The 144,179-nt window shown below is 37.7% G+C and overlaps 4 protein-coding genes across 29 annotated transcripts in view; 3 read left to right on the forward strand and 1 right to left on the reverse strand.

The window, feature by feature from the left end:
* Window positions 1–9,080, forward strand: part of dock3 (dedicator of cytokinesis 3) — a 205,597-nt gene extending 196,517 nt beyond the window's left edge. For 17 of the 20 annotated variants that reach the window (XR_013203395.1, XR_013203396.1, XM_077226928.1 and 14 more), the window contains 3 exons: window positions 295–414; window positions 2,200–2,282; window positions 3,419–9,080. Coding sequence is in view for 17 of the 20 variants with exons in the window: in XM_077226928.1 (XP_077083043.1) it covers window positions 295–414; window positions 2,200–2,282; window positions 3,419–4,003 (788 nt within the window). In the remaining 3 variants the exon portion in view is untranslated. The remainder of the gene's footprint in view (window positions 1–294; window positions 415–2,199; window positions 2,283–3,418) is intronic. The other 3 variants (XR_013203394.1, XM_077226945.1, XM_077226946.1) reach the window with 3 other exon arrangements.
* Window positions 9,081–9,815: 735 nt separating this feature from the next.
* On the forward strand, window positions 9,816–12,815 carry manf (mesencephalic astrocyte-derived neurotrophic factor). The gene is made up of 4 exons (XM_077226980.1): window positions 9,816–10,054; window positions 10,941–11,068; window positions 11,167–11,308; window positions 12,163–12,815. The coding sequence occupies exons 1-4, from the start codon at window positions 9,967–9,969 to the stop codon at window positions 12,345–12,347; spliced, it is 543 nt and encodes a 180-aa protein (XP_077083095.1). The 5' UTR covers window positions 9,816–9,966; the 3' UTR covers window positions 12,348–12,815.
* Window positions 12,816–13,450: 635 nt separating this feature from the next.
* On the forward strand, window positions 13,451–17,328 carry rbm15b (RNA binding motif protein 15B). Its single transcript, XM_077226981.1, has one exon. The coding sequence runs from the start codon at window positions 13,680–13,682 to the stop codon at window positions 16,128–16,130; it is 2,451 nt and encodes an 816-aa protein (XP_077083096.1). The 5' UTR covers window positions 13,451–13,679; the 3' UTR covers window positions 16,131–17,328.
* A 19,729-nt stretch (window positions 17,329–37,057) lies between these two features.
* pcbp4 (poly(rC) binding protein 4) lies at window positions 37,058–115,878 on the reverse strand. Of its 7 annotated transcripts, none has more exons than XM_077226992.1 (15): window positions 115,752–115,874; window positions 70,795–70,974; window positions 67,034–67,057; window positions 63,147–63,179; window positions 60,415–60,531; window positions 55,473–55,604; window positions 54,619–54,747; window positions 53,324–53,398; window positions 49,350–49,421; window positions 44,633–44,674; window positions 44,345–44,423; window positions 43,649–43,726; window positions 43,018–43,070; window positions 39,667–39,836; window positions 37,058–38,169 (listed from the first exon to the last, which is right to left on the reverse strand). In XM_077226992.1, the coding sequence occupies exons 2-15, from the start codon at window positions 70,900–70,902 to the stop codon at window positions 38,061–38,063; spliced, it is 1,221 nt and encodes a 406-aa protein (XP_077083107.1). In that variant the 5' UTR covers window positions 70,903–70,974; window positions 115,752–115,874; the 3' UTR covers window positions 37,058–38,060. The 7 variants fall into 7 exon arrangements, with proteins under 7 accessions (XP_077083107.1, XP_077083103.1, XP_077083105.1 ...); XM_077226988.1 differs by having other exon boundaries at window positions 37,058–37,905; window positions 115,752–115,857; XM_077226990.1 differs by lacking the exon at window positions 43,649–43,726 and having other exon boundaries at window positions 37,058–37,905; window positions 115,752–115,878.
* Window positions 115,879–144,179: the final 28,301 nt, after the last annotated feature.

Here is a 144,179-nt window from a genome sequence, read left to right on the forward strand (position 1 = left end):
CCTGAGACTTAATTTTTGCAGTTTATAAACTAGACTCTCGCCTATTCTTTGTAGCAAAATGATTATTTCCATTAACAACTTAAACTTAACTTAACAACTTAAAACAAAGGTAGATACTTGCTAAAGAAGTCTTTCTCACTACGCTACTTTAGCTAGTGTCCGGTTGGAAACACCAGAATCCAAACCTCAACATACTCTAAGCAGCCATTCTTGAGATATCTGACACTTCAGATTAGGATCCAGCAGGTCAGTAGTGATGTGTAAAGTGATGTTGGTCTTTGCTCTTTCTGGCAGTGTTGACAGCTCCCAGCAGCTGGAGTTTGGACAGTGGCACCAGGGACACTCTGCCGTTCCTCTCTGCTCATGTCGGGAGTGTGATGGCCCCACCCGTTCCCCCCCGCACCCTCCCTCCCGGTAAGAAACTACAGTATCTTTGAGGAAGGATTAACAATATCTTTCATGAACCTAGTGACTTTTGATATGTTATGAAAGACATTGACTACGTTGGATTATCTACGCATGATAAGGAGCCGCGTCGTGTTCAGCTACACAAGCTCATCTGACAGAAATTTGGAACAAGTATATGTCAAAGTGTGCATGTACTCTTTGGAAGAATTTATGAATACATGAAGCCAATAGAGTTAAGAAATCAAAAGGTGCCTACTTAAAATATTTGTACATTGTCAAATTCTAGTGAAATCTTTATTAGATTGGACTTGGCTTAATTAAATATTCTCCTCTGGGTTAAACAGCTGTCGCTGCATCTTGAGGGACTTTATTGGATCACACCTGTATGATTAAATCCATATCTAGAACCAAATGGATATATATAATTTATTTTCTAACTGTGCATGTTTTATAAATAATAAAATAAATTACATTTATAAATAAAGGGTAGTCTTAGTTCAATGAAGTTAAATGTAATCTAACGGCCCGTTTACACGACACCGTTTTCAACTAAAAACGGAAAACTTTGTATGCGTTTTGGCTGTTCTTTTACACGACGACAGCGTTTTGGGGGCCTGAAAATGCAAACTTTTGAAAACCGGTTTCAAAGTCCACGTTTTTGAAAACGATCCCATTACCGTCTCCATATAAACTACGAAAACGTGAATTTTTGAAAACGATGAAGTTAATGCATGCGTATTACTTGTTCAGTCTATAGGCACGTAGGTTTTCTTTACAAAGTGACATCGCCAACTACTGGCCTGGCAGCAGAATACGGCGTTGTTAGTTGTTTTCGCAGAGCCGTGTGAATGGGGATTGTCTTGACAATGGTGTTGTCTGTATGCAAAAAATGCAAAGGAAAAACTTTTCAGTTTTTAAAACTCGTTGTCGTGGAAACGTACCATTAGTTTGATGTAGTCTTAATGTTTTAAAAACTGCATGCATAATTATAAATAAAAAAATAAACCATGCTGTAAAAAAATCCCTTTTTTCATATTACAGCATTTCTCACTATTAAGCTGTTTGAACAAATTGTTATCCTCCCACATAACCACAGTAAAGATAAGCTTAAAAGACTCCAACAGACTTGCCAAGCAAAGTTTTTTACTCTGTTGACATATTTCCTATTTAACAGGAAGTTGGGACAAGATATATTGACATGCAAATTTGTTATTTGCTGTTGCAGGTTGTATGTATTAAAGTGATATTCTCATTCCAGAGTGGATTTTATTAGACAAAAATATGTATACACCAACATTTTCTGCCAAGAGTAATACATTTTAAATGATCTGCTACATTTTGTCAATTTTAAGGAGTGCACTAGCTAGCATATACAGGGTCTTAACGCCAATACACAACTAAATTAGCTTGATTTAATGGAATCTTTAATCTGATCACAATTTGCGTATGTCAATAATTTAAGAAAAATTACACAAAATATTACACATTATGTCAACTGCCCAAATGTGTCATTAGAGTAACTTCCTCCCTTTCATTTCTATAGCTTTTTTCCTCACAGTTGATAATTGATCCTTCTCTTCTAGTGTAGATCCTCACATGATCTTGAGTTATTTCCTCCTCATCCCCTTTTCCCCAGCCAGAATTCCCCTCTGAACATCAGCTAAGTTCAGAAAGAGTCCATCATAGTGCTTGCTGAGTGAATGTGCATGTCAACAAGTGTTTATGTGCGAGTGTGTACCGGCGTGTGCTCTTTCCAACCCTGGTTCTGTCCAATTGTGTGTCCCCCTTTAGGACACTTCTCGATGCACTTTGATGCTTTCCACCACCAGATCAGCGAACTCCCTCCAGCTCTCCCCGCGCGCTCCTTAAGAAAGGTATCCTCCGCCTAGATGTGTCCTATTAGTCCTCCTCATGCATGCATTCCGCGCTACCATTCCGAGATTGACCTCGGATGTCCCTGCCTGTTCTCTAGTCAAAACACCTCATGCCAAATAGAACTTTAGTCTGGTTCTGGAAATAACTGTTTTGGTGTCCCTAAGATGCTAAAGTGTTTTGGGTTCATATTGCTATCTTTTTATGTGCATTTGTATATGTATGCATCAGTAGTGCAATTAATTTGTGTGTACAGTATGTGTGTGCTTGGGTTGTATTTTCTCTGTCATAAAAGGGAGATCAGTAGTATAAAAATGGGTAATTTTATCTTAGGAGAAGGTTAAAGCAAGTCATCCAGAAACCACAAATAAATCGTCAAAATGGAGTAACATCTAAATGTCCTTAGAATAGCAATAGAAGTCTTAAGAGTGTTATTGTACTTTAAAATAATTAGTCACAGTTAAGAAGGTACAATTCAGTTATGATGGCAGCTTTAAGACAGAGGTGCTTAATCCTGCTCCTGGAGATCCACCTTTAAATTCAAATTTTGATCAATATATCAGAAGCAGCCAGAGAAGTTCTATGGGCTCATTTGGCTGTGTTGCTTGCTATGTTTGCCACTGGTGATAGGAACAGTAACACCTCATTGTACTACACGAGATCCAGGGGGCGGAGTTGGATCAAGATCTAAGGGGTGGAGATGGGTAGGATTAGGGTTGGGTTTAGGGATCAGGGGGTGGAGATGGGTAGGATTAGGTATGTAAGGTGGGATCCCCTTGGATTTCATGTTCTGCAATGAGGACCATCTCGATAGGAATGGGCATAATTTTAGGCAAACATGTTTACAACATTTTTGTCAATAGTTATCCAATGTAGGTTAGTAGACAAGTTCACCTTCATGTTAAGGGTGAGTGAATGAGGACAGAATTGTAATCTTTGCGTGAACTATTACTTTAATGGAAGTTCATTGAAAGATCAACAAGCAGGGTTGGAACTGGATGGAGGATGTTCTCCTGGAGGTGGATTGAGCACCCTTGCTCTAAGGTCTTCTTAATGTTATCCTACTGATCTTACGTTTCAACATTGCAACACATACAATATATTGAATATAAAAACCTGCTTTACCTTTCCTCACCAGTCGCCCCTGCACCCTATACCTGCCTCACCCACCAGTCCACAATCGGGCCTGGATGGCAGTAACTCCACCTTGTCCGGCAGCGCCAGCAGTGGCGTCTCCTCTTTAAGCGAGAGCAACTTCGCCCAGTCCTCCTCCGAGCCTCCAGCTCGAGCCGACACCTTGGACTCGATGCCGAGCAGCCAGGCCTGGACCACGGACACAGAGGAAGCCGAGAGTCCCTACCTCCCCGTACGCTACAGCGTCTCCGAGCCTGAAGTTCTGGACCCTCTCAAGCCCGCTCCGTGCCGTAGTCACTCAGCCCCGTTGGTTGTAACCCCAGGGATGCCCACCGATGGCCACCACCACCATCACCTCCATCTCCACCATCACCACCCACATGCTATACACATCACCCACCCGCACTACCACCACCATGAGCCTGCACCTGCTCTGCCTCCCAAACCTTACCTGAGGGAAGGGTGCATCCCTGAAGAGGACCTGAGACCGGTCCCGAGACCCATGCCCCGCAAGATCTCCCAGCCTCTGCTCACTAACAAGGAGGAGCAGGCCAAGGTGGCATGGGAACATGGCATCAGCGAAGAATAGACAAAGAACAAGGTTCAGCTTGGACCATTGGTTTTGGTGTTATAGGTGGTTGGGTTTAGGAAAAGTCCCAAGAAATGACTGATTTGAACCTTCTTCTCTACTTACCATGTATCCAGTGTAGTTCTTTTACACCTTTTAAGAAGTGCTTGCCATGTTGCTGAGCTTCTACATGCTATTGAGATTTTTTTGTTTTGCACTTAGTGGTTGTTGGTTGGGAGTTGCTCTGGAGCCTTGAGTTCAAACTGAGTGTAGAGCCCAAGCTACTTCCCCTCATTAGTATCAGTATGTTGATTGAATAATACAGATATGGTGAAAATCCGGAAAGTTGCAATGGTACGAAAAGAGATTTTCAGATGAAACAGGAAGCACAAAATGTGATTCAGATGGTTTTGAGGTGTACCAGATCCAAGAGTTTGATGTCCCCAGAGATAGATACATCTCTTGTCAAGGTCTACAACTTGAAAACACTTCATAATCATCATCACAATAGTTTCGATTTGTAATTCATACACCTTCAAAAAGACTGTTGAGAAACCTTATCAATAGGCATTGTTCAGTTTTGGTTGGTTAGCACTTTAGCACTTAACATTTGAGCACCAAAAACCTTATTAGTTTTCCCTTCTTATTTTATTAAATTCTGAAATAATTTAGAAAGTGCAAGCAGCAGTCAAAAGTAGATATGTGTTTCTTTAGATAGTGGCTAAAATTTTTATTAAGTTACATTTCGCTAGTCCACATAAGGGTGGATTTCAGATGATCTTTGAAGGAGTTTTAAGATCTCCTCATCGACTAAGCATGCTCATTGTAAAAGCCACAGACGCGGTTTTGTTAATACGGTGGCTGATACATGCTAACACTTCATTAGAGATCTTAAAACACTTCACAGAACGTCTGTTAACTCCTGCAGTTGTGGGAAGCTTCTCCTCAGAGAGAATCTGCACTGATTTGACAGTAAGAGGCTTTTACAATCTTGGTAAAGCCTCATTACACCCACAATATTGTCGTGCTGCGAAAGCAAATCAGCCACTCTAAACGTTACTACCCCGTTATGCTGATAACACAACAGCCAAAGCGCTGTTAAATCAAAGCCATTTCACAGATGTCTCCTCACAGTAAAGCGGCTTTTGGTCTCAGCGGGTTCCTTTGGGAATTGATTTCTGTTCTTCTGAGTTGACAGTTTTAATAAAGAAGTATATTTTTAGATAGAGCTGTTATAAAATTCCAAGACTTTAATATAATTGTATTGAAAAAAATACAAAAACAGAGTTAGAATAAATACAGCTTAGATTATATTATACTGTATATGTTTATGAAAGATTATAGCCTATCACACATTTTAAAAGGTGGAAATGAGGCAAGATTCATGTGTGTTTTATGTTGTGACTTTTCTAAAGTCTTTCAACTGCTGATAGATACAAATTCAGTACCTGATGGTGTTTGCATATTAACTTCAGACGACTTGAAAGTATATGTTATTTAAAAAGCATTTTTTTTATGTACAATGTGCATGTTCTCTTCAATGGTGGTGATAATATTACCCTACATCACTTGAAGGGAGGGCCTGTTATTGCTTATACTGTATATGTACACACCCTCATCCACATCCTCATGATTATTTCTGATTTGAGCAACACTGCATATAGGGATAAATTAATGTGGCTGAAAACCCTAAATTTGCTGGCCAATTTTAATTTCATTTTTCCAAAGGAAAGCAAGAACACACGTTCAATAAAGTGTCAAGTTGTAAAAGCTATATTGTCCATGTTAATTTTAGCTTGTCGGGCGATTTGTGTCATTATGGGTAGCTCCGCCCACAGTTAAATCTCACTCACTGGTCCAAAACCTTGCTCCATACAACTCAATGTTTAATTATGTTATAATGTTGGAGGTGCACTTATAATGTTAGTATGATTTTTACATTAAAAATGGTCATAATTTAGAAATAACAGGAAATTTTTTACCCAGATTTTAGCCCTCTGATTTGAACGCTATGTTTTAACGGGCGTGTCTGCTGTGAGACTTCACACTTCTGTGATTGGCTAAAATCTTTGCATATAAAATAAGTATTACTTATGTGGAACTCTCTTGAAATGTTTACTACGTTTTTACTAATACAGCTTTCGAGATTAACTAATCACGAAAAGTGTTTATTATAGCATTATATTTAGATCTACTCCCGTGACATGAAAGGTTGCAGTGATGTAGCCGATGACAGATGTATCTGTTGAGCCTATGAATGCAGCTCATTCCATCTCGATTTCTGCACTCTCACGAATGCTTTCATCACAACTAACAGTGCAAACAAGGTGTAAGTAAGAGATCCGTTGTGCAGTTTAAACAGTGTCATTGATTATAACGCGAGTTTTGGCCAGAGTCCAGAACTCAGTCACTGATAAACTCACTCTGAGTGATTGACAGCTCAGTCAATATCACAAATGAAATATCAGATTACTATCATGCTATTAAGAGAAAAAATGTGAAGTTGACCGTTTAGTCACTGGCTTGATTTAATGAAGCATAAACACCATTAAACGATTTTGAGACAAAGAACTGTACATGAATCATATCAGAAATCACTGATCACACATCAGGAAATAGAATTAACACGGTTACTTACATGTTGTGGCATTACTGTGGAGTCCATATCTTACAATAACAGTCTGTTTGCAAAGCCTGCGCCTAAATTGCGAGTGATTTACCAATGAATCCACTGATAATCACATTGTTAAATAAAAATAAGCACTTTTCTAGCATTAGGATCCTTTGGAAGATAATATTATTTTTAGTCCAGTGATCCTATATCCTATACTCTTCTCTTCTCATCTCACTAACGCCTTAGTGGGCGGGGCCAAAGATGTGATGCGACTATTACGTCATAATGTGACAAAATTCGAAGCGAGTCGTTTTCTGAGCTTGATTTCAAGCTGTTTTTGGACTAATGTTGAAGTTTTGAATTCTGAAACTTATAGGATGTTTTAATTGTACAATGAGATCTTACATGTCAAAATATCGAGGAAAACTTGATTTCTCCATTCATGACTCCTTTAAACATCACATATATTCGGATTGGCTGTGAATTCATTGTGTCATACGATATACGGACAGACAAATTACTTGTCACAGAAGCGTTAACCGGGTTAGGCATATATTTTATTTTATTAATATTTATTTTTTATTATGGGTGTTCTCCCATTTATTTTGCTATCTGTATTATAAATAATCTCTTTTTATTGATTGATTTTTATTTTGTACTGCACTGTTGGCCCTTCACAAATTGATGATGTGGTTTAATTTGGCTTTGTATCACTTAATTAAGAGGATATATTATGGGCTTAAAAAGTACTTTATTATTTATTTCTGGCATGCAAACACAAAAGTATATACTTTAGGCTGCTCATAGTACGAAATGTACTTAAGCCCCAAATGAGCGAAGGCAAAGGCAAGTTTTTAGGTAAACTTTTGTGAAATGAAAACCGTACTTTTCATGGCAGGATATTTACAGAGAGAAATGCATTCACCGTAATGGCTGATATGACTGAAACAATCTTTTTATGGCCAGAGAAAGCAAATACACATGATAGAGGGCCTTCGGTAAATGTTCATTACATTTAAAAAAATATTCCCATCTGTTTTCCGTTTGTCAGAAAAGCCATAAACTGCCATTGTCTATTCATTCATACGCTCTTCCTCATAAAGTGAAACTTGGGTAACTGCTGATGGTATGCAGTTTTATATTATTACATATTATTATTTTCTTTACTAAATTATAAAGACATATAATGATGAAGTAAGCGTGTCATGTCTCCAAAGACATATAGAAATGGGTTGAGTGATGAGTTATTAATACTGGTTTATATTAACTTTAATCATTTTAGGGTTAATTCAGACAATATAAATAATTTTTATACACATTGAATATTCAGTGATCAGGGAAAGAACTGGAATCTATGCAAAGATCGAGTGTTATAAGACAGAGTGTCGAAGTATATCCGTCACAGCCCATTCTGTGAATATTAGCACTGATAAAACTAAAAAGCATTAATATTTGTTGTTTTGAGCATTTCTTATTATGCTTTCTAGACATTTTGCATGTAAATATTGTCTGACGGATACTGTGTGTCTTGTATTCGTTCACCATCGTAATTTTGCTTGCATATCCAAGCAAAAAAATATCTAGATTACGTAGTATAATCACAATTCATTAAAACATATGCTTTAAATGAAGTTTACTCATTTGGCACAAGCAACTGTAAAAAAAAAAAAACACACACAGAAAAAACGAGTGTACATATTTTACATGTTTGATATCTCCATGGAGGCAAGCTGACCGTTTTTGGATTCAAAGTTTCAGATTGAGGGTGACATTTTATTTTTTACATGATGAGGTTGCCGTGATCAGCATCTCTAATTCAATTCCAGATCAATACTGTTGTTATGTGTGAATTGCTAATGAAATATTGGGTTTATTTTCCTGAAAGGATTGATGACTTGAATGAGGTACATATTGTCATACATTTGAAATGACAGTTTCTGGTAATGTGAGAGGATGAAATGGGTGTGCAAAGGGAAATGTTCTTTTTTTGGTCTGTACATATGAAAAACTAAGTAAGGAGGGGTACTAAACGCTCTGGCCTGCATTACAGTTCGTACCACACCATGTCTGGCTTTATTTTGTGTATATAATCCTTCAAAAGCTTTGTATTTATATGGTCAAGAGGGACAAATCATGTATAGACTGAGATTAATTGTCTGCCTTGTACTTTCTGATGTAAATGTGTTTTTAAAACTAAACTGCAAACGAGTGAAAAAAAAATATTTCAATGGCCTACTCACTACAGTTATTTTGTGTATTTTGCATTGAAATCTGAAGCGTTTTGTTTTACCATGCAGAAATACGAAAACCTTTGTACAAGTATTCTCAAAGTATTTTTTTCTGTATATATTGTGCTAGCATGAATAAATGTGGTGTGGATTTTAGATGTAAATACACACTTTTTCTTTCCTACTCACTTAACCGCTGTGACGTGTAATTCATTAATAATGCCTAAAATTAAAATTAAAGAATGTTTTATCGACAGCTATTTGCCTTCTTTCCTTTACTTGGAGGTGTGATTGAGTCATCAATTTAAGTTCCATGTTTTTTTTGTTTTTTGTGTGTTTATTGACAGCAAAGTATTAAAAGGACCTTGAAAAAAACTATACAAACAGCAAAAAAACATTACACAATATATGCCGACCAAAAACATAACTTGCATCAAAATGAAAATTATGGCTGCTCATACCGAAAAACCATAAAGTTAAAAGAATAGTGAAGTCAACAAAACAACTATGATGTTCATCCGACTTTAAAGAGCTTAAAGTGTTTGGTTACTATTTAGATTCATTAGCCAATACCTAGTCTGACTCTTACCTGAATAAAGAGTGGATTTAATGTGTAAAGTGCTATATTTGGAACTAACATGGTAAGTTAGGCCTATTGCCTTTATGTGACGCCAATATACTGTTTATGTGAGAGAAATATAACAAAATGGCCTTCTTTTATAATATACTTACTGTTGGTGGAATGATGACAGTTGATTTATGTAAAGCATCACCGGATGGAGGAGAACTACAAACATGACGCTGGTGCAAACAACACATCATCAAGCTGTATATCGTCACCAGGAATGTTCATCTTCAGAACCAATCAGAGGCCGCCAACTGGACTCACTCCCTGGATGAACACTGCACATCCATTCAGACAAGAGTGCGTGTTGCGACGTCATGCGCCAGCCAATAGACGAGCGAAGAGTGGACCGGTAACCAATCAGATGTGAGAGGGGGCGGGGACTTTCAATAGGAAGCGCTGTTGAATCGGTACGTTGCGTGTTCTCGAGCCGGTATCTTTAATGATCGTACAGAACCAAGTCCAGCACTTTTTCATACCGTATTTAAGTAGTTAAAGACGTTTGTTTGGTTTTAGGATGTTATATTTAAGTGGGCTTTCCGTGGCACTGGCCCTGGCGCTGGTTCCGAGCTACAGTGACGCTTTGAAAGATGGAGAGTGTGAAGGTGAGTTTGTTTAATATCTTCATGATGTAAACATGTGCAGGAAACGCATATTACCTGTCAGAGATTCCTTCTGCGTTTTATTCGTTGGCTTTAGTTTAGCTATGTTGTATGTTTAGTTGAGTTTTTTTTTTATTGGGTATTTTTGGTGTTTGTTTTCTACTGTTAACTACTTCAGTTATTCAGTTGATTAATAATTATATTTCTTTGTTAAAGTTAAACGTATTTTATAATATATTTGTAAAAGTGTATATGTATAATGTGTAGCATATTTGTAAAACGATCTATTAGAAAGGTAAGTATTTTATAAATTGAAAACATTTTATATTAGTATTGTAAAGGCATTTATTTGTGTAATTTTGTAAATTAGGTCACATGGCCACTACTTTGTTTTGTTTTTTCAATGAAAATCTTTTGGACCCTCATATAATACTGTAAACATTAAACATATGTAAATACATAAGCACTTCATATTCAGAATTATCTACGGCACACCTATTCAAATATTGGTCATAATTTCCTATTTTCCTGTTCATGAACTGATCAGTAAATAAATAATTTTGAAATGAACTGATATGATGCTATATATGACATTTATCTTGATGATTTCATAAACGCGACTAATTTTGTTGCTCGGAGGGTCTAACAGGGTTCCTTGGAAATATCAGAAAATTCCTTGCCTGCAAGAATTTATTATTATGGGGGGGAAAACTTAAAAGACATGTATATTTTAATAGCGATTACACATTACTTCAAGTTTTATTTTCTGGCGTATTTTTTCATCAGCTAGGTATTGATGTATTGTAAAGTAAATCTTGCTTGTAAGCTATAACGTCTTGTTAATGTATCATTTTTCAAAGAAAAAAAACTCCTGATTTTTGCATTGCAGTCTGTGTGAGTTTCCTGGAACGGTTTTACCAGAAGCTAAAAGACGGCGACGTCAAGTTCAACAGTGACTCCATTGAAAAAGCTCTCCTAAAATTTTGCAAAGATACCAAAGGGAAAGAAAACCGCTTTGTAAGTCTGTGTGTGTATCAATGAATTCTGCTTTTTTTCTTTCTTGCATTATTATGTTTGTTTATTCTTAATTTGTGTGTGTGTGTGTGTGTTTTTAGTGTTATTATATAGGGGCAACAAGTGACGCAGCAACAAAAATTATCAATGAAGTTTCCAAACCGATGAGTCACCATGTGCCAGTGGATAAGATCTGTGAAAAGCTCAAAAAGAAGGACAGTCAAATCTGTGAACTAAAATATGGTAAGTTGCATAGAAAATACACTGCTCGGCCGTAAAAAAAAAAGGTTGCTGTTTGTATTTAAATAGGCAAATGCTTAAGAGTCTATGATTGGATCATTATTGCAGTGATTGTTATGTTTCTAGCATGTTATATCTGGCAAGTATTCTCTTAACCCTAATTGATGGTGTGTAGTGTGTAGCTTTTAAATTTTTTAACCATTAGTATGAAGACACATCATGGCCATATTCCAGGATGACAATGTCAAGATTCATCAGACTCAAACAGTGAAAGAATGGTTGTGAGGAGAATGAAGAATAATTTTCACACATGAATTCTCTCCTGTCAGTCCAGAGCTTAAATGCATTGAAAGTCTTTGGGATGTGCTGGAGGAGACTTTACACAGTGCTGGACTCTTGCATTGACAATACAAGATATTGACCAAACATTGATGGAAATAAATGTTGTGATGTAATTTCCATCTATACGATCATGATGTATCTTCCTACATGGTTGATAAAGAAATGAAAAGCTACACACTCCATCAGTTAGGGTTAAAGAACACTTGCCAGAGATAACATGCTAGAAACATAATAACCACTGCAATAATGATTCGATCATAGACTCTTAAGCATTAATGCCTATTTAATTAAAACAGCAATTTTTTGGGGGGCGGGCAGTGTATTTTTGTTCTAGTGGTTGGCGAGTAACCACATCAAATCCATAGTTCTGTTCGTTTAAGCATCCCAAGATGCTCAATAAATCGCTCTTGCCAATATATTGATCTATATCCACTCTGTATAGTTATAAAACAATATATATATATATATACATACACATATACTGCAAGCCATTAAATGCATTTTCCTCCTCCTAGATAAACAAGTTGACCTGAGCTCAGTTGACCTGAAGAAGTTGAAAGTGAAAGATCTGAAGAAAATTCTGGAGGAATGGGGCGAATCCTGCAAAGGATGCGCAGAGAAATCTGACTTCATTCGCAAGATCAATGAGCTAATGCCCAAGTATGCGCCCAACGCAGCCAAGGCACGGACAGATCTGTAAACTTGCAGGGATAACGGGACCAAGGCAGCGGCCAAAGGCATTTAGGGTGGATTTGCGCTGTGAAGCTGACTGACCGGCTAACAGTGGGGTTTGCATTGTGTTGTCACATTACCATGTACTCCTGGGGTAAACATCAAGAAACCGAGCGCACACACTTCCGTCGAAATACAACCTTTCATTTATGACTTGTAATTTGCAAGCTTGTAGTTCTAAATAATATCCAACACAACCTATGTTTGCCTCCTTACGTTATGGGGAATATGTTTGACACGCTTTGCCAGGTTTGATTTACAATTTCTTTTCTTCTTTTTTTAGTTTTTTTTGTTGAGGGTATAGGCTTTCTTAATTGATTCATTATATGAAATATAATGGAGGAAAGTCTCATCTTCAAAATATGAGGGTCAGTTTGAGTGTAAAATGTGTTTAATACAGTTATACTGTCTTTTTTCATTAAAAGAAGAAAATAAATTGGTCTTGTTCTTTATTATTATTTTTTGTCTGTTTTGTTATATTGTTTTTATTATGTTTGCATTTAACATTATACCTTTTAAATCATGGCCACTTTTTGTACAATTTCCTTCAGGGCATTAGCATTTTATTTGATTACCAAAACATTGTGATTGTATTGAATTGATTATATGGTTATATAATGCATGCAGTTGCATATCAGCTTTTGGTACATTAAATTCGTCCATCCACATTATTTGGATTGTCATATGACATGCATACCTTTTTCATTATTGTATATGATGTGATGCTTTTGCTGATGTTTTGCTATTTTTGCAGATACTGTGCATAGTATGTTAATTTTCTGTATGCATAGGGGACTAAATGTGCAGTGCATAACGGGAATATTGTATGCAATACACACAACCGGATTTGATCATTTATATATTATTTCACATTCCCAAATAGACTGCAGTAGCACAATAATCCAGGCATTGTGTTTTTCTCAGCTTTTCTTGAATGAGAATAAGTATTAGATTTTTATGAAAAGTATTAATTCGTTTAGCTCTTAGAACTTTATTTTACAGTCAATATTGATTTTCCATAATTCTGAAGCGTAACGCGAATGCGCACTGACGTCAGCTTGGCTCCTCCCACTCAGGGGCGCGCACATTCCTTTTGTCCAAGATGGCGGAGTAGATGCATCTGAGGCGACGCTAATGTTTGTCGTTTTATTTTTATCGGTGAAACTCAACATCCAGGCAAACGTTTTTTCGTGCAAACTTTAGTTGAAGTCCTCCTCACGGATGTACAAAAACTCTTGGAGCCGTGAGATTTCACCTCGGAGCTGATTTTATATTTTTGCGGGGGGAGCATCACTGTAAAATGAAGCGGCAGGCCGATCGCGACGCGAGTCCGTCCAGAACTCTCGCCAAACGCGTCCGCGAGCGAGACCGAGAGCGCGAACCGAACCCGCCGCTCGCGTTGCTGCTCGCGGAGAGCCGAAACTATCATAAACGAAGCCGCAGCCGAGAGCGGGAAAAACCGCGGGTCCGTGAAGAGAGAGAGAGTCTGCATCACCGCCCGCATCACGAACTGGGTCTGCTGGGTCGAGCCCCCCTCCGAACCACCTCAGTCCTGCCTAAAGGTAAGACTGTGACACCAGCCACTGAAACAGTGGGTACACGACTAGAATACAAGACACTACTTATCAGCAACCTTGGATCTCAGCTTTCTGATGAACATGTGGAGGACGGACTGTTTCATGAGTTTAAAAAGTTTGGAGATATGAGTGTTAAGCTGTCTCATACGCCTGAACTGGGTCGCGTCGCCTACGTCAACTTCAGACACACGGAAATTGCACGTGAAGCACGTCACGCCAAAACCAGGTTGGTGCTATATGATCGTCCACTCAAAGTTGAACCCATGTACATGCGGCGTCGCAGTGTCACGCCTCCAGATGTTAGTTATGTATCTCTGCACAGCGCTGCCTACACCTACAGACAGCGGTCCCTGTCGCCCGGCGCGGGGAGCACTAGCGCCCTTCGAGAAGTGAGACCTAGGCATTACGTTGATGGCATGGGACTCAGCCGGGACCGTGTTTTGGACTATTACAGCGCTTTGGAGGAGAGGAGCCGTGCGTATGCATATCAGCTTCCTGAGGACGAATTAAAACCAGAGGACGATCAAAGAGCCACGAGGAATTTGTTCATCGGAAACTTGGATCATAATATTTCTGAGGTGGAACTACGACAAGGATTTGAGAAGTATGGGATTATTGAAGAAGTCGTTATCAAGCGGCCCGCTCGCGGACAAGGCGGCGCGTATGCTTTTCTTAAATTCCAGAACTTGGATATGGCTCACCGGGCTAAGGTGGCCATGCAGGGGCGTATGATTAATGGCAACCCGATTAAGATCGGATACGGGAAAGCCAATCCAACGACTCGGCTCTGGGTGGGCGGACTTGGCCCGAATACGTCTCTCGCTGCTTTAGCACGTGAGTTTGACCGATTTGGGAGTATTCGCACTATTGACTATGTGAAAGGAGATAATTTTGCTTACATTCATTATGAGAGCTTGGATGCAGCCCAGGCCGCTTGCGCGCAAATGCGTGGCTTTCCTCTGGGCGGTCCGAACCGTCGGCTACGTGTGGATTTTGCGAAGGCGGAGGAGACGAGGGCGTACCCTCAACAGTACCAGCCGCCTTTGCTCCCGCCTCCTCATTTTGATATTCTAGCTGAGGGTTACGGACGCCACCGCAGCCTGGAGAGAGAGCTGAGAGCAAGGGCCCGCTCACCGTCACATCCTCTGTTCGCAGAGCGAGAAAGAGAGCGCCTTTCGGACCGGGACTGGAGTCCACCGAAGGGACTGGAGCGGCGGGCAAACCCGGAAGCGTTTGGGCGGGTCCGGCCACGCAGTCGTAGCCGCAGCCGGGAGCGCTGGGTAAAGGAGCGGGACCTCGAACGGGGGCTGGGGAAAAACTGGGAGGAGCGGCGCAAGCGAAGAAGCCTGAGCCCCAACGACCGTCCCACCGAGGAGCGCGGGCGGTCAAAGCTCAGAGGAGGGGCGCCGGCCACCCCTGAAGACAGTCCGGACCGGGGCCGCGGGCGTCTCCCGGACTCCACCTCAGAACCCCTCGATCACACCCCTGACAACAGCAGACACTCCAGCGATGAGCGTTCTGCGCAGGACGAGTCCTTGCATCTGAGGAAGGACGAGCGGGATCGCAACCACCGCAAAAGCGAAAGCGACCCAGACTCGCAGACGGACAAGTCCAAAACGGACTACAAAAAGCCCAGCACGCTCTCCGAATACGCCCAGACTTTGATCCGCGTGTGGCACGGTTCTCTCGTCCTTAAAAACAGCTGCTTCCCCACAAACATGCACATGCTCGAGGGAGGCGTGAGCTTTCTCCACGCCCTCATGAGAGACAATCAAGCTGGAGGTGCCAAGATCACGCAGCTTAAAATTGCCCAGCGGCTGAGGTTGGATCAGCCCAAACTGGACGAGGTGACGCGCCGCATCAAGCTAGGCAGCCCGGACAGCTACGCCGTGCTCCTCGCCGTCCAGGGGCCCATGGACCGGGACGCCCCTCCTCCAGAACCAGGACTTCAACAGCGCCTTCTCCGCAACCTGGTGACGTACCTCAGAAACAAGCAGGCGGCAGGGGTCATCGGCTTGCCCCTCGGGGGGCCCAAAGAGCGGGAGACGGGGGGCATGCTGTACGCCTTCCCTCCTTGTGACTTTTCACAGCAGTATCTCCAGAGCGCTCTCAAAACTCTCGGCAAACTTGAGGAGGAGCACCTGGTGATCGTGGTGGTTAGAGACTCACCTTAACACTTCAATTCCAACTCTATAAAACGTTCCACAATAATTTTATGCCTTTTATGATTTTAGGATGGACCTTTTTAGCTTAATACTTCCACAAAGTCATCATTCCTTTCTTAAAATGTTTTGAAATCGAATAGCATCCCAGAGAAGTTACAAATTAGTTTTTTTGTTTGTTTTTTTCTCTCAGCTGTGCTCAAAATATTCCATTGCATTCTACTTTAAAAAAAAGTGTTTTATATATTTGCATGCACAAAGCAATTTGACTGAAGTTCTATAATGGGTGTACTACGTACTGGGCCTCATTTTTTAAAACTCAAACAGAATTAATGTGCGTAAATCGTTTGTAACAATCATGTGTTGGTGAATTGTAGCATTCAATTCACTCTGACAGTTTACCTAAAAAAATGTTTGTCAATTTCTGTTGAGCGGAATTCAAATATGTGGCTTTTTTACACATTCAGTAACAGTTTTTCCTCTCGCTGTCCGTTTCACAAAAATCCTAGATGTTGTTTTTTTTCAGAAATAAAACGGTGCTTGACAAGGCAGTATGTTCAGTTCAGATGAGCCGTTTGTGTCGAAACTGATGGCATCTACCTCTTTAACCATTTAACACATCAGGTATGTTTGACAAAATGAAGCAAGTCTTTGAGCCCATTGCGTTTTAATTGTATGTTGTCATAAATATGCACCTGCAGCACTAACAGAAAGGTCATGTGACCATAATTATGTTACATACTGAATGAGTACTGTACTGATCCAGACACACTAATGTTTGTAACCCTTACGAACACTACAGTTTAAGCTCAAGTACGCAGTGCCCTCTGCTGAATGACTATTTGCCGAGTCATCTGAACCCATTGGTAAAATTGAGTCAACACACACATTTAAAGCAAGTGCTATTCTGAGAGTTTTTAAACAAATGTCCTCTGATTTGAATTTCATACAGATGTGTAAACCTGAATCAAGTGTTATTCTTAGATTTTAGTTGATAATCATGGGGTTTGAAGGTCCACCTGCCAACACTACAACCATTTGCACTGAACGGGAATTTTCCATCGTTGATTTTTAATCGTGTTCTTTTGTTTTACACCTCTTTTAACACTCCTTTTTTGTAATACTTTTATAGGAAGTATTTTTTTCTGTCTGTATGCGAAAACTGTATGGCGTATAAAAAAAGTAAAGATTTCATGTGCTTGTTTTTAAACTCGTACCTCCTGTCGTTATTTGCAAAACTGTGCAGTTTAATGTTTAGCGATATGTAATGGAAATGGCCTGTCTCCATAGTTACCTCTTCTCCATCTCAGTCCTGCCTACAAAACAAGTTGTGAAGGTTAAAGTGGTAACCAGGCAACCACATCCATCATTGAAAAAAAAAAAGATCCCAGAGTTCAAATGAGGCTTGACTGTGAAGCAGCTTGTAATAACCGCTAGATGGCAGTGTGGTCAAGGAAAAGCAACATTAACTCGGCATATGAAAAGGCAAGTTCCTGCTGTGCAAGTGGGAAGTTGCTTGAGGGGAAGCAGTGAGTGCACTGCATATTAAATGCTTGCTAAGACATTGTTACTGCATTGAACAGCGTCTTCATTTAGTTTCACCATATGCCAGTATGCAAATGAAGTAGTTTGCATACCATGTTTATGCTGTTTAATATATCGATCTACATGACGCTGGAAGATTAACCATCCTTATTGTTTTCAGAAGCTTGTTAATGATTTATAATGTAGTGAGTGACTAACACTTAATTAGCTCATTTCTCAATGCCAGAATGAGAGAATATAAACCGATCAAGCCACTATAGTCCAGTCTGTCAAATCCTGACGGATCTCCCAACGCTTTCCCGCTGACCAACTGTCTGTACAGAAAGGCTTTAGAGTTACTTAATTGACTGAACCTCCTCTCTCAAGGTGACGGGTAATTTTAAATTGGCCATTTATCCTGGGTTTTTGTGTGTTTGCAATTGTCAAGCTGCCAACAACTGGTGTAATTTGAACTGGCCACTGATGTCTGCTGTTGGAGAACTGTGATTCATGCGTCAATATGGGATGGCCTGAATCGCAGCTCTCATATTGGACTGTCATATTTTGATTTTGTCTGAAAGCGTTTTAATGGAATCCTGATGTTAAATGTAGTATTGGGGCAAAAAGGGTGTAGTGCAGTTCTAACCAATGTGTTTGAAATTCGTGTGTGAATATAAGATCTTAAATTATCAACCAATATTATTTAAAGGTCGTTTTGGTACAGGAGAATATATTGTGCCAAAATGACATATATAACGTGTGTATGTATATGTATATACATACATCACTGCAGTCTTCAGTGTCACATGATCCTTCAGAAATAATTCTAATAGGATGATTTGATGCTCAAGAAACATTTCTCATTATCAATATATAGAATTCTTTGATGAAAAGAAAGTTCTATTTCATTTATTTGAAATAGAATATTGTGTAACATTCTAAAATCAATTTAATGCGTCCTTGCTGAATAAAAGTATTGGTTTCTTTTATTGAAAATATATTATAATAAAAAAGTTATTTTAAATTGTAATAATATTTCACAATATTATTTTTTTGTTGTTTTTTTTAATCAAATATATGCGGCCTTTGTGAGCATAAGATACTTTCAAAAACCAAAAAAATGTACTTTTGAACGGTGTGTGTGTGTGTGTGTGTGTGTATACACACAATTCTTAAAAATAGTATATATTATACACACATGTATGTATGTGTATATATATATATATATATATATATATATATATATATATATATATATATATATACATATACACACATATACACACACATATATACATACATATACACACACACGCAGTATGTGTATTTATATGAATTCTCTTCTGCTCAAGCCTGCATTTATTTGATCATAAATACATTTAAAAAACAGTAATATTGTGAAATAATATTACTATTTCAAATAATGGTTTTATATTTTAATATACTTTAAAATATTATTTATTCCTGTGATCAAAGCTGAATTTTCAGCATCATTATTGCAGTCTTCAGTGTCACATGATCCTTCAGAAATTATTCTAATCTAATGATTTATTATCAATGTTGGAAACATTTGCTGCTTTATATTTTTTGGAACCTGTGATACTTTTTTTTGTTTCAGGAATCATTGATGAATAAAATGTTCAAATGAACAGCATTTATTCAAAATATAAATATTTATCAATCACCTTTTATCAATTTAACAAATAAAAGTATTCTTTCAAAAAAAGAAAGAAAAAAATACTGACCCCAAAATTTTGAACGATTGTGTATATTTTTACAAAAGATTTCTATTTTAAATAAATGCTGTTCTTATTTTAACTTTGTATGTATGTGTGTGTGTATATATATATATATATATATATATATATATATATATATATATATATATATATATAGAGAGAGAGAGAGAGAGAGAGAGAGAGAGAGAGAGAGAGAGAGAGAGAGAGAACACGCACACACACAGAGTGCTGGTCAGAATTATTAGCACCTTTGGTAATCACATTATGAAATAAATGTTTTTCTCCAAAACATGTTGGGAACAATTATTTTCCCCCTTTTATTAAATACTTTTTGCAACCTCCTTTTTCCAAGATAACAGCTCTGAGTTTTCTCCTATAATGTCTGATGAGTTTGGAGAACAACTGACCTGAGATCAGAGACCATTCCTCCATTCGTCCATACCGGACCTCTCCAGATCCTGCAGATTCCCCAGATCCATGTTGTGCTTCTTCCATCTTCTATAGGGCTCAGGTAAGGGACTGGGATGGCCATTGCGGATGCTTGGTTTTGTGCTCAGTGACACATTTTTGTTTTGATTTTGATGTTTGTTTTTGGATCACTGTCCTGTTGGAAGATCCAAACATGGCCCTTTATAAGATTTCTAGCAGAGGTTGTCAGCTTTTGATTTTTTATCTGTAGGTATTTGATTGAATCCATGATGCCATGTATCTGAACAAGATGTCCAGGACCTCTGGCAGAAAGTTAGGCCCACAGCATTAAAGGTACAGAAGAGTATTTCATTTTACACATAGGGTACTTTTTTTATCCGTCTATGAATGAAATCCGTCCCGTTTGAAGTTCCAGTCGTGTCAGTTACTTTCAAACATTCTGTGGACAGATGACACAAAACAAAAAAAGAGCTTTATTTGGCTGAAAACACTTAATATGGGTTTGGTTCATACAGGGATAAAAAAGTACACCATGTGTAAAATGTAATACTCTGCTGTATATGTATATGTGTGTGTGTGTGTGTGTGTGTGTGTGTGTGTGTGTGTGTGTGTGTGTGTGTGTGTGTGTGTGTGTGTGTGTGTGTGTGTGTGTGCATGAATATGTATGTATATATAATATATATGTGTTTGTATATATATATATGTGTATGTATATATATATGTGTATGTATATATTTGTGTATATGTATATATATATATGTATGTATATATATATGTGTATATATGTATTTGTATATGTATATATATATATATATGTATGTATATATATATGTGTATATATGTATTTGTATATGTATATATATGTATACATATATATATATATGTAGGTATATGTATATGTGTGTATATATATATATATATATATATATATATATATATATATATATATATATATAAAAAACAGTTATGCATAAAAACTATTTTAGCTTTCATTAACATCCCCAGCTAAAAAAATTTTTTATGCATAACTGTTTTTTTATCATCCAAATCAAACGATGCAAAAATATGTCTTTAAACCTTTTTCAAAGCTCGTTCTTTTTCAGACAATTCAGTTGGATAGACTGAATTTTCAACACAACTATTTGTCATAGATGCATCTTTCTTTCTTTTTTTACTTTTGAGACATTGATGGATCCTTTGAAGCAGCACTTGAAAGGATTTTTAAGAAAGCATCTTTCCGTGGTGTGCTGAGCCAGCAGCCCGTCTGACCTGTATATGTCTGATCGCTTTAGTTTCCGATATTGCACTTGAATACATTAACGTCCACAATTCATCTCAACCCAGTAATATAATAACGCAACTGCAAGTTGTTTTTTCGAACTAAAAAGTCCACATCTAGTTTTTTTCAGGTACAGCACGGTTCGTTTGGCAGAAAAACAACTCGAACCGAACAAAATAACCTTGCTCAAGTAACAACGCTACAGATTTTCAAATGTTCACATGAAACATGTACCGACTGCAACTGAAATCTCTAGTCGCACAACAAGGTTATTTATTTACAAGCACGTGAATCCCTTTGCAGCTTGGGGTTGTTGTGCTAGCATGTTTTTGTACGCTGTTGGCTAATGTCTTTACCCAATTCTTGTTTGCCCTTTTTGTCGTTTCGAATCACAAGTTTCGTCCCCTGGGCGTAGACAGGGATTGGGTGTTTCGGGGGTTCGGCTGGTAGCAGTCCATCGACCCAGAGCACTTCACTGTAAGCTAGCCTGGTGCTCTTATGGCGCAGGAAATGGAAGACGCACGTAATGAAATATTAATGCGGATTCATGAGAGGGTCCAATGAAATCCATTAAAGCGAGGAAAATCAATGAAACATGGCCCCACTGCTTCTCAGCTGGGCTGATGAGTTGACCGGATCTGGTGATGTAGTTTTCTTCGTCTTTATGGACCTTCGGTAAGAACACATATGAACAAGACCATACTAGAGTTCAGCCATTAGTGACACATGGGGCCTTCAAACCATTATAGAGTGAAGTACTGCCCGCCCCCTTTTCCAGGAAGTATTTTTTCCATTAATTTTTCCCATAGGGAGACTATTATAAAATAGTCTTTGTTAAAGAGTTATACGCCATGAACCAACCCAATCAGCTACGAGGTAAATCACAACACTACAAACAAAAAGACAAAGGTACAAGACTGTGTACCTAACCGCTGTAGTAAGGGAAAGAACTACAATCCCATGAAGCATTGCGAATAGCATAATCAAATTAAAAATGCAGAAACATAGAACTACTAATTTGCAAATGTTGATTATATGTGTACAAACATATTTTAAGGTTATTGCAAAATGTGCTTATATATTCAAACATTTCAGTATTTTGATCGATTCAATTACATCATTCGCAGTGCTTTATTAGAGTGGGCGGAGCTAACGAGATCTTTTGGTGGGTGTTGCTTGTTTTGACTCTGATTGGTGGAATTTCTGTACAGCATTATGGGTTTGTCATTAGGAATTTCCACTGCAAAACACAATTATTTTAAGAAATAAGGTGAAATAATGCAGGCTTTATCATCGATTAACAACCATGTAGCTTTTAAAGGTTTATATGTAAAATTATTTTCCTTATGGAGAAAATGAATGGAGTTTTTACTTCAAAGACTCAATTGTTGCACTTTACTGCAGCTTAGACTAAGTCTACATTAATCCGGATACATTTGAAAATGCCTTTTTCATTTCAAAACACTCCGTGCACATTAGCGATTTCAAGCGTTTGTTGTCCATACCGAAATGTCGGAAAATGCTAAAATCATCTTTTTGTGTTTGCGAAAAAGCTCACTGAGATGATAGCGACCAGACACAATTGATCTTATTAGCAAAGTATCTCACCCCTTACTGGTACGTCCAGGTCGGACTCAATTGTCATTCCATGTTTGGTCTAAAACGCAATTGCTCTCATGTTTTGCCACAGGACAGCAATTGTGAGTACATTTTCTGTCATCTTTTCAGGAATGTTTCAGGAATCTTTATAAACACACATCTATCGGTACGATATGCACCACATGACTTTACATGCAATTCAAATACCTCCGTTTGAAACTCCACGCTACACACGTGAAACTCGAAAAATTAGTGTATCGTGCAAAAGTTATAATTTTGATGATTATGGGTTACAGTTTATGAAAACCCCAAATTCAAAATCTCAGAAAATTAGAATATTACACGAAATTAATAAAAAAAAAGTTTTTTAAATGCAGAAATGTCAGCCCTCTGAAAAGTATAATCATGATGGGTATATAGTTATATATACTAAATGTACTAAATGTATTAGTTTCACCTCTTAATTTGAATTACTGAACTGTTGCACGATATTCAAATTTTTCGAGTTTCACCTGTAGCTCGGAAACTGCATTTTTAAAGGTATCCACCTTGGAAAGCGTCACAGTTTTCGCAGGACAAAAACGCTGTCTGGGTGTGGGCGAAAGACCAAACGTAGAGAAAAAGATGCGCTTTTCAAATGTATCCGGATTAGTGCAGACCAGGGTTCCTTAAATCCTGTTCTAGAGGGCAGACGTCCTGCATATTTTAGCTCCAATCAAAAACTCAGCTGCCATAGCTTTCTAGTAATCATGACGACACTGATTAGCTTGTTCAGATGTCTTTGATTATGATTGGAGTGAAACTCTGCAGGACAGTGGCCCTCTTGGACCAGATTTGAGGAACCCTAGTGTAGACGACGTAGCCTTAGACGTAGCAATTACGCATGACTTTTTATATTTATAAAAGAAAGAAATGTGTTGGTTTGATGTTGACTCGATATTATTCTCCCTCACCAGATCTTCCAGAATCATTGAGATCCAAACAGCTGATCCCAAATCAGCTGCCGTACACCCTTTGATCCGTTCATGTGCTCCGAAGAGGGCATGAACATGGATTCCTAGTAAAGCTTGCAGGAAATGGTGCAACCACACATCACCAGCAGACCCGCAGTCCCGAAAGGCTTGGCAGATGATGTCAGCTGAGCCTGAGCTTTGTATTCTGTCAGGCAGGCATGTGGCGTTGTGGCTTTTGGCCGTCACATGTATCTGTGACATACCTACCATATAGCTTTAGGCATTGTTACACGACTACAGAGAAAGCTGCTCACCACTGTCGGGAGCTTATGGCTCCGTCTCGCAAATCCGACTCCGGTAAGTCAGGGACAGGAGCAGGAATCTCCCAGAAACAATTGTCGACTGTTTAGTCCAGATAAGATTGCGGGTGTATTTTTAAACCATGAAGCAGCACAATAGAAAAGGCAGTGCAACCCTGTGGAGACGTGACTAAACAGTGCTCTCTCTCAATGCAGATGGGTGAATCTCACTAAACGCATCATGACTACATAACACACACTACCGTTCAAAAGTTGAACATGTTCCTGGATCAATATCCGTGTTGACCCTGGAACAACATTGCAATCAGCCAATTAGATTTGAGGGATAGGTTTATAGTTTATGTCAAGTTTAGGCTTAGAAAAATGGTTAGGGGCTTCTACTCCATTCTCATTTACCTATCATTTCCCTCTGATTTTAGGTTTTTAGACAGAAATTGTCTTGCGTGACAAAATCAAGGCGACTCTTTAAAAGTTTGGGGTCAGTAAGTTTAAACAATTTTCAAATGTAATTTATTCCTGTGATCAAAGCTGCATTTCCAGCATCATTACTCCAGTCTTCATTGTCACATGATCATTCTGAAATCATTCAGGCTCTGTCCCAGAAGACATACTTCATGTGCACTTGCGGTCTTGTGGGCTTAAGGAGTGGGTATACGCCATTTTCAATGTTCCGCTCCGTCTCTCACACAGTTGAGTGTGTGAGGATTTTAAAAGGACCTGTCCCAAATGGCACACTTCATATTCACTTTCAGTCTTGTGAACTTACTACCGTGTGCGCGTGTGCATTAAGTCTATGAGACCGTAGGGTGTCCCATTTGTCATTTTCGGTTTCAGAAGGGTGCCCCCTTTGCGGTCGATAGGAAGACTGTGATTGTGTAGGGTGCCATTCGGGACAGGGCCAAAGTAAACTCCTTTGGCCGTGAGTGCGGAAAGATTTACAGCTCGAGAAACATTTCTTATTATTATCAATGTTGAAAACAGTTGTGCTGCTTCATATTTTTGTGGAAAGTTCAGGAAACCGACACATTTTTTTCAGGATTCTTTGATGAATAGAAAGTAAAATAACAGCTTTTATTTAGTAAAAGTGATTACTGTCACTTTTGATCAATTTAATGCATCCTTGCTAAATAAAGTAGTGATTTCTTACAATCTTATTGACCCCAAATTTTCAAATGGTATTAAAGTCTTCAAGAAATCAAATTTTACCATTCATATTTTTGTATGTAATATTTTAGTGTTTATTATTAATGATTTATCTGTGCACTTCATTTTTTTTTTAAATGTATGTACCCTTATAATCTTTAATCAAATACGTTACCCTTCCCTCCCCCCTCGAAACGACTTCTCTTCTCTTCCGGTCTAAATCTATTACTAGAGGGCGGGGTTATCAGCCGCCTCATCTTGGTTTGCGGGAGGCTCATATAAACATGGGGTGATTCCTTCCGGAAAATTGGGCTGCTCGTCCTCGTTCTCATCGTCGGGTTCCTCAATTAAAAATGCTTCATGGGAGGGTAACGGTGGTGAGTCCGGTGGAGAGAAATCCTCCACAACTGACTGTAAACTGGCATTCAAATCTGCCTCCATTTTGTTAGCAGCGCCCAACCTCCAACGATCCAATCAATTCCCGAAGGACGAAATCAAGCCCCGCCCTACATTTTTTTCTAATTTCAGAAGCTGTTTAACTCGGATATACGTCACAATATGGAAAAAAGGACAATCTCAACTTCTGTTTCATGACGACTTTAAGCCTATTTGTAGGACGTAACTTTGTTGTGCATTGCGTCTTCGTTTTCATGACAACGTCTCATTAATCTAATGGGTTCAGATGTTTTACTTTGGATTTTTTTTTAAATTATTATTATTCCTATATTTCTCAGTGGTATTTATTTTTAGATCCTTATTGTAGTAGTTTATTTTTGAAAAAACAATGCTTGTTTAGATGTAATGCAAAGAATATAATATTTAACCAAGCACAAATGTATCACTAAAAATAACATATACTTCCACACATTTAAAGTTTTTAATATTTTTTTACGCACAATATAAACAAATATGTGTGTCTGTGTGTGTGTGTGTGTGTGTGTGTGTGTGTGTGTGTGTGTGTGTGTATACATACATGCATATAATTACAATACTTTTAATTTAAACGTGATATGGATATGATTTTGTGGTATTGTCTCAAAGGCTTTAGTTAAGACACCATTACATTTAAGAAAACCCATGAAGCAATCCATTAGATTTGGAGACTCTTTTAACAAAAGTCTAACACTTTTTTTAAGTTGTCTTAGGGGAAGTGCAAGTATCCCATTTCTAATTAGAAGTAAATGTTAATAAAGAGCATGGTTTACAGCAGGGAGACTGTCCGAGGGGAGCTGTTTGAACTTATGATACAGCATTTTCCATTAACAAGCATAGGAAGTCTATAAAGCAGTTATTAACTGCAATTATGTAATGGCAAATCAATGAACATAGTGCTTTCAATATTGTTTTCCCCCACTCTCTGCCATTGTACATTGATCTCTCCACATACAAATACATTATAATACACAAATACTCTTCCAGTACAAAGTTTGAAATAATTAAGATGTTTCAATGTTCAAAAAGTCTCTTCTGCTCACCAAGGCTGTATTTGTTTGGTAAAAAAAAAAAACAGTAATATGGTAAAATATTATTTAAATTTAAAATAATTGTTTTTTTTTTGATAATGTATGTTGAAATATGATTTATTCCTGTGATGCAAAGCTGAATTTTCAGCATCATTACTGCAGTCTTCAGTGTCACACGATCCTTCAGAAATCACTCTTAAAATGCTGATTTCATGATTCATAAACTTTTCTGATTATCAATATTGAAATCAGTTGTGCTGCTTCATATTGTTGTGGAGGCCGTGATAAACTACCAGTCAAATGTAATAGTAAGATTAAAAAAATAAAGAAATGATTACTTTTCTTCAGCGAGGACGCGTTAAATTGATCGACAGTCGAGACTTTTACATTATTATTAAAAAAAAAATGTCAGTTTCAAATAAATGCTGAGCTTTTGAACTTTCTATTCATAAAAGAATCCTGTAAAAAATGTATTTGCAGTTTCCACAAAAATATGAAGCAGCACAACTGTTTTCAACATCAGTAATCTTGTTTCTTGATCAAATCATCGTATTGGAATGAAAACTGGAATAAATGCATCTTAATATTTATTCAAATAGAAAACAGTTATTTAATAAATCACAATATTACCGTTTTTACTGTCTTTTAGATCAAATAGATGCAGCCTTGGTGAGCAGAAGAGACTTCTTTCAAAAACAATAAATATCATCTTAATTTTGCTTATTTAGTGAGCAAAAAATAAATAGATTTAAACACTACCGAACACTTCTGCTGATTGATTTTGATTGTATTTATTAAAAGGCTTGAATTTTCCAAAAAACGAATTCCTATCCATACATTACATGGATAATCGAGTGCATACAGATACCAGCACATACATGTTAAAGTTGTCCTGGGCTGTTTTTCCCCCTGTAGATGAGCAGATGTGGTCCTGTTTCAGACCCTGTGATTGATCCCGTTTTCTGAACCATTCTCTGGGACGCTGGGAGAGAAAACTTCAGAGGCCTTTGATGTGAGGTGAGGAGTTTACAGTATTGGATTGAGGATCACTATTACGGAGAGGGATTGGTGGTTCGGCACACAGAGATGTCATTCAGCCTCTTCTTCCTCTGAGCTTCAGTTCTTCAGAAGGGTTGTGTTGATAACCAGGTCATCCAGTGGAGCCTTTCACAGTTTGTTTTGCATATAGTGAATGGGACGGCAGTTTGTACATGACGTGTGTGTATAGCTTGATAAATAGGCTGTGTGCTCAACACACTAGTGAATGAGCGTGAGGGATCGATCCCTGTGTTTAATCGCTTAACACACAGACCTCTGTCTGTGCTGAAAACCCTCATTGTCGCTGATTGTAGGATTGCTGTGTAAGTAAGTTTCAGGTCTGCCAGTGTGACTCTCTCTCATAGACGCGTAATTACAGGGACTGAGGACGAACCCACGCGCCTTTGTGATGTCTCGTGGATCCAAATAATGGTTAGGAAGGGGGGAAATTTCCACTCAGTTAAAACTGCAGTCACTTTAACATCTTAACCCATGTTCAGTATTCCCTGTCGAAACGGGAAGTACGAGCTAAACATATTTGCAGAGCTCATCATTTTTTTTATAGCCTTAATTTGCAGCAGGTGGTATTAAAGTGCTTCTATTATGCTGTTTTAAATGCTCTGTATTTAGTTTTAAAGGTCTCCTACAATAGGTGTACACGCATCCAAGGTCATAAAACACTTACATTTGCAGCATCACCTCATTTCTCACAGTGTCTGAAATTGTTCAATAGAGGATTCAGTCTCTTTTCCAAGATCTGCTCTGATTGGTCAGATGACTCAGTCTGTTGTGATTGGTCTACTCTGCTCTGATTGGTCAGATGGCCCAGTCTGTTGTGATTGGTCTACTCTGCTCTGATTAGTCAGATGACTCAGTCTGTTGTGATTGGTCTACTCTGCTCTGATTAGTCAGATGACTCAGTCTGTTGTGATTGGTCTACTCTGCTCTGATTGGTCAGATGACTCAGTCTGTTGTGATTGGTCTACTCTGCTCTGATTGGTCAGATGACTCAGTCTGTTGTGATTGGTCTACTCTGCTCTGATTGGTCAGATGGCCCAGTCTGTTGTGATTGATGTACTCTGCTCTGATTGGTCAGATGACTCAGTCTGTTGTGATTGGTCTACTCTGCTCTGATTAGTCAGATGACTCAGTCTGTTGTGATTGGTCTACTCTGCTCTGATTGGTCAGATGACTCAGTCTGTTGTGATTGGTCTACTCTGCTCTGATTGGTCAGATGACTCAGTCTGTTGTGATTGGTCTACTCTGCTCTGATTGGTCAGATGACTCAGTCTGTTGTGATTGGTCTACTCTGCTCTGATTAGTCAGATGACTCAGTCTGTTGTGATTGGTCTACTCTGCTCTGATTGGTCAGATGACTCAGTCTGTTGTGATTGGTCTACTCTGCTCTGATTGGTCAGATGACTCAGTCTGTTGTGATTGGTCTACTCTGCTCTGATTGGTCAGATGGCCCAGTCTGTTGTGATTGATGTACTCTGCTCTGATTGGTCAGATGACTCAGTCTGTTGTGATTGGTCTACTCTGCTCTGATTAGTCAGATGACTCAGTCTGTTGTGATTGGGCTACTCTGCTCTGATTAGTCAGATGACCCAGTCTGCTGTGATTGGTCTACTCTGCTCTGATTAGTCAGATGGCACAGTCTGTTGTGATTGATGCACTCTGCTCTGATTGGTCAGATGACTCAGTCTGTCGTGATTGGTCTACTCTGCTCTGATTGGTCAGATGACCCAAACTGTTGTGATTGGTATACTCTGCTCTGATTGGTCAGATGACCCAAACTGTTGTGATTGGTCTAATCTGCTCTGATTGGTCCGATGACCCAGTCTGCTGTGATTGGTCTACTCTGCTCTGATTGGTCAGATGACCCAGTCTGTTGTGATTGGTCTACTCTGTTCTGATTGGTCAGGTGACCCAAACTGTTGTGATTGGTCTAATCTGCTCTGATTGGTCAGATGACCCAGTCTGCTGTGATTGGTCTACTCTGCTCTGATTGGTCAGATGACCCAAACTGTTGTGATTGGTCTAATCTGCTCTGATTGGTCCGATGACCCAGTCTGCTGTGATTGGTCTACTCTGCTCTGATTGGTCAGATGACCCAGTCTGTTGTGATTGGTCTACTCTGTTCTGATTGGTCAGGTGACCCAAACTGTTGTGATTGGTCTACTCTGCTCTGATTGGTCAGATGACCCAGTCTGTTGTGATTGGTCTACTCTGCTCTGATTGGTCAGATGACCCAAACTGTTGTGATTGGTCTACTCTGCTCTGATTGGTCAGATGGCCCAGTCTGTTGTGATTGGTCTACTCTGCTCTGATTGGTCAGATGACCCAGTCTGCTGTGATTGGTCTACTCTGCTCTGATTGGTCAGATGGCCCAGTCTGTTGTGATTGGTCAACTATTTGACCATTTTTAGTTCATGGCATCTTTAAAGTTATTGTGTGAAATAAATCGCCTAGCCCTAGAGGCTCATATTAAAGACGTTTATTCAGCTTATTTACTGTTAGTCCTCTGCTATTTTATTTCAATCCTAATTTTTTATTTCAATCCTAATTTATGAAGTGTATGAGTAATTAGTATTTAATTGTTGCATTTTGACTTTGACAGAGTACCAAATCTTAATATAACAGGATAGCAAAATCTTGAATGAGGAGGTGTTTTATGAAATTCTCAAAAACACTAAAAAAGGAAAGTCTTTCTCAAATGTATTAAACAATTTGGTTTGTCATATAAATCCCACTTTCTTCTACATTCAATATTAGATGTTTTTCTTTTCACTGTACCAGTTTGAATCACATTAGCACACTGCACAATTTCATCATTCATTAACAGGTCACCCGAGGCCTCGTTGCCTTTGATCGTCTTTTTGATCTTAGAGGAATGAGGCTATTATACAAACCTTTATTTTTTCATTGAACCTCTAAACAGACCAAGTCCACATGGATAATGAGTCAAGTCAAGTCACCTTCATTTATAAAGCGCTTTTAACAGTAATAACGTTAAATAATGACTTGTAATTGTGTATCCCATGATGCTTCTTGCTCTGGCCTTTGTTCAAATGAATGGCTGTGTGTGTAGCATTGGAGGCAAGAGGTCACTAATGTGAAGGACATCAAATATATTAGTCACAGAACTCGTGACCATTTTGCGATTTCAACAGCGTCATTATAGGAATGACCAGGAATGACGGGACAGTGTTATTTTGAATTAGATTGTATTTTTATATTTTTTCTTTTTTTTTCATTTTAGATATCTTTTTAGTAATTGTATTTAATTGTTTTAAATATTGCTATTTTGGTTTAATTTGCTTATTAATAGTTTAATTTGTTTAATTTCTGGTGAATCATTTTAGTGCTTATATTATGCCAAGGCAAAAAAAGTGCCAAGGCAACATTTCTAATATTCGTTTAGTTTAGTGTTTTTTTTCCACCTTTATTTCAATTAACAGAAAGGTTTTAAGCAGTTTTAGTTAACCATAATAACCCTGTAACGATAACAGTTTAGTGCAAACACTCCTGTTTTTCACATAAAAGTTGTCATTGCGTACATTGCTAAGACAATATGCATATTATTGACTAAGATGACTTTTCTCCTTTACGTCTTTCCTCAGTAAGCTCACTTTTTTTTAACCCCACTGAGATACTATTATAGTTTTTACTTTTTTAAAACTATAATAGTATCATTACAATAGTTTTTAGTAATTTTATGTAAAATAAGTGTAAACATAATAAAATATTTTAAAAGTTTTTTAGATTTTATTTCAGTGAAAGTTTATTTTATTTAAAGTTTTTTTTTAATGATTTAAGTACAATAACCCTGTTTGTAAAAGCACTTAATAATTACATTTACAGTGATGCTCTTACAATGGACTTCTTGTGGGGTTTAAATGTAAGGCTAGTGTAATAAAGCTTGTCCGTGCGAAATTACAGCTATTTTCCATCTTTATAATGGTATAAACTGGAAAACTTTATTAAAATAACTTTAAAATAAACTTATAATGCATAAACCGTTCCATATTTGTTTCTATTTTCATCTTGCATAGCCAGAATACAGAAATTAGACATTTGCCTTTAAAATGTAAGATTTTAAACTTGGTAGCTTGACCTTGGTTATCGACATCATTAGATCAGACTTGCATATATGCTACAACTTGGCAATAAGGCCAAATCCAGGGCAATATGTATAGAGAACATCGATACAACTTATGCATCCCAAGAATATTTTCACGTTACGATGGGAGATTTGGCCTGTTAATACAAAATGGTGAAGTTGCTGTTTTCAGTTTCATAATATTTTACAGGCTTTCACATTGCCTCTAGGGAAGGTCACAGTGGCCCTAAATCATTCTAGATAGCTTAAGGCTAAAAATACACTCTAGTTTCTTTTTAATGGGCTGAGCTGGATTTCAGTTTCCTGTAAATTCCATTCCAATTTTCATGTTTTTCCCCCCCAATACATGGCACAGAGCATGTGCTTTTATCCGCATGCCAAACCCACTGGTGTTAGTTCCCACCACAGCCGAATGGCCATCACCACATAATTACTGGCTTCCGTTTCAAACTGCTTTGTCTCCAGATTGTCTTTAATTGTTGGGAAATTGCAAGTATTATTCCACTCACTGGCTGTAGGAGGTTATTATTGCATAATTACTCTTGTAAAGTGTGCGTCTCAGACAGTGGACATCAATTGGAGGACACCAAACCTGGTGGGTTTTTTCTTGCGCGAGATGTCATGGATTGCCGTGTGTGGGCATCAGCGAGTTCCTTTGTGAGAGATGTAGACTGTGTTTAGGCTGTCATTACACACACCCCCACCCGTTCGGGACAGAAAACCCCGCCTGTAAGAATTTGTTTGTGTTTGAGCAGCTGCTGTGAGGTGTAAGCTTTATTCATAGACTGCTTTCATCTCTGGCGTCGTTGCATTCATTGTCGTGATGGCAAACCGCCATGGGCGGCACTCTCAGCCCAGGTTGCACTGGGATAGTAAGATAGAGGGGTGGCTGATGTGTCAGCATGTTATTATAGCTGAGTTTGTTTATTATACAGATGAATTTCGGCAATCTCTGTTGAGATTCAGCTGTACTACTCTCAAGGGGCCCTTCCTCAGAAATGAAAATACACCGTCTGCACTGAGTGACACAATAGAGACTTGTTCAAACAAAGTGGGATGTCTTATTTTAGACTGCTTACTTTAACGGCCCACTGCGCAATGGCTTTTTAATTAGCTTTTGAGAGGATGCTAACCTTGTGAAAACGTAACATCAATGTTGACAGACCAGGCAAATCTTCTAATGACAGTGTGTTGGCATTAATACTGCATAATGCAGTGTTTCTCAACTGGTGAGTCGCGTTCTTTGAGTGTGCAGTCAAAGAAACTACATTTACAACAAAAAACGTAATTCTAAATGTTTTGCTGATACAAGACTTTTATTTTGAAAGACTCGCGTGAAAGCTTCTGTTAGATAGCGTAAGTACCTGTGAAATACCCATTGTCCTGATTCAGTAGCTGCTGTCAGATGAGATGTTGTGAGGCTATATGCCAGTGTCATTATTGTAACGTTATTTTCGTAGCTTGTTACGAAATAAAAAGTCTCTCACCCCAGAAAAACAAACTTTCTTGTCCGGTCAGCCGTTATACTGCGCTAGTACACTCAAAAAAATGATATGTTGGCTTTAATTTTTTTTTTTTTGTCAACAGGTTCCACATAACTGGGTTACGTTAAAAAACATAATTTGTTCATGTAACTTCAACATCATGGAATTAAGTAATTTTAAGCGACCCAATTAAAGTAGTCTCAAAGTGAATTTTTAAAGGCTTCCTGACATGATTTGGGTATTTTTTATATTCGTTCATCCATTAATATTTCATTTATTTTAGTGACACATAATTAAATTGATAGACTATAGCTAGCTATTTGCTAGCAGTAGCACATATGTGACCCTGGATGACAAAACCAGTCTTGTGGGTCATTTTTTTGATATTGAGATTTATACATCACATGAAAGCTGAACAAATAAGCTTTCCATTGATGTGTGGTTTGTTAGGATAGGACAATAATTGGTCGAGATACAACTATTTGAAAATCTGGAATCTGAGGGTGCAGAAAAATCAAAACTTTGAGAAAATCGCCTTTAAAGTTGTCCATTTATGTTCGCGATTGTGCTGCATTTACTCACAAAATAAATGTTTAATACATTTACGGTAGGAAATTTACAAAATATCTTCATGGAACAGGATCTTTACTTTATATCCTAATGATTTTTGGCATAAAAGAAAAATTGATAATTTTGACCCATACAATGTATTGTTGGCTATTCCCACAAATATACCCGTGCTAGGGGAGAGACGGGACGATTGAGACGCGCGACGGATGAAACATTGAGATTTCCTTGAAAACCACTCACGTTATGTACATCAAATTCCGTCAGCACGTACAGCACATAATACCTATCAGACCCGCGAAAACATTTCTTCTTTACGCCTTGCCGTTTTAAAGTTAGAGCCGGAAAGCTGTTTTTGAGTGTGTTTAGTGAAATCTTTCGTGCGGTACTTTTTTTTGACTGACAGGTTGTATTTATTGTTTCATGTGCCATTGTAATAATAATATGGCAGGTGTATTAGTACTGCATCACACCCTTAAGTGTATAATATCAGAGTTTTTTAGTTTACGGACAAAACAGGTTTAAATGGCTGGAGGACGGTTGAAACAACGACTCGTGCCAGTTAAACCTGGTCATAGGAAAAGATTCAATATGACTAAATCACTCAATATGACTCAAGGAATAAATGTAAGAATTATTTGTAAACGGATTTGTCTATCTTCTTCAAAATAGCATATTAGAAAGATTACGCAAATGCACAAAGGCTTATTGTTTATTGGGCGACAGAACAAAAATGTTAATATGAACCTTAAAATTAAAATAAATGACAAAATATGTTTGTAACAATATGTACATAAGTTACTTGTCAGGTATTGTTCATAAAAACAAGAATTAGATGAATAGTTACCGTTTAAACTGTTATGTTTCATACGTCCCACCCCTGTGTTTCAATCGTCCCGCTCTGGAGGAAAGGGGCGGGGTTTAAGGGGATGAAATGATTGGAGAAGTCCATTAGACATCACCAGAAAAGTGTGTCGTTTAACTGGAAGATCTAAATTATGATATTTTGATTAAGAATTGCAAGGTCAAAAAAAGTAATTCAATGAAACGCATGCATGTATGAATCATTCACAAAAAGATCTATAACATGCATTTACAAAATCTATCACATGCCAACTTTAAACTTAAAATATAGTTTTAATACTAAGCAATTACAATCCCCTGGTTTCACAGACAAGGCTTAGCCCTATCAAGACTAAAATACATGTTTGAGCTGTTTTAACTGAAAACAACTTGCACTGATATATCTTCAAATATGTCAGTGCAGTGCCATTGTTTTGTCTAAAGATGCACACCAGTAATGTTTTTTTTTTCTAATGCACATTTATAAAAGCTACTCAAGGCCTAATTCTGGCTTAATCTATGCCAAGTCTGTGAAACGAGGCCTATATATCTGAAATGTTATAGTTCCTGATTCAATTATGCAATTACCAAACCAACCAGCATCTCAAAACTCTGCTTTTAAGCAAAAACAATTGGTACTCTACATCACCCCAGTCATTAATGATTTTGACAAAAATTAATATTGCTGTCTTGTAGTATATTACCGTTGCTGCTGTTTCATGCAAGCAACATGGCACTGGAGGTTATACAGTACACTGATTTTACCATAGTTAAGGGTCAAACACCCTTACCCATGATAAAATCCCTGCAATGTAATGGCCTTGAGTGGATTATTGCTTTAATAAAACACACATTGTACCTTACGGCTTAGTTTTAATTGCTTGTTTATTTGAGGACTTAAGTTTAAACTCGTTTCAGGTCAAAAGTTCCAAATTACGAAAAATAACTATAATAATGAATATTTAAAAAATCACTTAGTCACTGTGACTATCCCAGCATGCATACACTTAGCTATTCATGATAATGTTGATCCATTTTACCCAGCTGAAAAAGAACAAAAGAGACTGGATTACGTTAATACAGTATTGTTTTTATTCATTTTTATGGCATTGATGAATAAAACTAAAACAAGAGTTGCATTTATGCCAAGGCTGACAAACAAAACCTTGTGTGAATCCAAAAACCAGACTTTGGATAATTCAAGCATCTGCACAGTTTTCAAACCTTGTCCGGCTATCGTGGAATTATCACGGTGAAGAGTGACAGTGCGTTTCAAAGCCACACGGTGTCATTTTGTAGAGTGTTTAAGAGAGGGTGGTTATGTGTTAAGCTTTGGAATGGGAGATATGAATATAATATAACATATATTTATATATTTATGTATATATATTATACATAGCATGGTTCATAAATTTGAGAGCATCGTTGTCCTTGAATTCCGTCTTTGCCAATAGCCCTTTCCCACTGGTGGTTTATTTAGGGCCATCTATGAAGCATGACACAGGATACCTCACTGAACCGCCCCCGAGATGTTTTGCATAGACGCCAAGTTAAATTCATGCAAATGAGTATGGGACAGACGTTTGAAAAGATCTAAACAAAACTAAAAAACGTTACGATAAAGAAAAAAATGACAAACACGAGTCAAGGTTATACTACATCTACCACATGAATGAATTGTGTGAGTGGTCACATTCAATTTTTTAGGACTCTAGTTTTAGAAAAATAAGTGTGATTATTTCTATATTAAAAAAAATAAAATAAAATAAAAAGTCAGTCCACGTAATATACTCTGTGATTGAGCATAATGATTACTGTAGCTAAACTCTTGAAGCATGGTTATGTGTAGATCTGCTATACGTGTATATTTTAGTACTTTTAGACGAATATTGCTCTTCTGCAGCACTGCCTATTTTTAACGCCATCAACAAAGAGACCTACGCGTTAGCTATCTTTGCTAATGTGTATGTGTGAGGGGTCAAGTCAACATGCAGCATTAGGTTCCGACAAGGGCAGTCACCATGCATAGTAGTCATTTTATGCCATTAGAAATGGTGAAAGAACCCCCTGAAACAATAATGTTCATACTCAGCCATGGCCAGCCAAGTTTTGAAATGAATTTGTTAGCTGTTTAGTATTTGGATATTTATACCAGAATTCACCGTGGCACCATTCACTTCCCATATAAAGTAAAGAAACCCACTACCTAAACTAATGTCTTGTTCGAGGTTACTCAGACATGTGTCTTTTTCAGGACGTATGTAACCATGATCGAGTGGAAGAAATTTCTGCAGCCGTTACAGAAAACAAACATTGACTGTAAAAGAAACACTCCGCACAATAAATAAAATAAATAACATTTCAAAACGAATGTGAACAAAACGTAAAAATGTAACACAAAAGCAAGGTTTAGATCTGTTGTCACTTTAAAAACATTTCTTTTTTTCATATTTTTGTTTTAATACATCATTTAAAGATTTCTAAAAAAATCAGGAAGTTGTATACAGAAGCATTCACAGACATCATTGTATAAAAGCTGATACATAAGAGATTAGCATCAGTCAACAGTGTTCTACGTTATAAACTCTTTGCGGGAATATTTCATTGTTATCAATAAATATGAGTAGACAATAAACGCGTGTAAAGATTTCGGGAAAAAAGGAGATTAGGAATAGTCTATGGCTTTAGCGGCTACCTCAGCCAAAAACATCAACAAACAAACAAAAAAACAAAAAAAAAACGGTAATTTATGCCATTACTTTCCTACCGTTTTTAAGGACAAGCTACTAAACCAAAAATAAAACAAATTGGTACCGTCTGTTTCTACACAGCTACATCAGGCTAGAAGAGAATAACCCTCAAAGTATTCCTCTCCGGTTTGTTGTCTCGGAAACAATGGAGGTACTGACTAGTTCCTCTCAGCGAACTTCAGTAGGGTGCAAACTTCTGTCGCTCTGGTTTCTTGATGCCGTTGGCGGAGGAGATCTTGGCGGTGTAGGAAGCCAAGGTGCCGTGGGCAGGGGCAGCGGCAGCGGCGGCGGCGGCAGCAGCTTGGGCAGCAGGGGCCGAGAGTGCCAGGAAGGGGACGGATTTGATTCCCAGGAGGCTGGAGAGGGGGAGGGTATAGGGGGCGCCCAAGATTGGAGCGTGGGGCAGGCCGCCCATCGCTGCCAGGGCTGCGGCAGAGGACGATGCAGGGGGAGCAGTCTGGGTGAAGCTCATGTTGAGGTCTACAGGGGTCGACATGGAGGAGGACTGGGCAGTGGATTTGGCGGTCTCTAAACTGTACCAGGGAGGGAAGGAAGGAGGTGGAGGAGAGGAGGGTGGAGGGACAAGGGAGGGGAGCCGGATGGAGAAGGGTTAGAAGGTTAAATAAAAGACATGTTAAACAAAAATTGAGAGAGATAAAAAAATAATCAAAAAACAGAAACAAAAAAATCATAAGAGAGGTGTGTTTTGCTGGTGGTTGCAACAGATTATTTGAGGGGGGACCTTGGCACTCATGGGAAAGGAGCTGTTTAATTCAGGGTGATGGCTTGGGTAGGGGCTTTGGGAAAAGAAACAAAATGATTTCAAATTTTAGTAGCATTTCCTTTATCTTTTATCAAAAAGATGCATTTGTCAACATGGTACTCACTGCAAATGCATGTAATCAAACATGCTCTGCCATTAATGTATTTCGAGGGCGTAGAACTGATTTCTCATTATCACGTAGGGGGTGTGTTCAATATGCAGAACGTTCTGATGCAATGCATTGAAACGAGACGTCTGTCTCGTAGGAAGTATTCTTAGAGAGTGACACTGATTGGGGGTGACGTCTCCAGATTTCTTCTAGGACATGAATGATCATGTTTGATTTTTAATGGCTTGGAGCTGAATAGTTATGGAAATATTCTGACGCTAGAGTGCCTTGAGTTGCTCCGAGATCGCCGTTTGCTGCCGTCACTTGGTAAAAACCAAACTGATAGGAACTGGAACTGATGAGAAACCAGTAAAATAAATAATATTAAGACAGAAGCAAAACAACAAAAGCTTTCTTAAAATATCTTGAAATCAAAATAGTAATTGTTCCATGCAGGGAGTCGGAGTAAGATATTTCAAATAAAATAATGAGGGGCTTCTCAGAGTGAGTTTGACATTCTGCACCAGTCTGCTTGTTGAACACACCTGAGACAAGCATAAATATTTCATTCAAGACCCAATTATTGCTCTCTTGTCGACTTGCTGAGTCATAATATGCTAGAAAAATTAATATATAACTTTGTACATGACACTGCATCTGTTAAAAATCTTAATTTATTTGCTAGCCAATACAGAACAATGCAATAACTGATTGCTAAAGAAGCCACTAATTTGGAGTGTGGTCTTATTCTGTTTCTTCATTAGTATTAATTAATGCATATGCTCTTGCTTTTAAGTTTTTTCTAACAAGAACTATAAAAATGTTCTTGTGGTTTGAAATGTTTATGTGTGTTTTGCAAATTGGAAAACTTAGGTTAATTGAACTGAAGTTATAAGTATACAATGATCATTTTCATTAGCCTGAATAAAGAACAGAACTATTAATTTTGTTACATTAGCAAATTTAATTTTGCCCCAGCATTGATGGAGAAGTCTTTGCCGAGGAACTGAGCTATCAGGAATTTACTGCTTTCTTGCCTGACACAACATTTGATCAAATTGCAACCGCATAGATCACGTGGGAGCAAAATACAGTCCGTCTGTGAGGCTGCCAAAATGCTCTGCCTTTAAGCTTTAACGAGATTCTGGCTTGAAATTTGGCCAATTAATCCCTCAGGCTGGCTTCTTTCCGCCATATCTTCTTGCTTTTTAGTTGTTCAGTGCCTTTGCTCAAGAATGCTTCTTTTTTGCCAGCAACTATGGCCCGGAAAGACCCCTGATTGAATATTCCCAGAGGTTTTGTCAGGGTCTCCTACTTCTGGGTCCTCTAGAGAATTATGGTGTAAAATATGCCACATAAACAAATGGTCAAGTACAAACACCCTGAATCTGTTAGTGGGATTGGATGGCTTCCAGTGCTTACCAGGATGTGATTAGATACTGGGCCAAGTTGATGCTTATTGGGGAGCCTGTGATGGTGACGTGTCGGTCACTAGTGCTGTCCAGTTGACTGCCAATCTTGATCTGAGCCCCCGACACCTGGCGGATCTCGTTGATTTTGGTACCCTGCCTGCCGATTATTGAACCAATCAGCTGAAAGGAAAGTACAAGACCAATCAGATCAATACTAGATTTAAAAAGCTATTATATAACACTATTTCCCTCCAAGACAAGGGTGTCCAGTCCTGCTTCTGGCGGGCCAAAGTCCTGCAGAGTTTATCTCCAACACACCTGCCTGGAGGTTTCTCGAAATCTCGATTAGCTGGATCAAGTGTGCTTAATTCAGGTTGGAGCTTAACTCTGCAGGGCAGTGGCCCTCTGGGAGTTGGATTGAATACCATAGCTCATGGTACAAAATTGCAACATGATAAACATTGACAACATGATCGGTTTAAAGAAAGACAAATTTATGTTTCTCGAATTTTACATCTGGATAATTTCCGTTGCTTGGTCAACAGCAATCCTGAAATTCATAAAGCATGACATACAGCCCAACCGCCCATGTGTGGTTAAATAACTATTGATTTCAGGGACAGTGTTTTCACCCTCATGCCCGTATCTAATGTTTTCCTTGACAAACACTTCAATCTCTCTTTGTGTGCATGTCATCATGGTTGGCTCTGAAATGCCAGTTTATGTGTTTGTTCATCTGGACCTAAGATGACAAGGCTGTGTCTGTGCATGGCATTGTCTCTGTAACAAGCATCTGCTAATAGTTCTGTGGATCTAGACGGCCAGTTTAAACCAACAACAGGTGGTGCTGAACTAATTCATCCTACTGTGACAGCATCAAGTTTTTAAAAAAAGTTGTGGGCGTGCAGCTCCATAAAAACTCATTGTATGAATCCAGATGATGTATACAGTTGTTCCTGTACATTCTGTGGAAGGTGTCCAGAGCTTGAAGGAAAAAAAACAAGGGGGTTGGGTGACCCTAGGGCTTGGTGTCAAGCCTGAACAATGATAAAGTGAAGTGACCCCGACTGGGATGAGTTAACAGTTTATCATTCAAATGACTGACAGCTTGTCTTTTGTCCACCCTGCATCCCAGCCCCCAACCCTCACTTTGAGTGTGAGTTGGATTATGTGGGCAAGAGTTGCTCCACAAAGCATTCCTTTCCTCACGAGTCATATGGACGTCAAAGCTCCTGATTTGTCACACCGCTCTCCCTGGTGCCCAGGGGCTATTAATGGCTCAGCTGATTGTGGCTAAGTGCTTGCAGTCGACCGCCAGGTCTCGCTGCTGCCCTGACCTAGAGGATTCCAGCATGTCCTTTGCACTGCACCACATATTTGCCCACTGACATCCTTCATTTTTAGAAATCTATGAATTATATATCCTCAAGCAATAGGATAATGAAACAAAGTACAATCACCCACACATCCTCCTCCAACATTCAAATTTACCAAAGAAAAAACTTCAGTTTGTTTTGATTTCTTTGTATCCACTGAAATTAACGTGCAATCTATGGCTCAAATCTGTCTAAAGCAAGAGACAGGTATATATAACCTAGCCAAGCTGGAGACAGGCCTATTTTAGGTAAATCTACTTCTTAGGTCTTAGTTTTGAAAGTCTGAGGAGCGAGGACACATCTCCTGCTAGCAAAAACTGGTGTCACTGACGGGCTTGTGCACCTCTCACAGGCCAATCTTTAAACAGGTAGAGTTCTGACCCAGCTTCATCCGCTGCCCCTGCTGTGCTCTCGAGCACTGATCCGATCCCAATCTAATTGTAGCATGTTTCAGGAGATTTAGGGGGGGGAGGGGGGTTCACCATGGAGAAACTGCTCCTCTATAGAGAGAAACCTGATTGCGAATGATAAACAACTTAGCCTGCCAGCCGTTTGATGTCTGTTTGATGTCGCCTTGCCTTGGAATTGCATCGCTGTGAGGGAATTTCAATAATACATGCTTTCCATCACCCTGCTTTATGCAGGAATATGAATATACAAGCATGCTAAATTAGCCCTTGATTGGAGAAATGGTTGAAGTTGCTTTGAAGTTTATCATGTGTGATGAGGTTAAGAACCATTCAGTAAGTTGAGTCTTATTTGAAGCTAGTGTCAATTTGACAAGAGCTGACTCTTTAACTGTTCATGTGCGTCAAGGTAGTCAATGACTTCACTTGTACGGAATCACTCTAGATAATGCATTCACTTAATTTGTCTGCCATTACAGCTGTACAAGAAATAAAAAAAATGCTGATACACTCCGTAAGCGTAAAAACCTCAAACCTGTTTAGTATACAAGTCGGCTTGTAAAACTAAAATATTTTTTAAAATGCTAAGGATATATAAATATTTACATGATGCTTTTATGTGTTGCAAATGTACCAAATTTCACTAACTTGCTGTTCTCATTGAATATATATATATATATATATATACTTTTTTACCATATCAAAAGGATATAAATGTATACATGTAAAATTATCTAAAACCATCCTATTTTGACTAATAATTTAATTTACAGTGCAACAAGTATATCTTATTGTTTTCATTCTATGTGTAGGTTAATTCTATTGATACTACATTTACTGAGACAAACAGCACAGTATAAGGAGTAGTTCACATCGGGCACATACTTATGTTCAAAAAAAAGTTTAGCATAGAACACAGTTTCACGTTTAAAAAACATGTTTTGAGACCGGTTTTTAACTGGTGGGAGACAAAAAACAATCAGATCATGGGAAAAAGTCAAAGAATAGAGTCGGGCATGAAGCCTTAAAATAACAAAACAATGGGAGTTGAAAATATGTATTGAGTACTGAGTCCACAGCTGGGCTCTTCGCCAGTCGATTAATCCTGTGATCTCAGGGAGACGTGGAGGCGGGAGGGAGCCCTGGTCAGCAGGCATGAAGGGAACGTCCCGTTTGCCCCTGGGGTGCAACCTAGAGCTCTGACAAAAGGCTCTGGCTTTATTTACCGTCTCTGTTTTGACAGCAAGGGAGTGCTAAGCATGTCAGACGCCATGACAGGATTGAACTGGATCTTGTGAAGCTCTTCTGGCAGATCAGGGGGTGGACAGATTGAAATAAAAAGTCTCAGGATTTCTGCATGGCCAAAGTGTGCCATGAGAGGTGCTCTCAAGAATATCAAGAACATGGCTTTTCTCATTTCTAAAACGCATATCTGACCATTCTCGAAGGCTTAATAAAGTCTTCATGTAAGACATAAACATAATTAAGCATAATTACAAAAGAAAAAGTGTTTCTTTGCAGAAATATCAATGAGTATCTTGAGCAATGCGATACTTGCAAAAAATAAGTTTCACTTACGTCATTTGGAATGAGAAGTTCTTGTGATGCTGTCTGGGAACTGGAGTCAATGCCTGCAGGAAGAAAAACAGGTACCACGTTAACAAACCATAGGATAATTCACTGTAGTTTGTATGCTTTCTTTTTTCCCTTTTTTCAATGGCCTCAACGTAGGCCTATTTCTGACCCAAAATTATCTTCTGTTGATCTGCATTGGGCCACAAATTCTCAGGAGAGATTTAACTTATTGAACCCAGAATATTCTTTTAAGCGATCTCCTATCTGTTAGCTGGATGCTATCACCTAATCGCTAACAACGTGCACAGAGTTAGCCTGTATCTCTCTCCCTTTGCTTTCCGTCTCAGCAGGAGGCCCAGGCCCAGCAGTGCCTTCCAGCCCAACAGAGGCCTATTTAATAGACTGAAACATTGCCTTGACTGATGAGCTTTTCACCTCCGACATAATCGAATTCCCCAGCCATATCATGATAGGATGTGCTCTTGTAATTTTAGCGGCGGGGGGCAACTATTACATTTGTTTCAACCCTTCAATTCCTCAAAAGGGCTTTTTGATTCTCACATTTGCACCGAAAGTGCTTATTTACTATAATGTTCAACAGTCTGTTGGCTTTAAGAGATCCTACACAACAAACCTTTCACAAATGTTGGGAATCTCCGGGCAGCTTGAAAGACATCACTGAAAAACTTGGGGTGGCTGTATAATTGGATGTCTGGTTGTGAGCAAGAAAAAAAGAAAGGGAACAAGAAAAGGAGAGCTTTAGCTGGACATTTATCACAGCTCTGAGAAGCCCCAGGAGCTGACTGTGGAGCCTTGTAAAGTTTGGCCCCATTTTTGCAGCTGTAATCTGCATGTGCCATATGCTCCATGGAGCTCAGGTGTATTACCTTGAACATGGGTGGCCTATGGGTCTTTGGGAGGTTTGTTTGAATCTACTAGCTTGAATTCTCTGGTGGAATTGTGTCACATCCACAATCGCTGTACAAAGAGATTTAGCAGACTTGTGCTTCTAGGTAAATATAGGGTGTTTTCACACTTAAGTTCTCTTTAAGCTTAAACCACTTCAGTATACTACAACCTTAACTGAGTGATAAAAAAAACCTACTTCTCTTTTCATTCACACTGTTCCTGGCCTTGAAACAGAGTCAGATCACTTTTGATCTTTTTCAAATAATTAATTCTGATCGTTGACCAAATTACTAATTCATATGAACCTTGAAACAGGGAAGTCCTGCATGTGTGAGTAAGGTGGCGACACGTCTAAGCCACTGTCTAACCCATCCCAACCCATATCTTCCTCTTCAAAGAGAATTGGATTGGCAAAACATACCGGACAGAACTTGGGTGGCCGTGGGCTGAGCCATGGGGGAAAGACCCTGCTGCATGGACAACTGGTGCAACTTGGCCAACTGAGATAAAAGAAAAACGGAAGGGAAATGTCACTTCATTCTTACGAAAAGGTTGTATTACTCGTATCAGAAGTCACAGCTGAGTATTGAATCATTTAATTAATTCACAAGTGTAAAACAGGCTAATTTACTTCACATAAGGACAATCAACTATTGAAAGTTATCCAGTATGGGGATGGTTCTCAGAAATTCTCTCTAAAGCTTCTTACCTCTGAGTGTGGAATGCCATATTGGTTTTGTACAGTATAAGCCTGAAAAAGAAATAGTGGAGAGTGTTAAAATTTAGACCATCTTATTCAACCATTCTCTTGTAAAGCTCCTCATAATTATTTTAAACAACTACAATACTAGAAACAGGGTAATTATGTTGCAGTGCTTTGTACTTTTTTTAAGCATTTATTTTTTCTGAATTTCTTTAAATCCCTGTGAACCGGAAGTTGCAACCGACTTAACTTCAGTGTTGTGACGTATTTCCAAGTGAAACAGAATCTTGAATAGAAGGTAGGGATTTATTTAAGCGCACCTCCTCTCCATCCCTCGCTCCCAGCAGACTAATGGTTGGAGGGGAGTGGTTAAGGATATTCAACCCAAGCTTTCAAACTGACATCGTCAGAGAAGGATTGCTCCAGAACGGAAGCAAATTTTCAGGTTTTGATAAAAGATTACCGCGACAAGCAACATTTTTTGCATGGATTGATTGATCACCAAAATACTAGTAATGTGCCCTAACAAAGTAAATATGGTCAGTTTGGATTTCATGACGACAAATTTTTTTTTTTTTTTAATTTTTATTATGAATAGGGTTGTTTGTTGTTCTCTGTCTTTAAACTCAACATTAAAACAATTTACTAAAATATAAACCATTTCACCCAACATTGTTTTCATTCACATAATATACAGTTTTCTAACTCAGAAATGAACGAAAATTATATAATAGATGGGTTACACATGCCATTTCATGTTGACATTGACTTCAAGTTGTAATTGAAATATTATTATTGGCTAACTACTTAACATGTATATACTTTTCATACTGTTGTTCATCAAGGCGGGATGAGTTACTAAATAATGAATATCCAGCCTGAAGTTGTTAGCTTGTCTTTGCTGATCTGTTGGATGATTCTAGAGGGTTTTCGGGCACTTGTCATCTGGTTAGGCCAGAACTAGGGGGTCTCTGCCCCCGCCACACTCACTCTCATAGTTCAAAAACTGTCGAAAGGGGACAGATGTGAAACTAGAAGACCTCTGAATCAAGGCTTCTGCATCAAAGAGAATAAGAAGCCAAATAGCCAGATGCAAAAGCTACAGAGAACGCTTCGTGCTAGTCCCAGAGGTTCTCTTGCATAAGCCTGTTTAAAAGTTTAAACACGTGGAAGAGAGATGGAGAGAAAGAAACCGAGGGAGGATAAAATGGAAAATAGAATAAAAAGATCAGTGATGCAGAAATGGCAGTCCATGTTGAAGAGCAACTCTAGTTTGTGTCTCTGGCAGCCACATTAATGAAAATGATTGGTTACAGTTCTCAAGGAAAACGTTGTTTAGGGGGCAACGTTCATTTAGACGGAAGTGAATCAATCAAAACTAACTTTAGCTGGAAAAAACATTTTTCAAGAACCAATATGAAACCAAACCAATCTCTGTTACCTTAAATTATATGTTTATCTCTGTAAAGCTGCTTTGAAACAATCTACATTGTTAAAAGCGCTATATAAATGAGGATGACTTGACTTGACTTGGGGCAAAACATGATATTTCTTTGTCAGGACGGATTTAGCTTGTCTCCGGAGGTGAGCTCAGAATCTTCTACGTGACTGCCACCCCTACCCTTCAATGTCTCTTATATACTCCCATTTTGTTTTGCTATCTCTATTGTTTAGTCCCTTTTCAATGTGTGCTCAAAATGTTTAAAATATGTATTGCTTGTTTACATGGAGCACAAAAAGAGGTTTTGAAGATCAGGAGGTCCAGCTAAAGCCGGGCTCAGACTACAGGAGTTTTTAAATCTTAACCGATTGTGAGATCTGGTTGCATCACGCACATATGGAGAATCTTCACAGATTTTCTTCTTTCAGATCTCAAACCTGCACACACATCAAGATTTGAAAATCGTGGTGTATTACACACCACAAGATATTCTTAAGATTATCATGCCAGATTTAGCACCTCAGGCAATCTCCGTTGTCCACCACACCCGTACAGATGCTTGTTGTTTTACGGTCGCCAGTTCTGTCACTCCATCTCCTTGTCGACTCGTCTCTGATTGGCTATTGTTTAAGTACTGATGTAATCATAGTCGTAATCATCCCGATTTAAAATCCTAAATAAATGTTTGATATTATCGGGACGGGAGGTTTAAAATTTGATCTGTATACGCCTCACATTACTAGACAATCTGGATCGAACATAAGAACCAATGCCCTGGACGCGATTTTTTTTTAATGCTGGGAGGGGTAAATCAGTCATAAATCAGCCTAAAACTCCTGTAATCTGAGCACATCTTAAAACAAAAAAGAAAATAGAAAACCAAGATGTGCACTGTATTTCAATTCTTCTGAAGTCACACAACAGCTTTGTGTCAGGATGGTTCGCAATTTAAGTTCAAACCTGACAACGCATCTTGACGCATCATTTGAATGCAAATGAGATTTGAGAGATTTGAAAGTTTAAAGTCAGTATGAAGTGAAAATTCACTAGATCCTACTTTAAACAGTTAATCTGTGCATACCTTTAATTTTGTACCAAAATTTTGACCTTGTTATTTTAAATCAAACTGTCATAAATGGATTCAGTGAAAATTACTATTGTTTGGTGACGTATGCCAGGCTCTATGTTTGAGTGCAACATCCACATCTCAAAATCCAATCAATAAACCAATGGATAGAACCAAATCCCTGCCCAATCTATTACATTCGGATGTGCTTCACAATACAGAAGAAAAGAGCTGTTGTTGCTGTTGCAACACGAGTGAACAATGACTGAAATGTTTGTCTATCTCTTACGCAAAGCTATCATTTACTTCAGGGGACTTGGAATATGGTGCATAATGACCTTTATTAGCTATTTCTTTCTGTGGCCCTCATACAGGTTTGAAACAAATGAGGGTGAGTAAATAATGATAATAATAATAATAAACATGAATTCATTTTGGGTAAACTATTACTTTAAAATGTAGCACTAAACTTCCAAATGTTTGGGAACGTACATGTGCTTACCGGGGTAAGACTTAAGGTTGCGAAAAAAGGAGAAGGCGGAGCTTCCATATGTTTTTTGTAATTTCCTTATTATTTCTTTCCTTCCTGTTCACCAAGCTCAGAACGCTCGTAAATAATGTAGAAAAGCATTAATCGCCTGGCTGAGCCACTTAACGCTGCGTAATCCTTATGCACACACACACATACGTGGGACCTTCATTAGCGAGAGCTGTGGTGATGTTGTCAGTCCCGTCTCCGGGCAGACAGCATTTATCTCCGCTCGTTTAAGAGAATGTCACTGCTCGGGCCTGACACCTCGTCCTTACAGCTCTCGAGGTAGAGTGCGTGTATTGGAAGGTCACATGGTTCCCCGTTTTAGCCTTCACATCAGCATTAGTCAGAAGAGGCTGAGACTTAAAGGAATAGTTCACCGAAAAATGAAAATTCTGTCATTATTACTTCCCTCTCAAAACACACTGGATGATTTATTTAATAGGTATGCAGTTGCTTTCCATACAACGAAAGATTTGTGTGAGGAAGAGAACAAAATTTTTGTTTTTTTACTGAAAATGTTTTTCTGAATTAAAAACTGGCATATTATATGCATTATGCTAACAAAAAAAATTACAACAAATGCCACTGGTTCTCACATGTTTTTTTTTTAATATGCATAAAAGCAGCATCCTGCTAAACATCTCATTTTGGGTTTCACAGCAGAAGGAAAATCATAGATCTCCAATGATAATTTTTGAGGATATTTTTTTAACACATGCTTACCAGTTTTGGCCTTGATGTTTTGCATCTCTAGGATACGATAAACATTCTTTCATCAGCATGTTTAACTGCTGACTTGGGGACGGGTGATGCTATCAACCGTTCCTGTTAATCTTCATAGTAAAACATGCGCATATACACTGACGATTGTCTGCCTTAAAGACCTCAACATTAAGTCGAGAGATTAACAGTCATTCACACCATCATAGCGTCCTCAAATGAACTTTCCACATTGGCAGAGAATCCTGTAACTGTAAAACATCAAGAATAGATGTTTATTCCTAACAGAAATGTCAGTGATAAACACCTCTTAAAGTGTGATATTTTTCTGCTCTGTATTTACACACTTCAAAGCCAAGTTGTTTGCGAACTTGGGGAGTGTGATGAAAAATCAAGACAATTTAAATTGAGGTCAGTTCCTCACTCAAACTGTGGATTATGGATTTTTATTTTTTTACATAGCACACAAATCATATGGCCACCTTTTATGTTGTTTATTTAATTTATTTATTTATTGTAAGGACAAGAGTTAACTGTTTTTGGGTAAACAATTTCTTAAATAGTGAATCTTAAATTTTGTAAATACAATAGGACCAAAGCCATAGCCTTGGGGGACACCGTTTACCTGATACCTGTAAAGTTTACTGCTTTACAAAGTCTTTACTAAGTCAAGTCAAAACACAATAATCAGCAAAAATCAAGACAATTGGAGTGGGTTGAGGGTAAAGCCATGCCAAAATGGAACTTCCGGAGGAAAAAAAATCTCATATCTAAAAACAGTAATTTCTGTATAGTCTCGCTCCCTTGCTCAAGTGGGCAGGACACTGAATGCAACATGCGGCAAGAGGAATGACAGAGGGGAACAGAATTCCCATCTCCATGCAGGGGCGGAAGAGGCAAATAAAGAAAGAGTGGGAAGCACAATTCCCTACATTATCCGTCATGGATAAATAATACTCACTTGTTGCAGATCCAGCCCTCCCTGAGCCACTGAGAAAAGCGGGTGAGACGCAAACTCTGACGTTTCGAAAACCTTAAAAAGGCAAATAGGGGACAGAGACACAAACCAAGGCTTCATTTGCATGTCATTACTCATTAGTCTTACGAATATGCATAATTCGCATGTACATCAGAGGCAATTTTGCTGTTACCGCTGTCATTACCAAGCGTGATTTGAATACAGACAGAAAAGGGTTAATAAGGGGAAAAAAAGATGTTCTTTGATATGAAGCATTGAACATTAATTTCATTATTAGACATTAATCTTGCTCTTTTTACCACAAACACGTCAATATATAAAACAGACGATGTATCATAAGTATGCACGTCAAAGTTTCTACCACTGCGATTAATTACACCATTGGCGAATGACTCCAAAGCACTTTTAATGGTGAGGATTATTCATGAGCCTGATTGATCTTAATGCTACTGTTATTCATGCATAGGAGTGTTGATAATGAATAGCCATGTCAACATGAATGAACATAACGGCCTCTCAACTCTCTTCGGGAGACGTGTTAGAGAATTATGTGAAGTGAATAACAGGCAAAACGATAGATTAAATAGTGAAACAATAGACCTTAGTCCGGGTAGACGGCATACTTCATTTGACAGGGACGAAAACAAGGCTGTGAAGGATGGAAGCACAGTTTGTTCAATGGCCATTCAATTAAATCTGACAGCCTAGTTAGGAATAGCTAGTAACACTTTATTTTACAGTGTCCTTGTTACACATGTACTTACTATAGTAATAACAGTAGATAATGTGCAGTAAATTGCTTGCAACTAACCCTAATCTGAACCCTAACCCCATAGTAAGTGCATGTTGTTAACTAATGTACGATGTAAAATGATAGCCGAATCATTTTACGATGGATTTCGATCAAATTTGGACTTATTCAATCATGAATTCAATTATTTGCACACAAATTTGTTCAGCTTGTGTTACACATATGAGGTTCTTAGACATTAGATAGAATAGAAGTCGTATTACTTCCATCCCTCAGCCTCGCTTTCGTTTGCGTCAAAGTAAATATCCGGTCACACTGAATAAGGTCTATTGAAGTTTTTCGCAATATGTATTAGTATATTAGCTGCAGGTTTAAATTTGAACATGACACATTTATAAGCGTGTAAACTAATAAATGGAACTAAACATCTTTATACGCAATGCTTACATGACTTCCCTCCATGACATTAAAAATAGCACACACAACAAGCAAGCTTCAGAAAAATTTCATAAACACAGACTGCCCCCCACCAACACCCTTCATTGATGGACAGACTCGTTTTATTAAAGGAAATAGAGGCAACATGCTGTCAGCTGTGTGTTATGAAACTCTACTATATTAATTATACTATAGTATTTTCAGTGCACACAGCATATTTACAGGTGGGTTTTATGTTTTTGGATCTGCTCAGTCCCATTAATTATATTTGAGAAAATTAGGCCTTGTTCCCACAGGCATCAAAATATTTTCTTTTCTTTTGTAGACTAGACTACATTCATGTTTAGTAAAATACTGTAATACAATACTGTAATAAGTTCTATGCCATGGTGAGAAGCCATAATTGACATCCACAATGACAACTTGCTAATTTCCTCTGTAGAAGAAGCACCTATCTTGGCATCATGGTTGACACCTACGTCATGACTGTCACAATCGCTGTAGCTGTAGCAGACATTGACGACACTGTCTGAACAAATAGATTCCAATTTCATACCTTGCAAAACGTCAGTTTGGACCAGCAGTCCCGAAGACTGGATTTGAAAAACAAATCAGATTTGTGTGCAGCGAGAACAAGGCCTTGAAGGAATATAGTTTCACCCCAAAATTAAATTTGACTTGGAATATAGTACACGATTTCTGGACCACTTTTTGTGATTGGTTTGTCATTTTGTTGCTTGACAAGCCATTCACTTTCAGTACTCTGGAAAAAGAGCTCTGGGATATTCAAAATTTCACCTATTTTCCACAGAAGGAAAAAGTCATACAGGTATGAAACTACATGAGGTTTTTTTGAGTGAACTATTCATTTAATGCATATTAAAGGTGCACTACATTTACATTTACATTTATTCATTTAGCTGACGCTTTTATCCAAAGCGTTTTACAATTGTTATATTTCAGAGGTCGCACGCTTCTGGAGCAACTAGGGGTTAAGTGCCTTGCTCAGGGACACATTGGTGTCTCACAGTGGATTCGAACCCGGGTCTCTCACACCAAAGGCATGTGTCTTATCCAGTATTTCTGCACTCTCACGAGCTTTCATCTTAACTAACAGTGTAAACACAATGTAAATAAGAGTCGTTGATTATGATGGTATATAATATAATCTTTCTCTATATAATTTAATCACAATTGAAATTTTTTTCATGCTGCTAAGAGAAAAAATGTGAAGTTGTTCATTTAGTCACTGGCTTGATTTACTGATGCATGAACAGCATTAAACAATTTTGAGGCAAAGAACTTCTGACTGTACATAAATTACATCAGAATTCACTCATCACAGATCAGGAAATAGAATTAACACGGTTATTTACATGTGGCATCACTGTCGAGTCCATATCTTAAAGTAAAATCTGTTTGCAAAGCCTGCGCCGAAATTACGACTGGTTTACCAAAGAATCCACAGTAAAATGTACCGAACAAACAAATAAAAGACATTCACATAGTTGAACATAAATAAGCACTTTTATAGCATTAGGATCCTTTGGAAGGTAATGTTATTTTTAGTCCAGTGATCCTGTATCACTCTTCTCATCTCACTAACGCTCCATTGGCCAGAGCCGAAGATGTGATGATGTAGAAGTAGTCGTTGATTTGATTCTGTAGAGGCTGTCTTTCGTCACACTATTACGTCTTAATGTGGATTTGAAATTTGATGTCGTTTTCTGAGCTTGGTTTCAATTATAATTTTAATTTATGTTTTTAATTCATGAGCCATTTAGGCTTCCCCTGGGCAAACCTTTAATAGTTTGTGTATACATTTAATACATTGTGTTTACACTGTTAGTTATGATGAAAGCTCGTGAGAGTGCAGAAATCGAGCTGCAATGATGAGATCACTGCATTCATGCGCTCAACAGTCATGTCTGTCATCGGCTACAAGTTCATTGCTGCAACCTTTCATGCCAGGGGAGTAGATCTAAATATAATTCTAAAATCAACACTTTTCATGATTCGTTAATCTCAACAGCTGTAATAGTAATAATTATTTCAAATGTAAAGATGTTAGCCAATCACAGCAGTGGGCGTTTACACTGAAATCTCACGGCAGACATGCCACTTCAAATTAGAGGGCTGAAATCAGGGTCAAAAATAGACTTTTATTTCTAAATCTTCACAATTGCACCTCAGAAAACAAAATAATTTTAAAATGCAGTTCATGACCCCTTTAAAACTGTAAGTTAATCACGGAGAATTGTATAGGTGATCACATTAGTTTGGTTTCAGCTGAGGATATGATGGATTGAGGTTTACCAGGTTACCATTGGTTACAGGCACTCAGTTTATCACAGCGAATGTCAAAATTTACATAAAAAATACCTCTTGAGTATGTGAGTCTTCCACTGTTTTTTTAACTCATTGAAAACAATTGTTTTAAAATAGATAATGTTACAAAATCTATGAATTTGACCACCACACAAAGACAAATTATGTCAAGCTGACACTTCCTGTAAAATCTGACCCGACAGCTTAAATTATATTTCATTATTATAAGATTCATTGTGAATCGGGGCAAGGAGATTGTTTCGAACACAGATTTTTTATGTACTTGCTCAAATACATTTTGTTCATTTGAATAATAAATAAATAAATAAATCTTTCATAGTGCACCTTTAAATGTTGTGATTTTTTTGAGAAGAAAAGTGGGACACTTAGTATTGTTGATGAAAGAACCACATTTTGCCATGTTGATGTGTATTTTTACCTGATTTCCAGCAAGAAGAACTGCACCTGGAGCAGGACTAGGGCGGTACGGAATTGTAGCACCCTTTGGAGGAGACTGCAAACAAAATAAAGCAATCGGTAACTTTAAAGCAGGACTATACAGATTCACCCATAGGTTTCTCTTACCTAAAGCAGAGTCATTTGGTCATATTATCTTAGTCATATTAGAGTCATATTATCTTAATGACTGGAAATGCTGACACGGTTTACAAATGCAACATTTATCGATCAGCTCTTCATCGGATCACTTAAAAGCATACCATTATCCTCTCACAGGAAGTCATTTGGCCAGATAATCTCAGAATGCTATTAATGCTTGCTCATGATATCCTCAGATGGAAAACTTGCAATGCAGAAAATGCAGCCGAACTTTGTTTTTTTCTGTTACGATGCTACTCTATGAGCCTGTTGTTCAAACCTAGATTATAAGTAAAAAAAAAAAAATACATTTACAAAATGACTGTTAAATCTCTCTTGGCCCTCTGAGACAAGGTGTCATCTGGGCCTGAAGGAAATCTTACACATCTTACACAAAACAACAACAGATAACTATTGGTAACAAACTATATCTGCTCATACAAAGTCATTTTAATTAAAATGCCAAAATACAAGAGGTCAGAATAAGGCCAAATCCTAAAAAAGATAAAATGAAAACCCCGTGAAGCACATCCCCCATGATTGCTCAACCAAACAAAAAGAATATTTTTAAATATTCATTGGGTTACTTTGCATAATTTGCATCCTGGAGCGGGCAGACAGTTGAGGATTCCTAAAATGGGCAGTGTTGCAGTCAACAATCTGGCCCTCATCCGGTCCATTAAAAATTAAATAGAACGACCAGGACGCATGCATTACAATCCATTGAATAAAAACTCTAGCATCTTTTTCTGAACCATTTATGTGCGGAAGAAAACCATTTGAGCGGAAATGCATTTCATGCTGTGGGAGATCTGAGAGAACACATTCAATAATCATTACTGTAATGATTTTTAACGTGCAGTTAGTTAGATCAAGTATCTTTGAAAAAAGTATTTGACAGCTGCAAAAACCAATAAAAATATCTGTTTAGGCTACAGAAATGTGTCGTATCCATTCTTTTCAATGCCACTAAAGCTACTACTGAAAAACTGTATGCCGTCTTTGAAGTACAGAAGCCTTTGAAGTCTTGTAGATTAAGAATATCACACAATAGTCATCCACAACAGTTTTTCAAGGCCAATGCATGCATAAAAATTTGTTAATGAAGCCAAATGGATTTGCTTGGAGTCAAATTACCTCCAGTATTACAGTGCAGATGAGCTTGACACACTGGATGATGGCGTCCTGACTGCCAGATATCGTCACGCCTCTCTCTGTGGAGTTAGGGAGCAGATCTCCAGCCACCTGTACCTGAGCCCCTGTTTTCTGCCACACAACGGAAGAATAGATCATTAGTACACTGTTCTACATAGGTCAGGTGTCAAATATTGCTCCTGGAGAGCCAGCTTCATGCAGAGTTTGGCTCCCACCCACATGTCTGAAAGTTTCGAGTAATCCTTAAGACCTTTATTAGCATGTTTAAGTTCAGGCATCTTTATTTAGGGTTGGTGATACACCAAGAGCAGGATTGGCACCTGTACGAAAGCTCAACCCAAAGTTTTGCTGACCTTTAAAGATAGTGTCTACCAGTAAGTCTACCTTTGGTTGTTTCACCAAGTTAATTGTGTAAATGAAGATATCGGATATGAGTCACTTTTAAAAGAAGTTGTAAGCTGGTCATCAACAAAAACTGTTTACCTGGCGCTGCTAATTTGAAAGCCTTCAACCAAGTAATCAACCAAACATACCCCGTTTTAAAACTTAGTACTCTATTGCTTTGATTATTTTAACGCACTTGATATTCCCCTAACTCCAACAACCTTCCCATTGCCCACACCCCCCTTCAAATGCATTACAGAACACTCCAAATTTAGCGTGACAGACCATTCACCATTACCTCATACCATCCTGACAGCCCAGAGACCATAAATGTAAAATAAATGGGCTTTTACTGGCATCCAACCCCATGAAATATGCAAAAGCGCAAGTAGTCCTAACATGGACGTCATGGGGCAGAGAAAAGTAAGATAGGGATATGGAAAAGCACTCACCTCTCGGATCTCTTTGATTTTGGAGCCGCCCTTGCCGATGAGGGAACCACACTGACTGGCCGGGATGACCAGCCGCAGCGTAACTGGAGGCTTACTAGTGACTGTGCCATTCGCCACAAGAGCAGCCAAGTCCTTGAGGGCCAAACATAGAATGGATGACGTGTTAACTGAAAGATGTGGTGTGATCTTTCAAAAGAGCAAATGCGATTCAGGGTCGGTTTGGAACCAGGATAAAGATACGGTTGGGTAACTAGAACGTTTAAGGTTTTAACCTGCAAGCAGTGATCCATAATCTATCACCATCATTCCCCTTTGAACAAGAGATTAAACCCCAGGTTACTCCCTGAGGGAACTGGCCATTTTATATGTTTCTTCTACCAAGACTGCTGTTACCGGCTTAATCTGGATTTTCCAGATGGGACCAAACAAAGGTGCAATATATGCAATATAGTATTTTTGCTGAGCTATCGAAATTGGAGTTGAGAGTTTGTGACATTTCACTATCTAAAATGTTGTGCCATTATCTTATTTATTAGAACCACTGGCCCGCCCAGCAGAAGAAAATAAATCCTTAGTATTGAGGCTGGCATTCTTCAACAAGATTCGAGGCACACCATGAGTTAATCTGGTGATTCCCATTTGAATGATGTCCTCATAATTCACAAGGATCGTTAACGTACATTCTTTGTTCCCAGGTTTGAAAATGCCATTGTGCACCACTGACCCTTCATGGCTTTTGATTGCAATCTGATGAAACGTTCTTTACCAAAGCCACTTTAATCAATTTCTCTATTCAGAGTTTGCAGATCGATGTCCCCGCTAACAAAAGGTTATAGCCGACTGCACCGCCATCGAAGACACCCATTGATTTTTATGACCGAATTAAATGATATTTACCCACCTGTCATCCCCACTTGTCTCTATCAAGGTGTGACTTGTATTTGCAAGGTGGGCTACATAAAAAAAACCTGTCAATAAGTTTTCAGAAGTTTGCTTAATGTCTGCATAAGACAAGTTGTATGAACCAATTTTATGATACTTTTATGGTCCATTTTTTGTGCTATTTGGTCCTTTCAGAGCTTTACATGTGGTCACATAATCATTCAATGAAAAAAGAGCTGCATGAAGATTTAAATGACATGAAAACCTTCATTTAACTCAACAATCTGAATGCCAAAATTATTCATTTTTAGCTGATCTATCCCTTTAAGCAGAGGAGGACAACTTGTCTTCCACTCTTATATTCCTGGCACTACAAGAAATCAGCTTCAACGTCCATTATTCAGGCATTGCAGATTCAGAGGCTTTCTCTTTAATTAAACCAGGTAATAAATATCAGCCCGAATCGTGGCTCACCACTGCTGCAATCAATTAAGGGGAAGCAGGAATCTTGCAGAGTTTGAAATGTAAATAGCGTGTGCTGTCTCTCTGCCCATCAACCTAGACCTCACCTACGTGAGCAGAATGAATACGCCTCGAGTGGCGTCTCGGAAAGTAGAGCTAGCGAGTCTTTTTCTTCTCTGTTTAGTGTTTCCATCAGCGCTAGGGGTTTGAAGACGCTGTTGTTGTGTTCTTTCAACGTCTCGCCCTAAAACCTCCAGAGAACGAAGGGGAGGTGGAAAAAAGAAAACCGTGCAGCTTTTCTTGCTGGAGTTGTGATATTCAAATGACCAAATGATATTCTCCATTTCTATCTTATCCTTCTTTGTGGCTTTCTGTAGTCTTTTCTTTGCAGAATTAGTAGAGATATTAATATGCCCCAGTCGTAATAACGGTGACTAAATCGCCCGATTCATTCTTAATGCTGGTCGTCACACAAACCCTTTACCGGTCATACCTCTCGTCTCATTTAACAACCCTCCATGATAAAATATCAATTTAGATATTACACTCAGCAGATTGACTCTGTCTTATTTGCATATTATCTGTTGAGTAAGCGGGTCCTGGCCCAGAATTTATGACAATTTATAAGGGCTCTTGATGTGATGCAACTAAGGAGCTGTTTTAAAGCTGCAATCTAAAGCATCTGCACAAACAACTCAGGGTTGAAAAGGTGAACCTGATTTCACCAAGTACAACATCTTACTGGATCAGATTTTAGAGACAATTTTACAGTTTATGTCAATTTTAGGCATGGTAAATAGGGTTAGGAGCTTCTACATCAGAGTTATTCACCTATCATTTCCCTCTGATTTTAGGGATAAGTTATAGGTAGGGTTAGGTTTAGAGGTAGGGATAGGGTTACAACAAAATTTTCAGACAAGAATGTCGTTCCAGGATCAACAAAACATGTTGAACCAGTATCATGTCTTACTTGGCAAAATCACGGTGACGCAGAACCTGATTTGACCAAGTGCAACATGTTCTTGGATCAACATATTTGTTGATCCTGGAACAACATTTCAATCAACCAATCAGATCTGAGGGACAATTTTACAGTTTATATCAAGTTTAGGCTTACAACCAGGGTTAGGTGCTTCTACATTAGTGTTATTCACCTACTATTTCCCTCTGATTTTAGGGATAACTTATAGGTAGGTTTATGTTAAGGGGTAGGGATAGGGTTAGGACTAAATTTTCAGACAAGAATGTTGTTCCAGGATCAACAAATATGTTGAACCAGGAACATGTCTTACTTGGCAAAATCATAGTGACTGGTTTGAAAGCATGCAAAAAAAAAAAAAAAAAAAATTCTGTTGCAGTACAAGGAATTTCATTATTTTGTTGTTTAGTGCCATTCATTTGCCTTCTTTTGTTGTAGTTCCACAAATGAACAGCGTCAATATGACCTTCAAATAATATAACGTGCAAAAAAAAAAAAATTCAAGTCTAGACTTTCACAGTCTTCTCCCAACTGTCCATTCTATCTCATCCAAAAACTCTGTGAGACATGGCTGTTAGATGTCATCGGTGTTCTCAGCTGACTGCAAGAGCAGCGAAAACATTCTGGATCAAAGCCAGGCCAGACCTCAATAGAGCTTCTTGTAAAATTCAACCAGTAATGCACATGATATTCTCGGCATAAACGAACCCCACTGCTACCTTAGGGGTTTCTATGGTGACTCTTCAGACTCTTCACACGGACTTGTGCGGACGACAGGGAGATTCCTAACAGATGTTTAATGAATGGCTCTATGCCTTCTATGAAAGGATATCAAATACATAATGGATTCAGCAGGAGTGAGAAGATTCATTATTACTTGGTGGGTGTAGAGCTGACATGATTCAGGCAGACAGACACACCTCATTGACTGCCAGTTATATAACTCTCCTGATGCTATTAATACATATATGAATGTGTGATGCGTCTATATGTGTTTCTATAAACGACTGTGTGTTTTCAGGTTTGCATTTGTATTTACCTTTAACTTTTTAATTTTACAAACCTCCAAAATTACTTAAAGCTTAACTCTTTCCCCACCAGCGTTTACTAAAATAGTTGCCAGTCAGAGGCAGCATTTTTTTTTAATTTTCACAAAATTGTCATGGTCCACAGAATTTTACACTCAGTATATCAAAAGAAAGAAGCTATATTCTAGCTTCATTGATTCTTTTTTTTATCAACACATTTCTTTCTCTCTATATTTAGGCAGTTTTGATTTCTACACTGTCGCATTAGCTTATTTGTGCATAAACAACCTTTCTTCACTGTCCGAAATCGCCTCCATACCCTTAAATATTCCCACGTCTGACCAGAAGATGGCGCCGCAGCTGAATCATCCATTCATTAATTTTATAAACCACTGGTCCAAGGTGGGTACAGTGTAATATCATACAGGTATAAATTCCTTTAATAGATTATTTAATAATTTAATTAATGTCTATACAAGCTAGTTTCCATGACAGGGTTCAAGATAAATCTTTTCATTACTACTGGAGCTGCCAGTTTGCTAAGTTTCAAATGATTATTAAACAGCAAGCACAAACTATGCAAACACCGGCACACTGAGTGTCCGAATTCACTCACTCGTTTTCATTCACTCCTTCAAGTTGACTGTATTAGTTGAGTAATGTAGGGAACAGTATAGGGTATAGGGGGCGATTTCGAACACACCACTGGTTTATGAAGATCTTTTTCTTCACTTTGTTTTTGGATCCAGAGATTCTGTACTCATTCAGAAGATTTGTAATAGCGCCCCCCTACTGTATAACAGTGAAAACATGGACTGCCTGAAAAACTTCTCAATGGTGGGGAAGTGTTGTGTCATAAATGATGGAAAATCTAGTCAATGGTGGGAAAAGGGTTAAGACTGCCATTGCTCGGAAAACAGATCCCGCCCCCAAACTCATTCCATTGGTTGAGTTAATTTTGCTGTCAGGCAAGAAAGTATTTGAAGTATATGACACACATCAGCTTCAAATGTTTTTTTTTCTTTTAGTCCCATCGCATTCTAGGACGTCTAGTATTTTTCAGAGAGCTGTATGTCTCAGTAAACGTTCACTGGCATCACCAAGGGAACGTAACGTGTAGGGGTTCAAATAACATTTCTGAGGCTATCCTACAACAGATAGACACCCCACTGCTATGGGACAGACTGACGATATAAGAAAACTACCCACGACTGTTTCATCCAGCCGCTCTTACAAACCATCTCTCAAAATTGCTGTTCATAGGAGTTCAAAGGAGTTTATTGCTGCTTTATTGCTGCAAACCGAACAAAAATTATTCATTTTTAGCGGAAGTCGTTATTTGCAGAGACTGCTGGCAAAGTAATTATACATTGGGATTAACATCCATTTCTTAAATTGTTTTTTTTTTATAATGTTATAAAAAAAAAGATGCACAATAAGAAAAAGTACATGTTTTAACGGAGAAAATACGGTCAATTTTTTCATGGGAAAATTTCTCTTATGTTGGCACATTAACATGCATGTTTATGTCATATTTTATGGTTATTGCTCTGCATGATTGTATATGCAAGAGTAGTTTTGTTGTACTGACCTCTTCCAGTTTGATTGTGATCATAGTGAAGGCTCTAAACACACATTCTGTGGCGCCCGTGATGGTGATGATTCTCTCTGGGCACGAGCCTTCTGAGATGTTGATACGCGCACTGCTCTGTATGGATGGAGTAGTAAAAGCACATCAATTAATGGCGTGTACACTATTTTCTACACAGAAATTGCTAGAAATTTCACAACTAATTAGTAACACATTGAATTAGGCATAAAATTAAGTATAAAGACCGATAGCATTTTCTTGTAAAACGTACTCCAATGATCTTTGTTTTACTTACAACTTCGAAAAATCATCATCATAATAAGAAAAACCTAAACATTATACTTTTTCTCATTCTCTTAAGCATAGTTTTGCTCAAATACATAGGTGAAGCAGTGGCCTTTCTGTACGCTAAAATGAAATATGCAGAAAGTGTGTGTGTGTGTGTGTGTGTGTGCTTAAAGTGGGCCTTTCGAAATATGTGCCTTAGAAACTTTTTTTGGTGTGCGTGCATTTTTTAGCACATAAAATATTAACAAAAAAGTATTTTCTTTTTACATCAGGCGGGATGCCAACAGTACTTGAACCACCAACTGTTATTTTACACTGCAAGTTGTGAAAAACACCTTAATCCATAATGAAGGTGCACTAGGCAATGCAACAAGAAATTTGGTTTTAGTTTCGGTATTCAACCTTGCGAAAAAAATAATAAACCACAGCACATTCCTATCCGGACAAGATTAAATTTCTCAGAGGATGCTCAAGAAAATAGTAGGCAATTTGTTCTGTTTTTGTGTGAGAAAAACACAGGCGTGTTCGATTCGGATGAGATTAAACTCAAAGTACGTCTATGAAACACAAATTTACCTGACCTCCTCAGGGAAACTAGTTCTGCCCACATAGGCCTTCTGTTAGGTGTGCATATCGCGTGTGTTCTGTCCAAATGTGTGGATCTCCAGCAGAGATCTGGACTGGGCTGAGTGATTCATTTTCCTGCAGAGCTCTGACTGTTAGCTTCACTTAAACTGATCTCTTTATCAATCATGCACAAATGCATGCAAATGTAACTGTTTATCGGCTGTATAATTTACATATTTAATGCAATTTATTATAATGTACAGTATATATATTTATCAAGTGTATAGACATTTATATCTTTACTAAATGTATGCAGTGTTTAGTGTAGTTATAATAATTATTTTTTATCACATTACAGTATATAATGGATTTAAGCCAGATGAGAGCTATGCATGAGCCCAAGTCCATTTGTGTAGTGCATTTCCCACATGACAGCAGTTTTAGTTTTTTTTAGGCTTGGCATTTATAATTGTTGTGCACTAGAATTTATGTTTGTTTTATTAAAAGGATTTGTTAGCCAGGGGACCTAAAACTAATGTTTATAGTGTTAATAAAGTTTGTAAATGTTTTGCTTTATTTACCGGTAATTTTTGCTTTATTTCTGAATGTAATAATAAACTGATTTATTATTATCAACAATGCAATTTTGACCTGCTGTGACTTAAAGTATAGTTAAGGTGTGACTTATTTCCAGAAAATATTTTAGTAATATAATGTTGGACTGTTTGTGGTTTGAACTTTGCAGACAAAAAGACAAGGTATTAAAAAAAAAAATATTATATATATATATATATATATATATATATATATATATATATATATATATATACATATTAATAGAAGTAATTTACCTAAAAAACTACAGTTGTCATATTTTACTCACTTCATGTCATTATAACCTGTTTCTTCAGAAGATTTGGATTATAGTGCACTTTTCTTGTGCTTTTTTTGCTAGCTTTAAAGGGCCTGGTAACTATATGTTTTTGTTGTACGGAATACAGAAGTGTGAACATTCTTCAAAATGTCTCCTTTTGCATTCCACAGAAGAAAGAAAAATCATGTGGAATTGGTGTGACATGGTGACATGATGAGGGACTTTCTTTTCAGGAAGAGCCATTCCTTTTCCTAGTTATAGCACTGAACAGCGGAGAAAAACATCCAATTGCAATATCTTCTGTTTATGACATCTATCGGGCCCAGGATCGACCCCTGTGGTGTTCCAGCTAAAAAATGCCTCATGTGCAGGCTTGCGTTCATATTTTCCACCCTCAAACCATTAATTAGGTTGAAGAAAACAGTATTTTTGTCATTTTATGTTGTAAGGGAGCAAAAACCTTTAGATAAGGGTGCAAGCGAGCTAGAGAATAAGAGACGATGTGTGCTTTTGTTAGCTCATGAAGAATTTCTACTGATCATCAGTGTCAGAAAAAAAAAAAAAAAAATATATATATATATATATATATTCTCAGAGGGGCACGCTCACCCACGCCTGGGTTTTTGTCCCTGGTAACCCACTTCAGTCTTTATCCGGAAGCTATTGTTATTAGCAGCTACCTTGAAAATACCAACGCATTAATATCAAACTAATGATTTAGTGTTCGCAGCGTGTGCCCTGTCATGCGCCCTTGAGATGAAAGGCTTCATTTAAATATTCATGTCTTCTGCAGTCTTTCAGCATTAATGTGGCTGACATCAACTGTTTTGAGGACGTATGTGGGAAATATGGGTCTTTCGGTGTCTTTTTTTCCAGCATGAAACCACATTTATGTGTAGAATTCCATGTGGCGCTAGCTTCAAAGGAATGCCGTCTGTTCTGCATGCATGATGCATGCTGGGAAGCTGAGAAAGACAACATCTATGAGTAGCATGTGGCTTACCTCCTCTCGTATCCTTTTCACCGTCTCTCCTTTCTGTAGGGGGAGAAAAAAGAAGATCATAAAGCACTCATTGCCTTTCTCTCATGTTTGTTTGTGTGATATGTTGTTTCCACAGAGTGACTGTCTTTCACAATGGCTTATAGTGGAGGATAAAGTGAGTTTGACTAGTTGAACAGAAAGCTGAAATTAATATTAATTCTGCTTCGCTACACAGCAATATGGCATCTGCATGCATAGGCCTCAGGGGAACAGGTTTTCCAATCGAAGACTCTGCAATTGGACTGACTAGGGAATCAATAGTCCATGAATCACTTAGATAGCCTCAGATAGTGTCTCGCTATCTCAGACACAGAAGCTAACGTGTGCGGCATAGTCATGACTACAGATCCGAAGATCTGCTTTAACACGCTTGACTGGCGTTTCATTGTCTCTAGATGGACTAAAAGGATGATTGGATATGTCATAACAGAGGTGAAGTGGGACTTGGGTGGTTTTAATTTATCAAGGCAATTGAAATTTCACATGAGATGTTTTCGAGACCACCCATCTTATAAATCTACCCTTAATGCCAATAAAAATTGTATGCCACAAAGTTCTTTAAAACTGCTGACACCATGTTTAATTTGATTTGAACAAAAACAAGGCTGTGGAAGAGCACAAGTACAGTTTGTTACAATATGTCGTACAGTGGCGTACTTGTGTGTTGATCATTTGGCCAATGAAACTTACATAACAAAATGAATGACCTTTTTTTTTTTTTTTGGTATTCATCAATGTAGGGTTGTTATAGTTAACCGAAACTAAAACCATTTTTTCTACTTGAATTAAATGTTATCTAAAATAAAATATTTATAATAATATTAAGACTTATTTAATTTCTCATTTTCTTCACCTTGATGTACTAAAATAACAAAAAATTAACTACATATACATACTAAAAAAACAATATAAATGACAAACACAAAATAAAATGACTAAAACTTTAACAAAAATGTAAATGAAACTGACAAATATGAGAAAAAAACAAATTCAAACTATTAATATAAACTATAATAGTATCTCAATGATACTAAAATCTACCTTTAAGTTTTTCATAATTTTGTACATAAAATGTATTCTTGTCAACTAAATTCAGAATTTTAGAAATTTTCATCAGAAGGCTAAATTTATGCCTACAACGAATAATAAAATGAAAAATCAGTTTTTCCATTTTTTTAAAATTTCAATTCATTGCAACACTTTATGCAAGAATGATTTACGAACAAAGAAGCTAGCATGAACAAAAACAAGGCTGCTGAAGATGCTTTGAGTTTCATGAACGACGCCAACTGAACGACTACATCCGTTACTCTATTTTATTCATGTCAAATAAAACATCGTCAACTGTGGCCAAGCTCTCTTTCTCCTTATAATACACAATTAACTTTCATTTCTTTCTCCTGAAGACGCATTACGAATAGTAATCGACTCAAGATAGCCCCCCCCCCCCCCCCCCCCCCCCCGCGAATATCTCCAATGAAGATTTGTGATGGAGAACCAGCGGTAACGGCACAGATTTAGTGTAGGACTGTGTTAAATCTTTGTCCGGGAAACCAAGCCTTGGTATATTGATTTCACAGTGAGGAGATCTACACCACAGAGCATCATTTACTATGCTTCAGAGAAAAAACAAGAGAGGGAAAAAGAAGGATGTGAAAGTCAACGTTTAGCTGATCTTATACTGGAAAGTGATTAAGCATTACATGATCATCATTCCACAAATGTCACCCAAAAGCCTTGGGACAGCTGTATATGGATTCAACCCACGATGAGAGACGTACCATTTATATTAGCCCAATATATCAACACACTGTGGCATAAATTAATGCATCAAACAGATGAGGGCTTTTTAACTTTTTTCTTATTGATACAGCAATGTTACACTTTGATTTAGGAAATTTGCCAGTACTGGGAACTACTGCCAGAAAGATACTCTACACATGTATTTAAATGCAGACACAAATGCCTGGCCAACGAACAGAAACAGCGCATAACCTCGATACTCAAGGGGTGATAGAGTTATCAATGTGTTATGACTCAGCTAGCTAGATATAAACACGGTCTATTTTTTTAACAGATTAAATTATTGTTCTGCCATGATAGTAGTTGGTCTGAAATAAAAAAAAAAACTGGATGTTGTAGAATATAATGTAAGAGCTAACGACAACTATAGCGCCCCTTGTGGCAATGCTGAAAATGAGACGCACATGATGAGCTATGCTAACTAAATTTTTTGCTTCGCTGCTGTGGCGAGCAGGACGAGGCCGAGGATCGTGAGAGAGCAGCGTGTATAAATTCATGCAATATTTGTACATTTTCTTACAATCTGGTTACGCCCCCCTGATGGTTACATAGGTTTAGGAGTGAACTTTCATACGTGTTTTGCTTCGCCATGATAGTAATTGATCTCAAATCAAAAAGTAGAATATAAATGAAGCTAACTACAACTATAGCACCCCCTGTGGTAACTCTGAAAATGAAATGCACACGATAAGTTACACAAACTCAATGTTTTTGGTGCACTGCGATTCCAAAAGTGTCCGAATGAAATATGTATCAAGGAACATTTACACAAGCAGCCAATAAAGTTATCAACATGTTATGATTCAGTTAGCTATCTATAAACATGTTGATTAGCTAACTTTAGCAAACTTGCTCAGCCAGATTGTTTTTAAACTGTTGTTCTGGCATAATAGTAGTTGACCTGAAATCGAAAACCGACTGTAGTAAAAAATATTTTATGCTAACAACAACTAAAGAACCCCTTGTGGCAGCGCTGAAAATTAAACACAAAGTTTGTCTAACAAGTGACATTTATTTACTCAAGGGCGATAAGAGTTATCAACGTGTTATGATTCAGTTACCTACCTATAAAGCTATATTAGCACTCTAGCACTTGTGGCAGCGCTGAGAATGAAACGCACAGGTTGAGCACAGTTGAAATCAAATTTGCGTGTCAAGGACATTTCCATTCACATATTTGCGTTAGTATATATGTTTGGGCTCTACTTGTTGCAGCTAGGCTCTATTTTATCGATCGATCAGATCCCTGCAACAGGAAGTGCAGTCAAGCTTGTTCTGGATTTATTGTTTGGATGTTGTGATCTGAAGATACGACTTTTAGGACATTGCAACATACTTTGTTGTCTAGCACAAAAACAATCGAAAAGTAAACAGAGTGCACTGTGTTTTCGAGAAAACTTATTTGCAGCAACGGAGACCTCTGTGGAGCGGGTCTGTATCCTTCTGTCTGGCTCGAGTCCTGAGGCCAAGCTCTGGCAAAGGCCCAGAGACCTATTAGCAGGCCTGTTCTGAAGAGAGCTTTGTATCGCAAGAGATTAATTTAGAGCCAAATAAATGCCAACAACTTTGTGTATTTGTGTTTTGTAGCTCCAGGACCTAGAGTTGGCCGAAGTAGGGAACAAAAATCCCACAAAAATCATCTCATCAGTAGCTGACACACTGTTTACTAATCACTGTGACATCTACATTGGGCCTCTCCAAGAGATTGTGCAATGTTTAGACAATTGATCTCGCTCTGGGGATAAACAGAGCTAGCTGTAGAATTTAACAATGCAATATATCCAGATCATTAATACATATGATTTGCGACTTGTCGCATTTAACAATCCATTTGCTAGGAAACATCAAGTCTTGTAGTGATGCATTCTGTGGGTTTATAATCTGTGGTTTTTGGACTGTAACCTAAAGTTTTGTGAGAAAGATTGCAAGAACAATCTAATACATAGGAAAAAAACAAACCCAATAGTGACATAAAATCTCAAGACGCATCCACGAAATCTAATAAGTCAACAGCAGGGACAACGGGAACAAAGAGAATGGCTCACCTTGCCTATGATGCTGCCGACCTCCTGTGAAAAGAGAAACAAAGCAAATGTCAGCTTATTGATTAGCGAGCTTACTCCCCGCTCATCTGTCTGGGTTTTGATGAGGTAGGCAGGGTCTGGAGTATCTGTGCACTCGGGATCACGTTGAACCATATTAGATCAGGGTCCTCCAGGCTCCGGAAGCACTCTGTACCTTTAAAATGTCCCATCTCAGGTTTAAAGGAACACCACTTTTTTTTGTAAATAGTCTCATTTTACAACTCCCCTAGAGTTAAACAGTTGAGTTTTACCGTTTTCGAATCTATTCAGCCAATCTCCGGGTCTGGCAGTAGCACTTTTAGCATAGCTTAGCATAGATCATTGAATCATTGAGTTTCAATATTTCTCCTATTTAAACCTTGAATCTTCTGTAGTTATATTGTGCACTAAGACCGACGGAAAATGAAAATTTGCGATTTTCTAGGCCGATATGGCTAGGAACTATGATATGATATTACGCAGAACCTGAAAATAGCCCCCAGCTAGGTAACTTCCAACGTGACCAGCACTACGTTTGTGTAGTTGCAGCTAATATCATTGCGCCTGCTGCACCCATGGCACGGCAGCAAAGTCCTTGAACTTTTCATTTTCAGTCGGTCTTAGTACATGATGTAACTACAGAAGAGTCAAAGATTACATAGGAATAATATCAAAACTCTTTGGTCATTTTTTTGAGAGAGATGCTAAAGGTCTAATCAGATTCAATGATCTATGCTAAGCTATGCTAAAAGTGCTACCGCCAGACCTGGAGATCGGCTGAATGGATTCAAAAACAGTAAAACTCAACTGTTTAACTCTAGGGGAGTTGGAAGATGAGGCTATTTCCAAACAAAGTAGAGTGTTCCTTTAAAGTCAGCACGAGATGGTGGCGATAACCCATTTGATTTATGTTACCAAAAAGTGTGATATCTAAGAACAAATCTATCAGGTATGAATTGCATTGTGAAAGTTGTCACCGTGGAGATGTGAGCCAAAGTCATTTTAAAGGCGGAGCATGTTTTAATCACATTTTATTTTGATTAAATATTAAAAAGCCAAACTTTTCTTCTGCAGTACATGCACTGATTAACTGTTCAGGATTTGTATTGATGTCATGTTGACTTTAGTTAAAGGGTTAGTACACCCAAAATATAAATGCTGTCATTAATTACTCACCTCCATGTCTTTCCGAGAATTTCCTTCATCTTCAGAACACAAATTAAGTTCTTTCTGATGAAATCTGAGAGCTTTATGTCCCTCCACTGACAGTCTATGCAAATACCACTTTCAAGACCCATAGAGGTAGTAAAGACATCATAAAATATTCCATGTGACTCCAGTGGTGTAACCTCAATTGATCATTCGCAAGACCCCGCCCTCGAACGGTCCTCGTCCAATCATAGCTTAGCAACTGTAACTAAGGAGAAGGACCTCCGTCAAACACTGCGATTTCAGCAAGATGGTGAAACGATGCGCCTATGGCACCTGCAAGTCTGACACCAGGTACCCCAAAAGTTTACAGGGAGGGGTCGTTTTTTTCGCATTTCCAAAACCCAAGACCCAAGCGGAAAGATGCCGACAATGGATCAAGCAGTGTGGGAGACCTCACCCACAGCTAAATGCCTCGAAGATTAACAAGCATACATATGTCTGCTCTAAGGTAAGTAAAGCTAGCGAGCTAACTTAGCATATAAATGATCAATAAGTAGTAATAAGTAGTTAACAGTTGTGGTTCTATACAGCATTATTATCGAAAGTAGTAAAGTTAGAACATTATGATACTTTATTATTCCGTAGGAAATTCAGGCAGCCTGTAAGGTAGCTGTTAGCCTGTCAAGCACATATTGCTATCGACACAGATCATTTAGCAAGAGGTTGACGGTCACTGGAGGCTATAAAATCTGTAAAACTGAATTTAACAGTTGTGGTTCCATCTAGCATTGTTACCGAAAGCAGTTCATAACATTTAACCAACAAATCAACGCGTTGCCATCTGTAAAGTCATAACATACTACGCCAACTGACAAGCGCTAATAGGTTGCTATCCATACCGAGATAGCAAGGGGTTGACAGGGTTTTGCTATCCGGTGGTGGTTGCCAGTGGATTGCCAACTTCTAGCTATCTGGCATAGGCTACTTACCCGGCAGTGCAGGAACATGACTGGTCCACAAGGCTGTGTTGGTTGCATTGCAAGAACAGGTCGTGAGGTTTCTCATTCTTGGACTGAGACCGGTACACCTTTGCCTTGATTGATGTCATATTCCCGTCTTTGCTTATTTTGACATTTTGGACATATCCCTCCACTGCATATTGCAGCCCTTTCTGTTGTGCCCTGGATGATATGTCTGCCGCATTGCTCCAAAACCAATCACTTATATTCAACCCAGCCATGGCTATGTGTCTGGTTCTCAATTGTTTGACGGGCGTAGTAACAGTAACTAGGGGGCGTGGCTTTTGCAAACGGTCCAATTAAGACGCGAGATTTCATTAAATTCTCTCAGATTTCATCAAAAATATCTTCATTTGTTTTCCGAAGATGAACTAATGCACTCTTAAAACCATGTTTTTATTATGTTACGAACAACATTTTGATAATCTAAAGAACTTTTTTCCACTATAAAGAGACTTTTGTGCATTGGAAAGGTTCTATGGATGTTATAGAATCCTTAGGGAACATCAATGCTAATGAAGAACCTTTAATTTTTTTGTGTTTTTTTTCCTAAAAATCATACTTTTCTGTACAAGTCTATTCTACGAATTCCTATGAAATCTGTACCCCATAAAACAGTTATGTTTTCTCACGAGATTGGGTTGGCTTGCTTTTGATTTGTGTTATAACTGGCTGAAAAAAGTTTGAAGGATGATGTCATGCACCACTTATTAAGCTGTGACATCATGTACGAATGTTTCTAGAAAAGTTTTCAGCAAGGATGTGTGCTTTGAGCTGCCAAGAATGTAAGGGATCACTTAAGTCTTGAAGGATCTCTGTTTATCCTCATTGAAAGATCAAGTTACAATCTGTTGATGAGAATTAAGGTAAAATAAATTGGCACATAAATCATATAAATGTGGCAATTTATTAACGGTTCATTATGTTTTCATTGGTTTTTCATGACTGTTTTTAATGACTCATTCCTTTTTAGAGATATGCAAATGAGAAATATCAAGGAGTTTTAGGCACGTAGTAGGAAATCTGTCACTGGCAGCTGGCTGACAGTTAAATGAACATGTTGACAACACTCTAATGGCATGGCAATGAAATCTACAACCATTTGTTTGCTAAGTACTTGAATTCAAGTAGATTCAAAACATTTGGAAGAAGTAAAATACACTGAAGAATCTAGTTGCAAATAATCAAGGCATAATTCCCACACAGTTTGGAAGTCCCACGAACATATGGAAGAATGATCTAATTAATAGTTAATCAGAAATGTTAATGTTTAATAGATTTACATACACCAATGTATCAATACACACTAATAAAAAGCAATATATGATGCATTCATTTTATCCAATTCAGGTTAAATCAGAGATTGTATTTAAACATCTCTGTATTAACAGGTTGAGCTACTGAGAGTAGGTGAGAAACTAGTCTACTGACACTGAGCTCAAAATGTTTTCATTAGAAGTTTTGGTACAAAGCAGTACAATTATGAAATGTACATGTCGATGTAGGGTTCCTACTCCCATTGTCGTCTTGCACTGAAAATATTAAATGTTTGTGGTGTCTATGTGTGTTTACCTTTCCGTGCATGAGCAGCCGGAGAGTTAGAGTGACGTTCATGCCTCCATCTCCAAAATCCTGCTCACAGTTCATCCTGACGTGGGATTCAGACCCAGGGAGACGCATGAAAGATGCTCTACGGATGATGGAATGGGCAGGGAGGGGGGGAAGCAGGACTCTCTCCTTCCACTCACCACTCTGGAAAGACAACACAAAACATGTGTCAATAATTTAAAGTGCCCATATTATGCTATTTTAAATGTTGATAATTTGGTTTTGAAGGTCTCCTACAATAGATTTACATGCATCAATGGTCAAAATGGTCAATGGTCTCAAGATTTGCATTGCACATCACCTCATTTCTCAAAGCGTTTAAAAACGGTTTGTTCAAAGATTCTGTCTCTCTAAACTCCTTTCTGATAGTCTACTCTGCTCTGATTGGTCAGATGACCCAGTCTGTTATGATTGGTCTACTCTGTTCTGATAAGTCAAATGACCCAGTCTGCTGTGATTGGTCTACTTGCTCTGATTGGTCAGATGGCCCAGTCTGTTGTGATTGGTCTACTCTGCTCTGATCAGTCAAATGACCCAGTCTGCTGTGATTGGTCTACTCTGCTCTGATTGGTCAGATGACCCAGTCTGCTGTGATTGGTCTACTCTGCTCTGGTTGGTCAGATGACCCAGTCTGTTGTGATTGGTCTACTCTGCTCTGATTGGTCAGATGACTCAGTCTGTTGTGATTGGTCTACTCTACTCTGATTGGTCAGATGACCCAGTCTGTTGTGATTGATCTACTCAGCTCTGATTGGTCAGATGGCCAGTCTGTTGTGATTTGTTTACTGCTTACAGCACATTCCGGAAACAAATACCTGAATTTTAGCTCTGGAGCTTTTATACACAGTGATACAAACAGTAACAATGGCATTGCTTATTCTGTATCAGTTACAGCCAGAGTCCTCATCCTTTCGGAAGTGCATGCAAAGTGGATTCACAGCGCTGAAAACAGCGCCTTCTCAACATGTAGACAACACGAACCAACCACAATTGCTGATGGCTCATTTTGGCAGATCAGAATCAATTCTTTCTTCAAGGAGACAACTTTATTTGTCATGTACTTTGATCTTTAAAACTTTGCAGACCTTTTACATTCACAAACAACTATATTACACACTGCATGAAAGGTAATGTCCGAAAAACCATAATGGGGCACTTTACCACTGGAATAAAATATACTTTAATTTTATTTAACCTGTTGCAGAAATGTCAACTACTTATATATTTATGTGCATTTTGCCTTCATTTTGACTTGAAAGGATGGGAGGGATTAGGAAACAACCCCAACCCAGATTCAAACCGGTGTTGGTTTCTATTTGCCTTGACAGGAGTCTGCGTGTCTCACAGCAGTAAATAAGACGATCTGTAATAGCCACACCATCTGCTCTTATGTGCAAAGTATTCAGTTAAGTGAGGACAACCATGACAAGTGAATCCAACAATGCCTCAGCAGCTGAATGATGACAATGAGGTGTTCTGTTACAGTGGCACCAAAGTCAGTATCACCAATTTAGCCAATCTCACAAAGCTGGAGAGAACGACTGTAAGTGCTTGTTGAAATGATCCCCACTGCATGCTCCGCGTTTTTTGGTGAAGGCCGAGAAGTGGAATAAGAGGTGAAGCTGGTTTTGGCCAATTTGTTCTTTTTGATAGAAGAAATTGCAGTTTTTGTGCAACCCTCCCTCTACATGAAAGAAAAACCACAGGCTCTATTGAGACCATGTGATGGGTTTTTTTAGGCAGTGTGGTGTAAAGAGCAGTGGGAGATATTCAACATAGCAAATCTGAAGTCCAAATTAGCCGTAATAATTTTATATGGATTCTACAAACCCGGAATCACACATATCAACAAGAGAGATGATTCTTGGAGGAAGGATGATTTTAAATCAAAGTCATGTGGTGCGACCAGTAAAGTCATGGGATCTAACCAACACTCTGATTAAATAAATAAATAAACAAAAAATTATATTATAGACCCTTATGACTATGTCAAGGTCAAAAATATCAGATCATTTTACCTTTTTTAATGACAAGGTAAGGTTAGTTGATGTCATGTGGTGCGCTCTCCACAAAATGTAATGATAGAGAAAAAAAGAGAGATCGGAATTAAGCTTACTTAGCACTCACAAATTTCATTCTGCTTCTAAACGTCCCCAAAATTAGACTGCATGAGTCATAATTTAAAACTTGATTGGCAAGTGTTGTTGAAGCTTCGGGGTGAATCAGACGTCACGAGTGGTAAAATAGTGACATCACAGCATGCTAGTGGCAAACTTGGTTGAACAGTTGATGATTCATAGAATCAAATGCATCAACATCTGCTCATCATAACACCAATCAAAATTCACCCACATTGTGGTGTTCTGAAAACTGCCGACAGGTTAATTAAAGCTGCCGTTGATGCGGCCGCTCAATTAAAGGTGTGGGTGTGTGTTTTCAGATAACACTGGAAGATTTCAAGATTTCGACGTCAGTCGGGGCTCCAAAAAAAGTAGGTCATATATCCAAAAAGCAAAGCAGAAGCCCATGAGAGCCATCGATGAGGCCGTTGTGTAGGAGTTTTGTGTGTTATTTGGACACTGATGTCCACAGGTGGGGCTGGCATATGCATGTCATTAGTGCAAAGCGATCGCTACTTGTGCCTGTCTCGTTTTCTTCTCTTGCCTCAAGGCGATCCACCAACCTATTAGAAGAAGAGACAGCAAGATGAACAGGAGATGGAACGTGCCCACTGGTTTGCACCTGTGGTCGCAGGGATTCTGCCAAGTTGAATGTGTTTCTGGATCTTCTGTTAGTGCTGTCACAACATCCTGTTAAACAACCCCTAAAGCCCTATAAACTAGGGCCCTATGAAACAGGGTTGTCATTAACTAAAACAAAAATCTTATATTTTTGTTACTTAAAATACTTTAAAAATATAAACATGAACTGAAATAAAATAAAATACAATATAAAACAACTTACACATATTTTTTTACTAAAAAAACTAAAACTGAAATGAAATTTTGTAAAAACTATTTAGACAATAAAACGTGTGTATTTTACAATTTTTATTAAATTAAATAAAAAACTATAATTTTTTTTAACTTTTTAAATAAAAAACTACCTAATATGAAAATAAAAAAAACGAATTTAAAATATTAATAAATCTATAATAATATCCCAGTAATACTAAAATAACACTACTATGACATTTGTTTTAGTTTTTCCCCAAATTCTGTTTTATTTTATTTTTCCAAATTCCATGCTTTCTGTTTTCATGGTTTAAATCAATTGTATTAGTCAAAAGGAATGTCTAACTAATTAATATCTTAATACTATAACAATTGTGTTTGCTCTATGAAATATATTTTATTTTTTCTGAAATTATTGAGTTTTTGGGGGGATTTTTTGTCTGGATTCAGTGTTTTATGATTTAATAGCAATTTAGTGTCACATTTTTTAGTGATAAATCATAAAACTTAAAAAAAAAAGTAATCAAATGAAATTTTATCAATTCTTACATTTTTTGGTAAACAAAGTACAGCACAACAGAGGTTTGCTGTTTAAAATAAAACATAGACGTTGTGAACGGTATTATTAGTATTATCACTTTAAGAAGTACATTATACTGTACAATATAACATGTCTGTCATAATTTCTTTAAACTAAACCAAACTTTTATTTTGGCGGGATGTGGTTTTTATCTGTGCGTCTCAAATGATAGTTTTTATCAAATGAAAGAGTGAAATGCTTGTGAGGTGACTCTCAGAGCATCTCTGGATATGAAATTCATGTCCTTATATAGTGGGACAACTCTAAAAACACCATGAGCATCACATTTTCTTGAGTATCATTCAGAGACAGACTTTATATTTAAATAGCAGCCATTTTGTAGTTTAAAATCCACAGACACTACTACTGATGTCAACTTTCAAGTTGTCTGTGGTCCTACTAATTTCACCAGAAATTCAACCAAGAAATATACGCAAATTATGTCGGAAGGCATTAAAACAACTGCCTGAACTTGTTTGAATAAAAAAATCAGTGCTGACTGTTAAGGCTCCCTGCTAGCCAATAATAAATTACATAAACGTGTCAAAGCCATTCTAACTTAGTTTTATATGACCTTGGAAAAATGCGATTTTGGGTGTTCCCTGCCCCCGTCCACCCACAACCACTAAACCACTAAACCACAGCCCAAACCCTAAAATGAAGCCAGAAATGTTGTTCCTGGACCAACAACAATGTTTATGCATCCTACTGTTTATCTTCCTATACTGTAAGATTATTTACACCAGTATATATAAGAACCTGTAGCAATATTTCTGTTGGAACACTATCTCACATCTAATTAATGCTAATCACTTGTAAATCTCTCTACTCTTTATGTGTAATACACACACACATCTAACGAAGATTAATTATCAGTGCTAATTGACGCTTCGCCACCCTGTAGTGTGTGAAAATATGGATTGTCAAGACTGGCCACAGTCTATTACAGAAGAGCTCTATGTTCTATGCATCTTAATGCATCTCTACACTATTGATAATATACAATTGATCTTTTTTTTTAAATTGATCTTTTTTTTAATTAAAATAGAAATTTCGCTCCTGTGTCCACGCCATGAACCAACTATTAATTTCTTCAATATCTGATGTTTTTAGCACTCTATTATCACCCATATTTATCCTTGTTTGGACATGCAGATTTGAATAATAGCATTTATGATGGATTTTCTGAAAAAAGTTGTTTGCATGGCCCAAAATTCTGATAAAAGCAAAAATATTGTTATTGTTATTCCAACACGATCTCACGGCAATCTGAACGTATTTCACGAGGTGGCTAAAATCGAACATATTTTACGAGTTGCCCAATTCGTAAAATAATTGACCCCGACCCTAAACCTACCCATCACTGGGGTTCAGACAAATCGTACAATATCGTACGAGTGAGGTCGTACGAATTTGTATGAATTAGTCACCTCGTACAAATTCATACGAATTGGTTGTGAGATGACGTTGGGTATTCGGATTCTAGAAACCAGAAAATTGGCTTAATCTGGATTATAGCAATCAATGCATTTATATGATGCTTACATAATCGGAATATGAACACATTCCGATTAAAACTAAAATATACATGCGTTATTCAGATTCTAGAAATTGGAATGTTTACTTAATCTGGTTATAGTGATCAAATAAAAAAATGGCCAAAGAATATCCTTGTGCATGCAAATGCAACCACTGATGATATCAGAATGTAATACTATAATCAATTCCATGGTATTTACATGGTACCCTAAGGAAAACATTCTCATGGTACGCATGTCTAAACCTTATAAATAAAACACCTCGCGTGTCCTTATATAAATGTAACATGTAACATTGACCACATGCCGTGAGCTAGTATCCCAAATGCACAAGATTTGAGTACATTTCAGAGCACAGCTTGAGATCGATAGATGCTCTTGCACTGACATTAAGAAGCACCTGCCCTCACGCTGGGAAGGGTTTGGATATGAACACAAACTCAGGATTCATTCAAAGCATCTGTATGCAGGGAGGTGTTCTAGGTCACGGCAGAGCGCTGATATTTGCATTGGTCTGGTTTTCTCTTTCGCTCTCTCTCTCTTCTTTCCATGTTTGACACGCAGCTCAAATACACACCCTGCCAGTCAAGGCCGTACACGCTAATGTGTCGGTTCACTGCGTGCTTGTCCTGCAGCCCCCCCTTCACCCCCATCAACATTCATAATGGCACATTCCATGAATACAAGAGCTGTTACAGGAAACCACCAAACTGAGAAGGGAAGGGGAGCCCTAGACACTAGGACCTTGATGAATACTTGATGAATTATTTCATTCTGCATTGTCACAAGTCACCTTTATTTATATAGCGCTTAATGTCAACTTTATTAAATATGAGGCATATTGTTTTACATGCTTTGTTGTTTAAATGAGCATTGTAGTTTTCTTTCCTGAAAAAAATCCACTTATGGTCAAGGTTTACTGCACCAAAAACAAGCTTTTGCTGCCGTGCCTTTAAATGTATATATGTAAATAAGCTGGGTTGTGATTAGCTAACCTCTTTGCATATGAAATGACTAACACTTTCCTATTGATTGGAGGTTTAGTGCAAACAAAACAAAAAATCTGATCCCTTCAGCATCCTATAGGAAAGTAAAATCTAATAAAATCTCTTTAATATCTCAAATGTATCGATGAGATTAAATGGAAAGCAAACTGAGACTTTTGCTTAAAATATCCGGTGGAAAAGGTCTCAGTGATCTCGTCTAGAGTTTCCCAGTTACTCATATTACGCTAAGATTTGTCAAGACCCCAAGTTTGCGCTCAAAGGGAAAACACATTGAATGTTGTTTGTTTAACAATTTCTCATGGCCGAAATCCAGTCATTTTAACAGTTCCATTTTCGCGCGAGTGAAATGTTTTTCCCCAAGCAGATTTCGCAACGGGTTCCAGTTGGTTACGCAAATTCGCAGTGTTGACTGACAGAAAGCAGCATTGTTTAAAAGTAGTGATCGACCAATATATCGCCACGGCCAATATTTGCCATTTTCAACGTATCGGTATCTGTAAAATTGTTTCTGTTTGTCCGAAGTGTCTGAACACTTTTATTTTGACGTCGCTGAGAACGCCAGAGCATGAGCACACAGCGCTCCCATTCTCCATCTTCATTAGTTTAATAGTTGTGTCTAATACGTTATTAGAAAAAACTGTTAAACAAAGAAAGTAAACGGTATACGGAAAAGTATTATAGCATTTGCTTTTACATTATTTGTGATAAAAGGCAAACACTATAATACTCTCTAATTTACAGTCAGCAATCAGCAATTACGCATTCATATCATTTAAACTAATCTTTGAATATCTAATAAACATTTCCCAGACAGTGATCCCAGACGGCCCACATCTACGCGTTGAATCCACATGTACCAGATGTGGCTGGGATCTGGGCCGACACTATGTTGCTGTCTGGGTTCATTTCACAAGCCTTGCAGACTTGTGGACAGGTGAGTTCAAATGTACTGGAGATGCACAATCAACAAACTTTAAACCCTTGATTTCAAACTATGCTGTTATAAATATATAATCTTTACATTGGCCATCAGCAACCCTGCTCTCTCAGATATCGCCATCGGCCGTCAAAAAATAAATCAATATCGGTTGACCACTATTTAGAAGTGTTCCACGAAATTTCACTAATGTGACTGCGCCTTTAATGCGAATGCAAACTCCATTATGTTTTTTCAAGCTACAACAAAGCTAAAAAAGTATTGGGATGTTTCATCCAGAGAAACTGTTTACTGAGCTCATGCACTGTACCTTCTAAGGTTGTAGGTACTGTATGAGCTGGATTCATCTCAAATTTGAAGGACTTTCTCGGACGTCCATCAGCACACAACAGAATTTTTATTACACCCAATGACATTTCGTCTCAGTGTACATGAATTATGGACTGATTTTGAATACTTGTGAGGGGTTAAAACCATTCTTTGGATCCCAAATTCCCTTCCTCTTTCCCAGTGACCCACGGATGACTGATTCACGGCCTGTCCCAAGGGTTGTTCGGCAATATTGCCATCACTCCACCAAATCATACAAGCTTCTGTCTCTTTAAACGCTGTGCTGTCCTTGGCCTAGACGCTTTATTAACATCACACAAGGGCTGAGTTAATGTTATTGCTGGGTGAATTGCATTGACGATATGAAAAGAAGCTGTTTAAAAGCAGTGGGTCTAATCTCTAAAGCAGGACAACAATGAGCCAGCAGGCCTTGGGTAAATAATATTTTCTCTACTGGAAAAAAAACCATTTGTGGTTATATTTAAATTAGCAAAAATATCCCTGCATGAACCCAGGCAAAACTCATTTCATTTGAGTCTGAAGCATTAAAATGCATGCAGATAGTGTATTATATATAAGAAAATAACTCATGTTTTATTTTATGATTTTTATGCTGCAGAAACAGATCATTAAAAATGAAACATTGATTAGAAATGTGTTCGGAGATCATGTAATAATGAATGCATAGGATAAAAAACAAGTGGAAATACTTATTAAAAAATAAATACAAAAATAAAAAATACATTAACACACACATATATATATATATATATATATATATATATATATATATATATATATATATATATATATATATATATATATATAAACTGCTTTGCAGTTTTTATGCATATTTATTTAATACATGTTTATTTAATGTATTTTTAATGTAATCCTTGTATACTTCTCTGGTTGGTCTGTAAATATCCTGAATTAAAATAAAAATCAAAAGTCAAATATACATATTGCATAAATGTTCCAATTATGAAAGCGAATGCCAAATATCTAATCTCAAACGTGTTTTGCCATGTACGCATGGAACAACATCCAATCAGTGGGAGAAATAAAATATAGAAAAAAAAAGTGGAAACTACTTAATAAAAATAAATAAATAAATACATGAAAATTACATAAACACACACACTTGTGTATTAAATAAAAATATATCTAAAAAAATACGTATAAACTACCCTTACTGATTCTATGTAGTTGTTTTTTTTGGATTTCATCAATCACATATCCGAACTATCCTAAATCTGACACAAATATATAACCACAAATCAGTGGCAATTATGAATGTGAATGCCAAATACTTAATCTCAAATGTTTTTTTTTTTTTTTTTTTTGCTGTTTACACACAAACGAGATCTAATCTATGGTAGTTTAGAACTGATTGCCAATGTAAGCGAAATTGATTTGCCTAAAAAAACAAGTTATTAAAAAGTAAAAATCACACCTAACATGCTTTTCTTCGCATATATCTTGCAGAGAGGAGTATATTCACACTATATAACTCGCCAAAGTGTAGGGTAACACGTCTCAGCTTTGACAGAACACAAAGACAAAACAAGATCATGCAGTTTCGCCTTTCCTCCCTCCACCCACTCCATCCATCCTCACGTCTCGCCCTCCCTCTCCTTCCATCACTCATCCCGCGCTCATGATCACTATAATTATGCTGAGTGGGATAGCAGGGGCGCTGAAGAGCTCTCCAAAGAAGTGCACGTGCTTAAGCACAGAGCAGTCAGACTCAATTTAGGCTGATTTCTTTTGTGACAGTTGCATCACAATCGCGCATTATTACGTTTTGTTACGATAATTGCCGCGAGTGACGGCGCGGACTGCGAGAGCGGGCGAGTTACGGATGAATTTCTCGTGATGGGTGGATTTTCTGATTGCTCTCTTTTCTGAATCAATTTCCTTCGCTGACAGCCCGTGCTCTACAACAACTTAAAGGTCAATAAATGCATTCGCAAGCCCCTGAGGTACAGATAACAACACGTTATCAGGAAGCCGAGAGCGATTTTACTGTCAAAGACTTAGTATAATTACTGCGCAGCGGAGATCTGACTTTAAACGCGAACTGAAGTGACAGTACTTTTGTCACTGTGATATTATTTACTCTCTTGCTTCGTGTCTTTATGTCGTTCTCTCTTGTTTTTGGCAGAGAGCTGAGTGTGCAGCTCAGGGTAATGTTGCTTTTTTTCTGTGAAAGCAGCTCTGCCGGATGACTGACAGCTAAACGGCGTCGGTGACCTTGGCCGCTGAGGGTCTGAGGCCGTCTGAGATTTATGTGACAGGTCTGAAAACAACTCGGCGAAAGGGACCGGGACCGGAGGAGGAATCCTGCATGCTGCTGACGGCACCTCCACGCCACCAGGGGCAAATGTGCAGAAGTGCACAGAATACACAGAATGCAACTGTGAATACAGACACAAAGCAACGGAAAATGTCACAGTTAATTGAAAAAAATGCAAAAGGAAAAGTTAAAAAAATGAACAAGGTCATTATGTTCTCGACTTCATGATACTTTAAAATATTTCCGAACAGCTTATTTCTGTACAGTCCCAAAAAGATAAAGCACCATAAAAATATTAATAATAATAATTCTTAATAATAATAACATGAAAAAAAAAAAATATATATATATATATATTTAATATATTTATTTATTAAAAATAGAATAATTACATATTTAATTGATATCATACAATATTAGTAAATCAATATTTTTGGTTTTTATTGTTATTAAATAATGTTTATTACTATTATTGATATTAATATACGATGCTGCTGCAGATGATGATTATGATAACAACATTAATACAAATTTACATGCATAATTATACTACACTAATATATATATATATATATATATAAACAAATATTAATAATGAATAATAAAAACCATATTTAATACAATATTAAAATATCAATATTATTAGTTTTTTATTGTTAAGACATATAGAGAGAGATGTATGAACATAATGATTAATAATAATTATTATATTTTATACACTATATATATATATATATATATATATATATATATATATATATATATCAATATTATTGTTATAATTCATTGTTATTAAATAAAATTACTGTTATATTATTATTATTATTATTATTATTATTTGCATACTCATATAGATGTGTGTTGCCATCTAAACATTCCCAAAAACTACAGCAAAAAAAGTGAGTAAATCTGTGCCAAAGGTGACATGACTCATGAGATCTCAGCCACGCTGAGTTTTCCACATAGTGCTGATCTGGGATCAGACTCCTCAAAAGAAAAAAAACACATGGTAGAGGAGGAGTAGCAAACATACTCCTGACCTCAGGTCAGTGAAAAAGAGCATAGAATCTGAACTGCTGTTTGCACAAGGACAAAATAGGCCTACTGGGTAAAATTCAAATTATGGACACCAAACATTTGAATCTCAGCACTGGAAAGCCATTATCAACGTACTTCAGCAACTGCACATAAATAAAAGGACTAGCTCATAGGGATAATGTCATATCATTCTAAATTAAACCCGTGTAGTTTTACAAGGACTGTTTTCTAATGTGGCTCTGATACTATTGATCGTCTGCGCCAAAATGACCTCTACTTCCTTTACAGTCTCTTATTGCATTTAAGGATATTTTATCAGCACAAATGTAGCCTAATCATGGACTGCATAAGCTGTACAAGACACAAACCTTTACCACAAAATCTAAAGTTGTTAGCAAATGAGTTAGCTTAGATGCTAATGCTAATGATATATTTATTTTTTGCTTATTGTGTGTCAGATTGTCATCCTATTTATATTGCTTCGCATTAAATTTTACCTCTGATAGGCTTCTTCTGTCAGAGTCTCTCGTAAAAAAAAAAAGAAAAATAGCCGATCAGAAAGCCTGTGTGATTAGCACCACCACCTAAATGACATGGTGGATGTCCCAATTCAAATACTTCAAGGGTACATAGTGTGTAGCTTAAGTTCATAGTGTAGTGTGTCATGTGGGACTTTCTCTTTGCATTTTTTGTGGAAATGACAATTACAAATGTTCGCCATGTAAAATCTAAAGCTTTAGCAAGCTACTTAGCTAAGCTTAAATGCTAATGCTATCAACAGGGTTAATGTTTTGTTTATTACTGCTCATGTGTGTGATTGTCGCCCTGTGCTTTTCATTGCTTTTTGAATACAAGGTTGTATTAAGTTAGCTTAATGCTAATGCTAACAACAAGGTTGCTGTTTTTGCTTATTGTTTGTGTCTGGTTCTCATCCCATTTGAATTGTCAATATGTTTCTTGAGTCAGAACCACTTTTAAGAGAAAAGGTCAGGAATACAGTTCAGGAATATATTTTCTTGGATAAAATCAGCTTATTCATGAGCTACAAAGTAAACAGATTTTTACCACATAAAATCTAAAGCTACTTAGACTAAAAGTGTATGCTAATGACATGTTTATTGTCCTTAGATTTCATTCTTTGTGGTTTTCTTGTGTCAGGATCACTCCTAAAAAAAGAAAAAAGGTCAGAAAGGGCCAGGGATCAAAGAGACTTCATGGATAGTGCCGGGACCTAAATTACCTCTCAGTATCCTGGCTGTGGAATTACAGGTTTAGCATGGATCATGATTCAATCAGTCAGATGGTGAATTATAATGTGTGTGAGAGTAGCCCACGTGGTGAGCGTGGAGTGTGCTGTCATGGCCTTTATAATCTAGCACACGTTGTTTGGTCATTAAAATTACAGAACTACATATCATGCATCTATAGAAATCTGATATTAAGATGGTCTATTTCTTGTTAAGCAGAAATTAAACCGTGCGAATAACTCCAAATTGGCTGGTTGTGAAATTGTTGAGGGCAGCATACTCTCTTATTGCAAATGAAGCACTTAAACCCTGAAGTAAAATTGTAATTTTGCACATAATAGAAGTAGTTAAAGTCAAACACATGACCACTAATCCAACCACTGTGTCTGGCATATGAAGGTATCAGCGATTTCCCTAATGCTTAAACCCAATGCAATTCTACTCATCATTTTTTCCACATTTTGTGCAAAAGGCTCTAACTTAGTGGCGGTGCCGAATTAAATTTGTTCAGTGATCTCAGACTCCAAGCAAAGCTTGGAGTACAAGAACTGGGTAGGTACTTAATGAGTGTAGGCAATAAACTGAAACTGCCCTATTTTGATTTAATTAGATGCTCCGCAAAGGCAGTGAAGTTATTTTTCCTTCCTGAGGCTGTGCCGATGGGTTTGGCGTACCCGGCAGGAAACGCCATTTCCACTTCTCTTTTCTTAGCTTTCATTTCTTACCCCTCGATTTCTCGGCCGCCACTTAAGTCTGGGTGAAGGTCACCGGCCGAGAATATTGGCAGAGGAAAATTACACCAGCTTATTTTCTTATTTTCTATCTCTGACCCCGGTTCTGAAGTGGCATAGGATTACTCGCATACCAAAGGATGGCGGTGTAAATACAACAGAGATTGGAAAGAAAGGACCAGAGAAGCAACGTAAAGGAGTTATTGGATTTTTCAGAGTTCCCATTTGCTTCCCGTGAAACTAACACGTAGATCACGAGTGCTGGGTAATCTACCATTAGTTGGACATCCGTAAGTGCTTCCTCTTGACCACAGCCACACTGCATAAACTTGTGATTGCTACTGTGGAAGACTTCCATAGAGAAATTGTCAAATGAATCCGGCACTTTATTCCAGACTGTTTCTGAAAACAGACTTGAGAACTCCTATCTTGTTGCTTGTCATACACAGAGATTATGGGAAACTTCGCTCTTGATGAGCCAACCCCAGCCTTCCTGACACAAACTGACCCAAATACATAATATACCAGCACTGCAGTGCATCTTCCATTTGAATTAACTTGCAACTGACGCCTTCAGTTGCCATCATGACTCAGGCTTCTCTTTTTTTCAAGGGGTGTCTTGTGATATCCTTGCCATTAGAGGTCTGTGTCAGCCAGCCCTTCCAATGACAGATATGTGGTAGGTTTAGAGACTTGACGCCTGAGTCCAGTGGAGCATGGTGCTAAAACAACACGGCGTGCCACCCACCCTTCACACAGGGGTGGATTCCAGGGCTGCTGCACAAAGCAAACTGAGTGGGGCTGGGTGGAGAGACAGGGTAGGGCTTTTGTCAGCTGCACAAGCAGAGCGGTTCGGGCGTGTGCCTCTGATCTTTGGGAAGCTCCTCAGCTGTTCCCTGCTGGACAGCTGGACCCCTGAGGGATCCAGACAGCCTGCTCAAATTAGAGTACAGGCGACAGGACTCGATGCATTTCCCTTGAGAAAACATGTCTTGCTTTTGCTACACACAGCTGCACAAATTCCACCAATAACCACATTTTTAATTATTCAAAGTGCACAATTGTGAACTAGGTGATGTCATCAAGTAGGACCAATTGCTTGATCAATATCCTTTGGACTAACATCCCTGAACCAATGATGTTATCCTCTGTTACTTAATTAAAAAATTATATTACAGGGATAGTTTACCCCCAAAAAATAAAATTCAGTCATAATTTACTCAACATCATGTCGTTCCAAACCTGAAACTAATCAAAGATAATTTGAGAAATGTCTAAATGTTTTTTTGTTTTTTTTGTACAGTGGAAGTGAATGGTCACCTAAATGGTTTGGTTACCATCATTATTCAAAATACTGTGCCTTCTTTAGTGTGCCGCATAAGAAAAGAAAGTAATACAGGTTTCCAAGTTTACATTTTTTTGGGGTGAACTATCCCTTTAGAAGCAGTTTACACATTCAATGATGATGAACAAGTTCTGTATTAAACATGTATGGGCGGGGGGCATAAAGTCAAAACAGTCCTGCCAGAGTGAGACAACAGTCCTGACATCATAAATAATTTTGTTTTTAAATTAAAGCTCAAGTAGCTTGATATCCTCTTATAGTATAATTTCTTTAAAAATAAAATCATGAAATTACCTTTATATTTTAACAGGTTATTTTAATTGGATACCATGCAAACTGTAAAACTGTAGTTGGAAGCTTATAAAACCAAGTAAACCATAAAAGGTCTAAATCAACAGTTGGGTTTAATACATCCAATCGATACATAGCAATTCTAGGCCCTGTAACACCTGGTATTAAGATCTGTTTTGGTCGGTCGGATCAAAAGTGGACGATGCTAAATACAGGTGTAAATGGGGTCTAAAACGTTTTGAGCTTGTCCACTTTCAACCACTTCCAGAGGTAGTCGATAACGCATTCAACCAGATTGCTTTTGTAGCGTAAACACTCATGGGGTCAAATGCGTTTGAAAAGCCACAAAAAACGCCTACTCTATGCCAAAACTGACCTAACGCGTAAACATTATGGGAAGCGCTCTATCAAGATGGGATTTAAACTTTGTCGGTTGAAGACCCATGTTTGATTTGAAGATGAAAAACACAATGTTCTCTCAACATTCCCTATTTCTAACACACACACTCACAGTGTTCGGCGTGATATTGCGACTGTCACAGCAGAAATGAAAGCTGATGCTCTCCGTATGTTTTTCCGTCGTGTCCATGTGCGTTCATATAGCCTGGGTTTCCCCATGCTGCCTTGCGCACAGCGCAATTTTATTCACGCTGCTAGGCAGTCTGGATTCCATGGACCAGATTTTCGCCTCAGCGAGGGGACCAATCACAGAACGGGGAGGGAGCAGCAAAACGATGACGACGTCTATGCGACACACCGAAGCAGTTTGTTTATACCTATGGATCCAACATGGCAGCAGACGCAAAGTTACCCTTCAATGCAGCACAAACGGCAATAGTCGCTGAACGCCATCGTGTACACATAAATCTCTGACCCATCGTCTTCTTCCTCGTCTAATTTCTGTCGCTCTACATGCGTCATCTGGTATAATTGAAACGACTGGCTATAAGCTACGTACAGGCGCATTTGATAGACATTCGTAGCACCCAATAAACGGCTCTGGGTATTCGTAAACCAATCCTCAAATACTAGAAAATGAACATGTGGTTCCCAGAACCACGTCTCAATGAGACTAGGTCTGATGTTAGCCAGGCTGAGCATTCATATGTAAATTGCGTAAACTTATTTCATCCATTAGATCGAAAGATCTGAAAAAGCCCATTCATTTACCCCCTCATAGACCATCCGCATAAAGAAATCAGGACAGAAGTGGTTGAAAGGGGACAATCGAGACATTTAAGATTAAAACATCAGATGTAAAAATAAATATGTCTCCCATGTCTACTTGTGATTTGATCGACCAAAATGCATCTTAATACCAGGTGTAAACAGGGCCTTAGTTGTAGACACCACAGTGCCTAATCTTATCCAAAACCCTACCTCCATAATCAAAACTGATTTTGATACTGATTCACAGGGGTTCAAGCCCGTACATAACTGTAAAAAACACTAATCCCATTGGTTTATAGGAATGTTGTTCTAAGAATTCTCTTCATAAAGTTGTAATTGTATAAAGCAGTTAAAAGACACTCTGCCTACATCCTTAACTGCACCACAGGGGTGACAAAGAACACAAGAATTTCATAACCATGCCCTCTAATATTTGCTTCTTTGAAGGCCTGGCCACTATAACTTCAACCAAGAACTACTCTTCAAATGAACAGTGGTCAGACTCACACCACTTCTCCTCAAGGTTTTAATGAGGTCCTCGGGGAGCCTGCTCGTCGTGCCCTAACACTCTGTAAGAGCGCTGACCTTCTGTCCCATCGTACTGACAAACTGTGTCATAAGAGACCCAAGAACTATTAAAATCAAATGAGAAATGAAAAACGAGCTGCAACGCTAATGATCCGTTCAGTGTACATGTTGGCTTGCCGCTGTTTATTTCTCAATTTTGCTCAAAGATAAGCCAGGCTGATTAATGTTCAGTCACATGGAGGTGATGATAATTACCCCGACTGATAAAATGTCACAGATGTTAAAGGTTACATTCGGCCCTGTTCTTGATAACTGGCTTCCTTACCATTTAATTCCTCCAGAGATATTTTTACTCTATATCATAGCCATTTTGATGACTAATCTTACTTAATCTCCTTTAATGATCAAACTTTATGGTAAAAGAAGCTATCTTTGCCAAACAACCATCTGTCCTATAATCTACGTTCAAGCATCGTCCTTTCATTTGCAGTGTTTTGCCATGAAGAATACGCCTTAAAAGTGAATGTTAAAATTTCAAAAATATATAAAGTTAAATAATGTAATCAGTACATTGATTCACAGAAAGTGCAAGTTCTGCCTCTTTGATGTTTTCAAAACATTTCTCTTTGTGTGACATTAGCAGTGTATAAATTATACACCTTCATCTTTAAATATAGATAATTCATTGATCTTTCTAAAAATTCAATGCAAAGAAATGATGCAACAAGCATGCTACTTGAGTTTGCACGTACAACGAACAAGTGTGTGTGTGTGCATTAATGAGACAGAGATGGCCTTTTGATTTATTTGCATTACAAAGCAGGCACAAAGACCGACTTTAATCCATCAAAACCAGGCAATCTGATTCTCCGAAAAGCATTCTTCAGATAATCAAAATTACAGCTTTAAAAGACATGCGCCCCATCGAATCTTGCACTCCTGGTGTTCAGAAAGATTGCTTTGGAGGAATATAAATAGATATGTTACAAACAGATACGTCTGATTAAAAATCCTCTTTAAATAATGTCGCAAATGAATGTAGCGTCACAGGCGAATCTCATTATTCCTTCAGATGACAAATGGTAAACCCAGGTTGCAATATTCATATACTAATATCCTGGGATCCCGTCGTGATTTAATAAATGCACTGCTGACATTTACGCATCTTTATCTTATTAGTATAACAACAAAATATTACTCCTAAATGAGGAGCAGCATAATAACCCAACGCAACACAGTACCAATTAGGTGAAGGGACAAATGATCTAATTATGTAATTGTAATTCTGGGGGTTTATGCTATGACCGGAGAAGTGGGGACGGCAGACAGGCTTGTTAAGCCATGTCATTTTAATTGTGATTTACAGCTCTGTTCAGTCAATGCGTGTGTATATGTGTGTGATGGAGGCGTCTGACGGGCTGAATGGCCTGCTCTCATTAGTAAATGTCTCCCTTCGTTGTTACAAAAGAATAGAAAGCGCTGACCGCTATATGTTCCGGTGTCGTTTAACCATCCTAGACGCTGGGCAAGGCCTGGATGCACTGTTGGTTTTGTTGGCAATTATAAGTGCCAACGAAGCAGGTAGCCCAAATTTGATTCTCACGGAAGCGTCCAGTGGCGTTCGCATGCTTCAGCGCATGGGCGGCTTGTTAGGAAGTCCACTTGGTGTTAGCCCTGGCTAATTTACACATTGCTTGGTATAAAATCCTAACTTGCAGTGTTACATTCCAGCGTTGTTAAAAATAAAACTGCGTCGCGATGTTGACTGGATTGACTAGCGCTGAGCTCACTCGACCGTGTCTGGACGGCGAGAGCATGTCAGTCCATGTTTCGTCTATTGAGTGAACACCCTGTCTCCGTCTCCAGGGGGTCCGTCGAGTACTAGAACACATTCTGGCCCATATCCAGCTAAGCTACGGCTAGATAGCATGCAAACTCTTCTACGTACATCTGCCTCATTAACCCCTACAGCACCTATTGATTTTTTACCCCCCATGATTTTAAGGATCCTCAAGCTTTCCACAGCCATTGTGCTAATTCCAACTTACAAGGGATAATATAATGCTGGGCTTCCTGTGTCTGCTGCAATCCACCAATAAGACAATAAGTCAAGATAATTTAGCCATCTGTTGGTTTTGTGCTGAGGCCACAAAAGTGTATTTTCCGTTTCTTTGGCTGATCAGTGTTCCAGTCTAAAGATTAAATATATTTAGTAAAATTGTATTTATATTTCACTTAGTAATAATAATAATAATAATAATGTAAAATGTATTCCAATAATGAAATTGTGCATCTACACAGTGTGAGTTTATGTAATTTGAAACATTAAAACATTTTTGGCTATTTCAATGCAAACCCTGCCAGGTTGTAGTGGTTGCACATGGATAAAGCTCATTGTTTATATCACCTTTTGTTTTAAAGACCAAAATAACCACCGTAAATCAGTCGCCTGGCCCTAAAACTGTTCTGTTACATTGCTCCTCGAGTTAAAGCCCTGCTGTAATATTCAGTGATTGCATGTTACTGCATTCGGTCATGAAAGTTTGTTTCTCATTTTATTTTCCTTGATTAAAATCATCCATTATAGTGGACATTATAATTATTAGAACCAGTAATCCTACGCTTTGACTATTAATCAGAAAAAAAAAAAAGCTCAAAATATGAAAGTCTTGAGCGGATTAATTTGTGAGTTAATTAAGGGGGTACGATTTATTTGCTGAGGAAAAAATGGCTCATAAAAAGCATCTCCTCCAGCGTATGGTATATTCCTAACCACACTGCCAAAATTGTAACAAAATCATAAAAAAATTCACACATTTATCTCAGATTTTCCTTTTGATCACAACGCTTCATCACCTAAATGTTAGAAGAACAAACCACAGTTAAAATGCCGCTAAGACAAATTCTCTCATATCCTCCAAACAAGCAACTAGTGTGAAATAAAAACCATAGACAACACAATTATCAACCTATAAATATCTAAAACACTGGTATGAAAAGGATGGAAAAGAGAAACCTTACAAAACAAATTCGAGGCTTTGTCGCTGAGCTTGGCGTTTCCACAACCCAGACTACAGTCCCTGTGAGAGCTACTGTGTCACATAAAAATACCCCTTTTGTCATTCTAAATGACACAGGAATGAAGCGAGCCTCAATGGATGATGCCATTCTTCTAAGCTCATATAGCAACATGTGAACTTCGCATTTGTACATGACAAAGTCATAGCAAAATGGTTTAAAGTCAACATACAATTAAAATAGGTCCTATTTATTCTAACACGGGATCTTATTGCACACGGTTCAACAGGGAACACAAAGTATGGGTCACGAACACCTTTCTTAAAGAATGTTTTAGGACAGCGCAGAAGAGGGATCTCATTATAATTTTATAGACAAAGGAGACATTAATGCACCAACAGGAAGACTTGAATAGTTCTACCACTTAGAACAGAGGCAAAGTGGAATGTTTTGAGCAGGAATAGCTTCTCATCCCTGCACGTTACCTCTTCCCGTCTTATCTCCTTCTCCCTCAAGTAGGCAGTCTGCTGTTCCTTACTCTCAATTAAAGTAATGGACATCTGGACAGCAATCGGGACGGCCCCTCTGGGTAAAAACACCCACAAAGGATCTGCACGTCTCGTCTCTTGCTAGATAGTGGGCTTAAATCGATGAGCTCAGAAGACTAATTGTAGAACACACTACAGCAATACAGAATCCCGTTAAGATCCGAGCCATCATTTCCTCTCACTTCCTAGATGAATTTCCTCCCAGGCCCATTTAAACCGTCTGTTTATTAGAAAAGATCTAAGGTGCATTGTTCAGTTTTTGCTCTTTAAAATACTTTAGTTTCAAAACAGGCAATTTCAAGGCCATTTGTTTCATTTGTGTTTAGTACAATTCATAATGTGACGGAGGCCAGTTAGTAAGAGCTGTGCTAGTAAACCTCACTCCCCAGGCCTCAAGAGGCGCACTAGCGACCAACGTTAGAGGCTGCAGTCTTTAGCATTCTTGTTAACACGCCCGCCTCTCATGCAGGAAACGGTCGGTTCAAATCCCAGAGCAGTGCGTGTACAATCAAAGGGGTCAAATTGGTGCCGTGACCCGGATGGGAGGAAACAGAGGCCAGCTTGTAAGAGCTGTGCGAGTAAATAAAGCCCACAAGATGCTCACTAGCGAAGGAGGCTAAAAGTCTTTAGCGTCCTTGTTTGCTCACCTGCCACCCATGCCGGAAACACAGCTTTGAATCCCACTCAGAGCAGCGCAAGTAGAACTGGAAAGGTTACATTGGTGCCGTGACCCAGATAGAAGTGAGGTTTCGGGGGGGTTGAGAGTAACAAAATGTTTTCCGGAATATGCTACAACACAATGCATAACATACTCAATGCAAGTACACGAAAGCAGATGCTTCTAGATATAAGCTCGATTTCAGGTTTCTTTTTATAATGTGTCTAAACACGATTCGTAAACCCGCATAAATGTGTGTACTGTCGCAAGTAATGCTATAATGGGCATTGACATGTCTTCCTCATTATAAACAAATCTTATCTTAAAACCAATTTAATCAAGCTTCAAAAACAGCTCATTTTGATATTCGGGGATGATATATTTGCACAAGTTTCTTCTTCTGTTGAACACAATAGAAGATATTGTAAAGAATGTTGGTAACCAGAGAGTTGATGGGCCCTATTGACTTCCATAGAAGGAAAAAAAATACAATGGAAGTTAATGGGTGCTGTCAACTTTCTGCTCACCAACATTCTTTAAAATATCTTCTATTGTGAGAAGAAAGAAACTTATACAGGTTTGAAACAACTTGAGGGAGAGTAAATGATGACAGAATGTTCATTTTTGGGTGAACTATCCCTTTAAGTAAATGATTTCATATCATATAAGCTTTATCTGTAAATGACAGTTTTATATTGATGTTTTCAGAAAACACGTGTAATAGCGAGTGGCCATTGATACGGTTTCATATGCAATGGTGATGTTAGCCAATCATAACAATGGCCGTTTACTGACAAGCCTTAAAGGAGCCGACCCTTAAAAAACGATCATTTCAGAGGGGCAGAATCAGGGTTGAAAATAATAATTTTTCCATGTATATGTTGTTTGTTTGTTTTTGTGCTAACTTTATTAACATTATAAATGATCCTCAAGGGACATAAAAAAATGCATGTCATACAATGAGGCTACATTGGCTAGTAGCTCACATTTGCATACTTATGCAAATTATATTTTTGGACTAAGAGTGATAATGTGCTTTTCACTGATGAAATTCAACCTCATATGTTTAACGTCACAAGGCCAAGCATCTAGACTGAGTTTTCTCACAGGACACGTAGCCCTCTTCAGATCGAGCCATCATCAGTTAAAATCCTCTTCATGCGGGGGTAAATGGGCGCTCTGCAGCGGGGACCACTTTGTTCTCGCGGGACACATTAGCCCCTCAGGCGAGATCCCTACATATGCTGCCGATTCTCTCAGATTACAACCAATTTTCTGGATGCATTTGGTTACATTGCCGACAGACACATCAGAGCTAGAAAGCACATCTAAAAATATATGCGATGCAGCCCTATTGGGAATTATTTTGCGTGCATTTGTTTCTTACCCTTCTGTAAAATATTACAGGCTATTTCTAGCTTTTTAATGTGTTTTATCCCCCTCCATTGAATTCAATGATTTAACTTATGTTCTGTTTACAGCTAAAGATATAGAATTAAAAAGTAGGACAAAAATAGAGGTACTTTCAAAAGTGATACTAAAACAAATATCTTGAAGTTGTAACTAGAGTCCCTCGAGACATAAAAACTTAAGCATGTTTTAACTTACACTCTCTTAAACTATGGAAAATTAATTTCTTACCTCCATTGTTTTCACTTATTCAATTATACAGATGCGTATCGCTTATTTTCATCCTTCTCTAGTCCTTGTTCAAGCTCTGACCTTAAGGCATAATGACTATGTATGGCCTGTCATTTAGGAGAAACGCCTATGAGGACCTTTGACCTCTGCCTGGGTTGAAGGTCGTTCTATCAATCTGTCGCTTTACTCGGGTTGCTTGCATCATCCTCATTGTGTGGAACCAGAGAACCCACTAGAGATGCTGGGATGGGGGTGTGGAGGCCGATGATCAATAATTTTAGAATAGTCAGGCGGTTCAGGTTATGGATACTCACATTACTTTCTGCTTGCTTACGGGAACTGTACATTAGGGCATGGCTTTTTTTTTGTGTGATTTTTTTCATAAACATGCAAAGGATAAAATAAAGGACAGAGTGTTTAAATATAGACTTGATACTGTAGAGACGACAAAGGGATAATAGAGAACAGAAGTTCTTTCCAAAAATAGGGTACACAATTAGATCAAATATCTTGAATATAATACATTAAATACATGAGAAATTAACATATTTTGAGATTTTTGGGAGATTTTGTGTGTGGTTTGAAAATTTTGCAACTCTTGTTAACAAAACTGGTACATTTTTAAATAGTTTAAAACATTGTGTGCACGTTTCTAACAATAATAATGATAATACCGATTAATATTATTATTGTATATTATTATTATTGCATATCTGTCATTTTATTTCATTATAAATACAGCTATTAGAATGAGTAATGGGGTTGTAAATAACAGGGAAAACAATAGTTTATATCTTTAAAAAAATCTGATTTTTTTTGCAGTTTTTGCAACCCTGTTTACTAATTTGGGACATTTCTTATGTTCTAATGTTCTCATTATTATTATTAAATAAATACAATTACAGATACACATTTATAAACAGATATATAAATAAAATACTGCTATTAGAATGAGTAACAGATTTGTGAATAACAGGGAAGACAATAGTTTATGTATCTAAAATAAATAAATAAAGTTGTATATTTTTGCCTGTTTACAAATTTGAGACATTTCTTATGTTCTAATGTTCTCATTATTCTAATAATATTAGTACTAATAAATCAAATTACAAATTTTATGAGATTATTATTATTATCACCGGGTTACTGTAGACGATAGTATCTAATGTCTAATAAAAAGGGGTTTGTGCCTCTACTGCTTTACAAAAAATGTAATATGACATCAAACTGTACCTTATTCGCTGAAAGTGCCAGAACACCTTTTTGGAATGTTTTACAACGGGACATTGTGAGACTTGAGCGGAAAGATAAACCTGTTAATTAGCATACAGATTTCAGAATATTCCTAAGCAAGATAAATGTGTAAATTAGAAGCATGGCGTTTCACATCATATAGACCTGTCAGATCGCTTTGTTCCCCGCAGAGATGCCTGATGAGAGCCTGTCGAGATTCAAAGGTTAAGAGCAGGATAAGAACGGATAAAGAACTCCGGTGGATTGGGATAAGACTTTCAAAGAGTTACAAAATAAATAAATAAAGATTTCTCTACTGCGGCCCGCTCCCGATTATCTCGCCGTAACTGATAAACTAATCCTTTACTGAACTTTGACTCTGATCATTTTAGTGAAATCAACTTTGCAGAGGATTAAAGGTAGAGGATGAGAAGAGTACAAAGAAGGAGAATCTTTTAAAAATTCAAGTTCCTTAACGGTTATTTTAGTACTTTTGAGGAAGACATTGTTGGAAATGAGAAATGCATTACTTAATTCATGTACTGCCCTAAAGACAGTAAACCAAAAATGATGCTGAATATGCCATGTAGTCTCTTAATTAATATAAAATACCACTTATTAAAACAAAGTCCCTCCATCGGTGAAAGATAATGGGACTTTTTAACTTTTTCAGTGTTCAAATCCCAACCCAAGTATGAGCAAACGTAACAGTGATGTCTGCTTTAGAAAATTGTAAACCGTAGTCTTCCGCCCTTTCTTTCTTTCTTTCTGCTTTCCCTTGATTCGTTCGTCACCTGATCTCTGAATGGCTTCACTAACCACAAAATGTAATGAGGAAACATTACGGATATGTACGTTTTGTCCTTGCGCCTAAATTGGCCGTAATATGAGCCGAGTGATTCTTCATTCGATTACATCTGCAAGTCTCTGTTTCTTTGGCTCCTGTTTTTTTTTTTTTTTTACCAGCCACTAAAGAGTGCGACGGCTAACAAATCTTTTTTTTTTTTTCTTCTTTTTTTTTTGCCAATCGGCATACAGCACGTCATGCTATTTTTACATTTGAAGCACTTGGGCTTGCCTGAGACCCTGTGATGGCAGGAGACGTCTTCAGCGGAGTACTTTGCTCCATGACAGAGAGAGATAGGGGAATGAAAGAGTAATATATGACTTGCGGGAAAAGACATCTCCATCTGGCTCTGACTGATCTCTCGCGGAGGAACTAGAGCCCCGTGGAGCGGTCGGGGTGGAAATTAAAAATGCAGGATATGCAGACAGAGGGCCGACTGTATTTTATTGTCTTCATTTTGCTCTGTTTGGATTAGGTGTCGCACAGAGGAGTTGTTGTTTAACTGAATCTCACTAAACACTTTTAAGAACACATTTTATTCCATCCCAAAAATTAAAGGAAAATATATAGTTGTCTGAAAGAATATGAAGCGTATATATTGGCACCATTAAGCACAGTTTTTTAAACACATTTTACCCCCTCATCCTACCCACAACCCATTCTCATTACTGTTTAAGTAATTATTAATATTATTGTTACTGGAAATTGATAATGAGAATAGAGTTTTTTTTTTGTATTCATATTCGAGATTTTGGGTTTTAAAAAGAAAAAGTGTAATTCTTTTGACCTTGTGACCTGAAAAATACCTTTTCCTTCATTTAAATTAATTGTCCATCTATTGTAAATTTGCAGCGTGACAAATACATTTTCAAAATTATAAATATGCAAAATAGTCTCTCAATTAATATGAGGCAATCAGAATCTTTTTTTCCCAATATATTTATATAATATTCATATATATAATATATAGTTATTTTAATAAAAAAATTTGGTTTATTATATCACATCACAGGACACTGCTAAATGGCTCAATAAAATTAAAAACAATAATAACACTCACTCAACCCACTCCCTCCCTCCCTCCCTCACTAACACACACACACACACACACACACGCACACGCACCCACACACACACACACACACACCCACACACACAGACACACACACACACACACACACACACACAAACACACACACACACACACACTCTCTCTCTCTCACTCACTAACTCACACACACACACTAGGGTTGTAACGGTATGAGATTTTCACGGTATGATAATCGTCTCAGAAAATATCATGGTTTCACGGTATACGGTATTAAAGAATCATTATAATTATAATCATCAGCTACAATGACCCTAAAATGAATGAAAACAGATACGTTTTTTTTGGTTGAACATGGTTTATTAAAACAAACTTTTTTTAATGACATTTTTTAATGAGTCTATGAACTTTTATTTTGACAGGTTGTACTAAACTCCTTTGAGTTTCAGTCAAGAGTGTATTTAACGATGATTCTTTTAAATAAAATTATGAAATGCTCATTTATTTCTCTCAGAGCAGCTCTGTATATGTTCATGTGTTCACGTCTACATATAGTGAGTGAGACGGCAGACGCTTTAAACACCATGAGCGTCACACATACTACAGAATATAGATTTACAGTATAGCAGTTTTTTGACACACACTCATATAGCGATTTGATTTATTGCACAGCTATATTTTAGATTTATTCATCCATCTATCAAATTGCGCTTTTTTCATGACATCTGCGTCAAAATGGAAATAATACGGCCTTAAGTTGTAAATGGAACTTTATCTGCAGGGAGGGATGGTGTTCGCGAATATTGGAGAACATGTTCGATGTATATCCTCCTTTTGCAGACACTCTTCGTCCACATTTCTGGACACAACTGGATATCCACCTTCAAGGAAAACCCCGCGTTCGTTTTTCGGATACCCAAAGTATTCCCACACTGCAGATTTCAACTTTTTTTCGGCGGGGGAAAGAGATTAGAATTTGCGACCTCTGTCTCAGACATTTTCTCTGCTGTACATGTATTGGTAAAGTCTAAGCTCAAGTGGAAAGAAGTTGCATATGCACTGGTGAGATCTGGTTTAATTTTTTTTCCAAAACCTTGGATAAGCAAATGTTCACGATATGATAATCATACATGTCAATATCGTGATAAACCGTCATACCGGTATACCGTTACAACCCTAACACACACACACACACACACACACACACACACACTCTCTCTCTCTCTCTCTCTCTCTCACTAACTCACACTCACACACACACAAACTCTCTCTAACTCACTAACTCTCACTCACACACACTAACTCACACTCACACACACACACACACACACACACACACACACACACACACACACACACACACACACGCACACACACACACACGCGCACACACACGCGCACACACGCACACACACTCACCTCATTTCACTCGCTCACTCACTCACTCGCCCACTCCACTCACTCACAAACCAGCCAACCAACCTTATTGGTCCTAAAATAGTAAATAGAGAAAAACAAACTTATTATTCCATTTCACTTAGGTATAAATTGTTACCAAGTGTATACATTTTTAGCATAAATTTAAGTGAACCATGTGTATATTAACTCTATACTTAAATTATGTTATGGTCACTCCTCTTTCAACACTCTTTAAACACAAATTTACATATTGCGCAGAGCAGAGACAGAGCTATGGACTGGAACACCTATTAATTTATGCTGGAGTGAAGCCACACCAATAAAACAGCAGAACCGGTGGTTAAATATGGGCGCTTACCTTGCCCGGAATGCCAGCGGTCTAAAATGGGCACCCAAATTGGCAACTCACAGTGTCAGGAAAAAACAAGAAATAAAAATAATTGATGCATGATTCCAACTCAGTCTGGGCTTTGACCTTCAGTTCCTGTCCAATAAATTACTTCAACCCACATCTATCTCATGAGCCTCTGTCTTTAGAAATGACGGAGCCAAAATACTCCCATTAATGGGTTACTTACTGGAAAACAATGTTTTAACCAGTCCTGGGTAGTAACTGATTACATGTAATATAGACTACTTAATCAGATTCCAAAAATGTAGTACTTGTAATTGGATTATATTAAGTTTTAAAATGGTCATAATCAGATTACAGTTACTTTTACAGTTACATGATTACATATTATTCACACAATGGCAGTAAATTATTGTGTGTTCATTAGAGCTGCACGATTATGACAAAAATCATAATTGCCGATTATTCCCTTGACATTGTAATTGCGATTATTAATTACGATTATCACCATTTACATTGAATATATATAGGCATATTATAATACATGTTTACACAAAAATTGTTAACACACACAAGTACTGTCCCCCTTTACTTAACATACACATAAATTGTAAGAATGACTCATAGTAAAGACTAGAAAAACATTAGGACTATGCTAAAGCAATTAAATAGCAGTCCCAAACTAGTTTTTGTTAATACAATGTTGATATGAGTCACCACAGTCATTTAATATAAAAAATAACACAAAGTGAAAATAAAGTGGCATTTTTGAAAGGACAGTTACCATGGTGAATACACAATACTAACAAGAACTGTAAATGAAACAGCTCCTGGTGAATAGAATGAAAATCATACCTGCATGCAAATCCTTCTCAGCTAACACGTGATTTATTGGTATATTACTTTTATTTCGTGACTTAATTATTTGCATTGTAACGACGTTGCATGCTCTTAGTTTCTTTTGCACTTTATACAGTGAAGCGATACATGGCGCGCGCCGCCGCATTTGCGCGTGCAATTGAAGAGTGCGCGCTACGAGCACAGTATAACGGCTGACAGGACAGTAAAGTCCGTTTTTCTGAGGTGAAAGACTTTTTATTTCAGCGTACACTTGCGTCACTGCCTGGTATGTCATATTGTGCTGGGTTTTCTGAAGTAGTCGCGATTCGCCTCTCATAACATAATTATGCTCTAAACACACACACGCAGAGTGGATTTTCTTTTTTAATCGCGGGTTTGAACGGTTACGTAATCGTGGCATCCGTAATCGTAATCGCAATTAGAAATTTGATTAATTGTGCAGCCCTAGTGTTCATGTAATGCAGGGATTCCCAAACTTTTGTTGTCAGACAAACCCCTTTGACCTAAAATAGTTACTTGGAGACCCCAGAGATTTTAAAGGAGTTAGGTCAAAAGTAATCTAAAAGTAATCCAAAAGTAGTCTACCTATACATTACCTAAACTGAGTAATCTAGATTATAATTTTCCTCATGTAATTTGTAAACAGTAACAGACTACAATGTGCAATTTATCTGCCCAGCCCTGGTTTTACCCACCACAAAAGTGTGGAGGTCTTGTTTTCTGACTTGTTTTGTAAGCTAAATAAACTAGGACACTAAGCAGCAAGCAATCTAAAATGTCTCGACCGCCAGTTGTGTAATCTATCATGGCGGTAATCCAAAAAACAAATCTTAAAATGTACAACATCTTAGCAATAGTTCTAAAGTCAGAGAACTGGATAAAAAAGCAGCTAGCTCTCTAATGAGAAACCATCTCACAGCTACAACAAGGTCTTTTGTGTTTGGCTCTGGGAAGCCACGTGTGGAAAAACCTCATTTGAAGCCACTTGTGTGCTTGAGACACGAGGAAAAATCCTGCATGCTGCTCTTCAGTCAAGAGGCACATGTCATGGCAGGTATTCAAAGCTATTCCTCAAACAGCTTGCTTTCATCTCCCCATAAATGGCACGCTTACTGGGACATATGACCTTTGAGTCTAATCCCAGACAGCATGTTTGGTGGTCACGCTTGAGGTGATATGCAACCAAGAGGATTGGTTTGTAGGACCCGCAAGTGTCGCAATAAACCATATTACAGTCGGGCGCTTTAGGTGACGTGCTTTAAGACATGCAGAGAAGATAATTAGATGAGACAAGCAAGAATACAACAATCTTATATCAGTTCTGAATATTAGTGAAGCATATTTTGGGTTCTGGATGCTGTGTTGGTGTCGCCAACAGCCAATCAAATGTTAAGAGCTTAACATTCATCATTGATATTGAGAACGACACTTTCAGTTAATAGTCATACGTCTCATGACATCCGTCAAGACTGAAGTAATGACTTCAAATCAAACCCCATGTGGACAACTGACAGCGAGCCTGTGGGAAATCATTCGGCAGGACACAAACTGTATTAGTTTCAAGTTCTGATTGGTCGGGGCGCAAAGGCTAAGAGCATTACGAACAGAATCGGCTCTTAGATTAGCCATTTCTAGCTAATATTCATCTACAAATACAGGACTTTGGTCTTTCTCTCTGTCACAACAGCAGAATTTGTTTTCCCAGGGAGCATCCCATCCGTCTGTCATTGTGATGGACAGATGCACAGCAGGGAGAGAAGGGGAGGAAGGAAGAAAAAGGTGAAAATAGACAGATCTAGGATGCATTGAAAGTGATTAACATGCACACTGATAGGCTACGTGTCCTCAGTGAATGGTGACACCTGCCAACTTCTCCAATTTGCATGCGGAATATCTTCAAAGAACCAGTCGTTGTGGAAAACAACCTGTTTTGGCCTCCATATACTGGTGGTAAGATGAAAAATGAATCAAATAAATGGAAAAATAATTTAGTACAAGAAATTTGAGTAAGAAACTGAGTAAAAAAATAATTCAAAATATATTTCCTGAAAAAAGTCTAACTATGTTGTGGGGAAGTGGCCAGAGCAAAGCAGGAGACACTGCTTGCAGTCAATTCAAAGTTTTATTGACTTGAAAACTTGCATTTTACAAAAAAACAACATTGCGAACATGAAACAGGGACACTAACACTGACCCTCCTCACGGAGGCCCCTTTCCAGAACTGACTCACACAGACAAGATGAATCCTTTTATACTAAAGGATAGTAGCGTCACTGCAATACTGTGGAATATATGGTATAGCTGAATCTCTACCCAGTCACACATCTCAACTGTCAGCAGGTAAATACAGTCATACCCCGAAGCCCTACTCACTGCTGGTTCTTGGCAAAGCTAAAAACCGCATCCAACTGAATTTCAGAAGTCGTCGTATCATGGATAGAAAAGAGAAAAAGCACAGGAACGCGCACAGTGGGGGAGAATGAGCTTCCATCCAAAAATAGAACAAGCCTTGTTAAATATTTTAGGCACTCGGCAGACAGAATGAAGAAAAAAACCCTAGCCACAAACAAAAACACTCTAGCGTTGAAAGATTAAGATCCCGTCTTGCATTATAAGTGCATGAATAGGTTTAGCAACGTGTCGCCACTGAATGGCATCGATTTATCTGCAGCAATGAACCGTGCCCCGCTTTCACCCCCGTAATTCCCTCCACCTCTGCCTGGGCCCGCTCTTAAAAGCCAGCGCTGTTATTTAAGTGTGGGCTTTTTGGAAACCAGGAGCTTGGCGAAACAAAGTGAGATTAGCCAGTGCTAGGAAAAGCAGGCCACTTTTAGCAACGGTTAGCGGTTGCGACTGTCACGCCAGCAACAAACGGCTTAGTGCGGGGAGTCAGGACCAGGCCGGGGGAACCTCTGACAGCTTGGCACTTCTCACCCACTCTTAACAACCTATGACATTCCATCAAAACCCCCCATAGGCCATCAGGAAATTGCAGAGAGGATTTCTGGGATAGATGCAGAGGTAAAGGGTGTCAGATTCTTTCATGGCAAGCCGAGTAAAGGCGGAGCGGAGGGGTGTCTAGAAACAGGGTTTGATCAAAGCCAGCGAGAGGTAACCAGCCTCTAGAATGATAAGCAGCTAAGTGCTGAGGCAAAAAAAAAATGCAGCATGCTGCAGAGGAACACAAACACTGGAGAAAATAGTGTGTAACAATAAAAGTGCATGCTCAAATGCAAGTGTGCCAGCTCCTTTACCCAGAGTTGCATTGTTCGCCTCTCACAATGTAATCGATGCTGCATGAAAACGCATGCAGTCACATCGCCTAGCTGGCATTTTTTTGCTACATATTTCTTTAAAAGTAAAGTGTTTGCTAAAGAGACAAGAATACACAATTAGCCAAATTACATTGTAAACAAAACTTTTCAAAAGTCCTGGAAAGTTTGTGATCAACTTTTTGTCCCACGCCCTTAATACACTGGATATTTTAAATTTTTTTGGTCTTGAAGGCTTAGAAACACACTGCAATATAAGTAAATCTGCAACATTGTGAAATCATTGCAAGCTGTTTGTGATTTAGTAGTGCTTTTACAAGTCACAAACATAACCTCGAATATGAAGTTATTTGCCTAACGTTTTTATTTTGGGATAATGAACTAAAAGAGAGACAAAGCTAAAGACGACGGGTGAAATGACAATATAACTGTCTCGTTCTGTCCACTGGATCACATGCTTGTGTCGGACTGATAGTGGGATTTAGACTATTTCTGAGAATTAGAAAGAGAATTAGACTATTTCTGAGGACTGTGCAGGGTACGGCCTTGATCCTGGAACGACTAGATGCCTGCTGCTAAAACTAAGACGGAGTGCCACTAGCCTCTCATCATCCCACCAGTATGGGAGACACTAAACCCCGTCCCGTTTATAAACTTCAAATCAACTAGGTCAACCTAATCGATTTATTTTGCAGAAACCAAAAAAGCTAATAATAGCGATTAGCTTGAATTTGAGCATAAAGAGTAGGTGGGGATGGAAACAAATGCTGGTGGAGCCACGAGTGTGGATGATTATATCTTCAAAACGAGTGCAGACGTCAGCTGCAGGGCTGTCTCATCCCTAATTCATACTGACACCACATCCTCTGCGCTACATAACAGAGAGATCTGTGCAGTAATTACTAGCGCAGACATGTATATTCAAGAGAAAACAAGGAGGTGATCGGGAGAGAGAGAGAGAGAGAGAGAGAGAGAGAGAGAGAGAGAGAGAGAGAGAGAGAGAGAGAGAGAGAGAGAATAAGGAGCGCAATAAGCTGAAGAAATATTTTATTGCTCAAAGGTTGTTCTTTTATAGCTCAGGAGACATAATAGTTCCCAGTTATAGTCATTTGAAGTCTTAATACATCATTTACTCAACCTCATGTCATTCTTTCTTCTGTGGAACATTGTTTCTGTCCAAACGATGGAAGTCAATGGTGTACAAAACAACACTGGACTTTTACCTTATGGACAAGCAGAGACATGTTTCAATATATCTTCTTTTGTGTTCCACAGAAGAAAGTTCATTTTGGTCAATTAGCTCTTCCTTTAATCGCTCTGTCATCTAAAAGAAACATATGTGATATCATTTGTGATTTTTCTTTCCTACAGATGGAATAACATGACGCTTAGTTTTTCCCAAAACAGAAAGAAATTCTGGCCTTAAAAATCAGTGTTGTAGCACTCGAGATTGGACACATAGAGACTTCGGTCTCGTCTCGGACTCAAACCTCTTCAGGTCTCGTCTCAACTCGGACTTGACTCTCTTCTGGTCTCTGTCTATACTTGGACTTGACCATTTTCCGGTCTCAATGTCGACTCAGATTTGACCCCATTCAAGTCTCAGTCTCGACTTTGACTCAACCCTCTTCAGGTCTTGTCTCGCGTCGGACTCGAACCTTCTAGTCTTAAGGCCCGTTCACACCCAGGACGATAACTATAAGGATAACAATAAATATATAGTTTTAAAAATCGATCTCAGTATAAAATAATAGCCGAGTTGGCAAAAACAATTGGCAAAAGAGCTTTTAAGTTTAAGGCTCCAGCAGATTGGAATAATCTATCTGTTGAAATAAGATAAATTCCTTTACTTGGTTTATTTAAACATGCCCTGTCTGATCACTTTAAGATAAACTGCCTCTGTTATTAGAGATGAATGCAATCTTTAGACCCACACTTAATGTTTATATTTGACTGTAGTTAGAAATTCACTTATACTTTTACTGCTTACTTATTTTCTTATTATTGTCTTTTAGGCGGTTGTAATTTATTGATGAACATATGCAGGTGGTAGTGTTGTTTTTTTGTTGCTGTGGTTTTGTTTGTTTGTTGTTGTTTTTTGTGTTGTTTGTTTTGCTTTGATTTTTCGTTTCTCTGTTGTTATGTAACTAATTATTGTGTTATATGTTGGGACCCCCTCGAAAACAAGATGATACATCTCAAGGGGTTTATACTAATAATAAACAATTTAATATATAATGATGACGGCACAGAAAAAAAATATCGTTGGAATCACTTTGAGAACGATTTTATTCAGCTGATGAACAATAAAAACATTGGCAGCCAATCAGAATGCATCCTGCTGTAATGAACTCAAGCATTTAAAGTAACAGAAAAGCATGCGCTTGGAATAATCAGAACGTTATCGTCCGCTGGTGTGAACGGGCCTTTAGACTTTACTCTGACACACCCTACTCAGGTCTCAGTCTGGCTACAACACCGTTAAAAATACGTTGTCCTAAAAGGACAAATATGTGCTGTGGAGCAATAATCGAAACCCTGAACTCTACGAAAAGATGGGACTAAAGAAAGAGTGATGGACAGGAGATATAGTTGAGCAGTCGGCTGTTTCTTTTACACTGGCTGGATTGGGGTTCACAGTCAGCAATGCTTCAGTCTTGAATTTTCCACCCTGCAAAGCCCTTTCACTGCTCGGGATTGCAACTCCCGCATCTTTGCACTGCAAATAAGTCCAGATATTGGCATTTCCAAGAGCTTTTGGAGACGTGCGTGTCACTTCCTGACTCTGTAATTTATGGTAGGCCTCTCTCTCTCTCACTCCCTCTCTCTCACTGCTTGAGAGATTTCTGCCCAGTTTTCATTATTGAAAAGGGCCACCCTCTCTCTCTCTCTCCCCCTCTCTCTCTCTCCCCCTCCCTCCCTCCCTCCCTCCCTCCCTCCCTCACCATCTTATTAGATCTGCGATTCCAAGAGTGCATTAGGATATTAAATTCAGGATGGGAATGGATGCTGCCTGCCGACTTGGCAAGACTCCCCATTGCTGCCTAACCTCGCTCCTTCTCCTCCTCAACAGTCTTGGACCGGTCAGATCCAGAGAGAGCGGGGATCTCTCGCTGAATGGATCCTGCTCGTCGTGTCCTGCCATCTCTATACCGAGGTTGACGAAGACACAAAGCAGCCACTTGTGAGCGGGAAGCGATGGCGGGGCCAGCACAGTGGCTGCTCTGTCATCGTATGAATCATTCTGACTTGTTCGAGGATAAAGACGTGCATGCATGCGCCCACACAGCATAACAACCCCCTCTTGCGCCGCCTTAGGAGCATTCCTCATGACATGTGAGCTTCCATTATGGCAGCTCCTTCGCCATTGTTATTTATTTGACTTAGGGGAAACTGTTTCACAAACAAGGGCGTATTTTTCGTTCTTTCGCAAGACAGTTGTTGTCGGGCAAAACATACACAGATAAAGGAGAAAAGATAAACTCTGCTGTTAGACTAACAAAAATTGTTGCATTTTCTGTGCAAAGCTCGCTGCCAAAGTGCATTCTGGATGATTGCTCCACTGTTGCTAAGGTATTCTGGTTGGTTGGTGATAGATGCTTACTGGTGCAATTCAAAGGCGCACTCCAAATATGGTCCCCAGATATGGTTCAAGGCCTTACTTCAATGCATATCTTTTGGGTTTTTCCTCTGCTATTTTGTCTGCCAGACGAAAATCCCAAAGTCCAATCGTTTAGAAAAATGCACAGGCTACATGATTTGAGATATCAGTCATGTTCATAGCAAGCACTAATTAAGCCCCCCTGTAGTCAATCATTGTATCCCTTAAAACTAAACTTTGATCACCAAAATGACATATTTAAGCATTTTTTCCATTCCTTAAAATAGCCTGAATGTAACTCTACACCCTTGCCTCATTTAGTAGGCTATACGGGGTTCTATGAATATGCAAATTAGCCCCTTCTCCACTCACTCACACCCGCTCAGAGATCCACACGTTGACCTGATAGGTTACAAGGTAGTTTGTGACGTCAGAAACACCAGCGATTTCAAACCGTGTTTTTGAGACTTTCTTTGATTCACTGGAGTTTTAAGGAGAAAATACTCAGCAATGGTGATGACTTATGAATGCACATTATTTGCACATGGTTTGTCTTAAAGCATATTAAAAACACCACATAGACATATAAACAACAATAAAAGCTTGATTTTCAGCACAAGGGGTCTTTAGGAAATTGGTATATTCATTTAATGGGATGATGGGAATATAAAACTCTTCAAGTCTGGAAACAAACAAAAGATTCCAAGGTTTACCATGTTTTTTGAACATGTTAGCACGGTAATACCATGTTCTTTGTACCATGGCAATACCTTGGAGTACCATTCCTTATAAAAGTACTCTGTAAGTACAATGGCATAGTTATGGTATCACATGGTAATATGGTAAATGTCCAAAAAGTACTTTTTATCACACATTAAGTCGCCATGTGAATAACATGGTATTAATGGTTATCTTCAAAGAACACATTATTACTATGAATTTTTTGCAACATGACTCCATCAAAAGGCATTCCAGTTCTTGTTGCTCACAGATCTTTTCACATCATTACATATATTCCTTCAACATAATCAAGTCTTCCTCTTCCTCTGTTTGACCTCATTCACGATGCCAACCCAGCTTGTGAGAGGAAAAAATTGGCATTTTGCGAAACCACCTAGGCTTCCCTAGGACATGAGATAGCTTAAGACATGAGATAGCTAGTTGAAAATTTCCCAGGGTTGGTTGCATCCACAGGACACGATCATCTAGATTCCCTGTCGACTATACTGAAGGGGGTCGACAGGGATTACACAAACAAATTCACCTCATCAAACTCAGGAGATGAGGTACAGCTCAAGTCTAGGAAACAAGCAGATGATGGGTTTTAAATAATAAAGCAGTTGAGTGCTTCTGCATTCTTCTTTACGACCAAGTGAACCATTCAGGCGCTTGTTCAAGCCAAGGCATTGCTTGACATAATGGTGCGCCCATGCTTGAGCGGGAGAAGCCGAATAATGCATGGTGTTAGGGGGAGTGGGGGGTGACTCATTTAAAATAAAAGGCAGGCTGGAAGTTTTCTTTCTCTCGATGGGACATACTATTTGACCTAGATCTTACTTAAAAATTGCGCATTAGATGTGAATTAGTGGAGCATGCTCTTGTACGACTCGATTACGCGGAAGCGCTTCTTTCATGGCTGCTCGATTGCGGTGTCTCGCTTCGGCCCCTCTGAGTAATTCGACCTGTCATTCACATTTGCATTGGACAATCGAACAAGAGGTCTGCATATTATATTGAGTAGACTGCCCAAAAATGAATGTCATTTTATTCACCCTCATGTCATTCCAAACCAATAGGCGTCTATTTGTTCATGTGAGCACAAGGGCAGAATTTAGAAAATGTGGCATTTTCCATACAAAAACAGCCCATTGTGACCATGTTTCTCAATGATAGTAGTATATTCAATGCTGGCAAAACTATCCATTTAAAAATAGAGTCTTATGTATTTGTCAGCAATACCATGCCTTCATTTGATACTATATAATGGCTATATATGTGATTACTAGTGATGCAAAAATTATATTTGCATAATATAATCATGAATTAAAATATATTAATGTTAATTTTATTATATATGTATTATAAATATGTATTTTATAATATGTTTAGATGTATTAACAATATTAATATGAATACATTAATAATAAATTCATAAAATGTTTATTTATTAGAATATCAATATTATGTTAATATATTATTATGGTATATTACTGACTGCTGTTGGTTAACAGATTGTCAACAATTATTTGTGAACAAAAGAAAAATGAATTCTACGGTAATGAATCATAGCAGCAGGGAAATAGTATATTTATAACCAGTTTCCCTGTGTCATCAGACAGCTGAGAGTTTCATCTAAAATTGAAATGCTGAACTGAGTGCTTGTGAAGATCTCACATTATACAATTATAAAAATACTTCTTAATACATATTTTGTATTTAATATGTAATATCATAATCAAAATATTTACTATAAAATAAATTGGTGCTGTCAAATTGATTAATCGCATCTAACATAAAAGTTTGTAAATATACACACACATATATATATATATATACATACATACATACATACATCCATACATACATAGACAAACTTTTATGCTAGATGTGATTAATCGCGATTAATCGATTTGACAATGCTAAAATATTTATATAATAAATGTTATGGTCCTGAAAAATAATCTAGACCTAGTTATTTAAGAGACAGAGCAATTTTTGTTTTATTTAATATGTAATATCATAATGACTTTTTTTATTATAAAATAAATTGGTGGTCAAATTGATTAATCGCATCTAACATAAAAGTTTGTAAATATATACACACACACACACATACATGTATATATATATATATATATATATATATATATGTGTGTGTGTGTGTGTGTGCGTGTGTGTATATATACATATATATATACATACATACATACATACACACACAAACTTTTATGTTAGATGCGATTAATCGCGATTAATTGATTTGACAGCGCTAAAATATTTATATAATAATGTAATGGTCCTGAAAAATAATCAAGACCTAGTTATTTTAGAGATAGAACTTTTTTTTTTCCTCTTTGGAATAAGATGCTCGAAAATAAATCACGACGACAGGAGCACATTAATAAATAAGGTCAATTTTGAATTGATGTCCACTAACATCCTGCCATTACAGGCAAGACCTTCCACTATATGCTCTTGCTTGCAAGACACAATTTTCACTTAGCCGGAATGCCAAAAAGCGTTCATTCTCCTATCCTATTTCCACAGTCAGTTATTAGCCTGTAACCTTTCAGTCTAATGGAAGATTTCAACTCTTCCCTATGCGGTTAGCCGTTCCTCTGAGGATACAGAGTGCTTTCAAATGAACGCTCTTTTTTCCACCCCTCTTTCCCACTATCAAGACTCCCAACGAGTGGCGGAAACTCCAGAGGTCCCTCCTCTCTTCTTAAGTTCTTCAGAAAATAGCATTCTACTAGAGCTTTCCTCTTAATGTAAAGGCAACATGTCATGGCAAGGCGCCCACAACGCTCAGGTACATGCGTGCCTTTCCGGAAAGGACATCATTTGCGCATGTAGGAGGTTGATAGTGCGTCTCATAAATATCGCTGGGGGGATCTCTCTGCGGAGCGGCGATGGATCCGTGTTTGGTTTTCTGGGGCGGATAGTCAAGCACACCATGGCAGTTTTCCTGTGGCTGATTAAAATGGAGGGTGGCAGCCATTCTGTTTGGGGAAAACAGGTGTTTGATACACATGTCAGATTGATTATATCCCAAATATCACCATTGAAAAACTCGTTAGGCGTCAGGAAATCCTCCAGGTCTAAAATTAATTACTTAAGCTTTATTTGAGTATCCTAGTGAGCTTTTATTTTGATTTTCTCTCAAGCCTACGTTTAAATTGATGCCAGTGTCAAACGAACAATTCAGCTAAATTTTTTATTTTACACACTTATTAAGACGTTTAATTGACTATAAAATAAGTACATTTTAACTTGTATAATAAATAATAGGCATGCACAATATATCAGTTTAGGCGTGTGGTTGTATGTGCTTTTACATTTAGATTTACTGTACAAATATTAATAAATGCAATAACGTTATATTCATTACACTTAAATATAATTCATAATAATTACAATATAATAAAGTTAATTGTAATCTTTAGCAAATCTAATAAATATATATTTTTTTTTTATTAAGACAAACTAGTATAGAATATCGGTATTAACCAGTTATTGTTCATAATATGAAAACTAGATGAGTAAAGTTTGTAAACGAACTTTGATGTAAATGATCGGCTTATCGATTTTGGATAGAATTTTAATACAGGTGCATCCCTAAAATAAAATAATCTATGTTGCACTATGAAAGCAAAAGGAGATGTTTAGTAGAATGTTCAAGCTGCTCTTATCTATTAATAGTGGCCATGTCTGACAAACTCCAGAAGTTTTTTTTGGCATTATTTATATACTATTTATAGAACAATATATAATAAACTGTTAACTTTTTTCATTTTATTTTCATTTAAATTTAAATGTAAGTAATTTTATTAGTTTTTTTGTCAATTCAAAGTTTTTTTTTCAAGTTTTTCATAAAATATTTATACATTGTTTCAGTATTTTCTATTTTTTTATAATACTGTTAAAACAAAAAGATTGTTTAACGATCGTTAAACAAAAACGATTCTTAATAGTTTAAATTTTAGTTTACAATAACAACACTACTGCAAAAATGAGAAAAGGGGGCATAAAAGTGTCATTACAGTAGTTTGTTTGACTTTGAGTGAGCTTTGTGTGAGGAATAGACCAAACATTCAGTCATTATTATTTGAATTAACTACGAACGAATAAGGGTTTGATATCAACAAATTGGCATTGGGTTTGAATATGCAGAAGTACAAATAAACCTTATGTGACATTCTGTGGCCACTGCTCTGATTATATGGAAAAGAGAAGCATGAACATTCTGCTAAACATCTTCTTTTGTGCTCCACGGGACAAAGAAAGTCATTTGTGAAATGACACGAGGGCGAGCGAATGTTCATTTGTGGCTGAACCATTCCTTTAATTTATTTTTCCCTTGACTAGCACTAGCTTGCAGCAGAGACAAGAAGCCGGTAATTAATTGAAGGACATCGTTAGTTGGAGAGATTCAGGGGAAAAATATCTCGCACTAATTAACATGTGTCTGTGTTTCAATTAACAATGACCTCAATCTCTCAGAAAGCAGGAAAATAAGGGGAAGCTTGTTCGGAAGAGTGGGCTGTGTTTTTACCAATCTGCCTGCTAGAACACGTGAAACAATATATGTATTCTCTCTGTATGAAAGAAGCGTTTTGTTGGAAATTATTCAGAAGAGGCCTGTATAAACTGACTGAACAATTACTCAATCCTCGCTAACTCTAGAAGTCGTTATCAACGACAGTAAACCACAAATATCAAATAGCTCTGCGTTCTTTTATCAAAACGACAACGTTCCTTCAGTTTTCGTGAGCAGGTCAAACGCCTCGCGTTTTCTGAAAGTCATTTTCAGCTTTTTGATTGCAACCTTGCCAGCTGGCTTTGATACCGATGGGAATTGGAGAGATGCGTCTTGTACGTCTTGATCTAAAAATTCTCAGAGCTCTAAATTGCAACACCTCTCTTCTAAAGAAATATATCAAAGACGCTCTGAAAAAGTTGGAAGCACAACATTGACAGTGGGCGAGAAAGGGGGGGTGGTGTTGTGACATTGATGGGAGAAAACTTCGACTGAAGCCTATGAGTGTCAAACTACATGAACAACGGAGAACCTTCTAAGTTTAGATACAGTCTCTAGACAAAAGCAACAACCTTGACAATGTAGGCTACGTTGGCAAAAGAGTGAGATATGGTATATGGGTTTCAAATTAATGTCCATTATTTTCATTATCATCAACCCTTTTTTCCTGAAACCATTCCAGCTGACAGGGAACAGTGAACTTTAGCTACCGTTCTCTCAAAGTTCTTCAAGTAACGTTAACAGAACGTTCGTTCAAAGTTAAGTGCTCTTTAATAATGTAAATATATATTTTTACAGTATGTATATATATATATATCTACAAACTTTTATTTTATATTAGATATGATTAATCTTGATTAATCTTGATTAATCCGTTTGACAGCACTAAATGTTATTTATACATTGTTCATGGAACGTTTTTTTTTCTGAAATGTTTTAGTTTAAAAAAAAAATCACAGTGCATGTGCTCACAGCAAGATCTAAAATATCAAATAAACCTTTGTATTGTCAAAAATAGATGAAAAACGGTATGAAAAATCCAGTCTGTCAAAATGAAAATTCATAGCAAACCTTCAAATGTACCAGACAGGAAAAATATACTCATGTAAGTTGACAAATTTAGCTGGAGGAAGTGCTATGGTGTGGTGGAACATTGTATCAGATTCAGCACTAAACACACTGTGACAGCAAGTTTCGTCTCTTTCCGCGAGAGTCAAAAGATTCAATTTGTTTACCTCATACGATAGGCATTAAGCCATTATGACACTATCAATCTGTCAATAAGCTGTTTTTTCTTTACTTAAAGAGATAGTTCACTCAAAAATTAAGTTCTGTCACTATTTGTTCACCCCCTCATTTCGTTCCAAACCTGTATACTGTTATTTTGTCTGTGAAACACAAAAGGAGAATTTTTGAAGAATGTCTATGCAGCTCTTTTCCATATGCAGCCCATACTGACTGAACGAATGAATAACTATGGAAAACATAAATAAATAAATAAATAAATAAATATAGATGCACCAAAATTCTGACTGATACTGATCATGAAGTCAATTATACTTTTTATGTCATGGCCGATAGTCGCTAAATGCATGATATTAAATTCAACATTATTTTCTCTAAAAATATATTGCATGAATATAAACCACAATATAAATGCAATTATTATTTTAATACTATGACAAGTGAAGTCAGCGCTCGATGAAAAAATACTTACATGTAAAATGATTGATGTTTTAAATGTAAAACTAGGAGGAAATAGGCCGAAATACAATAAAATATCAAATATTGACAATTATATAGGCAATATAGGCTGAAACAAATACATTTACATCATCTCTAATATTGGTCGATAACTGATGTTGATTTAGTTTTGTTTCTTTGGTCAAGCATGCCTAAAAAAAATCCCTTCTCTTTTAAAATGACTTATTACTTAAATTAACTACAATAAAGTAATTTATTTTTTAGTCAGTTATGACAAAGTTTAATGATTTAATAAAAGAGTGACATAAAAGATAAGTAAAGCGTTTGGTTTGGTAAAATTGTTAGTTTAGAGAAATAGTCATCGATTTGATAGTTACTTGAATTACTTGAAAACAGAAACAATTTCCTGCATGATGATTTTTGGGACTACTATGCTGGACAGAAAAGAGCTGCAAAATGTCTATTTTCATGTTCCACGGATCAAGAAAGTCCTACGGGTTTGTAACGAAAACAAAACTCTGTACCTTCGACTAAAAGTCCCAGTCGTAATAGTTTTAACAGTCAGAAGTCACATTGCAGGGCAAGATCCAGGTTTGTTGACTCAAATATACCTGCACTAGCAGTCGAAATCTTCTCAAAATCTTTTTTTTTAAACAGAGAATCCATGTATGATCAACTGCCCGAGGACCTCGTGACGCGCCACGCGCTGAACCATCTCAAACTCGCTGGAAACAAATAAACAGTAAAAACAAGGCAGAATTTGCATGAATCACATGCATGTCATGCTGATAAACTTAGTGTCCTCACGCAGAGCCTGTGCTCTTATCTCAAATGCTGGATTCCTCACAGACGCCTGCAGTGTTTTTAGGGGGTTGGGGAAGCGGGGTTGTTTTGTGGGGCTAAAAATAGTGTGGTAGATCAGAATGTTGAGGAGAATAAGGCCTTGTGCAGATTAAACTGCAGTTAATCGCCAGTCTGCCATGCCAAATTGAAGCGGGACCGTAATGCCATTGTGCGTTAGATGCCTCGTACATGGTGAACTTCAATGAGGAGGTCTCAGAAATCTCTGGGGGTTTTTTTTAGAAGGATGTTTACACTTCACCCTCTTTTTTTCCCCTCCTTCTTAAGTCATTCATCACTTTTTTGCCTCCTCTCATTTCCTCAACCAGAGAAGCAATTTGTTTTCCTATAAACTTGCTTTGAGGGAATATCAGTTTGAGGGGTATTGAGTTGACAAGGGACTTAATCAAAGAGCCAAAACTAATGTGCTTTGGTGCAGATTTGTCAAAAATGTAATGGCAACGATTACATCACCACCACCACTAATTTTGTAATAGACATTTTGAGGTTCGTTCACTCTTAAAAAAAATTGGGTTTTCGCAGCGACGCCATAGAAGAACCATTTCTTGGTTACCCAAAGAACCTTTCAGTCAACAGTTCTTAAAAAAAACATGTTATTATCTATTGTGAATAACATTATAGTAATCTAAAGAACCCTTTTCCACTATAAAGAACCTTTTGTGCAATTGAAAGGTTCCATGGATGTTAAAGGTTCTTCATGGAACCACCAATACCAATAAAGAACCAAAAGCTGGTGTACAAACAATGTTCAATGATAAATTGCTAGTAATTTTCACAAACAATTACAACACTGTGAAATTCTGAAATAGATGGATGGATGGATGGATGGATGGATGGATGGATAGTAATGTTCTTCATAAGGACAGAGCTACGAACATGTCTCAGTACACCCTCTTAAAGTCCAAAGTTTACTTCAAAGCTAGTTTGTACAGAGAGGCAAAAGAATAGCAACAAAGATCTCTATTCAGTGATTCAGAGAACAAGAATTAGCTGCTCACATGCCAAACAGTTCAGCAGCAAATATGCCATGAACACAATGAAGTTTTTTATTCTACATAAGTTCAGCTGGTGCAGTCAAGCTTTTACTTAATTTCTAGGTGATAGAGAACAATTAAAACAACTAATCAACTCTATTATTCTACAAATGCCTTAATATTAAGAAATAAATTATATAATGTGGATGGGCAGACAGATAGAAGGAACAATAGAACTAGCCTGTAGAACGATGGATGGGTGATGGATGATGGATAGATGGGTGGGTGGATAGATAGATAGATAGATAGATAGATAGATAGATAGATAGATAGATAGATAGATAGATAGATAGATAGATAGATAGATAGATAGATAGATAGATTGATAGATTGATTTATTCTAACAGACAGTGAACAAAAACTCAATTCTGATTTTGACAATGACGGTGCAAAAACAAATTTGAATCCAAACAAAGGCCTGTTGGAAAACAGCCGCATTTTGTGAACCAAACATACAATATATTTTCAACACGGTTTCAATTACTTAGCAATAATGTTAAGTCATTCAATCACTCGCGCGCTGATATGTGCATGGTAGTATAAGAGCTCTAGTTGTTCTTACAGTATACTATAACTGTGAATGACAGAAAAATAAAGACTAAATTAAATCAGTTTGATTCATCTTTAGATTGAGGGGGGAAACAAAAAGGTTTGACTCTGTATGCAAATTTGTTGCAAGTCTAAATTGGAGGATTGCTGCATTTCCTGGAGCACAAACAGTCAATACACTCTCCTAGATAAGTTCAATTACAAAGATGCTCAGTCATTCAGTCACTGACCCAAGCTAATTAGTATTTGCACTAATTGCGCGGGTTCGGCTCCCGGTCAAACTAATCAATTACAACATCTAAAATCAAATCAGATGTCCAGAAGGAGTGATCACCCAGACCCCCTGGCATCCGGACACCAATAGTATCTCCTACACTTCATCCCAACCACACACGTTTATAAAGGCTCCAGAAGAACCAAAGCCTGGTGCCACATATGAAGATACACAGAACTTTTTAGCCCTTTATGAATCTTTAGGGAACCGATATGATGATCTAAACAAGTCCAAAACCAAAACGTTGCTTGACACCAACCAATAAAGAACCTTTATAAAGAACAAATAACCTTTATTTTAAGTGTAGAGGAGATTTGAATCAGCTCTTCTCTCGAATTAGCTCTTCTTAACCAGATTAACTAACCTAATCTAAATTCACAAGTCAACTTGGGTCCCCTAATCTTCTACACAATCTACCAGACGCAATATATGGCTCGCTATGCTTTTGAATGTTATGTTCAGAAAGCTGCGAGTTAAAATTATTCCATAGAACGTTCATAAAGCTGTAAACTTCACCGTTCCAATCAGTTAGTTGTTCAACTTGTACTTCTAGTGCTGCTGAAACAAACGCGCTCCGCTTTTATTGCCATAACAACAGCAGCGGTTTCCTACGGGATAACAGCGCGAGTCCGAACCATCTCTCACTTCTGCCCGGATCAGATTTACATTGGGATGCGTTTACCGAGAGCTATACAGACACCATATGGATGAATAAAAAGATGTCTGACATAATGATTCCGTCTTACCTGGTAATAATGAAGTTGAATGCGCTGGGAACACGACGCGAATTCAGATGATAACACTATATATTCCCCGCTGATGTCCACATTGTCAGTGCCAGGCGCTTACTGTATGAGAGAAAACCCCGATGTCAGAGAGAGAGAGAGAGAGAGAGAGAGAGAGAGAGGGAGAGGGAGAGGGAGGGCTAAAGGAGATAGAACCGACCATCCTATCCAATTACAAAAAGACAAATGAGGGTTAAAAGGAACAACAATGCACAGCCATATGCTGAGGGCAAAACTCACTGCGCTGGTTTCGTATTGTCAACCTCTGCTCTTTCTCTGTAATTAGAAATTAGTCTAACATTTTCTCGAAATAGTGCCATTATATGACTATCCTTCGCGCAAGTGCTCAAGTTAGGGTATTATGAAGTCATTTGACAGCGCCTTACTGGAAAATATTCAATTCGACAGCGCCTGACTGGAAAATATTCGATTCGACAGCGCCTTACTGGAAAATATTCGATTCGACAGCGCCTGACTGAAAAATATTCGATTCGACAGCGCCTGACTGAAAAATATTCGATTCGACAGCGCCTTACTGGAAAATATTCGATTCGACAGCGCCTGACTGAAAAATATTCGATTCGACAGCGCCTTACTGGAAAATATTCGATTCGACAGCGCCTGACTGAAAAATATTCGATTCGACAGCGCCTTACTGGAAAATATTCGATTCGACAGCGCCTTACTGAAAAATATTCGATTCCTCAGTGCCTGAGGAAAAATATTCGGTTCCCCAGAGCCTGACTAGAAAATATTCTCTTCGACAGCCCTGCCTGAAAAATATTTTAATTCCTCAGTGCCTGGCTAGAAAATATTCGATTCAACAGCGCCTGACTGAAAAATATTCGATTCGACAGCGCCTTACTGGAAAATATTCGATTGGACAGCGCCTGACTGAAAAATATTCGATTCGACAGCGCCTTACTGGAAAATATTCGATTCGACAGCGCCTGACTGAAAAATATTCGATTCGACAGCGCCTTACTGGAAAATATTCGATTCGACAGCGCCTTACTGAAAAATATTCGATTCCTCAGTGCCTGAGGAAAAATATTCGGTTCCCCAGAGCCTGACTAGAAAATATTCTCTTCGACAGCCCTGCCTGAAAAATATTTTAATTCCTCAGTGCCTGGCTAGAAAATATTCGATTCAACAGCGCCTGACTGAAAAATATTCGATTTGACAGCCTCTTACTGAAAAATATTTGATTCCTCAGTGCCTGAGAAAATATTCAGTTCCACTGCGCCTGATGACTGAAAAATATTCGATTGGATTCTTCAATTAAATTTTTCTTCAAATGTACAGTTTAATTTGAAATGGTAAAAAAAAGAATAAAAAGAAGAACATTTGACAGTAATTCGCTGCAAACAAAACATTTGCTTCCATTCAAAAAATGTATTCCATATGAATTCTATTTGATAGCGACTATAGTATAGACTATATATATATATTGATTTTGTTCAAAGGCTGAAGGAGAAACAAGATTTTTTTTTAATTCTAATTCTGCAGGAGCATTTGATTTGACAGTCATTAACCGATTTAGAATAATAATCCATACAAAGATTCAATTTGAGTCATCAAAGTTCCTGCATCATACATCAGGAAATATCACAAAAGAAGAACAAAAACAGAAAAACGAGAAGTATTTCTTGTGGTCTGTAGTATTTATAGATACATTTCGTTTGTAAAACAGACATCAACATTTTAATAACTTAATTACTGACTCTCAAAAATTATAAGCACTATACAGTGCTGCTATATAGATTTATGTTGATCTTTTATTTAAATTAAGGACATAAGATGGTAAACTTTAGTTTTATGGTAAAACTATGCTAATGAAACTCCCATCTCATTTTGTGATCAAGTTGATCAATTTTACAGCTCATTTGCTTGCAGAATAGCCCTGATTTTATAGACATTATAAAATCCATTTGCACAATGAAATATATTCGGCTACCGTGGACAGACTCGTCAGTCTTCAGCTGCTTACCATCCAGACTGAAGACACTGCATTATGCATTATATTGATCAACAATAAATAGATGAATGAATAAATTCACGATAAACAGGGCACACTGGCATGTCCTAAGAAATACTGCCATCTAGTGACAATACATCGTCTGTATATCAACACGAACTTTTTAATTATTATAATAACCATGAACTACACAGCCCCAACAACCACGTGTAGGCTATGATAAATTGTTTTCAAATAATTTAATTAAACATTATCTTAGTCATTGGTGTAATGCAAATAAATTGACCAGGTCAAATAAAGATTTGCTGAAGATAAATCTAGTGAGATTTTTTTTTCAATAATTTGATTATAGCCTATTAAATGCAAATTACTTCTTATATTAAAGTCCAAACTCAAAACACATTAATATACATGCAGAATAAATCAATTAGATGTACCTGTAATTTTGAATTTGCTTTGGTCATGTCACGCAACTCGTCTTTCTCCCCACAGGTGATTCTGGACAGACAGTCTCTCGCTATGGTATTACTGGCAGTCTTTCTCTGTCTCTGGATGTTTTAATTCATTTTCCTGCTGTAAAAATGATATAAAGTCAGCGGGAGCCTGAAGCTGCCTTTCTCAATATTCTTTGGCCTTGTAACGAGCAGCGGAGGGCCATTCTGGGTCACAGAAATCTTTCATTTCAGCCAGAGAGAGATTATTTGAATACTAGACGTGGCTTCCTGTTGATTACTAATGGTCCCAGAAGTCCGCTGCTATATTCGTCACGCTAAATTACAAAGAGATGCCGAATTCCAAAGTGAATATTTATAGGGCTGTCCAAGCGATTACAATTTGTAATCTATTGAGCTGTATGATTCTTGATAAATTGATAATCACGAATTTTTTTTTGTTTTTAATATGATTACGATTCTCACACGATTCTGAACAGACGACTAAACAAAATAACATAATTTACTTTAGCTTCTGACAAAATGTTAATTGCTGCAGTCTATTTAAAATGTTTAATTAATTTGAATTGAATTGAATAATTATTATTTTTTTATCGGATTGAAAGAATGATTCAATGACTCACTCATAAATACTAAACTTGTGTCATTACTGGATGAATCAGCATGTTTGAACTAATCTCTTGAATTAATGATTGAGGGTACGTTTACACGACAATATGCTTAAAACGAAAAAAGTTTTCCTGTGAGGTTTCCTGCATACAGACGACACCATAGTCAAAACGATCCCCATTTACACAGATCTGCAAAATGACTAAAAACGCTGTATTCTTCTGGCAGGCTATTAGATGGCGATGAAACACTATAGATTGAACACGTAATACGCATGTGCATGACGTCACCGTTTTCAAAAACTTGCAATTTGAAACCCGTTTTCAAAAGTTTGTGTTTTCAAGCACCCAAAACGCATAAAAAAGTTGAGTAAATACCCCTCACTGACATTCATTTTTAAGTAATTTGTCGCCACCTACTGGTATAGCGATGTAATTGATACAATCGTTATTTGAAGCACCAAGTTACTTTCATAGGTATTTAGTAGAAATCATAGTGTTTATAACCGAGCTATAAACTTTTATCCCAGTACTTCTATAATATTTGTAACAGAATCATCGATACTGTGTGGTATCGTGTACGGTATGATTTTGTCAAAGGTTTAATAGATACAGTCATTTATGAATAAGATCGGGTGGGTGATCGTGAGATCGCGATCTTTTTTCATGATTAATCATAATCTTATTTATAACATGATGTGACGATTAATTAATCACAAATTAATCGCACATCAAATTCAGCTAAGAAATGACATCCAAAAGATAATTTGACTGCCGAATCAAACCAGGGCGCGGGGCGCAGAGCCCAGGTGATATCGCTATCAGCTCTTCCCCCGTCGGAAGATGATAATAATTTGAAACTGGTCTGCCCTGTCAGGGCTCTCAGAATCTATACAGCTCTTTGTGTGTTTTGGTGGCCGCACTAAAGGTCTGCCGGTCACGAAACAGAGACTTTCTAGATGGATAGTAGATGCTATCTCTCTAGCCTACACCTCCATGGGCTTTCAATGCCCCATAGGTGTTAGAGCTCAATCCACTTGAGGCACGGCCTCTTCATGAGCTTGGTCCAGTGTTGTACGGGTACTTTCTATCTAAAGGCCCGACCTTTGTCTGGTCCTAGGGTGAATTGTGACTTTCAAACTTTACTGTTGACCTTGGGTTACTTACCCCCAGGTAATCATTCATGGTGAAGTCGCTAGCTAATAGCACAGCGTTTTAAAATGGGTTCCTACTGCGTATAGCTACGCAATACGAAGTGAACGTTCTCGAAAGGGAACGTACTCGGTTACTAACGTAACCTGGGTTCCCTGAGAGTAGGGAACGAGTATTGCGTAGCCTGCTGTGCTTCAGTCGATTTAACCTGACTTTATGGTGAAATGGTCTGCTTATATAGGCTTATATAGGCATAAGCCACGCCCATTCAGCGTGTTCGCGGGTCTCAGTCGCCTCGCCAAAGGTTCAGGCAGTTGCTGCAGCACAGCCAATGAGGAAGATAGATGCTCTGCTGTGTTCGCTGTGCAGCTGGACTGTGTTTTAAAATAATGGCTTCAATATTCTCGAGAAAAGGAGTTTTCCCACTGCGTATATCTACGCAATACTCATTCCCTAACGGAACCAAGGTTATGTTAGTAACCGAGTACGTTATTGTCTCCATGTAAACTACAAAAACTTAAAATTGTGAAAAAGGTGATGTCATGCGCATGCATATTGAGTAGGCGTGTAGTGTTTCTTTACAAAGTGACATCGCCATCTACTGGCCTGGAATGAATAATACAGTGATTTTAGTCGTTTTCACGGATCTGCGTGAATGGGGATCTTTTTGAGAACTTTGTCGTCTGTAGACAAAGGAAAAAGGAAAAAAAGTTTCCGTTTTTAGTACATCATTGTCATGTAAACAGACCCTTAGGCTACAATGGCCATGATCTGTTTTCAGAAGCTGCATCTGAATTGGTATTTAGTTATATTTACAGAGCATTCATTGCAGCTCAGAGGCGGCATGAATGCATTTACACTGCAATTACAGCTGCATAAAAATACCATGAGATTAATAAATGGGTATTAAAGGGATAGTTCTCACAAAAATGAAATTTGTGTCATCTTTTTCTCACCCTCATGTCGTTTCAAACCTGTATGACTTCTTTCTTGTGTGAAACATAAAAGAAGATAATTTTAGTAGTGTCTTAGTATTTTTTTGTTCATACAATGGAATTTAATGGTAACCAAAACAGTTTGGTTACCAACATTCATCAAAAATATATAGGCTACATCACACAGTTATTGCCCTGCATCGTTGAATGCGTTAAAAATAAGTTTACATTTTTAAAATATTTTATTTATTTCCGTACCCAGTATGTAATCAGTTACTGTGGCCAGTACACTTGTTTATTATGTGTGTTACGTTAAGTATGAAAACCTAATCTGTGCTTTGGCTTGTCGTTCCGTGGTTCTTTGAATTAATTACAAGAGGGTAATTATCCGTGTATATTTAACTGGGCTGAAACTGATACACTAGTACTTGAGTTCATGTAGAATGAAGGCAGTGGTAAATGTGGTCATGTGACAGTGAGAAATGGGCACAGGTGATCTGGTATCATATGTCACCTATTTCCATTGTTGTAGAGCTGTTTAGTCAATAGTTAGAGACACCAGAGCAGCATGTAAAGCGTCACGCACACAATCACAAAATAAATAATACACAATTCTGTCATAATTTATTCGCCCTCATGTTGATCCAAACCTTTATGGCTTTCTTTCATATGCAGAACATTTTAACTATAATGTTCACACTGCTCTTTTTCATTTTGTAACTACTGTATGACCAGTGTAGTCCATAATGAATTACTCTTATGAGCAATTTCTTTTAAGTGAATAAAAAACAAGCAGCACGATCATTGTGTAAGCTTTTAAGCTGTTTTTTTTTTTTGTGAATTAAAAGCATGACCAATGTAGTCCTTACAGACAAGCAGCTTATATGAGTAACTATAGTGATTCCAAATCATAAAGTGCAGCAAGTGTTGTCCAATTCCTGTAGTGACTTTAGTGAATGAAAACAACAGGCCTATAGTCTAACAAATTCCCAATGACTCTTATGAGTCGGTTCTTTTTAGTGAATCCAAAACATATGCACTGCGTCCTACTTCCATGTAATAGTAAGTAAGTAAGTTTCAAACCAAATGCAGTACGTACTATATAGTATAAGTTTTCAGAAGCAGTAACGATGCGATCCGTGAAGCTCCACTCAGGAACGAACGACTCTTAGGAACCGGTTCTTTTTAGTGAATCAAAAACATTACGATCCATTTTGTCAGTAGAATTTTATAAAAATGGATGAATGGAATAATTAAGTAAATGTTAACACGTTTGTTTAGATGTTTGAGTACTTATTATTTTTTTGTAAAATTTTTGCTGATTTTTAATTGTTTTGTCTCAATTATTAGATTGCTCGTATAACTTTTATGGTGCTTTTTATCCTTGTTTTTTATCTCAAAATTCTGACTTAATTTAAACTTGATATAAACTTTTGTGAGTCATAAAGTCATAATTGCATGAAATTCTTGCAATTTAGATTTTTTCCTTTCGCAATTGCAAAATTTTGACTTCTTTTCTCTCATCTCTTTTCGAGATAAAAAACTTTTTTATTTTATTTTATCTGTGGCGGAAACAAGCTTATTTAGGCTACTGGCTATTTGCTTTCATAAAAAAGCTGTATCAACATTCTGCAAAATTTCACCTTATTTTTTTTTTACAGATAAAAGCCATGAGGTTTGGTATGACATGATGGTGAGTAAACGATGACAGTTTTCCTCCACGCCCTTTGTGTCTGGCGTCAACAACAGTTTTTGAAAGGTAAGACTGAGGTGGGGGTCAGTAGATTAGCCTACATATGTTTCCTTTTATATGCCACTTAAGTATGGCATCTTTTGTCATGAACTTCAAGTGACACGAGCATTTGTCTCTGGTAAACTATAAATGGTTTTGACGGCTTTTCTCGGGTGATTTATGGTAGGCTACATGCCTCCAGTCACTTATACCGCACACCTATTTGCCTCTCATCGCATAATGCCGAAATATCAATGCTTCTATGGTCATTATGGAGATGGTGTTTGCTTTTAAAAGTCTATGCTATTTCAGATCTTGAGCGAATCAAATGGTGTCAGAATTGACATACAGGCCAACTGGTTTCCCGAGTGCGAACAGCAATGAGAAATAGCGGAGATTTCGCGGGATTTCAGAGCGCGTGTAAAGGCGGGATGCGTGTCGAGGTGTGAACGGGTTCCAGACAGTCATAAGTGCAACATGACAGGCATGCAGAGGTCTAGAGGTATTCCAGTGTCCCAGATATAGTAATGGTGACAATAGGGATAGCAATCAAATTCTCTTTTGGTGATAAAGCAAGTGACAATGCTTTATAGTCCGACTCTGTTTCACAGTGTTCATTTTGGAGGGGTGTGAAGCTCTTTACCGACCTTCTTCTTTTCTTCAAAATTAAATGTTGATCCCTTTTAAAGAGGACTCTTCAGGACAGAAGCTTCGATGTGGAACCACACCTCCCTCTAGTGGTTAATAGCAATGCAGCTTTACTATTTGCACATCCAATAATCCATTCAACTTTTAGGAATGCGATTAGGAATTTGCTAAAGTTTGTATCACTGTTGTTTTGCTATTTATTTTGTCCTTTCATTGCTAAAATGGAACATTTGTCTGTTCATTTTCTTCTTATTCAGATTATTTGGGGAGCCCCAAGATTAGCCCATGTGAACCATTTTGTATTTTGCATAATATTGAATAAAACCTGTTATATACCTTGTATGTAGGATATTATTTAAAAATGTGCTTTATGACGCATTTAGCAGATTTTCAAAGATCTTCAAAATATTTTAATCCGTATTTTAACAAGGAACTCTGGCTAACGTTCTGACAAAGGTTCTCTCAAAGTTTTGAACAAACGTTCTTCCAGTAACATTAATAGAACGTTCGTTCAAAGTAATGTGGTCTTTAATAACGTTATTAAAACATTAGCACAAAAGTGTTATTTACACATCATTCATGGGACGTTTTTCTGAAACATTTTAGTTGAATGTTAGTCTAATGTTTTTTAAAAGGGTCATCGGGTGCCCATTTTCCACAAGTTGGTATGATTCTTTAGGGTCTTCATGTAAAGTTTGTAGTTTTCGTTAAAATTCCTCAATGGTTGTGTAAAACAACACCCTTTTTACCTCCTCAAAAACAGCTCTTTTCACAGCGACCCGTTTTGGTGCATGTCTCTTTAAATAATAATGAGCAACTGCTCACCCCACCCCTCTCTTCCATGCAGGTGTCACACAAGACTTGTAAAGTGCTGCCTTGGCATCCTGCCTTGGTGGACAGTATACAAATGGCTGAGGGCGCAAATATTTAAATATGGGACAGTCCGTCAGTTTTTGTGGGCGGAGCATGAGCAATATGACATCATAATGCTCAGAAAATCCAAACGGCTTCATCATTGAGCGTGTTTAGACTTTTTGAGGATTTAAAATATGGATTTTTTTCATAGTATGGTGGTTGTGTCCACACACTGCAAAGACACATTTATATGCAAACCATATAAAAGTGAATTTTGAATCCGATGACCCCTTTAAAAGCTACTTTTTCCCCATATGATTCGGAGACCATTCAAAATTCTCATATAATGCTTGCAAACTGATGAAATAACATTCCCTTAATGTTTTCTCTAACTTTCACATAACCAAGTTTTTTTTTTAAACATTTAAAATGATTTCCATTACACAAGAGTAGATGTTAAAACTTCATGCTGATTTGCACTCGGCTTTATACAAGATAAGACATAGCTTTACAGTAACCCATGCTTCTCCATCCATTTACGCTTCTTTCCATATGGTGATTTCTGGATTGAGCGGAGTAGGGAACATCTCTAGGGTCTTCAAGTGGGCACCTTCCGTCCTCAGTGTTTCGTCGACTAGCCCACGACACCTCAAGAGGGCTCGACTGTGACTCTGGCGTCCCAGAGTCCCCCCCCCCCCTCCGTCCCCCACTCAACTCAGCCCAGCTTACTGACCTCTACTTCCCTCTTGCTGCTGAGACCTAACCACAATCTCACAATCTCTCCGCAACCCAACCATACGCGCCAACCCGTTTGACTAAGGCTGTCGAGCCCCACTGGTGCGTTAATATGCAGTTTCAGTGGCAACGGATCCGTATGGCATACCACCTACCGCAAAACACAATATCTGCCCAACCACCCGTCATTCACGCAATATATACAGGAACGTAATGACTGAAAACTGAATGCTTTGAAAGTTCTGAAAACATTTAGAAATAATGTTTTTTTAAATGGGAAAGTTAGCAAAGCCTTCTTAGAATATATTTTTGTTAATTGGGGTTTTCTTAAACATATATAAATTTTAGTGCTGTCAAATTGATTAATCAAGATTAATCGCATCTAAGTTATGTTTTATATATATATATATATGTGTGTGTGTGTGTGTATACCCAGAGATATAATATATATATATATATATACACAAATATATTATGTAAACACAAACATTTATGTTAGATGCGATTAATCGCAATTAATCGATTTGACAGTGCTAATAAATATCCTTATCCTTAATTGATTTTGATATTGTGTACTGTTTTGATTTATTTTTTTCTACCCCACTGGAAATGTTTTTTTATTTTTATGTTTTAAGCATAAACTTCACTAAAAAAAAATGGCGATAAATCTTTAAAATATATCCCTAATTCTAAGTCTTACTATCCTAAACAATTTTGCTCTTTCAATAAATGTGACCTGGTGAGTGTTTAGATATTTTTATGAAAAATAAGACAAATATTAGCCGAAATCATATTGGTCACACTGATATTGGCCAAAATGTTCAGAATTGCAGTGAAATGTCTTCTCTTACAGCTTGTTATTGTCATGATCTCACTGGAGCGTGCACATCAGCTTGTTGATGCCTCAAAAATGGTGATTTGAAAGTGATGCTCTCACACCTCTCAACCCAAATCACATCATCCCTTAAAACAGCGAAGGTCAGACTGTAAATTAAATCCAATCCCCATGTTCATCGCTCTGACCTCATTGAGGCCCGTTACATAACACCAGTTTTTCCATCAGAGAGGATCTTCATTATCACACAAGCAGGTGTTGATTATCCCCTGTAAAACGAGTCTTAACAGTCCTTACAGTGAGGCATCTGCCACGCAGTGACATTACAGGACTGTAGAGCTGGCATATGTTCTCATCTGTCGTGTGGCGCTGCCTTCTGCTGTGTACACATACTAACTGAAACGTCAACATTTCTGTAGTTTGGTCTGATGTAAAGGAATGTTTCGGGTTGTAAGTGGGCCATTCTGTCAGTTGGCAAAGAGTATTTGATTCATTCCTTGATACAAACAAACGAAAATCACATGTAATGCACTTATGGATTGTTCACCCGAAAATGAAAATTGTGTGGTTACTTACTCGCCGTCAAGTTGTTCCAAAGCTGTATGAGTTTCTGTCTTCTGCTGAATACAAAAGAAGATATTTTGAAGAATATGGGTAACCAAACAGTTGATGGACCCCATTGACTTCCATAGTATGGAGAAAAAAAATACTATGGAAGTCTATGGTCAACTGTTTGGTTACCCATATTCTTCAGCAGAAGAAAGAAATAAGGATATATGCTCACAAATGGATAAATATGCTTTAATTTCAACTGGAGAAGCAAACCTTATAAAATTAAGAAAAAGTGTCCTTGTTAATAAATCATGTGATGGTGGGTTAAATGTTCTTAATTTTACTATTTTCAACCAAATTAAAAAAAAAAAAAATAATTGGCTAAAAAACATTTGGCAACCCAGATAGCAACATTGTGTCGGCCCAGATCCGGGCCACATCTGGTGGATTCAACACTGTGTTGCTGTCTGGAAAAGTGGGAATTTATTTTCCTAAAACGATTTAGTTGGACTTTCCCTAAATGTTACTACTTAAATGTTACACCTAGTTTCAAAAGCTTTGGAGAACATTCCAAAGTAACATTCAATGTTTACAAAATTATCAAATGGAAAGTTCTCTTAATGTTCACATAACCAAGAAAAAAATCTTTCAACACACTTTCAACGTTTGGAGAAGAATAATAAAAAATAACGTTTTCATAACGTAATGGCCATGTTAAAAAACGTTCTTATAACATATATTTGTTTAGGGTTCTTATGAATAATTGTCTCATAAGGTTACCGTGATATCCCTGTCGCCTTTTTTTTTATTGTATTGGAAAACATAAGGAAAACTTCCTAATCAAGCAATTCTTATACTACTAGTCTCATGTTAGTTAACCAAGCTATTTTTTATTTGTTTATATGTGGCCGTAATCGCTGCAAAACATGTTCTTAACCAGTAAAGTAAACCTATACAACTACCTAATCAAGACAAAAATGTGTTTTACTTAGCCGTAAGCACTGCAAAACAAACAAACAAACATTTTCTTAACCAGTAAACATATCCAACTACATTTAAACCGAGAAAAAATAGCTACTTGAAACACCATCACATAAGTTTAAAAATAATTTTAAGGATCACAATATTGATAGTTACCCAGAGTAATTTTCCTCCGTCATTGAAAATAGTTCTTTAGAAACGGAGGCAAAACAAGCAACGCAACCGTGTTTTCCATTCTTGAAAGAATAAGGATGAATAATGCTTAAATGAAATTAATCAACCACTCGTTTATAAAACTTACTCAGTGGTAATTTTTTTAGCTGATCATACAACTGTTGAGGCGCTTTCTTCAATTTGGTGAACTTACAGTGGGCAGTACATATATGGGAAGCAGATCTGTGACAGCTTCTAAAAGAAATAGGAAGCCAAAAGCAAAGAAAGTGACCAAAAAAGCGACAGGACCAAATAAGAAACAAGAGGACAGTCAATATCTATTAAATCGCTGGCGGTAGCTTTGAGAGATTGAGGTAAATATTTACCATGTTTGCGCCAAAGTAGCAAGGTTGTAAAAAAATTGTTGTACAGTTTGCCCGTGCAATATTGCTTATACAACATTTATAAAGTCAAGAAGTCAATTAACGTGTAATTTTCTCAAACGACATCTTGACATAACTTTGAAAGCGGAAAAAAAAAAAAACGATAAAAAGTTTATTTTTCTTATCATGGATTTTTTTTCTTTTTTCTTGATTAAGCATTAGCCAGCAACTTTTATTGAGGTTTATGCTTAACGCAATCAAATCTATTTGACAATTAAGAAAAAAGTAAATACATGATAAAAAGTTCTGTTTTGCATATGTGCTCATATGAAATTAAATGTTTGTTTAATGTGAAGCATATTGTTTTGTGTGTGTGTGTGTGTGTGTGTGTGTGGTTCTTAACAGCAGTTTTTCATTAAACAGCTGTTTATATCTTCAGGTCCACCTTGTTGCTTAGGTGTCTATTTGAGATACCGATAATGAGACTGAACCTTGCTTCAGATGAATTATTATTCTGTGTAATTGCAATTAGTGTCAAATTGCTATTAATTAGAGGTCTCAAAGTTAAAATAATCTAGCATCCAGCTCTAAATAAATGATTTGGAGTCAGTTTCATGGTGTTCATTTGGCCGTGTGTCCACCAAAGCGCTTTTTTTTTACGCGTCTGGCGTATTTTTTCAACTGTTTTCAATGAGAGTGTCGCGTTTTAAGAACGCCATGAGCGTTTTTTTCACGCTGAAGCTCTGAGCGCTCGGCGGTTTTTACTGGTCGTCGAGAGTTGAAGAATTTTCAACTTTGGGTAAAACGCAGCGCTCATCACTGTCAGTTTTTACACAGCCGTCCAATCACAGTGGAGGAAGGGCGGGACTAATACCACACCGACCAACTGTCACAACATTCTTTCTGTACAACGACGTCAACCATCAGAGCTAACTGAACAAAATGATGAAAAATACATTTTTAGTATGAAACAAATTATATGCAAAATCAGTTAACATGTAAACTGTGCTGCGGATATTCTGTATCATAGCAACGAAGCGTCTCAACTGAAAAAACGCTGCGCTGCCAAAATGCTCTCAAGCGCCCACAGCTAGGCGTTTTCAGCAGAGCGCCTAGCATTTTCAGCTGGCTAAGAACGCTTTGGTGGACACACGGCCTTACGGGTCCACACAGCGAGCATGCATATACAGTATCATAGACCTATTTCAATAATGTGCTAGAGTCGAAATGCTTCTGCCCTGAATCTTTTGGTCGCATGGTTTGGATGTTCACCTATTTTCTAATAATGTGCAGGGCAGAAGCAATTTGAAATGTGTGTAGAATTTAATCCATTTGCTAGAAATAATAACACGGCAACACAGTGGTGTTACAACTAATTCAGCTGCTTTAGAGATCTAATTTAAGAAGTGAGCAAGAACTGTGGATGGGATTCCTCTGTAATTGCTCTGGAGTCTGTGGACAGATGGAGTATCTGAAGAAAGATATGTTTGCTAAGAGTGACAAAAGATTGTAAAGGAAAGTTGTGTATAAAGCCCTTATGGAGACGGTTTGGGCGTGTTTTATACGAATCGAACTTCGCTCATTTAGAATAGGCTAGCCCAAATTCATTTAAGTTGCTGTGAAATAAAAATTCACCCTATCTATTTTGTTATAGATCAGTGTTGCCCAATACGGTTCCTGGAGATCCAAATACAACTGAACCAGCTCTTCAGGAGCCCTTGATAAAAAGACAGGTGTGTTGGAGCAGAGTTGGATCAGATCCGTGAAAACGACAAAAAAAACCCTGTATTATTTATGCCATGCCAGTAGATGGAGATATCACTATGTAAAGAAACACTATGCGTCTATAGCCTGAAAACGTAATATGCATGCGCATGACATCACCGTTTTCCCAAATTCACATCTTTGTAGTTTACACTAAGACAAACCCGTTTTCATATTTTTTCGTTTTAGGCCCCCAAACCGCCGTTGTTGTGTAAATGAACGGCCAAAACACATACATTTCCCCCCTTGTAATGTTTAATCAAACTCTCATAACTCAATCTTCTGATGAATGTGACACATCTTTCAGGTGATGTATGCAGACCTTTCTTCCTTCCTTGCTTCCTTTCTTCCTTCCTTGCTTCCTTTTTTCCTTCCTTGCTTCCTTTCTTCCTTCCTTGCTTCCTTTCTTCCTTCCTTGCTTCCTTTCTTTCTTCCTTTCTTCCTTTCTTCCTTCCTTGCTTCCTTTCTTCCTTCCTTGGTTCCTTTCTTCCTTCCTTGCTTCCTTTCTTCCTTCCTTGCTTCCTTTCTTCCTTCCTTGCTTCCTTTCTTCCTTCCTTGCTTCCTTTCTTTCTTCCTTGCTTCCTTTCTTCCTTCCTTGCTTCCTTTCTTCCTTCCTTCCTTGGTTCCTTTCTTTCTTCCTTGCTTCCTTCCTTCCTTCCTTCCTTGGTTCCTTTCTTCCTTCCTTGGTTCCTTTCTTCCTTCCTTGCTTCCTTTCTTCCTTCCTTGCTTCCTTTCTTCCTTCCTTGGTTCCTTTCTTTCTTCCTTGGTTCCTTTCTTCCTTCCTTGGTTCCTTTCTTCCTTCCTTGGTTCCTTTCTTTCTTCCTTGGTTCCTTTCTTTCTTCCTTGCTTCCTTGCTTCCTTTCTTCCTTCCTTGCTTCCTTTCTTTCTTCCTTGGTTCCTTTCTTTCTTCCTTGGTTCCTTTCTTTCTTCCTTGCTTCCTTTCTTCCTTCCATGGTTCCTTTCTTTCTTTCTTTCTTCCTTCCTTGCTTCCTTCCTTTCTTCCGTGCTTCCTTTCTTCCTTCCTTGGTTCCTTTCTTTCTTTCTTCCTTCCTTGCTTCCTTTCTTCCTTCCTTGGTTCCTTTCTTCCTTGCTTGGTTCCTTTCTTCCTTCCTTGCTTCCTTCCTTCATTCCTTGGTTCCTTTCTTTCTTCCTTGCTTCCTTTCTTCCTTCCTTGGTTCCTTTCTTCCTTCCTTGGTTCCTTTCTTTCTTCCTTGCTTCCTTTCTTCCTTCCTTGGTTCCTTTCTTCCTTCCTTGGTTCCTTTCTTTCTTCCATGCTTCCTTTCTTCCTTCCTTGCTTCCTTGCTTCCTCCCTTCCTTGCTTCCTTTCTTCCTTCCTTCCTTCCTTCCTTGCTTGCTTGCTTCCTTCTTTGCTTCCTTCCCAGGGAAAGCCTGTAGTTAATTCTTGTATTCTGGCCTTGTTGTTTTGCTGATTTCATAGTGCTTTTTTTTAATAAAAAAGAGAAAGGTAAAATATTCTATATAATATGAATCACAATGAAAAGTGCAAGATAAGCACGCTGTTGCTATGGTTGCATCCTTTGTGACTTCTGTACGCTAGCATTTATTTGCTGACAAATGAAAATATGCACTCTGACTAATTTGTAATCTTACTGTTATAATGAAATGTTCGAAACCCCCTTGAAAATGATATATTGCTTACATGCATGCAACCCTTCTCCCACCCTTTTGTTTTGAAGAAGTTTTAGAGGGTCAAAACCCCTCAGAGTACATTCGGCACATTGGTTATACATTGTATACTTAGAACGCTTTTAGAAAAACATTTAGCCTTCTCAGTGTTGGAAACAAGAATTCGGCCAAATGTAACTACAGCTCTGTAATCTGAAGGGACAGGTATATTGACGAGAAGAGGGTCCAGTTGGAGCGGATCAAGATTTAAGAGCCCATTTCACTTGCTCACACTCAAATAAACTGTCAGCTCTTTTTGTGAGACCATGAGAGTGTCATATCAATAGGAGGCCATTATATCTCTGTGAGCTTTTTGTGATCTGCCTAAGGGTTTCTGCTTACTTTCATCATCCGAAGGATGTATTAGGCGACACAAAATCAATAGTGCATTGTTCAAACACTCTCCCACCTGTTATAAATGCAGACCATGGTTGAAATGAGTATATTGATTTATGCTGCTTGTTTTCCGTTGAAGTTTGACTGGCGTGTTGCTCATTATGTTTGCACAAGGATCTTAATCCCAAGATTTCGTGGCAGATGTGACAGTTGCATTAATTCTGTCTGTGGTGATTTTGTGGTGAAAGAGAAAGCACTTGATAACCATCTATCAATTATAAACGAACTTTGCGAAACAAAGTGGGTACCAGCTCATCCACACTGCTGTAAACATGGAGCCACAAGCCAAATTACATATATTTTAGCCAGTGGAGAACACAAGAGCACTAATGTAGATGCGCAATGTCCCAAAAAAGTATTAAAAATGTGTGAATGCCACTCCATTAGTCAAATCAAAAGGTTTTTGTTAAAGAATAAGAGCAGTAGTTTGACACGTTGCGGCTTAAGCGTCCAAATACATTCTGGAGGCCAGTTTTGGATGAGTATTATAAATTTGGGAATTTTTAGACAAAAAATGCTGAGACGTAAGTAACTACATGTCCAGGAGAGGGCGCTTTTATCACACCTGATAGGGCTCAGGCTATTGATAACATACTGATTCTTGGTCTAGGGCTAAACATAGTAGCAAGATGTAGTCATTTCTAAAAATGTAAGTTATATCTCTAAGTTGTTCCATAAGGAGGCATGTTCTATTTCCTTAAATGCCATTTCCAAGACATCAGAAAGACGATATTCTAAATTTTGACCTTTACTGCGCAAAATAAAATGTCACATAAGGCTATTCTGTGCAAATATATCGTGTGTATATTTAATTTAATTTCAGTTATTGCATCATTAAAGTAAGCCTTTCATCTTCTATAACTTTTAAGATGAATGAAAACACAACTTTTTTTATTAATCATAGAATGATGTACATAACTGTTGTATACCTTCCCTTTGAAGTCACATTACAGATATATAGCTTCACAAGGTGTGCTTTGATGTGTTTAAGCAATCCAGTACTGGATTAATTACAGAGTCAAGGTTTTTCTTGATAAAGCAGCCTTTGAGTGTTCAAACAGGAACACACACATTCATCTACAGTATGAACTACACTCTTCCTTCAGAGAATTCTGAATTAGAGTCCAGTTTGAAGTTACATAATGCATTTTTAATGAAGGAATACTTGAACTAGCAGAAATCTTACCAAGGATGAACTTTGCAGAGTCTACATTTAGAACACTTATACGTTGTGCATTTTTTGTGAGCTTTTCAGGGTGTTTCTTGGTAAAACTGACCTGAGATCTGAATTTCACATTATAGTTGAGATGGGAATGATGATATGCCTCTGCCTGGCTTGCCCAGGCCTGCTTTGCGGTACATTCATTCATTACGGGATCCAGACAGAAAGCCAGATACCATTTTAGGCTCATTCTACTGTATCTTTGCTGCAAGAATGTGAATTATTGGGGATTTTGGGGGGCCAAGGTATGTTTTTAACATATGAGTACTGTATATTTCAGCATAGTGCTACTTCATATATTTAACTCAGAGTTAGTTTGTGCTAAGTCAGAATGTTGAACAGATGCTCATTAGAAATCATAAATTTTGTTTGTTTGAGGCAACAAAAGCAGTAGTACAGTAGTAGTCTTAGTATCAGACAAACAACAAATTTATATTTCAAAATAATGAAAAAACTTCAGTAGTTTTGTGTTTTAAACCTCATGAGAATCGCTAACTGTTAGTTAACTGTGCTAACTGTGAGCTGGGTAGCTTTTTGTTGGGTTTTGTGTTGGTAGCTTAGCAACATGCTAATGGAAAGCAACCACTTCACTGGATAATAATGAATATACTGTTGGGGTGTTCCTATATATATATATATATATATATATATATATATATATAAGCTTTAAATACTATTGATCACGGTTTATTAATGATGAAACTGGAGAGATATGTTTCTAGAGGAAAAGCCTTCTCTTGGTTAAGTTATCTTGATGATAGATCTCAATTTGTACAAATAAATAATGTTAAATCAGATCTAAATAAAATAACTTGTGGTATTCCACAAGGTTTGGTGCCAGGCCCCATTTTTTCCGTTACCTTCCAAGCATTGCTATTTACTTCAGGCCATGCAAATGTACTGTAGCTCAAGTAGTCATTTACCAGATAGTAATTTCTTGAATCTTAATTTTACAATCATCTTTTGCTGAGGAGACTGTTGACTACCTTCCCATAGTCCTTGATGGAACAGCAAATGGAGTTGACATGCTATGAATATTTTGTCCTGCAACAAGCACATTGTAGCATCTCAGGGATGATTTTTAGTCCCAAACATCATCATATTGAACTGTGAAGTGCCAGCTGTCACAAGCCATTAGAGCACTGCAGGTGTGTAGGAAGAGAGGGCTTCTACGGCATATGTGCTTTCTGCACTTGGGAATACTGGGACCTTTTTTCCTCCTAATATTTGACGTTTTGGTATCATTGAACACTCCTTGGCAAAATACTCTGAACTGAGGTTAGAAAATTGGGGAAGTGGTATCGCAGGAGACTAGTCGGATAACATAAACGTCATTGTTCATAATGTGTGTTAACTGTCCCCAAAGCGGTGCCAGGAGCAATCTTAAAATGGAAAGGACAGGGGTTCTTGGGAATAGGACTACTTCATTAAACAGTGCCCTTGGTGTCTTCCTAGTCCATTATATGGCCAGCTTTTCCACCAAAACCCCATATCTGAAGACTCATAGGCACCTTTACACCTGGTATTAATACCCACCTTGGGTGATCCGATCACAATCGCTCAGCCGAGACAGATTGCTGTTTAGAGCTGTTATTAACATGTCTCCCGAATGTGTCTCCAGTGCCCACTTGCAAAAGGGTAAGACAAGGTCCCTTTAAGGTTAGTCAGTTCACTTGGCCATCTTGGAAATGACTTCAGGCAGCTATTTGCTATGTAGGTGAAAAAAGTACAGTTCCCAGAATGGTGGAAAGACTGAAATCTTTATTTGTCAAAACTGTTTTATCAATGCTAGCCATTCAATCAGACAACATGGATTTCAACCTTTTAGGTAACACTTTATTTTGATGGTCCCTTTCGAACGTTCTGTTGACTATAAGTAACTGCAACTACATGTCCACTAAATCTCATTGGAGTATTAGTAGACTGTCTGGTTAATATCTGTTAACTCTTTATTGTGATAGTCCTCCAACATAAATTCTATTGACTATAAGTAATGTTGCAACTACATTTCAACTTATTCTAACCCTAACTGTACCAGTCTTCTAATACTGAACTAACGCTCCAATGAGAGCTAGTATTGTGTGTTAAAGGGACCATCATAATAAATTGAAACCCAATTTTAGCTTATTTAGCTCAAATTGCACTAAACATTATCCAGTTAATGGTCATGAGCTCTCCATGAGTTTATCAATTTATCCATGTTGTATTCAAACCCATAAGTACAAACTTCCTAGGAGGACTTGAAGGCAACTTTACCTAAAATGTGAAGTGACTATTTGCATACCTGGGCTGAACCATTTAGAAAATAGAATTTGAATGATAAGAACACAAAGTGTTTCCAAGATCTTTTGGAACCTGTTTACACCTGTTTCTGGCACTGAGATGGGATCATCCCAGATGGACATTGATAGCAGATGAAAACCACTCCTTGCGTTTCTGGCATACGTCCATTGTTTATTGAGGAATTTTCTAGCATTTGGTCTCTGGCTATTCCCTCTTCTCGCTCGAGTGTATTTTCAAAGAGCCAAAGATATTTTAAACACCTGTTATTCCTCAGTCTACAGCATCCATTTAGTGAAACAACTCGCCGACTGTCAGGCTTTTCACTGGATTAAACACATTCTTGCGAATAAGTGGCGTTATACCAAGCAGAAAAAATACAATTATTACATGTGGTCAGGCTTTTGTGTAACACCTGCACTTTCTAAAAGGACCAGGTAACGAGGCGCTTCACACCTGTGTGAAAATTCGAAAATGATGGTGTCTGCACCATTCGAATAGAATCGCAACCTGGGCCCGTTGAATAAAAACAATTGAAATGCTAGCTAAAAAGATAATATTCTTCCAAATATGGCACTTCCAAGCAGCAACAGATTTTAAATGAAAAGTTAAACTTCAGAAACATTAAAAGGAGCAGCCATCTGGACACACCATAAACAGAGTTGCTATAATTACTACCATGAGACATTAATGGGACCTGCTTTTCCAACAAACCTCCCACAAGAATCTGCTCATCCTTTCCTCCTTCTGAGTTTCTTGAAATTACAACACACAGTTGTATGACCAGTTTTATAGAACACTACATCACCGGCCCACACTTTAACTCAAGTCATCAGAAGACTCTGACGTTTGTTTCTTCTTCCATTTTCGCTTCTAGTTTCTTGGTTCCTCTTCACTTGGTGTTCAGAAATGTTGATCCCAAAACCTCCTCAAGAGACCTCGAAAGACATTGTCCTTACGTTGCCTTGTTTGGAAGTATGAAGACCATCAGCTGTAGACAGAGATTGTTTCTGACAAGTGCAGGGTCTATTTGATTTGTACATGCATAAATGTATACGCTGGCGGACCGCCATTAAAAAAAAAAAAAGGCAACATCAGCTGCCAGACAGGTTCTTGTGGATCTTTTGGAAAATACTTTTTGCTGATATTAGGATCAAAGAAGCTAAAATAAATAAATAAAATGGACCAAGCCAAAGAGGTCATCCAAATTGAATACGCAGTCATATCTTTCAAGATGGAGTGCCTGATTCAGCACTGGAGAATGAGTGTGATGTATCATCTCAGGGTTTCAATGAGGTCCTGGAAGGGGATAGTGATTGGCCAGCAGCCAAACAAACTGCAGAACCCAACAGGCCACAGGTCAGGCACAATACGGGCTTGAATGAGACGTGAATCTCAACTTGGTCCCAAACAAAGCCATTTACAGGACAGATGGAATCTTGTGGGCCTGTATTATGGATAAGGGAGCTATTTTTTAACCTCCAACGGAGATTTATCCTCAACTTGTGGCGGGTTGAATTGCTCAGGCAGGAGCCTTGGTCTCTCAGGACTGATGGGTAATGTGATCTTGTGCCAGGTCCACAGATCAGCACAAGGACAATTTTTAAGAGGCACAAGCTGTGAAGTAATGGCAACCCTACTGCATTTCATTAAGATACATCTTCTTCTTCTTCTTAGTATTATTAAATAAGATGCTAACGTAAGCAACACTTTTACTACTACCATTGTTGGGGTAACACGTTACAAGTAACGTAAGTTATGTAATCAGATTACTTTTTTCAAGTGACAAGTAAAGTAATGCACTACTTTTAAATCTACAACCAAACATATTAGCTACTTTTTCAAAAAAGTAACACAAGTTTCTTGGTTTTTCCAATTTATCGACTGACACATTTTCTGCTGCATGTTGAGAGAAATCAGGAGTAAGTGGAGAGGCGTTGTGTGGGCCTTGTGAACATGATGGTCATAGTAGTTCTAGACTAAATGTGAACATTAATTTACTCATCTCACTTGCACAAAAACAGATCAGTGTGAATGAACAAAAAATGTGAAATGCATACTCAGGTTATTACATAAACCTCCAATAATTGTTTTACACAAATATAGCCTTCTTTATGTATTTAATCTGAATTTATAAATGAATGTCTTTGTTGGTGACCTTCGATGATCCAATTTAACCATACCAACAAGCAAAAATGACAGAAAATCACATAAACATAATGGCCGTTTCTCAAAACCAAGAATGCAAAGAACGGACTTGTGTTCTTGGGGAGAACGCTCTTGCTAGTTGTTCTTGGAAGAATGAACTTACGAGGTGACGAGCACACAGAACGCTGCTAACAGTTTGAGGCGATGTGTTCTTGCTGGTATTGCGTTTTTAGCATGACTGGCCCGTTGGCTCGCTAGCTACACCCGCGTGCGCGTATGGAGATTCTTCACTACCGAAAATGTTTGAGCATATTTTCGATTCGCCATAACTTTTCGTAAAAATGGCAATATTTGAAATCTATACAGTAGATTTCTCGCATCAAACGCTCTCAGAAGTTAATTTAGTGATGAAATAGCATACGAAATTGTAGAAAAACGACTTCGTTGTTCTGCCTTTCTGCTCCCCGCTCCTTCCTTGAATGCCGAAATGAATACTGGGATATTTCTGCCGTCAAGTTCACACAAGTTACCAACCGATGCATCCTCACTAAAATGGGCGTGTCAAGAACACTTCCGGGATTTTTAACCGTTCTTGCCAAAATGCAAACTTGTGTATTGAGACAGTACTTGGGCAGCGACTGATGACGTTTCACAAGTCCACAAGCACACAAGTACAGACAACAACGCATATTGAGAAACGGCCAATATCTTCTCCTGCGTCCTCTTCTTCTGTGATCCAGAATGGCAAAACAGCTGAAAGGTTTGTTTAAGCAGCGCCCTCTACTGTACATGCATACATTTGGATTTCCTTCAGCCTGAGCCTTATTCATCTCACTTTTGGTGTGAAAGGGCCTTTACATTTGCCAAAGTAGTATTTTTTTTGTTATTAAAACACTAGCAACTGTAAAGCAATATGCTAACAATGCCCTACTTGCAACTACTTTTAGCTACTAATTCAAATTTTTTTTTTGAAGAAATGAAGAATGCTAATGTTTTGAGGCAAATTTGTGACGACAACACAGGAAAATACCTCTATAGGAAAAGAGGTTTTAAGCATAGGGTGATAAAATACATGATGAAAAACAGGATCGTATAAATTTTCTTGACTTTTATTCTTGGGTAGGTGTTTCAGAAAGCCCATATATCAAACACTGCACCTCTGGCTAATTTATTGACGTCAAATTTATTACCACATTGAGCTCTTTGATGAAATACACCTTTTCTTTCTCTGTAATTCTATTCTATTCTATTCTATTCTATTCTATTCTATTCTATTCTATCATTCTGCAAGAGTCCATTCCACTTGGGTGGGGATGCTGAAAGAGATTCAGCCCTCCTACACTAGTCTTTTGTTTGGGCTGCTGTAAAAGTTCTGTTACTTTATCATATCTTCTAATTATGGACTGCGGGTATTAATTGCTTTTTATCGGTAATGTCCACCCACTCCCTTATTGTCCCTGTAGGGGTGTAGGGAGCTTTACTGACTCTCACATACTGAAAGTTGGAACAGAGAGGGTAAGTAGATACATTTACTTTTAGCAAACACCGGCATATTGTTCAACGTGACCTTTTGTCATTCCTTCACTGTTGTTCCTTCCTCCTTATGGGCTGTAAAAGGATAAGATGAGGGTTATTATATTCTAGAATCTCATTATTAAGCTTTAAATTCCAAGATCCGATCTCTTTTGGCACAATGGCACAATGTATTCTTCATGCAGAATGGTTGACCCTTTGTCTAAATTATGTAAAGTTGTGGACATTGAAGTCTAATTTGTTGTTATTGGCATTGTGCTTTTCATTGTTCACTGTAGCCATTAGTTCCATGTTCTTTTCCAAATGAGCTGTGCTTCTGGAAAACATTAACTCACGGCCAAGTGTCTTCTCTGGAGAGACATACTTGTGTTATTCAAAACTCTGCCAGACACAACGAGCCCACACAGAACGAGATCAATAAATGATGTCCTTTGAAACTACTGCATGCATACCTCTCTTCTTCAAATACAGTAGACAGTCCAAATACTTCAACTGAAAGTGCTTGCCATCTCATCAGTAGACAACCATCATTTAGATTTGATTTCAGTAGGCCTGTTTATGGAGAGATGAGAGATATAACACCCTGATATTCTTTCATAACATCAAACACCATAGAAGATGAGGTCAAATATTGTACAAAAATAACTTGATTTTAATCAAGTTGTATTTGACTATGCAATTATACTTGGATGGTCCCTGCCATGATACTTGGATGTAGTGGATTGTTGCCAGATGGTTGCTTTGCGGTTGTGGGTGGTTGCCAGGCTTTTTATATGTTTCTATCTGATTGATACAGGACTGTGGGTGGTTACCAGGTGGTTGTGGGTGGTTGCCAGGGTGTTTATATGTGATTGCCAGATTATTTCTACCTGATATTGGATTGTAGTGTAGTGTTGTTGATATGGGGTAGTATGTGGTTGACAGGGTTTTTATATACGATTGCTATGGGAGTGTGGGTGTTTACCAGGGAGTTGCTATGGGAGTGTGAGTGCTTGCTAGGGTGTTTATATGCGATTGTCAGACTATTCCTATCTGATTGATATACGCGATTGTAGTGTATTGTAGTTGCTATAGGGTTGTTGGTGGTTGCCAGGGTGTTTATAGTCGATTGCCAGACTATTTCTATCTGACATTTGATCGTAGGGTAGTGTAGTTGCTATGGTGTAGTATGAGCATGAATTACTGGAACCAGTGGCCTTATGAGTCTAAGATAAACTTGTTTGGCTCAGATGGTGTCCAGCATGTGTGGAGATGCCCTGGTAAGGAGTACCAAGAAAATTGCATGTCTTGCCTACAGTCAAGCATGGTGTTGCATGAGTGCTGCTGGGACTGGGGAGCTGCGCTTCATTGAGGAAAACATGGACTCCAACATGTACTGTGACATTCTGAAGCAGAACATGATGCGCACCCTTCAGAAACTGGGCCGAACGGCATGATAACGACCCCAAACACACCGCCAAGATGACGACTGCCTTGCTGAGGAAATAATAATTTAATAAATAATAATTTCACTTGATTTGACAAAAAACTGTAAGTACCCTCTCCTCAACAAAGGCATGATTTAAGGCATAATTAATATCCATAGCACAAACTGTTCAGGAGTTACATTCTTGTTGCTCAAATTCCTAACCCTACATGTATGTATGATGTTACTTCTGCCTATCATGGCAAAACACTAAAAAAAGACTGAATACGACCTCGAATTGAAAGAGAATAAACAAATACATTTTCTTGGGTTCCGAATGAGCGAACAACCTTAATGCACTGGTTGATGGAGGGAATGTTGTTTTTGTCGGGTCAATATTTTCAATCCATGTCTTGCAGACGTTCTTCAATGCAAAATCAGTAGGCTCAATGTTCCTTTTTAGGAAACAATGCATGATGCGGCGCCACAGGGCCCAGCGATCGTCTCTCTCACACAGGAAACTCTCTTTCACCTGGGGCAGCGAGGTCTGTTCAGAAGCGATCCATTTCCTCACTCATTAGCGTAATGGAAGAATGCCCTGCTGTGAAGACCTACAAAGGCAGATAGGTAGATGCATCGCACTTGGGGAGAATATTCCACTTCGTTGCAGACGAATAGTTCAATTCTCACAAAACCACACACACATGTACGCTCCAAGTTCATAATTAAACCCACAGTACTCTCAACCTTTTGAAAGCAGAGTCTAATTAGCAGTATTAATGTTGCTGAGTTGCCAGGTTTGATCTATTCATATGTGCATGTTTGTATGCTCATATGTGTGTGTGTGCTTATGATGTACGGCTGCTTTTGATTTGTGATAAGCCCTTTCATATAGGCAATTAAAAGTCCTCCTGTGCTGCCTTATTTCTCATATTTAAACCCGGCGAGGCCAGAAACACAGAGCACAGGATATATAAGCTTTTTAAAAAAACATTATAAACAGCACATGTGCCCTGACAGTGTAATTATGAACTCTCTTTAGCAAAGTAGGTGTTTGAATGGAAAGATAATGTCCCTCGTTATTTTTATTTCTGTTTTCCACGCACAGATGTTCTCCGACAATGCATTTGGCAATACGCAGGTGGCTTAAGAATGCTCCCCTAAAGCTTGTTTTTCAGTTAAGCACTCCATATATCCAGATGCAATTACAAGCTGATAACAAACATTGTAATAATTGCACTCTGAGGATGAATCTGTTCTCACATTAGTAGTCCTAAGTATTTAATTCACTGTATTATCAATTATACAATAGTTAGTTCCTGTCTTTAAAGTGGATTGTTCATATTCAGCACTCAGATTTTTTTTTAGATCTCTCCGCTTGTCTATGTTTCCATGATCTAGACAAACTCTCAGTCTGTGTATTTGTGATGGGATGTATTTAGTCTCTCTTTCTGCAGATTACATTGATACACAGGTGGGTGGAGACAAGTGATTTATGACATGACATGAATGATAAAGATAAAGATAAGTTAATTAGTGTCACTGAATCATCAACTCAACCAATTTGTTTAAAAACACTGATTCATTCAGGAACCACTAATGCGTGTTTGTTATGGGGAAACATGCTAGACCTTATTCAGAGCAGCGCCATGACAGGTACGAAAGCGAGGCTTTGAGGCTGTCTAAAATCTTAGTTACACAATAGTTTACTTTTTGATTTACCTTGATTTATTTTATTTTACTTTGCAATTCATATTTCAAAATGTACACTTTTATTTTCCTTTCTTTTTTTGTTTTGCTTTTGTTTTTGTTTTGTTTTGCTTTGCTTTTGCTTTGCTTTTGTGTTTCTTTTGTGTTTTGTTTTTTGTTTTGTTTTTTTATTTGCTTTGCTTTTTGTGTTGTTTTTTGTTTTGCTGTGCTTTGCGTTTTGATTTGTGTTGTGGTGTTTTGCTATTTTGTTTATTTTTTGTTTTTTGCTTTGCTTTAGCTCTGCTTTGTTTTTTGTTTTTTTGTTTTACTTTTGCTTTTTTTGTTGTTTTGTTTTGTTTTTGCTTTTTGTTTTGTGTTGTTTTGCTATTTTATTTTGTTTTGATTTGCTTTTCCTTTACTTTTTTGTTTCGTTTTGTTTTTTGTTGGACTTTAGTTTTGCTTTGTTTTGCTTTTTGTTTAGATTTGTTTTACTTCAGCTTTTTGTATTTTTTTTTTGTCTTTGTGTTATTTGTCTTTGCTTGCGTTTTGTTTTTGTTTTAAAGATCCTGAGATGCATATTGCTTGTCGCTCAGCATTTTGATTCTTGAAATATTGTAAGTTGATTTTTCAAATATGGGGAAAAAATATTAATAAAAAATATTATTTGAACATGCCTTGTCTAAAATAATGATGATTAATAATAATAATAATAATAATAATAATAATGATAATAGTAATAATAATGAAACGTTTCATATGCTAACCAATACTAAAGGACAATAAAAATGTCTCTTTTGTGGAAAGATGAAATGCTCACTATTCCCACTTTACAAATAGATCTGTACAATTCTGGCCATATATTCTCCTGTCACAAATATAGACAGCTCAGGTATGATTTCTGTCTGCCCCATAATGCAAAAGCATTGATGTGCAAAATCAGCTTCATATTTGCTGCAAACCACATTTTAGGCAACAGAAAAAATATTTCATATTGAATCAACAACTCCTGTACATTCTCTCTTTTCATCTGGTTTGAGCATGATGGGAAAGTCACAGATGTTATTATCAGTGGTCCTCAACTGGGGGGTGGCAGATCTATTCTGTTCTTTATTAAATGTTATTCATTCAATAAATGTACAGTACATTGCTTCATTTCAGAGCAATTCGACATTTTTTGTTGGGTCGCCACATGGCATCCAGTGTAAAAACTGTCTTTCAAAGCAAAACCTTTTGAGAACTGATCTGCATGTCCATGCCGTGAGGTTTCATGTTAAGAATCACTTTTTGTCATTCATAATAAGTGATTTCTCGTCTTTTTGATAGCTGGCTGTATTTAATTTATTGCATATTGCATATTACATTGTAGCGCAGCACTGCTTCATTTCTCACGGCGTTTAACATGCTGCGACACATTCAGCTCTTTTACAGTACAGTGTGGCTTTCCGCTGTGCCCTTCTTATTCCACAGCGCTCTGTGCTTTCAATAATTCACTGTTTTCTTAATCTAAGGTGTTAAATAGTTAATTTGAAGATGGAGGGCTTAGGTCCTCTGTGTCTCCTCTTGGTCCACTGCTCCTAAAGCCTGGACGGCAGCTCTGAGAGTCATATCCGTTCACCATCATGACATTTACCACCCCCAGCATCTGAAGCGAAACCCTTCTGCAGAACTATCCGTGTTGCTGCCTGCCCAATGACCTGCTTTATCTCTAAGTCAAAGACACCGGCTCTTCAGAAGACGATGCTAAATCCAGACCGACAGAGAGAGAGATGTGCCTTACTAAAACAGATCATAGCAGAACAGTGTAAACTATACTCAAAATGCAATGATAAGAATGCAGAAACAAACGCAGCCAACGTTTCCATTTAGAAAGGAACGATCAGTTGTTTTATCAAAAACTGTCACATTATTTCATAACTCACTACCACCTCCCCTCAGAGCATAATTCAATACTTTAATATCATATTTAAAAAAAAAAAATCTGTTCAATATTAATATTAAAACACCCTTCATCCAATTTGTTTTATTTCTTTATTATTTTATTTATTTTTATTTATTATACATTTTTCCCCCACAACTGTCATCTGTGATTTTATTTGTTTTGCCCTCTTGTTTTGTTTTAATTTGTTTCAGGTTACAATTTCTGTCCTCAGAACATAATTCAATACTTTAATACCATATATATATAAAAAAACAGTTAAGTATTAATATTTAATCACTCTTCATCTTGAAGGTTATTCCCTATTATTTTCATCCATCCATCCATCCAT

The sequence above is a fragment of the Siphateles boraxobius genome, unplaced genomic scaffold (genome assembly GCF_051911475.1).
Source record: "Siphateles boraxobius isolate OS27281-9 unplaced genomic scaffold, OSU_SipBor_1 13, whole genome shotgun sequence".
NCBI lineage: Eukaryota > Metazoa > Chordata > Actinopteri > Cypriniformes > Leuciscidae > Siphateles > Siphateles boraxobius.

What these genes read in the sequence shown, in the direction of transcription:
- manf (XM_077226980.1), top strand. Translation starts at nt 9,967, where the DNA reads ATGTTATATTTAAGTGGGCTTTCCGTGGCACTGGCCCTGGCGCTGGTT. An exon ending in AAGGGAAAGAAAACCGCTTT is followed by an intron (nt 11,069 to 11,166) that starts GTAAGTCTGTGT and finishes GTGTGTTTTTAG; the next exon opens with TGTTATTATATAGGGGCAAC. An exon ending in AATCTGTGAACTAAAATATG is followed by an intron (nt 11,309 to 12,162) that starts GTAAGTTGCATA and finishes TCCTCCTCCTAG; the next exon opens with ATAAACAAGTTGACCTGAGC.
- rbm15b (XM_077226981.1), top strand. Translation starts at nt 13,680, where the DNA reads ATGAAGCGGCAGGCCGATCGCGACGCGAGTCCGTCCAGAACTCTCGCC.
- pcbp4 (XM_077226988.1), bottom strand. Translation starts at nt 70,902, where the DNA reads ATGCGTCTCCCTGGGTCTGAATCCCACGTCAGGATGAACTGTGAGCAG. An exon ending in AAATCAAAGAGATCCGAGAG is followed by an intron (nt 54,748 to 55,472) that starts GTGAGTGCTTTT and finishes GTTGTGTGGCAG; the next exon opens with AAAACAGGGGCTCAGGTACA. An exon ending in TCTGCACTGTAATACTGGAG is followed by an intron (nt 53,399 to 54,618) that starts GTAATTTGACTC and finishes TTTTGTTTGCAG; the next exon opens with TCTCCTCCAAAGGGTGCTAC.